The 144,179-nt window shown below is 42.9% G+C and overlaps 2 protein-coding genes and 1 long non-coding RNA gene across 3 annotated transcripts; 1 reads left to right on the top strand and 2 right to left on the bottom strand.

The window, feature by feature from the left end:
- Window positions 1–91,927: 91,927 nt before the first annotated feature.
- On the bottom strand, window positions 91,928–93,517 carry LOC147430941 (uncharacterized). The gene is made up of 4 exons (XM_086494485.1): window positions 93,323–93,517; window positions 92,795–93,241; window positions 92,404–92,712; window positions 91,928–92,322 (listed from the first exon to the last, which is right to left on the bottom strand). Exons 1-4 carry the CDS (start codon window positions 93,386–93,388, stop codon window positions 91,981–91,983), a joined length of 1,164 nt encoding a protein of 387 aa, XP_086350611.1. The 5' UTR covers window positions 93,389–93,517; the 3' UTR covers window positions 91,928–91,980.
- A 933-nt stretch (window positions 93,518–94,450) lies between these two features.
- On the bottom strand, window positions 94,451–138,155 carry LOC147430939 (uncharacterized). Its single transcript, XR_015185685.1, has 3 exons — window positions 137,962–138,155; window positions 94,741–94,879; window positions 94,451–94,588 (listed from the first exon to the last, which is right to left on the bottom strand). It is a non-coding gene; the product is annotated as an uncharacterized LOC147430939 (long non-coding RNA).
- On the top strand, window positions 111,229–112,033 carry LOC147430940 (uncharacterized). The gene is made up of 2 exons (XM_086494484.1): window positions 111,229–111,461; window positions 111,547–112,033. Exons 1-2 carry the CDS (start codon window positions 111,229–111,231, stop codon window positions 111,626–111,628), a joined length of 315 nt encoding a protein of 104 aa, XP_086350610.1. The 3' UTR covers window positions 111,629–112,033.
- Window positions 138,156–144,179: the final 6,024 nt, after the last annotated feature.

Raw genomic sequence — 144,179 nt, 5'->3', positions numbered from 1 at the left:
TGAGGTGCTTGATTAAGATGCTTGAGGTGCTTGACTGGCTCCATGCTTGAGGTGCTTGACTTGCTGCATGATTAAAGTACTTGAGGTGCCTTGAGAAGCTTGCCTGAGATGCTTGTGGGAACCCCCCCTAGTTCAAGTGCTTTGTCATGCTTGGTGAGTAAGGTGCTTGATCACCTAAAAGTCAAAAGCATTCCTACAAGAGGGGGGGCGAGCCCTTTTCCTAGGGCCTAGAGAGAGAACACCCACTCACACACACAAGGGAAGCCCATCTTGAAGAGGCAGCAAGGACACATGTCAGGCCCCTACCCATGTTACCTTCATGTGTTGCTTGAAGCCTATTGGCTAGGCTTCAAAGGGGTCCAATGATAAATTACATGAATTATCTAATTGTTTTAGCATTTATCAAGTCCTCTCTCTCAAAGGGGAAAGGGGGACACTTGTCCCAAGGCTACCCATGTTGCTTGTAATGGCTCCTGCTTGTGATTGGCTAGGCCTGGAGGGGTCCAATGAGCTTCATGCATGAGCTACAAGGGGGGGTCGACCCAAGCAAGCTAGGGGGGTGCCTAGGGGGTATACTCACCCACACACACTCACAAGCACTCTCATTGTGTGATATGCAAAGTGCAAGAGCTCCCTCTCCAAGCAAGTAGAGGTTGAGAGCCTACACCAACACTCTTGGCTATGGAGTGCAAATCCAACCAAGAGCCATGCTTCAATGCTTAAGCTTGCCATCTCCTTCTTCTTCATTACTATGCTATTATGTATGCTAGCAACAAGAGTATGATAAGTGAGGAACTAATTCTTTCTCCTACGAAATGTTTCTTCTTCCTCTTCCCTACCCTCATTCCCTGCTAGCTCTCTCCACCTTCGAAGGTGTTTGAGGTCTTGGGACGGAGGCTTGGTATAGTTAAAGCTTTCTTCAAGTTTATGTTATGTTTGTGGTGCATGAAGCCCTCCATCTTCATGGCATCACCTAGGTCACAAGGAACACAAAGACTGTATTGTAACAAGTCTCTCTTTATGGGAGAAATCATAATACAAATGCCTATTGGAGGGGGGACCGGCTCCACATAAATCCGGTCCTCAATTGTTGTCATGTTCTCTAAACTCTCTCTCTTGCAAAAATATTGTCTATGCCAAGTTAACTAATTGCTATGATTATGTTGCTATCTTCAATTATGTATACCCGCTATGCTCACAAAATCATTTCTTGAAAGTACTCTCATTAAATTCCGCTATTCTCAAATTGAATAGGCAAATTCCATTACATTGGTATCAGAGCATTTGGTTTCTCTTTTCTTGCTTAAGAAGAGAGGTCCTTAAGTAGCCTATAAATGGTTGATGTTGTTAATTATAATAGAGTAAGTGGAACTGGGATCTAATACCGGTTTTGTTAAGCCCACTATGTGGGGGATGGTGCACACCTCGGGAGCTTTGGACTTAATAATGGAGTCTTTTTAGACTTGCCTACGGCTTTACCATTATTGAGCCATAAGAAGTCCGAAAGGAGCCAGCCCTTGGCAACTCTGCTATGTTAGACCTACTCCTCTACTCTCTATAATTAACCACTTTGAGCCGTGGGTGTAGATACTTAAGAGCCGATTTTCAAAGGCTAAGAGGAGTGGCAACTAAGGTTTTGAATTGCCAAAGCATACACTAAGTACATACATAAAATTTTGTTAACATGGCTGACAATAATCAAGAGAGTAGAATGAACATTGATAGCTTTGATTTTGCACATGAAGGTGCTAATGATGATGCTCCCATGTTTGTGAATTATCTTGTGACTAGGTTGCAACAAGCTATGGGCAACCCTACCTTGCAAGCCGAAGTTACCCAACAACTTCGTGCCTATGGAATTTCCCTTCCTCTCCAAGAGGAGAGAGAGCTTAGGAGGCCTCTTGAAGAGACCCCCAAAAGAAGACTCTCTCCCATTCGAGAGGAGGAATCCAAAGAGAAAGAAAGCAATGAAAGTCTAAGTTCTTCTGAAGATGTGGCTCCACGAAGAAGGCAGTCTAGACGATCGCCTACTCCTCCCAAGAGGAAAAGAGCAACCCATAGTCCTTCTCCTCATCACTCTCAAAGGCAAGAGAGGAAACAAAGGAAGAAAAGGGCTAGGAAGAGGTCACCCTCTTCTCCTTCTTCTTCACCTTCCTTCTCTTCCGATGAAAGTTATGGCTATTCTCCTAGAGAATACAAGAGGGGAGGGCATCGCAAATCATTTCCTGCATGGCGAAGGTCACAAAAGCTAAAGAAGTTTAAGGAGGGAGGAAAGAGTATCTCTTTTCTCACCTACGATGGCACCTTTGGTGCTACCGACAAAGTGTTGGCCTTCATCCAGCAATTTGATGCGGCCTTTGGGGGCGAGGGCTTCACAGAGTCCTCCAAGATACGCCATGTAGCTATGCACTTCCAAAAATCAGCTCGTCAATGGTGGGCTAGCCTTCGTGGCAATGGAGAAGCCCCAAAGACATGGAAAACTCTACGAGTTTCCATCATGAAGCAATTTCTTCCAAGCGATACTAAAGATAAAGTTCTTACCGAATGGCGCGGCTTGAAGCTCCTCTCTCATGAGTCTATCAACAAGTATGTAGATAAGTTTTGGGATTTACATCTCAAAGCTACTGTCTTTCAAAAGATAGACTTTGCCGAGCAAAGACAACAATTCTGTGCGGGATTACCTGGGGAAGATCTTCGCCGCCGATGAGTATAGCCGTGACCTACAAGAATCTTTTCAAAAGATTAGGGAGGCTATAGCCATCTCTCAACAAAGGCAAAAAGCTGCTGCTGATAAGCACAGAAGAGCCTTAATGTTCAAAGAAAATGATTGGGTCTTACTCAAGTTTCCTAAGGCTCGATTAAGGCAAACGACGGGCAAAATCCCTACGGGCCATCAAAAGTATTATGCTAAACTAGCAAAAAGATACTATGGTCCTTTCCAAATCTTGAAGCCTATCAATGAGACGGCTTATCAACTCAAGTTGCCCAACCATTGGCTTATACACAATGCCTTTCATGTAAGCTTACTTAAGCCGTACAAAGGAGAGCCACCAATTGAACCAATTATTGAAGACCCTCCCGAAGTTGAAGACCAAGAAGAGGTGCTACAACCCGAAGCTATCCTTCGGCATGAAGACAAGGTACTACGACATGGTAAGATTATCCGACGGTATCTTATTAAGTTCAAAAATTATCCTTTTGAAGATGCTAAATGGATGCAAGGAGTACAACTTAAGGATAGTATGAACCTTGTCAATGCTTACAATGCTACATTAGAGTAAGCAAATGTACAAATTTCTTTTAAATAACTCATGTTTTTGTCTTATATGACTAGTCCTCTTTTTAACTGTGCACAAATTTAACTAGTATGCATGCTTAGAATCATGTTTGTGATGACGACGTCTCTCAAACACCAAGTAGAATTTGTCACTCTACTTTGGGAGAATGAAATGGACTAAAGAGCAGACATGCTTGCGGCAGCTATGTCTCCCAAGCACCAAATGGATTAGTCATCCATCTTGGAAAGATGTCGTAGGGTAAAAAGGGATCCTTTACCCGCTAAGTACGATTGACTAATGACTAAGACTTTATCTCTTCTACCTCATAGTCGAGGACGACTATGATTTCAAGAGAGAGGTAATGTCATAAAATCTAATATCTAACTAACCCAAATGATTTTCTCATATTAAATTGATCACTTAATGTGGGAGAATAAACGGGAACAAGTGTTAAGATATAGGTATGTGCTTTTAGATCTATCTCAACACGGGGCCAATGTAAAGAGGCCCAAAAGGGAGATGGTCTATCAAAGAGCAAGGCTAACCAATGGAGCATAAGACCTTAGGGTTAGCTTCATTGAAGACCTCCAATAAATGTGTGTAAAAGTCCTTTTGACCTTAAGTAAGCTAGGGCTGAGCTTGAGGTGGGAACCCGGCCCAAGCTCGAGGTGCTTGTCCTGCTTGAGGTGCTTGTCATGCTTGAGGTGTTTTTCATGCTTGAGGTGATTGATTAAGATGCTTGAGGTGCTTGACTGGCTCCATGCTTGAGGTACTTGACTTGCTGCATGATTAAAGTACTTGAGGTGCCTTGAGAAGCTTGCCTGAGATGCTTGTGGGAACCCCCCCTAGTTCAAGTGCTTTGTCATGCTTGGTGAGTAAGGTGCTTGATCACCTAAAAGTCAAAAGCATTCCTACAAGAGGGGGGGCGAGCCCTTTTCCTAGGGCCTAGAGAGAGAACACCCACTCACACACACACAAGGGAAGCCCATCTTGAAGAGGCAGCAAGGACACATGTCAGGCCCCTACCCATGTTACCTTCATGTGTTGCTTGAAGCCTATTGGCTAGGCTTCAAAGGGGTCCAATGATAAATTACATGAATTATCTAATTGTTTTAGCATTTATCAAGTCCTTTCTCTCAAAGGGGAAAGGGGGACACTTGTCCCAAGGCTACCCATGTTGCTTGTAATGGCTCCTGCTTGTGATTGGCTAGGCCTGGAGGGGTCCAATGAGCTTCATGCATGAGCTACAAGGGGGGGTCGACCCAAGCAAGCTAGGGGGGTGCCTAGGGGGTATACTCACCCACACACACTCACAAGCACTCTCATTGTGTGATATGCAAAGTGCAAGAGCTCCCTCTCCAAGCAAGTAGAGGTTGAGAGCCTACACCAACACTCTTGGCTATGGAGTGCAAATCCAACCAAGAGCCATGCTTCAATGCTTAAGCTTGCCATCTCCTTCTTCTTCATTACTATGCTATTATGTATGCTAGCAACAAGAGTATGATAAGTGAGGAACTAATTCTTTCTCCTACGAAATGTTTCTTCTTCCTCTTCCCTACCCTCATTCCCTGCTAGCTCTCTCCACCTTCGAAGGTGTTTGAGGTCTTGGGACGGAGGCTTGGTATAGTTAAAGCTTTCTTCAAGTTTATGTTATGTTTGTGGTGCATGAAGCCCTCCATCTTCATGGCATCACCTAGGTCACAAGGAACACAAAGACTGTATTGTAACAAGTCTCTCTTTATGGGAGAAATCATAATACAAATGCCTATTGGAGGGGGGACCGGCTCCACATAAATCCGGTCCTCAATTGTTGTCATGTTCTCTAAACTCTCTCTCTTGCAAAAGTATTGTCTATGCCAAGTTAACTAATTGCTATGATTATGTTGCTATCTTCAATTATGTATACCCGCTATGCTCACAAAATCATTTCTTGAAAGTACTCTCATTAAATTCCGCTATTCTCAAATTGAATAGGCAAATTCCATTACACCTATGCTTAGTTTTCGATTGAAAAGTGTAAATTTCTAGTTATGATGATATTAGGCCGCGGGTCAGCGACGCCAAAAGCTACAAAATACTGTGAATGGCTTACGTCAATGCGTAGAGCTTTTGCCTGCGGTTGCAACGCAACAAACGCAATCGCAATGTGACAACCGGAGAGGGAGTAGGAAGCGCGAGAAGGAGAGAAGTGAGAGCCGATAGCTCACGCTGTGTATTTCTTATCCAAAAACTTAATAAAAAACTTACAAAAATTGGCTTTTATACCTTAGCCAAGGTTTTTGAGTGGTCAAAACTAATAATCTGGAGTTCTACCAAAGCTGGAATTGACTGGCTGATACAATCTGGAAGCTTGTAGCCCCGGCTCATTAATTACAAAGTTTACCAAGAAAATAGGAATTACAATATTTTCAATTTATCAAAATAATAATTGTTTTACAAGGAGAACTCCAAAAAATGGTGTCCGCGTTAGCTTGCTGCTAACATTCCCCCCCTCCTCGCCTGTGTCGTCCCTTGGCACAACTTTTTGGGCTAAAGGAGTCTTCGGATTGACGACAGGCGAGGCGGTCTTTTAGTGCTTCCAATGCTTTTTGGTATCTGATTTTGCGTTCTTTGTCAAGCACTCGCAAAAATTGCATGGTGACTTGGTTTTTCAGTTCCACTGTTGAGTAACCTACAAATCTGGATGTGAGGTTGCTTATCACCAGCGCAAATATCTTCGTTCGCCAGGTGAAGAATCCAATGTAGAATGCTTCTTCAAAAGCTAGCATATTATGCGATGGTAGGAACATGCATCAAGCATAGAATCCATAAAGGATTTCTTCTGAAGGTTTCCCACTCAGATCATAACATAAGCCTTTGTTTCCTTCCAAGAATGAGAGCCATGGGGCTCCTGTTTGCTCAGGCTCATTGAAAACCTGTATGCATGTGAGTAGAATCTTGCAGATCTTATATAGCATTGCACAAGAGAGATCTGGCAGACTCTTGAAGAATGTCATGGCGCTCGTTAGGGTTTTCACCATGTATTCTTCCGTTGCTTGGCCTCTCTCTGGAGCTGGCAGCCTGGGGAAATTGAGCCAAGTTGGCCTCTTCTTCTGCAATGCTTCATGCACTTGCCATGTCCTTACTCTAGGTATAGGATAGAATGTTGGATCTTTCTGTAAGGCTGCAGGTGCTCTTGTGAACATAATCAGGTATCTCGGATTCTTGTTCAGCCAACTTAGCCTCCACTTTGGGTGGTCTTTATCTACGCCATCTTCTTCCATATCCTTGTACAACTTTTCTTTTACCTGTAAAAGTTCTACTTTGATGAGAGGGTATGGCAGGCATAGCTGGTGCCATTGAGCGTTGATTTGGTTGGGAGTGAGTTGAGTGACGTTGACAGAGTGTAAAACTCTCAACTCCCAATCCATAGCGGCCTTCCACTGCTCATCCACCTCTAAGGTGATCTTTTCCTTCAGTGCGTCTTCTTCAGATTTTGACAGCTGGACCATTGGCATTGTATCTTCGTCAGTAATGTGGAACTAAAAGTCTTCATCACCACTCGGCTCTGCTGTAGACTGCATCTGAAATTCAGCAAACGAGATCGAGGGAATGTCAATTTGGGGTGGCTCTGAAGTGCCTACCTCTTCGTGTGTGTCGGGCTTTCCATCTCTGAGGAGTTGATTCATACGCTTCAGTTCTGCAATCTCCTTTAGGAGCTCCTCCTCTCTTTGGACCCGCATCAGTGCCAGGTCTCTGCGCTGTCACTGTTCAAGCTTCAATTCTAGTTCTAAATCTCTGTTTTTCTTTTCAAGTGCCTTGTACACTTCATATGTTCCCTTGATCGAGGCCACTGATGGATTTTCTCTTATTTTCCGCAAGAAAATGGCCTGATCATTGATTCTCTGTTCAAAATATTGCAGAGAAGCATTGGCTACATCTAACTGTACTTGAATTTTTTGAGCTGACAGAGAGGTGGTAAGAAGTTCATTCGTCACTTCTGTCAGTTGCTCGTCTTTCACCTTGCAGGCATCAGATAACTTAAGTGAGGAGGTCACCTAACTCCTCCATTTCCTTTTGTTGTTTGTCCCTGGCTATCTGATGTTGTTCCGCTTCTGCCTTTAGCTCCTGCACTTGCCTTTGGAGATCACTGATAGTAATCATCCTGTCGTCGAGCTCTTCTTGAAGAGCATCAATGATCATTTCTAGTTCCTTGGCCTTTGTGCTGTGGTTTAAGGCTGTTGAGCGGAGTTTCTCCATCTTGTCTTGCATCTACCTTGCATACTCGTTTACTTGTAAAACTACTTCGTCATTGGACTGTAACTCCTTCTATCTTGCTAGTTGGGATGTGCCTACAGCCTCCTGTGTTGCTTCTTGCTTGTTGTAAGTGATAGTGGCACTGTAGATGTGGATGGTTGTTCTTCTCCATGGCCATCCTGAGGCTTTGATGCCTCGGTAGTTTTTGGCTGAGTGGAAATAGCTGGTGTGGTCTCAACCCTTACCGTCTCTTCAGTTGTTGGCCGCTCTATCTTCTCAGACTTGGGCTCTTTCTCATGTGTAGTGATATGCTCTTTTTTTGTATCTACCTCTTTATCAGTTTCTTCCGCCGGCTTTTGAGTTTCTTTGGCTGCCTGCTCCAGTTCTGGCTCGGCTCCCTTTTCCTCATGTCCTTTAGTGTGGTCAGCTTTTTGTGTGGCTTCTGTTTGGTGGATGAATTCAGAATCTTTTTCTTTTTCGGTCTCGGCTTCTTCATTGGTATTTTGGCCTGGTGGTGATGGTGGTGGACTAGGCATGGGATAGTCCTGTTGTTCCGGCGGCGGTGAGGTGGGTCGGGGAGATGCTTGTCTTTGCTCTTGGGTAGCCGCTTCCTCAGCTTTCTTTGCCGCTTCTTCTGTATCTTTTAGCTTTAGGGCTTTGGCCTCTTCGTACACTCTTTCTAAATAATCTTTTGGATCCTCGGTCTCTTTTCTTGTATGATGCTTCGTTCGAGGTCCTTTCAGGCTTGTGGGTACCCACTTTTCTGGGTCCTTTCCTTGTGCTTGCCTACTGCGCTGGTAAGCCTGTTTTTCTCTTTCAAATCGTGCTTGTTTTTGAGCCGGCTCCTCTTGGTGGGAAGCCACAACTTTCCTCTTTATCTCTTCCCTTCTAGCTCTCTTTTCTTCGTTGTCAAAGCTTTCGCTGTTGTGCCGCTCCGATGAGCTGTCATCTGATTCATCACCTGATTTAAAAGATCCTTTACCTGATCTTGTAGCTCCTGGAGAGGGTTGTGCTATCACGATCCATGTATTATGATCAGGGGCAGGTGGTAGGTTATCATCCATGCCAATGGCATGATAGGCGATTCTTGTCAACACTTCTAGTGCACCCAAGTATGTGATTTTACACTCTTTCTTGGTGGCCTTCAATGTTGTCAAGACATACTGCGCGTGGTCCACAAGCTGCCTTGTTGTTGACTTCAGAATTTGAGTAAAGGTGGTGGACACGGCGTGATTTGGTGTTGTGTACCTTGGTGGCCTTTTTGCCAAGAAATGGAAGTGTTGATGGTATAAATGGGCTGGTTCTTCCACCTGTTTGTGGATGAGATCGGAGAATGTAGCCGCGATTGTTTCCTTTGTAAATGTACCTGCGGTCTTCCCGTCTCTTGCCCGCATGGTCATTCCTTCAGTGGGCAGTATGAGTGCCTCTGCCACTATTTCTTTTGTAATTACTACCTCCACCTTGTTTCCTTGGATGTCTGATATTTGGGCGGTTCCGTCTTCTTTGATTGTGGACAGAAGCTCATAAGCTTTCTGAAGTCCACTCTGCAAGGCTCTTGTTCGTAGAAATGTCGGAGTCCCAACCTGTGGTTAACTTCTTTGGTTTCTAGATTTACAGCTACATCATAGACCTCTTTAGGCAAGAGCTGCAACTCCACCTGATGCCCTTCTTCACTCTTGAACCTGCCAGTGAAGACCGTGGTGTGGTGTTCTTCCAGCTGTTCTTTAGAAAGATAGGATGCTTTTTCCGCCTCGACTGACTCGGGGTCCAGTTGATACGCATGCAATTCTTGTAGTTTCTCTTTTTGGTTTAGCTTCTTCTTCGCCTTCTCCGCGACTTGCATTGCTTCTGTTCAGTGAATAGAGTGCAAAGTTAGCAGATTTGTCGGATTTTTCTCTGGAATGTCCTTTTAAATTGAAATGCTGATAATCTGGTCCAAATTTCTTCAAATCAATTTTTGAACAAGCAAAGATGCATAAAATCATGTAAGGAACAAAACTGTATGGTCAAAACAAAAATTTGCAACCAAAGTAAATAATCGCGATTATTTACAGTTGATGGCCTCATAGGCTTGAAGTATATGCCAAATACATGAGCTCTGAGTGAAATATGGGCTCATTTGGATGCACATGTTGAAAATGGTACCAAATTTTGGCTTTAGGTCTCTGAAACAGTAGATATAAAGGCAATTTGAGATTTTGAAATCCAAATTGACTCAAAATTGGCTAGTGGGATTATCACAACATGTACTTTGGATGTATGATGACAAAATATCCAAATTCCCCAATTTTGATCAAAAAGTAAATAATCGCGATTATTAACTTTTCTTCCAAAATTGACATTTTTTGGCACAAATTGGTTCTAGGCATGGTATAGACCTTGGGTATGAGATATGAGGTGATTTGGATCAAAAAAAGTTGTTCATAACCCAGATTTTGTTTTGCAAAGATTTCGTTGCGTTTTTTGGCAATTTCACAAGTAATGGGTGGTCATTTTGACTCATACTTGATTGTTGGCATGTAATAGGTGTGTACACATGATAGGTGAGGTGAATTGACAATTTCCAAGCAAAAATCATGCAAAAGTAAATAATCGCGATTATTTACAACAGTGACAAAAATTTTACAAATCTCACAAATTTTGACCTAAACATGTTTCGTACACCTAATACAAGTTCTAAATTGAATTTGGTCAAGTTTCATCATGCCGGCATCACTTTGTGCTCTGTGGACTCTGAAATCACCGTTTTTTGTGATTACTCTGTCTGTTGGGTTGGTCGGTCAACTTTGAGGCTTTGGACATGTCCGCAACATAATCGTAAAGCTACCTGTCCAATTCTAGCTCATTTGGAGTCAGTTTGGCCTCGTATGTTTAATTTGACGCTTTGTAATCTTCGAACCGTTTTCTACTTTTCGAGGGCTTTGCTTGATGGATTTCACCAAACCAATCATATACATTGTATATGGACCTCATTAGGAAGCCATTTGTGGAGTCATGTCGGAATTCTGGCATTTGCCAAAAACCCTAACTTCCCTACTAGGGACCCCCTTGACCCCAGCTGAATTTTCATCTGATGGTATAGAAAGGTTCTATTATGTTAGGGCATGCTATGGTTCAAATCCCGTCCGATTTGGTCAAGTTTGCAGGCCGCTATGGTCAATTTTAGGTCGTAGGTCTTCATGCACTGCTTGGTTTCTAGGGTTTTTTCTAAGGCTTTACACTAGCTACCGGCCATACAAAATGGATCATTATAGAGTAAAGAACTTACCCCTCATGTCTCCTGTGAGACGGCGTTGAAAAAGGTCAATTGTGGGCTCCGGAAATGTCGTGCGAAAGAGGCCGAAAACTCTCTCTACACAGGCTCCAAGTGGAAATGAGGTGGTTTTAGCCTACCCTAGATATCTATACCTGGACTTCCCAAACCAAATTTCCTCAGATTCCCCCGCTAATTCTACTAGGCCGTGAAATCTATGTTAGACTCAAAAATTTCCCTGATCGGATTCCTATAGCTCATTCTGCAAGAATTTTGCAAAAGTAGGCATGGTCTAATTTAGGCTTCCCGCTTCCATCTTCTGATTTTATTGAAATTTTTTGTGCTTGTCTACCTTGTCCTTCTGATCACCATCGTGTCTTCAATTTTTCCATCTGAGCTTTCTTGCTATTTATTTTTAATTTTGACATGTTTATTTGAAAAAATCAAAGAAAGTAGCAAAATTCTCTAGAAGAGTAAAGTAAAATTCCAATAATTAAGAAATTCTCTTGAAAAACACAGCTTTATTGTTTTTTTTAATTTCTCCATTTTTAAGCCTCTTTATCAACAAAAATGATGAAAAATACCCAAAAAGGACTATTTTTAATGATTTTTTGATAGTATATACACTATTTACACTCATCGGGAAGATATTGTCAATGGATTTTCCCTTGTCGATGAATTATAAGGGCATTATTAGGTAATTTTGTAAAAAATCACACGTTACATGGAACTTTTTCCTCCCTCTTCAGACATTGCCCTTAATTACTTTGTACTTAGTGCCCTTCCACCCCTCCTAGATGGCGTACTCTGGGACGATTGCGTGCATGGTGTGTTAGAGTCTGTTGAGACTTAACTCGCCACTGTTTGATTGGTTTAGTGGTGTGTGGAGAAGATAAGTGCTTCTTTTTCTTCCAAACCCTTTTCATGTTCGGTTCCTTGCTCATAGATGCTCGATTCTGTGCTGGAATCCTCGGAACCGTCTTATGTTTCTTTGGTGAAGTTTTAGGCACCCATATCTGATTTGGTTTATCCTTAAGTTGTGCTTTTGGTACCCAAATTTGCCCGACTACTTGTATGCTACTTGTAGCAATTGTTTGTTGAGGAGATGGAGAAGATTTGATTTGTGGATTGGTCTTCTGATTGCATATTTTCCATTCCTCCTTGCTTGGCGCAATTGGAACAATGAGTTGCCCTCCTTTAGGTGATAGCTTTAGCTGATTTGTATCCCAATCTAGTATTGCTTTGTATGTATGCATCCAAGGAATGCCAAGAATTATCGTCTCATTCATGTGTTCATCTGGCAAGCATACAAACTGATGCGGACATGAACATCCATGTACTACCACATTACTCCGAATGTTGGAGTTGGATTCTTGTTGCATCCTTTGATTGTCGTGATTCTTGTGGTCAATGCTTGACTTGTTGCCTTCTTGTATGTGGAATAAGTGACTGCATTCACTCTAGCTCCTGTATCTACCAAAGCATTGGTGCTATGATTGTTGAGGCTGTACTTTGATGCGCATATCCATTCCATCTAACCAGTCGTCATCTGTTGAAACTGCATCTTTTGGTAATTCCCATTGTCGATCATCCATTTCCAAAGTGTTGACGGGAATTGGTTGATTCTTGAGAGCAGCTTTACGCTTGAGTACCCAAAGTCTAGGTTCCTCTTGGGCTTCATCAATAACCTGTTGTCGCTTCATCTTCCTTTGTTTGGCTGCATGCATTCTCTCTAGCAATTTATTGGTTAGTGGCAAATTTTATTTCTTTAAACGACATCCACTAATCCAATTAGCCATTGGTTTACCATCTAGGGTGGACAATTTTACTGCTCCACTTGGAGATACATCTTCAGTGATGAGTGGTCCATTTTCCTTTTTCTTAAACTTGGGAATGTGTTGCTTAAGGGAATAGACTAGAACTAAGTCCCCTTTCTTGAAAATTTTTGTGATTAAGTGGGAATCAAAAAACTGTTTTTGTTTCCGCTTTTGTGCATAGATATGAGCTACAGCAGTTAGCCTTTCCACGTCTAGCTTTTCCAAATCTTCAAGTCTTTCTGACAATTCATATCCAGTCCAGTCAAGATTTTGTGCTATCCTTAATGTCGGCAATAGAAATTCTATTGGCAGTATGACATCAAGACCATAAACAAGGTTAAAGGGTGTAGCATTTAGAGCTGTTTTGAATGAAACTCAATAAGCCCATAGAGCAGCATGGAGATTCATTTCCCAGTCTGTCCTCCCTGAACTAACCACTTTGGTCAGTAACGAGCTAAGAATTTTATTTGTATGCTCAGCTTGTCCGTTTGCTTGTGGGTGATAGGGAGCTGATTTGTTATGGATGACCATAAACTCATTAAGCAAGTACTGTATTACCTCATTGAGGAAATGAGTTCCCCGATCACTGACAATCTCTATTGGCAGTCCATATCTCATGAATACATACTCATATAAGAATGCAGGAGTGGTTCTGGCATCATTCTTTTGAGTCGCTTTAGCCTCGGCCCACTTGGTCAAATAGTCTGTAGCTACAATGATATATTGAGCTTGGGTTCTATAAGCAGGTGGCTGTATCGGTCCAACAAAATCTATACCCCATTTTGCAAAGGCTCTAGCCCCCATCATTGGTCTTAAGTGCATGTTGTCTACTCGTGTTGGCATTTTTGCTCCTTGACAAGCATCACACCTCCGAACATATTCTTTGGCATCGGCAAAAAGTGTTGGCCACCGTATGCCTGCCATCAAGACTGCTCTTGCGGTGGTCTCACTAGAAAAGTGACCTCCAGCTAATCCAACATGTGCTTGTCCTATAATCGGAATATACTCGTTTTTATTTGCACAAAGACGCAAATGTTGATCTTTACCTCTCCGATACAATTGGTTCCCAATAAGAGCATAGTCTCTTGCTTCAATTTCAATTGCTCTTTTACGGCGTTTACTCATATCCTCAGGAAATGTTCGGCTCGATAAGTAAGTAACTAGATAATTACTCCACTTAGGAACATGTGACATTTGAAACAATGTTACATGAGGAATGGGTGGTTGTTTTTGACATTGAGGGTAATCTTTTACAAAAGATCTAACATCTCTCCTCATAGTCGGCCAAAATACTCCAAGTCTCAAGATTCGTTGCATAGTTTGGTCTTTCGCAAAGTGAAGTCCTACTATGGTAACATGTGCTTGACTTAGGTATTGATTCTTTTCTTCAGGATTAATGCATAAAAGCAATATCCCGTCTCGATTTCTTTTATATAGCCTTCTAGCTAGTAATTGATACATAGCCGATTGCTCGATTAAATCAATTGTGATAGGAATTGGTGAATCCACTAGAGCTATTGTTATCAATGACACAATTTTTTCCGACCATCTAGGTATCTCCACGGAGAACAAATAGGGGTAGATCATCATCTACCCCTTTAGGTGATCATCATCTACCCCTTTAGGTGATTCCCCTGAAACAATCCTTGACAAATGATCTGCTCGTTGGTGTGTAGTGCCTTTTTTTACAACCATAGTGAAATCAAATTCGAGAAGAATGATGAACCATCTCACTATTCTCCATGTTCTGCATAGCTTGTTGACCAAATATAACAAGGCTTGGTGGTCCACCAAGAACACAAACTTGTTGGCTAGTAGGTAATGTCTATACTTCTTAACGACATAGATCATTCCTAGTCCTTCCCTTTCAGTGGTGGTGTAATTATTTTCTGCCATGTTCAATTGTCGGCTAGCATAAGAAATAGGAAAGTCAATCTTCGCATCTCCTGGTTGGGCTAGTATACAACCAATAACAAAGTTTGAAGCATCTACATGTACGTGGAATACCTTGTCCCAATCGGGTGCTTTCAATATTGGAGCTGAGGTGAGAGCTTGCTTAAGCTTCATGAAGGATTTTTCACATGCCTCGGTCCATTCAAAGTGCATAATCAAGCTATACATGGGTTTTGCAATTATAGCGTACATGTAGATGAAGCGTCGATAATATCCACAATGTCCCATGAAAGCTTGTACCCCCTTGACTGTTGTTGGTCTAGTCAATTCAGGAATGACATGAATCTTTTCACTACAAGAGGCTATTCATATTAGCGACGCTCACACAGCGACGCTCAAAAAAAATAATTCCAGGTGTCGCTATGAGCGTCGCAAATTTACAAGTAAATTTGCGACGCTCATAGCGACGCCGGCTGGGCTAAAAAAAATAACAGAGAGCGCCCAAAAACTCAGATCTCAGATCTGAGTTTTTCGGCGCCCTCAAGCAAGGAGCAGGTAACGCTCTCCCTCTCTCTCTCTCTCTCTTTTTCTTCTCCACACACACATAGTGTTTTTGAGAGAGAGAGAGAGAGAGAGAGAGAGAGAGAGAGAGAGAGAGAGAGAGAGAGAGAGAGAGAGAGAGAGAGAGAGAGTACAAACATAAACAAAAACACACACACACATACATAAACAAAGAATGCACACACACATTGAGAGAGGAAAAGAGAGAGAGAGCATGCATAAACAAAAAACGCACACATTGAGAGAGGAAAAGAGAGAGAACATGCATAAACAAAAAACGCACACATTGAGAGAGGAAAAGAGAGAGAAAACATGCATAAACAAAAAAACACACACATTGAGAGAGAAAGAGAGAGAAACTAATTTAACGTCGTAGGAAACTAATTAAAATTAAAAGACCTAAAGATCTAGCCGACGAGGAGTTGAACTCAAGACCTATTATTCAAGAGGGAAATGGCATAACCAATCTATCATACTTGGCATGGGTGATAGAAAGGTTATACCATTTATCTCTTTTTATTGGCACACACATCCACACACGCGCACACACAAGAAGAAGAGAGTTATAACGTCGTAGGAAACTATCCTAAAAGACGTTAAAGATTAGGTTAGATGTAGACTTACGTTAAATTAGATTTAGGTTTATTTAAGTTAAATTAGATCAGATTTAGGTTTATTTTTAGTTAGATTTACGTTTATTTACACTAGATTTAGATTTACGTTATATTAGATTAGATTTAGGTCTCCATAGACTGCGATGCCTGCATGAAGCAGGTGAAGAAAGCCCTCAATGGAATATAGGGTATTGCTGCCTTCACTCATGGTGGGCTCCGTCGATCCAAAAGTACTGGTGAAATGTCTTCAGAAGATAGGGAAGAAGGTGGATCTTCAGGGCGGCAAGAGTCACTACATCTCCGACAATGACCATCTAGACAACCTCTAGTCATTCAACAGCAACTTCAAAGTTAGTAACAAGAGCAAGAACGGTCCAAAGGGCCAATTGCTGTCGTCAGATGTGGATGGAGATGAGGCAGCGTCACCGCCAGAAGTTAACTCTCACATCTTTAGTGATGAGAATGCCAACTCTTGCCGAGTTATGTGAAAAATTATGTGTTAAATCAGTTTTAAGGTTCTTATAATCCCTGTTAGTTTAGTTCTTTGTTTTTAATATAACATATTTTACGTTAGATTTAGATTTATGTTATATTAGATTAGACTTAGGTTTATTTAGGTTTACCCACACACACACACACACACACACACACACACACACACACAAGAAGAAGAGAGTTTTAACGTCGTAGGAAACTATCCCAAAAGACGTTAAAGATTAGGTTAGATGTAGACTTACGTTAAATTAGATTTAGGTTTATTTTTAGTTAGATTTACGTTTATTTAGATTTACGCTTATTTACGTTAGATCGAGTCCACGCAAGAATTACTTACGGTTTAGGGTTTAGAGTTAGACAAACAATGAAAAGATCTACTATGAAAAGATGTTAAGATGCTGTGAAGTGCTACAGCTAGAGAAGAGGCAAAGGGGTTTTTTCCACTACATGCAGTATCATGTAGACATGGGTCTGTAGATTTCTTGTACCCACAAATATAGGTATTGACCAATAAAGACGAGATTATAACCCGGTGGTTCTGATCTCCATGCACCTCTAGACCGAGGTGTGCGGGGATTGGACATGACTAGAGAATGTGTGTGTGTGTGTGAGAGAGAGAGAGAGAGAGAGAGAGAGAGAGAGAGAGAGAGAGAGAGAGAGAGAGAGAGAGAGAGAGAGAGAGATAAGACGAAGAATGCCAATAGAATATTAAATTTGTTGTCCAGGTTATAAGATTTTTATCCTCATTATGAGTACTGACGAGGATGTGGGACCGTCCAACCGAAACACCTATCTCTCAACGAGGGTCTTATGTCCTTGTAATCAATGCAAGCATGCTGTGCGACGGACAAGACGTGTTTCTTTGCAGCACGTTCGCGAATTTGGCGAGTTCGATCCATCTATTATAGATCGAGTTGTTGCCAATTATAACTTGTCGGACTCTGACGCTGGCCAACAAGCAGCAATCTTGCAACCCAATAGACGTGTTCGCAGGCGCTTTGGTCAAGCAGCATATGTGAGGCCACAAGATGTAGCCTCTGACAGCTCGGGGGATGATCATGCAGAGCACATTCCCAACGAGGCAATGTTTGAGCCCGATATTGATGAAATGATCGAGACGATCATGGATTCAGAAAGGCTTATCTATGATGATATGAAAAGTGAAGCCGATACGCGACTGTATAATGGAGCACGTATGTCTAGATTGAAAGCACTCCTGGTTCTTCTCAACATGCAGGCAAAGTTTGGATGGAGTGACACTAGCATCACAACGCTTTTCAGGTGATCTATTACAATTAGTTTACTTTAATAAAACTCTAAATGTATAATGATCTGATAGATTTTTACACGACTGTATCGTATTTTTATGTTGTGTAGATTGCTTAAAGAGCACATACTACCAGCTGACAATGTGATGCCAGATTCCCGAGATGAAGCAAGAAAGATTTTGCGAAACTTGGGGATGGATTACAATTCTATCCACGCTTGTCCTAATGACTGCATTCTTTTCAGAGGGGAATACATAGACATGGAGAAGTGTCCGAAATGTGATTCCGAAAGATATCGAGTAGATCTCCACGGGACAAAAATTCCACAAAAGGTTTTGTTATATTTTCCTCTGCTTCCTCGCATCAAGCATTTCTTCGAATGTAAGTCCATGGCCGCCCTATCATCATGGCATGAGGAGAATAAATCTTCGGATGGTGTGTTACAAATTCCTGCAGATTGCGCAGCCTGGAAACATATAGATGGAACATGGTCGGATTTTGCCAGGGAAGCTCGAAATTTGCGCTTAGGCCTGGCTATGGATGGCGTAAATCCATTTGGTCAAAGATCAACATCTTACAGTGTATGGCCCGTTGTCATCGTCAACTACAACATTCCCCCGTGGTTGACTACGAAGAAGGGGCACCTATGGCTAAGCTTGATTGTGCCAGGGCGATATAAAGTGGAGAATATGGATTTGTATCTTCATCCACTATTGGAATATCTACAACAAATGTGGATTGGCATAGAGGTGGTGGATATGAGCCGACACACAGGACGACGGAATGCTTTGATCAAAGGCATTCTAATGTGGACCATGCATGACTATCCCGGGCTAACAGAATGCTCAGGTGATCTATTGACACTCCTCACTCAGACACTGTAAATCTTGTTTTTTCCCATAGTTGATCTATTATCATGTGTATACATGCAGGGCTTCAAACAAGCGGATACAGAGCATGTGTCACATGTGGACCTAGACTGAATGCACGTAGGGCGCCCTCACTGAAGAAGCAAATCTACGAAGGTCATCAAGCGTATCTTCCAGAGAATCATGTGTTACGCGACGGCTTTTTGGGAAGAGAGCCACCAAGGATGTCTGCACAAGCATGGTTAGAGCAGCAGGAGATGTGCGATGACGGATTGCCTCCAGGGATGAAGAGACTATCTCTATGGTACGAGTTACCATACTAGCCCCGACTCATGATCAATCACTGGCTCGATCCAATGCACATATTCAAGAATGTGGGTAATCTACTATGGGACCATCTGACCGGCAAGAAAGATACTTTGGGAGCCAGAGTTGACCTTAGAAATGTGGATCGTATGGAGAAATATTGGCCGCAAACAGCGTCTGATGGATCGATAAAACTCCCTAAAGCACCATGGATTTTCACAGGAGCCCAAGAACGCAAAGTAAAAGAGACCATTCGATCTTTGCGGACCCCCACTGGCGTAATGCACTCGCTCCGAACGTGTTTTACTAAAGAAGGAAAGCTTACCGGTTTGAAGTCACACGATTGGCATAAAATGTGTCAGGTACGTTCATAGTGGACTTTAATATCATTGCATAAAATGTGGACTTTAATATCATTGCTGCACATACTTTACAGTTTATTTTACCGGTTGCCATTGAGGGATGTTTGTCTCTCGACATCCGTAACACAATCTACAAACTTGCAAACCTGGTGCAATGGATCTCACAAAAGGAGATCAACGTAGACTCCATACCATTCGCCAAACTAAATGCTGCGGAGCTTGTGTGCATGTTTGAGAAACATTTTCCTACTACCATGCTAACCATTCAGGTGCATCTTCTTGTTCACATAGTTGATGAGGTGGAAATAGCTGGCACAGTTCATTCCAGATGGATGTTCTTCTTAGAACGTTTCATGAAAACGCTTAAGGGATATGTGCGTCAAAAGGCACGTCCGGAGGGTAGCATGGCAGAAGGTTGGTTGGTATCAGAGTCCCTAGAGTACATTGGAGAGTGGCTAGACGGATTTGATAAAGCCCGGGACACGCTATGTCGAACCATAGATGATGAGTGCATATCTGGGATTGTCATGTGCAATCTCGGTGTTGAGAAGAAGATGACTGAAGATGTAGAGGCTAAAATCAACCGATTTTGCATGCTTCACAATCCAGTGATGCAAAAGTGGATTTCATAATCTGAGGATGCAAAGCAAGAGCGACAAAGGGCACGAATCGAGTGGAGACGGGGAAGACGACCACCGATGCACTATCCGACGGGTCTGGATAGCCTACCAACATTCATGGGCTTAAGATGGTTGCACAACCAATTGAAAAGCGCACAACAATGCGGTGACGAAGTGACTGAGGAAGAGTGGGAGTACTCTCGGGGTTGCGCGACCAAGGTAAGTTTGCAATGTACGACTAGCTAGTGACTTTATTTCTAAACGTTTGAACGGCCACTCATAATCTTTGTTCGTTGTAGTATAAGTCATACACAGCAGCATGGTGTAAAGGTCGACATTTTAGGGTGGAACGGATCGACAAAAAGCGTTTTACTCAAGATTGTGGAATCATGGCAAAATTTGAACAGTCTAGTCGACGACGTTCCTCTGATGCAGAGATTGTGGAATCATGGCAAAATTTGAACAGTCTAGTCGACGACGTTCCTCTGATGCAGATCTTGTGGTGGCAGAACTCACTTACTTCGGCACTCTACAAGAGATTTTGAGGATCGATTACAGAGGATTTTTTGTCGACTTGTCCGACGTGCAATGGTTCAAGATAATCATGGAGGGTCGCAACGCTACTGTGCGTAGAGGAGAGTCTGGTTTTCTTGAGGTGGATTCTACTAAGAAATGGACTGACCTAAGAGACACTTTCGTACTACCCGAGCATTGTGAACAAGTAAGTATGTAAATAGTTAACATCCCCCTTTTACAAGTTATGTGCTTGAAAGCTCTCATGTAAGTTATGTGGCTCTGGCAGGTAATATTTCATCCTACAAAGTCTACATCAAACTGGTGGTACGTCATAGAGGTAGCCCCTCGTAGTGCAAGGACGTATGAAGGCTACCATGTGCCAATCACAACGGCATCAATGGAGGAGATCAAAGAAGATGCTCAATCAGAAGCCGCTGCGGTGGTGCCAGACGAGCATCAAGATGCTACTACTCTATATGGGGTGCATGCAGAGGAGCTACAAAATGAAACAGAGGATATGTGTTTAAACGGAAAGCTCTATATAGATATAGGAAGTTATGATGAGTTATGCGAGGATGAGAGAGAGATCTCTTAAAGCCACAAATATTGTATTTGAACAATTTTTCTCCGTGTTGTAAAAGCTCTGGCTCTCTAAGTACCTTCCATGGTATATAACGCTCTTTTCTACTCGCGCTCACATCTTTTGATTGAAAATTCTGAGTTTTCGACTTGCCTCTTCTATCACTCAATTCATTGCGTCATTGTATTTATATGCGTCATTACGTCATTGTATTTAATGGTCTTTGCGTCATTGTCTACTCTATTCATTCAATATTAAGTTTAAATATTCGTGTGTTTAATGCAGGTATGGATGATGAGGAGTTTCTTTCTTCTTTGTCACCGCAGCAAAGACAGTGGTACGTGGAGCGTCATCGCTCTGGCGCATCATCGCGCGTTCCTACTCCATCCGCATCTCCCTCTCTTTCCGAGCATTCGGCGCGCTCCGAAGCTTCGGTGTCGACGAGACGATCTTCACACTCGTCTAGACACCGGCGCTCTAGTGGTGGCGGTGGCGGTTGTTGTGGGGATTCCGCCGCCGATGCCTCCACACCGCCTCGTGTTCGACAAGGCTCTTTACCCTCCCCTTCTTTGCTCGCCCCCACACCAGCCAGAGCATCGCCATCTATGCCAGGTTTTGCGCGGCTAACTGTTCCTAGCAGCTACACACCTCTACCTACTCTGCCAGGAGCCACCCCACTCGACACTCCTCGCTTCGGGGCCCAGACGCCGGTGGAGACACCTGACGTCCGTACCCCCATCGACACGCCGCTAGAGACCCCTGCCGGGACACCCAGGTTCACGCGTCACCAGCCAGAGGGCTTGCCTTACTCCGTCGACTTCAGCGGCGGCATCATCATGGATGATGACGGCAAGAAGGTGATCTCGCGCATGCGTGGTCTTTGCTCTCAGCTGTTTAGACACTACATACTAAACAAATGGAGTGAAGTACCAAGTGATTTAAAAGCCAGAGTCATTAGCATACTTCATGATGAGTTTCCCGTTCCAACACAGGATCAACGCTTCAATGAAGACATGATGAAGATTCGAATGCGCGAATACTGCAAACACCAGCGTTCCGAAGTGCAAAAAGCAATCAAGCATGGGTGGAACAAGCCAGATTGGCTGGCCAAAGAAGATTGGAAGAATGCGAAGAAAGCAGCGCGCGAGAATCCCGACAATTGGAAGCAACAAAAGGATGCAGCAAGAGCGCGAGTAGAGGCAGGGAGCTCGCACCACTTGGGGAGCGGTGGATGGGCATCATTTGAGGCCGATTTTGTAAGTGTTTTTGCATTGCTCTTTATGTTCGATAGTTTAGGGTTTATGAGTTTTTTAATTCTAAGGGAAATTACCAAAATACCCCTCTAATTTGAGGAAATTCCCAAAATACCCCTCAAATTTCAAAAATTCCCAAAATGCCCCCGATATTTTGTCATAAATTCCCAAAATGCCCTTCAAATTTTCCAAAATTCCCAAAATACCCCTGGTTGTGAGACTAAATTTCTCGAAAATAAAATTTTTCTGTAGGTCTTCACAAGAAGAGTGATTGTCTATCGTACAAGATGCTAAAACTACAATTTGAGTTGGTTACGTAGGCTTTGGAGATGAATTGCTTCATTATTTTTAGACATAATTGCCTTTTTTGCGATGGTAACTGGGGACAAATTACATGCTGAGCACTCAAAAACGGATCTCAATTGTCAAAAATGAATGAATATTAGAAAATCTTGAACATTCCAACCAAAATAAATACAAGGGTATTTTGGGAATTTCCTCAAATTAGAGGGGTATTTTGGTAATTTTCCCTTAATTCTAACATAATGAAATCTTTGTATGTTTTGATAGTGGTCGATGACAAGACGTGATCCCACACCGTACGAGCGCGAGTACGCAGGCAAGAAGGGCTTAAACGCCCTGATGGACATTCTCAGTTCTCGCAGCGGCATGGTTAGTATTAGGGTTTACTCTTTTCTATTTTTTGTATTGTTTTATAAATGTCGTTATATGTTTATACTTACTGAAAGCTGTCTTATTGTCTTTTTTTGCAGAATCCGACAGATACGCCGCTTGGAGGCGATGAGATGTCTGATTAGACGACGTCAGTTTAGTCGTAGCTAGATAGCATTAGTTTAGGGTTTCTCATAGCTTATGTATCATGAGACGGATTTTATACGTCTTTTTGAACCATGTATATTATTACATTTGTCACCGCAGTTCATTTTGCCAATCAATTCTTTATGCCTATGATGTTGTACAATTGTCATTATTACATTTGCCAATCAATTCATTTTGCCTATGATGTGTACAATTGTCAATTTTACGCTTGTCAATTTTGCAAACAATGCGTCTTGTGGGTGACTATTTTGGGTCTATTATCTACCCTTGCACTTTTTTTAAAAAGTGAATCAAGTACAATATGGTTGATGGGTGGCAGGGCATTCAATGCTCTGTCACCAAAAAAAAATTCTCTCGGGCGTCGCTATAACCGTCGCTATTTATGGCTCTGGAGCGTCGCTATAAGCGTCGCTATAGACTTCTGTGTAAACGTCGCTATAACCGTCGCTATGACCGTCGCTATGAGCGTCTCTATATAGCGACGCTTATAGCGATGCTATTAGCGACGCTTTTAGCGATGCCGGGGGTTATAAAAACCCAGTGTATTTCCGTCGCTAACAGCGTCACAAGAGCACACAACCTCTTGTAGTGTTTCCATATCGATAGCTATGCCATTTTTAGACACTTTTCCCTTGTCTTCCCATGAATGTGCACTTTTCAGGATTTAAACAAATCCTATAAAGTCTACATTTCTCGAATACCTTTTTGAGGTGTTCCAAATGATCAGCCCGGATTGACGAATGTATACTTCCAAGAACTTCCGAAGATACTCTTTGAAATCATGGCTCATCAATCTCTGCAATGTGGCTCGAGCATTAGTTAACCCAGACGGCATGACCCGATAGGCAAATATACCCCATTCTATTGCAAAAGCAGTTTTATGCTGATCTTTTGGGTCAACCAAAAGTTGACTGTATTCCGAAAAACCATCTAAGAAGCTGTAGGCTTATTTTACTGCCACTCATTCTAAAACATGCTCAATTATCGGAAGAGGAAAGTTGTCTCTAATGGTAGCTGCATTCACTTTTTTGAGATTAACACACACTCGTAGTTTCCCATTCTTCTTAGGTACTACCACAATTGGAGACACCCAATCTGTGTGTTCAATTTCGTAAATGAATTCGGCTTCCTTCACTTTTTCAATCTTTTCTTTGATCTTTCTGACAAATGTTTCATTATAAGTGTATGGTCTCTGTCTACTTGGTTTCGCATCGTCTCTCATGGGTTTAGTATGTTGACAGATTTCTAGATCGACACCCTTGAGATCCTTGTAAGACCAAGCGAAGATATCCCCGTATTCCTTTAACAAGCTCAACAAAAGATTTTTTTCTTCTTCTGTTAGGTCATTTGCGATGTAAGCACGTCTAGACCCTTCTCCCGGTTCAGCCAAGTCTACCTTTTAGTGTTTCCAGGTCCTTTGTAAGACTCGCCTTGTTTCTGTAGTTCCCTACCTGGTTGTTCGATTATGAATTTCCGATCTTGGAGAGTATACTTTTTGTAATGGGATGGAACATGCATTACATCCTTACCATCCTCTTCCGTGGTTTCCATTTCGGTTGTGTATATCTCCTTTAGAGCTTTTTTCAACTCTTGATATTTCTTTTTCCGCTCGACTTTGGTCATGAGTGATTTTTTATTTTGATGTTCTTCGTGAGTATCCTTCCTTGCTTTTCTCGATGTCTGAGACATTTCTGAGTATGTGTTTGAAGGATATCTGCCCGTTATTTTGTCCTTGGTCGACACAATCATTAGCATTTATCTGCATCAGGAATTGTGTTTTACTGGAGACTGATGGCATAGGTCGTGCTTTCATGATATTGGTGTCTCTCTTTCTTCTATACCATTTTTGTCTTCTTGATTTCTGGTTTGGAAAGTAAAAAAACTTTTCCTCCCCTCCCTTTAAGAGTAACTGAGCTCTCGTAGGCTCTTTTTTTGACCCCGAATCTTCTGAGGTAGCTGAGTGTTCATCTAACTCATCAGCTGCATCCTAATAGAGGTCAGAAAAGACTTGTTGAGCTTGTATCAAGTCCTTTGTTTTGTTTTCAATGTTAAGGACTGATATCATTTGGATGGGAATTATGTCGTAGCCATCCTCGTTGCATAATTGAGTAGGCATAGACGTATTCACACATACATCCATTGTCGCTAAAATTTTAATCCACTCGAATGGTTCAAATAAATGCTCTAAAAAGGATTCAGGCATGTAGGCTTCGTCTGTACAGTCCCTTTCTAGGATATATTCCTCTCGTCTTAAGCTTCCATTTTTTGAAGCTCCGCACATCCAAATAGGAGTGTCTTTGTTTAACCAAGATGGGAGTTTAGTTTCAGCCAAAGAGACTGAATCAAACTCTTGGATGGGTGTTTTCAAGACATCTCTATAGGTGTGATCTTTTAGATTGACTCTTGTTATAGATCCCACCAGCTTCAAGTACAGATAGTCGTTTCCCCAATCTTGGATAAGTTGTACCTGTCGCATGAAAGGTCTTCCAATATGATTTCATAATTGAGTTTTTTCCCAAAGTCTACTATGGCAAAAGTGTGTTGATATTGAATTCCACAGGAGTTGACTATCACCTTTTCTAGTAGCCCTAGTGGTCTCTCAATGTGTCCGTCATCCAACTGCAATTTCATTCGCATTTGTCTCATGACTCGCTGTCCCCAGGATTCCCATACTGCTTTAGTGGCTATGAATATGCCAGCCCCACTATCCAGTATTGCCATGGTTTCAATGTCATTATATTTCACTGGGAGGGTAGTGTTTCCTTCTTCCCCTTCATAATATTGTTCATAAAAACTGATCGAATCTCTTTGTTTTCCATTTCAGTTTTCAATTTTCCCAAATTCTTAGAGACTAACCCTGTTATCCCCACCTTCTCTAGGGTTTTCTGTAAATCGTTCCATAAGTATGGCCTGCGTTTCAACAGTTCTCCCAAAGTAAGAGTGCAATGGATAGGTGTAGACATGATTGAATGAATGTTGTCTACTTCTAAGGTCTGTTTGGATCTTTTTACTTGAGTGGTCTTGCAAATGATAGATTCATCTTCATTATCTCCCAAGTAAGAAGGTAATGTTTTTAATGTGAATGGTTTAGATATTCTTGAAGCCTCTGATCTGCAATCCCCGTACAAGGATTGTAAATCCATGTTTATATCAAATGGTAGGTTATCCAACCAGACTTCCTCTATAGGAGCTGACTTTAAAGTTAGGCTCCCATCATTGATCTCTCTTACCTTTTCCCATAAGTGTCTTGGCTAGTCTTCCTCTACGAATGGAATTCCGTCTAAGGCATCTTCGTTGTCCGGCACTATGAGCTCTGGTTCATTTGTTTCAAGGTGGGGTTCTGCCACCACATCGGATTTTGCTTTCATTTCTTCCACCGCAAGCTCTTCTGGTTTTGCAATATTTTCAAGCTTGGGTTTTTGTTTATCCAAAATTTCTTGCGCCTTTCTTACCAAGTTTTAATAAGCCTTCAGTGTTGCTGCTTCCATGTCTGGAGATGGATATTTTTTCCATTTGTTTTCCATGTTTTGGCTTGCTTTAAGTCCTGCTTGGTAAGCTTCCAAGGCAGCATTAATAGGCTCAAAAATTTTATCAACCAGAATGGATCCTCCAGATTTCACGATTGTTTTCTTGAATTCACTGCCAGTTTCTTTCAACTTGTCCTCGGCTAGCATTTTTGCTTTTTTTTTCGTTTTCAACCCGTTGTTTTTGTTTTCTCATCTCATATCTTTTGCTTCTGCTCCTTTTATTCTTTGAGAAGAAACTTCGTGTTCTCCAAATCATCAGAGGAATTGTGTTTCTTTTTCTTTGCCTGGGCTCTAGTGATTACCTTGATTGGAACAATCGGTTCGCTCTCTGATGAGCTACTAGGCATCACTTGGACTACGTTTACTACAGTTTTTCCCTTGTTCAAAGGATTCTTATGACAATCTTCCGGAAAGTATCCTCTCTTTTTGCAACATTGTATGCAATAGGCTTCAATTGGTTTGAGGTTTTTGTCAAGCTTTGGACATTCGTTCTTCCAATGGTCATCAACACCACAGTTATGACAATTTCCTGTTGTGGGCTTCATCATGGGTCTTCCCATGGGAGGTCTGACACCTTGATTAGCTACATAATACATTGGTGTGAGCTCTGGTAGAGCATAAGTCATGGTTTCCTCCATTGGTGGTGGATGTGGACTATATCAATCTCCCTCTACTATTACTGTAGATGGACTAGGCTCTGCATAGGGTGTAACAGGCAGTAATGCTTGTTCATCTATGACTCCTTCTGAGTGCATGTACTTTATAGGAACCACATTATGTCCTAGATACGGAGGTTGTTGTCCCAACACAGGTTGAGGTGTTTCCATAGCCATTGGTGGTCTTTAAGTCTAGGCCATATTAGGATGATATTTGTACATGGATTGTCCCTGGGGCCTCATGGGCACGTAGTGAACATTCCCATCATACTTTGGTCTGAAGTAGCACTCGTGGGTCTCATGGTTGGCCCATTTACCCTCGATTGCACACCATTTTTGTGGCCTAATTGGTTGTCCCTGTGGAGGTATCCCTTGTCCTGGTTCTCTCATATGTGTTTTTTGCATATTGTTTATCATGTCATTCATCCTTTTTACCATATCTTCTATGGCTGAGAGTGGTGCCGCAGCAGCTGTTCCCACTTGTGCTGATTTTGTGGATGCTGTCTTCTTGCTTTGGTTATCCTTAGGGACATCCTGTTCATTGAAGATCTCGCAATTGTCTCCTAGGTCAATAGCATCAGACACACACACTTCTAGGGTTGTATGCTTTTTACTATAGAGTATAACATGAAGTTCTTTGTTTAGCAGTCCCTCCAGAAACAATGATACCAGTCGTTCTTCTGTAGGTATCTCCATCTCTGGGCATCTGGCAATGTATTGTTTCATTCGAGTTGCACAATCCCTAATAGACTCACCATGTTTCTGTTTAAAGCTGTAGATTTGAGCTACCGTATTATGTTTAATCCCTGTTTTAGAACAAGCAGCTACAAATTCTTGAGCTAATGTGATTGACCTTGGTGGAATGTTTTGGAACCATGTCAGAGCTTTTCCTTCTAATGTCATTCCAAACCCCTCTAATTGAGTATGGAAATCGAATATACGCTCTGGTCTTAGCACTTGCTTAAAGCTTGCTAAATGGTCATATGGATCCCTTGATCCACTGTATTTTTTGACCTATTTTTGAAAATCAGCTGGTCTGACACGTTTATTTGGTTCAACTCCAGGTCTTCTGGAAGTTGGTCCTGCTCCGAGTCCTTCGAACCAGTCTGTTGGAAATAGTGACTCATGTAGCCCTGGACTGGCCTTAGTGTCGCCCGATTTTCTACGTGATGAGGTGGTTTCTGGCTTCTTCACATTACTCTCAGATGATCTCTCACGATGTTCGTCTCTTGGAGTGGTTTCTGGTCCTTGACCCAATATCCAATCCCGTATGGAATACCCCTGGTATTTGGTTTACCTCCTCAGGAGTCATCATAACAAAATTGTTGTTATAACAATCCCTAAACAAGTAAGTTGGTAGATCTGCAGATCCCTTATCTCTGATCTTGAAGATATAGATGATCTTCATGGCCGTTAATTGTCCTGGTCTAGCATGAGAAGTCCACAAAAGATCTTTTATGTTTCTATCTTCCCAACAATAGACTCCGATCCTAGGATTATCCGTACTAAGTCGTTTCAAAGGCTTCAAATCTACTTGATCATATCCCTCGAATTCCAAGGTTGGTGGTCCTTCTTTTGTTGACATATCTGGGATTATAGTGTTTACTTCTAATCCCCATTTGTATACCACATCAGGATTTTTCACTTGTACATATTGAGTTCCATTTCGATCCATGTACATTTTTCCTTGTTTGTTTGCCCTAACCTCTTCTTTGAACTCAATGCCATGGTCATCAATGCGAATAGCATACTCCTCGTTAGGGTCCAAGTAAACCTGGGCTCCATGACAGTTAGTTTTGTGAAAAGAGAGTATATGCTTATAGCGCATTGTCGTTCCGGTTTTTGAGTGAGTTGAGTAAGAAGACATTTCGGATGTTGAATCTGAAAAAGTATCCGAGACTTCTTCAGAAATTGTGTGCAAGGAGTTGCCTTGATTCACGCTTTCTTCGGTGGATACTCTACTGGTGGTTTCTCCGAATAGGCCTTGATTTCCTAGTACATGACCAGATCTAAGGTTCATATAGACTTATGAAGCTCTGGATAGAGTACTCACCTTGGATTGACTTGTCGTCAATTTCCACTCGATTCAATTGCAACTTCCTGTCAAGCCACTGATTTCTCACCTGCAACCTTATTCCTGTATAAAATTAATCAAATTAGCTATTTTTCTATAAAGACAGTAGAGCTCTTGAGAACTCTCATAATTGGTCTTTGTGTATCACTTCAAATCTTGCTATGGAAGTCAAAATTTGACTTTTAGATTCAGCTTTAGCAAAATCAAAGGTCTAATGTGTACCCTGTAAACTGAGTGTATATGTACCAATTTTGATCCGATTGAACCCAAAATTGTCATGTGGCCTTATTTTATGTTGGTCTAACACTGTATAAGCTTATTTACTTTTGTCAAGTTCTGGCACTTTTTGGATTGGTGTGGCAAGTATACAACTTGTTTAAACCCTTGGACAAGTTTGGACAAAATTTGATCAAGTGTACCCACTGTTCCGTGTCCGCAGACTCTGATTTCAAGAATCTGGCTTAAGTCTAAATTTTGTGGTCCAAAGTTCACCAAAATTGATTTGTGGGGTCTACTTGATGTGCTTGACCTTGTGGTATACTCAAATTTGCAAAATCACTAAGTTTTGAAGCAGATGTAAATAATCGCGATTATTTACTTCAGCTATATTTTTGTAAATTTTTACCCCAACTTTGAGACAGATCTTTTAAGCACCTTAAGCTAAGGTCATAGCCAAGTTTCATCAAGTTTGGACAATTTTTTGGTCAAATGGTCATCAATTATCTGTCCGTAGATTAACTTTGCAATTTTAGTCACAATTTTCAATCCAGTGATTCAAATCTTACCAAATTTGGTTTGTGGCCTTATTAAAACATGGTAAAGCTAGTGGTATGCCAACTTGGTCAAAAAAGTTCAAAAACAGGGCAGATGTAAATAATCGCGATTAGTTACGTTTGATAAAATTTTGCAAGGTTTTGGTCAACTGAGCATGTACATATGTTTATCACATCAATATAAGCCTATGGATCAATTTTCAACAAGTTTGGAAAAATTTCTACCCAATTTTCAAGTAAGATTCAAAAAATCAGTACAAACTTTAGTTTTTTCTCAGTTTTTTGCCAGTTTAGTGAGCCAAATCTTTTGCGCCTTTACAAAAGTTGTTTGTACACATGCAATGAGTCAATGGTATGCGCCTTGGCCAATTTAGAGCAAAAAGTTAATAATCGCGATTATTAACTTGAGGTTTGAAATGAGCACTTTTTTGCAATTTTCTCAAAGACAGTCTTTTTATAATGTTTTTTAAGCCTATAAATCAAGTCAAAACTTAATTTGGCCTAAAATGACAAGAAAAAGTAATAATTTGAGTTTTGGTCAACTTCTTGAAATTTTTACCTCGAAGTGTCTTTGAGCTTACCCACTAGTTTAGACAACTCTTAGGCTTACTTTTCAGTCGGATTGACTGAATTCGAGTCTTTTCAAGCTATTTCTAGCAGTAGACCCAAAATTCTGCAACTTTACATAACAACTCACACTTGATTCTTTCAGAGAGAGCAATGTTTTGAAATCCACCTCGGATTCTACTTACCCTACTCCCAGGGTCTCATGCAACGGGGTTGTGGAAAGTGTTCACAAACACTCGTTTTCTTGTGTTTTTAATGTTTTGCAGAATCTGATCTTAAGACTTGTCTCGTCTACCAATCATTCTCCAAATCCTAATCTAAATCTACAATCCTACCGCCTAAAGGCACACGGCAAGTACAACTTACCTCCAAGCTACCTCTACACAACAAAAGACGACAATCTTAAGCTATGCGGTTTCTAAAAAGAAAGTTTTACTTTAGGTGAACTTAGAGGAAGTTAAAGGACAATTACACAAGACGCTTGTGTTTTTCCATAGTTTAGGTCTCTTAGATCCTCGACAGCCCCGCCAAATGTGGGACGCATGTCTAACCTCACCATCCTATCTTATTGCAGTATTAGCGAGAACCACGATTAATTTGTCAAACCATGGGATTGACTCGACTAGTGCATAGAGGCTACAAGAGGTTATCAATCTCTTGGAAAACAACTAACAACTCGCATCTAACTCAAGCTACACTCAAGTGACTGAAATCACCAAAACCTAATCGCTCGTCGGCAAACAATTCACATCCGTTACAGCATCAAATGACATCCAAACGTAACGAAACTTCTAGGACAAGTTTATAAGACCTAAGCACACATGCCTATGGTTTCAAACCCCACTTTAGGTCAAGTTCCAAAATCGCAATTATTAATAGCAGTGGATTTTTTACCTAATCGTTTTCGACCCAGAATGCATCTAAATGTTTAGCAATGATGCCCCAATACCCCGCCTATGCTTAGTTTTAGATTTAAAAGTATAAATTCTGAGTTATGATGAAATTAGGCCGTCGGTTGGCGACGCTGAGGAAAGCTTTTCCATGCATGGGAACCCCCCCATATATTTTTTCCCTTTTATCAAAATATTTCCCATTATATAAGTTACTTTTGATTTTTTCTTCCTTTTTCACAAACGTTTTAGTCTTTATTAAATAAATAATACTTATGCTAATCAATCACGATGTAGCATAATAAGTAAGCTTTCTTTGTTGATCTCTCTTTTGACCTTAAAAATATTAAATATATATATTCTAATATTTTCTAATATATTTTTCATGTATGTATATTATTCCACTCTACCAAATATTTTATTCACTAGTTTTCATTTTCAAACCTCAACCCCACTTTCAAATTTCAATAATACCTCCATCTAGATGATTGCCAATCTTTTCAACACTCTAGGTCATGTTTTCATACACATGAAGGAGCTTACACTTGAAGGCAAGAGAGAAGTCCACTCAAAGGGGACCACCAAAAGACTTTTGCAGCCTCAAATAATACATTATTTGGCTGAATTTTTTAAGTAAAGAAGAACCCCGAATCTGAAGGAGCGTTCAACATGAAAGATGTAGCTCGTGATCTCAACTTTTAGCTCAATTTTTCTTCAGAATTTTTCAAGTTATGAACACGGAGATATGATTTTTATAGTGGACCCCATTTTTCTCGTGTAACGGTGACACAGGCCATCCCCACTTTTCTTCCTTCTAGAATGGCTATGGTTCTACAAGTCTTCAAGCATGATTACAAGAGACAAGGCTCTTTTAATGAGATCTTGGCTAGGCTAGAGTAATTCTATCACCATTTTTGGAGGATCCATCCTCATCAACAAATATCCACCTTCGACAACCTCTCTTATAATTTTCTTACCTTTCTCTTCTCTCCCTAATAAGCTTATGTCTATCCAAAGCTAGACTATTGTAAATATTTCCTATCCTCTACATCCTACCCACATTCTCTCTTCTTTTCTCTCTATTGACTCTGGTATTTTAAATAATGAGGAGACAAGATGGGAGCCACAGTGAGCCACAGTCACATGCACCCCATTTTCCTAGTCACCAAAGTGGGACACTCACCTCAAATAGAAATATTGCTAAATCCTTCCCTCCTTCCCTATATAAGGAGGCCATGAGAGCTCACTTGGGGGAGAGAACACACACACACACCTATCCATACACACTCTTGTGCTACATGCTTGTAGCATGAACCCTAATCACATAATCACAACACCATCATCATCACCATCACCATGCACAAAAGATGAGCACCACACCTCCACACCACTTGTAATTAAGGGTTGAAGGCACAATTTCAAGAAGAAGAAGGGTGGACGCACTCATGATATTCCTCGCCATCAACTCCCATCTCTCCATTATGCCTCCTACGATCTTGTTCCCTTCTCATTTTCCTACCATACGCTACCTATTGTATTCATCTTTTGCAAGCAATAAACACACTCCATCTTGGTGCCATACTTTGTGTCGCTTTGGATACATCTCATTGTGAGTATGGTATATGCTTGTTCCTTGCCATTTTTTTTCTGCTTATGTAAAGGTGTGCGGATTCGCCACCATACACACACACTCTCTCTCCCTCTCATATTCCTATCATCTTGCTACTTCCATATTGAGGTGTGCGGATTCGCCACCTTTTGTATGAGAAGTGAGCATACTTGCATATATCCCTAACCTCGTTATCTTCCTTACTACATGCACGAGTAGCGAGCCCATTCTCACTCACTCACCCCTCCTCTCACCTTATTCTCTGATCACCCCATTCCACATTTGGGCGTGGATCTTGAAATTGTTTTGCATGGCATGTTTCATTGTGTATATGTATGCGTCGGTACAAGGCAATGTACCGTTTGAAGTTTTAATCTATGTCCTAGTATAATAGGGTATACACGCCTCCTTGTAAAGAAGAAAAAATTTTGCAAGTTAAGAAGTGCGTCTTTCTAGCTCTCTCTCAGTAATCATGGCAAGTGTAGCATTTCCAACCTTTACTGGTGAGGTGGGCGAGGATGCTGCAGACTTTCTAGACAACTTGGAAATAGCATGTGTCATCTCTGCGAGAGATGATGATGCTTCGCGCTTGCGCATCTTCCCACTTCTAATGAAGGTGGAGGCAAGATCATGGCACAATGCCTTGGCACAAGAAACCAAGGAACGGTGGGACTTATTAAGGGCAGCCTTTGTCAAGCGTTTTGGAGAGGGCACAACATCAGAGAAGCTGTGGCAATTGTTGACAGAGTTGAAGCAGGGCAGTATGCTGGAATACGCATCATATGAGTCAAAGTTTGTAGATTTATGGGGGCGATGGGTTGCATCGCTAAGAGAGGATGAGGGGGCACCTGATTTCCTAAAGAAGGATCGGTTTGTGGCTGGGGCTATGGCCAACTCTTAAAGAGAAGGTGAAGGGAAGGTTTCCTGCTATGTATGAGCTAGCAGTTGAAGTGGCCCGCCTTAAAGACAAGAAGTTGCGCCTACAAGCCAGGAATATTGATGGAGAGGAAGCCGTTAGGACCCCACCACCTCTAGCACCACCTACAATAGTCTCCCAGAGGATTCAACCACGAGAACCAATTGAAGATCAGCAAGACCTGCTCAACCGAATCACCAATCAACTTGAGAATCTCTCAGTCCATTTGATACAACAAGGGCATGCACACAATCGAAACCAAGAGCAAGGGAGAGGACAACGAAGGCAAAACCAAGAATACCACTGCTACAATTGTGGGGAGGATGGTCATGGCATTCCACCCTTACCCCCACCACCAGATGGCAATCAAACAGTAAGCGTCATCAGTCTTGAAGGTAACGGAAAGGAGAAAGTGGAGGAGGATAAGACCAAGGTTAAAGGAGTAGATGCCATTGGGGTAAAACGCGCTAGGCATGGTGAATCTTCCCAAAAGGAAGAAAAGATGAAGACTAAAGGGGAATCTAGCAAAAAGCCGTCCAAGTCACGACGAAAAATTGACATTGTAGATTTCTCTTTGGGTGAATGTTCTAAACCATATGATTTGGTTCAAGATGTTTCTGTGCAGGGCCCAAAAATCACCTGGCCCCAGTTACTCCACCTAGCACCTAGGGTGAGGAGACAATGGACAAAGATGGTTAACACAAGGCGACCAAAGCCAAAGATAGCTGGGGCTATCTCCGGGAGGAATCTAGACGACATACTACCAGTGATGGATGCTTACATCAAAGGGCAACACATCTCCAATATCTACATCGATGGTGGCGCACAAATATGCGTCATGAGTGAAAAACTGATGCACCGTTTGGGTTTAGAGGTGAGTCGGCCGGCACCATGCCGAGCCAAAATGGCAAATATTTAAAAGTTCAATGTGTTGGTGTCATAAATGCAGTTAGGATAAAGGCATTCAACACCGAGGTAGATGTGGACATCTTTGTCATGCCACACAAAGGGGAGGGCTATCCTATCATTCTAGGAAGGCCTTGGCTTATGGCTATGAGAGCTAAGCAGGACTGGGACACCGGCATAATCCAGATGAAGGATACAAAAGGAAGGCCAATACTTTACGACATGAAGATAGGTCAACAACGCGACATGGATCTAGAAACCTCCGAGGATGAGTTTTCTAGTGGTGACTCTTCAACCACTTCAGAGGAGGAGTCAACAATGAGTGAAGAAAGTGACAGTAGCATTGAGGTGATGGGGATCATTCTCAAGGACCCTAAGAAGATGGAGCAACCTGATGCCTCATCATCAAGCCAAGGGGAGACACCAGGTATACAACCTCTGGTAGAAGCAAGTAAGCTACATCAAATGTTCTCTAGTGAGTTGTGTGGGAAGGAGCGTGAAGATTATATTTTGATGCTAAGTAATTTTACCACATTGTTCATTGATGAATATGATAAAATCACTGGCATCACAGTAGTTCAACATCACATTAAGCTCAAGGAGGGAAGTAAACCTGTAGTGCAGAAGCTCAGGCGGCTAGGAGTAATTCAACAAGACGCCCTACTCAAAGAGGTGAGGAAATTGCTAGAAGCCGGTTTTAACTATCCTGTTGAAGACTCAGAGTGGGTTTCTCCAGTGGTAGTCACACCAAAGAAGAATGGTAAGTGGAGGGTTTGTGTTGATTACAAGCCTTCTAATGCAGCCACAAAGAGGGACCATTTTCCTCTTCCTTTTCAAGACGAAATACTCAATGAGGTAGCAGGACATGAGCGCTACACGGTATGTGATGGCTACTCAGGCTACTTCCAAATTAGCATCGCTGAAGAAGATCAAAAGAAGACAACCTTCATCACACCATGGGGATGTTTTGCTTACAGAGTTATGCCTTTTGGTCTCACTAATGCTCCAGCCACTTTTCAGCGATATGTGACATTTGTTTTTCAGCCATTCTTTGGAAAATCAATCCGTGTTTTTATTGATGAATTTTGCATCTATAGCTCTCGCTCTCTTCATTTGAAGAAAGTTTATGAACGTCTAGCTAGGCTACAAGCTTTGGGTGGCCAACTCAATGTGGAGAAATGCCACATTGGTGAAAGCAAGGTTACTCTTCTTGGCCATGTGATCTCGGCCAACGGCATTGAAGCTGACCCAAGCAAGGTTCAAGCCTTGGTGGCTTTGACCTCTCCCACCACAACAAAGCAATTGGTCTCTTTTCTTCAAAAGGTGAGGTATTTGAGTAGGTTCATTCACTTGCTCTCCCAAGTGGTTCTCCCTTTACAACAAGTTACCCATCAAGAGATCTTCACTTGGAGTGAAGAAAATGAACAACAATTCAATGAGGTAAAACAAATTCTAGCTTCACTTCCCACCATAGCACCTCCAAAGTGGGACGAGCCATTTTATGTAAACCCTAGTGTTGGCAATGACACACTTGGGGCTGTATTGATGCAAAAGGATCCTCAAACTTCTTTCATGCGTCCTATCTACTTCTCTAGTCGAATGATGACCCCATCAGAAAAGGGATACACGGCAGTGGAGCACATGGTGCTTGCATTAATGTTTGCTACCACCAAATTTTGCTCTTATTTATTGTCTAGACCATTCATAATCTTAACAATGGAAGAAGTATTTCCTTATGTAATGCAGCACATGGATGTTTCTTCTAGGATTTCCAAATGGCTCACAAGGCTACAAGAGTTTGACTACACAATGCAAGTGGAGAACTCCACAAGGGCCAGTCTAGGAGGTATTATCACTCATCGCCACTATGAAAAGAAGCTAAATATAAAGCCAAATGATCAAGATATTACACCTGTGCTGGAAGTCCCTAAGGTAGAGGAGGCTCACTCTCTTTTCTTTGATGGAGCCTACAAGAGGAAAGTGGACAAAGCTGCAGCAGGCATTGTCATCTTCAACGAGCAAGGGGACGAGGTTTTCTCCATTGGGAATCTCTTGGATTGTCACTCTAACAATGAGGCAGAATATGCAGCTTTAACTCTTGGGTTAGAGTGGTGTGTGACACAGGGCATTCAACGGTTAAATGTATTTGGTGATGCCATGCTTTTAATAAAACAAATACAAGGAACTTGGGCTTGTAAAAATCATATCTTGCTAGGCCATTTGCGCAAAGTCAAGGAACTTTTAGGGAAATTTCAAGTTGTACAATTACATCATGTCCCTCGAGTAGAAAATCAAGAAGCAGATGCTCTAGCTAGAGAGAAGTTGCAAGATGTTTCAGTGCTGGGTGCTATCAAGTTGAAGCTGCCTCTCTTCCAAGGTAGCGATGCTATGCCTGACATCATAAGTTTCTTGGACACAGGAGAGTGTCCTAAGGATCTTACTAAGGGCCAAAAACAGTGGCTTGTGCGCAAGGCAACAAAATACCGCCTTATCAATGACGACCTCTACTGCAAGGGTAAGGATCAAATTCTTAGGCGTGTACCTCTCTCTAGAGAGATCATTGAAATCATTTCAAGTTGCCATGATGGTGTTTGCGGAGGACACTTTGCACTTGACATCACTAGTAGAAAGATTCTACAAGCCGGGTTTGTATGGCCTAGTCTACATAGGGATGTGCATCATTGGTGTAAAACATGCAAGGAATGTCAAAAGGCAGGGGATAGGAGGCTCACATATGAGCCACAAACTCCTATAATCTCATATGGACCATTTGAGAAATGGGGAATTGATGCTATTGGGCCTTTGCCAAGGAGCCAATCAGGTAAATTTTATATCATCATGGGTGTGGACTACATGACCAGGTGGGCTGAAGCAGTTGCCACCACCCGGATTACAGCTAAGGAAGTGGCTAAGTTCGTATTTGAAAACATTTGTTGCCGTTTTGGCACTCCTCTTGAAATAATTTCTGACAGGGGACCAGGTTTTAGAGGAGACCTTGTAGGAGAGCTAATGGAGAATTAAGTTAGGTATCTCACGACGACATTCAACTCCCTACTACCCACAATGCAATGGTTTGGTGGAAAAGGTAAATGGTATGATCTGCAAGATCATCACTAAGCATGTAAACAATCACAAAAGTGATTGGGACAAGCATCTTATGGCTGCACTTTGGGCTTATCGCACTTCATTTCGCACATCCCTTGGGTTCACACCATTCGCTACTCGTGCATGTAGTAAGGAAGATAACAAGGTCAGGGATATATGCAAGTATGCTCACTTCTCATACAAAAGGTGGCGAATCCGCACACCTCAATATGGAAGTAGCAAGATGATAGGAATATGAGAGGGAGAGAGAGTGTGTGTGTATGGTGGCGAATCCGCACACCTTTACATAAGCAGAAAAAAAATGGCAAGGAACAAGCATATACCATACTCACAATGAGATGTATCCAAAGCGACACAAAGTATGGCACCAAGATGGAGTGTGTTTATTGCTTGCAAAAGATGAATACAATAGGTAGCGTATGGCAAGAAAATGAGAAGGGAACAAGATCGTAGGAGGCATAATGGAGAGATGGGAGTTGATGGCGAGGAATATCATGAGTGCGTCCACCCTTCTTCTTCTTGAAATTGTGCCTTCAACCCTTAATTACAAGTGGTGTGGAGGTGTGGTGCTCATCTTTTGTGCATGGTGATGGTGATGATGATGGTGTTGTGATTATGTGATTAGGGTTCATGCTACAAGCATGTAGCACAAGAGTGTGTATGGATAGGTGTGTGTGTGTGTGTGTGTGTGTTCTCTCCCCCAAGTGAGCTCTCATGGCCTCCTTATATAGGGAAGGAGGGAAGGATTTAGCGATATTTCTATTTGAGGTGAGTGTCCCACTTTGGTGACTAGGAAAATGGGGTGCATGTGACTGTGGCTCCCATCTTGTCTCCTCATTATTTAAAATACCAGAGTCAATAGAGAGAGAAGAAGAGAGAATGTGGGTAGGATGTAGAGGATAGGAAATATTTACAATAGTCTAGCTTTGGATAGACATAAGCTTATTAGGGAGAGAAGAGAAAGGTAAGAAAATTATAAGAGAGGTTGTCGAAGGTGGATATTTGTTGATGAGGATGGATCCTCCAAAAATGGTGATAGAATTACTCTAGACTAGCCAAGACCTCATTAAAAGAGCCTTGTCTCTTGTAATCATGCTTGAAGACTTGTAGAACCATAGCCATTCTAGAAGGAAGAAAAGTGGGGATGGCCTGTGTCACCGTTACACGAGAAAACTGGGGTCCACTACAAAAATCATATCTCCGTGTTCATAACTCCAAAAATTCTGAAAAAAATTTGAGCTAAAAGTTGAGATCACGAGCTACATCTTTCATGTTGAACGCTCCTTCAGATTCGGGGTTCTTCTTTACTTAAAAAATTCAGCCAAATAATGTATTATTTGTGGCTGCAAAAGTCTTTTGGTGGTCCCCTTTGAGTGGACTTCTCTCTTGCCTTCAAGTGTAAGCTCCTTCATGTGTATGAAAACATGACCTAGAGTGTTGAAAAGATTGGCAATCATTTAGATGGAGGTATTATTGAAATTTGAAAGTGGGGTTGAGGTTTGAAAATGAAAACTAGTGAATAAAATATTTGGTAGAGTGGAATAATATACATACATGAAAAATATATTAGAAAATACTAGAATATATATATTTAATATTTTTAAGGTCAAAAGAGAGATCAACAAAGAAAGCTTACTTATTATGCTACATCGTGATTGATTAGCATAAGTATTATTTATTTAATAAAGGCTAAAACGTTTGTGAAAAAGGAAGAAAAAATCAAAAGTAACTTATATAATGGGAAATATTTTGATAAAAGGGAAAAAATATATAGGGAGGTTCCCATGCATGGAAAAGCTTTCCTCATTAGCCCTCCCCCTAAGGCTAGAGGTATTCATGCCTCTAGCGTTGTACCTGATTCTTCTTCAATTGAGGTGGAGGAGTCTCCCTCCTCGGGGATTTCCATCATAGGTGTTTGATCAAATCTCAAAAAGTACTGCTTCAACCTCCATCCATTGACACGTGTTTTGTGGAGCCTACCATCTGCATCCGTCAATCGGTAACTGCCATTGGCGTAGCGCTTTCTAATGACAAATGGCCCTTCCCATCTGGGTGAAAACTTTTTATCCTTCCTAGTGTCAAACCTGTTATCATACCGTAGGACCAACATACCTTTCTTGAGACCTTTTGCCCTAAGTCCCTTGTTGAAGGTAAGTCGACGTTGCTCTACCTGTGCTGCATAATAGTTGATAGCATCTTCTCTGTCTAGTTGAAGCCTCTCTAGATCAAGAATGTGGTTGTGGAGATGAGCATTAGGACGTTCCACCTGCCCAGCTAGTACCCTGAGACTAGCCAAATGTACTTCAATGCGTAAAATGGCTTCCTTACCAAACACCAAGTGATCACCCCATTCCACATTTGGGCGTGGATCTTGAAATTGTTTTGCATGGCATGTTTCATTGTGTATATGTATGCGTCCTAGCCGCATATCTTGCTAGGTGGTGCCCCTATTGTGTATTCCCCATGATGAGGCCATTGTGCATAGTCTTGGTGTAGAGGCCACCGGGTCTATTTTTTTCACTTCCGCCTCTCAACGCCAAAAGCTACAAAATACTGTGAATGGCTTACGTCAATGCGTACAGCTCTTACTTGCGGTTGCAATGCAACAAACGCAATCGCAATGTGACAACTAGAGAGGGAGTAGGAAGCACGAGAAGGAGAGAATTGAGCACCGTTAGCTCATGCTGTGTATTTCTTATCCAAAAACTTAATAAAAAACTTACAAAAATTGGCTTTTATACCTTAGCCCAGGTTTTTGAGTGGTCAAAACTAATAATCTGGAGTTCTACCAAAGCTGGGAATTGACTGGCTAATACAATCTGGAAGCTTGTAGCACCGGCTCATTAATTACAAAGTTTACCAAGAAAATAGGAGTTACAATATTCTTTTATCAAAATAATAATTGTTTTACAAGGAGAACTCCGAAAAATGATGTCCGCGTTGTCAGGAGTTTTTTGGAGCAAGGGATTGCGCATATGTACATACACATGCATGGTGCATCAAATAAAGAATTGCCCATTTTCCAGAGCCAGGTGGTTACGTGGGGCCCACATGTATACAGGTAGGACAGCATGTACATAGTCCATCGATTTTCATTGTTACCAGTACCAGTGTGTTTTTTCTACAATAATGAGGAGTTGGTAGCGCGTAAAACTTCTTGAGGAAGCTATCCATGGGCCGACGACATGAGGTAAGCAAGTGCATCAGATGGCATCTAGTGGCGTCAGGAGGTCGAACGGGGTCAATACTTGCACACGGAGAAGAATGGACACGACGTAGGTGTTTTCTTGTGATACTTATGCAGAAAGGTCATCATGAGGACCACTTTTTGGGGCCACTCTACGTGGTGGCCGGATGCATTATTGAAACGAAATGAGTGCCAGGTGTGCGGATGATGCTAAAGGTGACAACTATGCACTGCGAGGTCAGTTTTTGGCCTGTTCGGGGTCCGTTTGAGGTCATCTAAAAGGCCAAGGGTGCCCAAGTAATAAAGCTAAGTGTGGGAACTGAAAAAACTGAGAGAAGACCAGAAAAAATGTGGAGAAGAGAGGAAGAACAACCGCAGGTGTGTTTTTGCTCATTTTGGAGTCTGTTTTGGCCCTAAACTGCTCATCCGAGGTCGGATTTGAGCACTTTGACATTGTAGACTGGGGTTTTAGGCCGTTCTGGACGCGATGGCGCTGTCCATTTTGCCAAATTCCTCACTTTTTTCCTGCTATTTTTGATGTGTAAGTTTCTCTTATGAGCGAAGCTTCTGCTCCAGTTTGTGATTGTATCTGGCATATTTTACCCGTATTGTGTGAGTTGCTTGCCCCATTGGTGTTGGCCCAAGCTCTATTGTATCTAAACATCAGAAATTCTCCTCTTTTGAGCTGAGTTTTTGTGTGTGTGTGTGTGTATCTCTCTGTGTGGAGTGGGTAAACGAATAGTCTCTCTCCTCTCGCTCCATCGGTGTGTTCCCTGTCTCGGCCAGGTGTGTTGTGTAAGCGGAGTGGTGCCCCATAGTGTGTTTGTGTGTGTGTATCATTCCAAGAGTGTGTGTCGGGTTGTTATAGAGGCGTTGTGTGTGTTTTCATCCCGCTCACAGCGTTAGCTTGCTGCTAACAAGGTGTGGGATGAATTCATGTCTTGCTTGGTTGATGATGAGATGTTTGAGCAGGTGCACTCAGAAGAGGAAGCAATGGTTTGCGAGCTGGAAGAGGATGTGCCAAACCAAGGGGTTGTGCAATCCTCTATTGTGTTGAGATGTAGAGAGAAAGAGAGAGAGAGAGAGAGACGAGACAAGAGACACACCATATACGCTCCCAAAGACTGATTCATATTGAGGACAAGATACAAATATATAGGTGAGACTAAGCTGAGTAGAGTGAGCCATATATAGCTCCAACACCCCCACTCAAACAAAGGTCTCTAGATTTGGATGAAAAAACCCTTGGGGAGTTCAAGGGAAAAACCCAAGCCCCTATACAATGTGAAAATATGAACCAGCGATGATGATGTGAAAGTGAATTGTGCATCTATGTACAAATATTCAAGTGACTTAGAGATCACAATGTGCAAATGTGGAGTGTGCATAGTGTATGGTACCTAAAAGATTACAATGTCATATGTACAAAGCTATTACAATAGCAAAGAAGCTAATCTAGAAAGAGTGAGGTCGAAGCAACTCCAAGCTCCGAGCGCAACAGGATGAAACGTGATTCGTTGAGGCCTTTGGTCAAAATGTTTGAAATCATCTGGTCACTTGGACAGTGTTCAATCATAATGGTTCCTTTGCATACTTCATACCTGACATAATGATAATGGACAGCAATGTGCTTTGACTTATTATGTTGAACATAGTAGACTAATAGCACTTTGGTTGTCACACCGCAAGGGTGTGCTAGAAAGAGGAGAGTGACCAATATCAACTAGCATTTGTCGAAGCAAAATCAACTCACGAGCTGCAAGTGATGCCGCAACATATTCTGACTCGGTCGTAGAAACTGCAACACAACGTTGTTTCTTGCTGGTCCAAGAAACAAGACAACCATTTATAAAGAAGCAATTTCAACTAGTAGATCGCATAGATAAATGTGAGCTTGCCCAGTCTGCATCTGTGTAACCCAAAAGAGAAAGAGATTTCATAGAATCCGATGTGAGTTATCGTCGATAGACTAAACCAAAATCTGTAGTGCCTTTCAAGTATTTCAACACACGCTTTGCAGCAGACCAATGCTTAAGAGAAGGACATGCAAGATGTTGTCCAAGATAATTAGCAACAAACAGAATATCAGGAGGAGTGTTCATGCCAACAAACTGAAGACATCCAATCAAGTTAGCATAAGGTTGATTTGTGACAAGTTGACCTCCATTGTCAGAAGTGTTCTTCGTAGAGCTCGCAAGACAAGTGTTGGCTGAATGTGCAGATTCCATACCAAATTTTTGAATAGTATCTGCAATAAAATTTGACTGTCGAAGGAATAAAATACCTTTTGTACGGTTCCGTTGGATTTGAATGCCAAGACACGAGTAAATCTCTCCAAGATCCACCATATCAAATGCAGAAGACAATAACTTTTTCACTTGCTTAAGAAATCCCAAAGCATTGGAAACAAAGATGGTATCATCCACATAAAGAGCAAGAATCACAAAACTGCTACCTTGGTGTTTTATGTATAAGTTGGGGTATGACGAGCAAGAGATGAATCCTTTAGAGGTGAGAAAAAGATCAAATTTTGTATACCAAGCTCGCGAAGCTTATTTGAGACCATATAGTGCCTTATGGAGTTGAGCAACAAGGTCTTCTTTACCTGGAATAACAAACCCTTCTGGTTGTTCCATATAAATTTCCTCTTCCAAGTCACCATTAAGAAAAGCAGTTCGCACATCCATTTGATGAGCTTCTAAATCAAATTGAACAGCAAATGCTAATAAAACTTGAACACTTATAATGCGAACAACTGGTGAAAAAGTCTCTTGATAATCAACACCAGCTACTTGGGAGTAACCTTTTGCAACTAAGCGCGCCTTCAACTTGTCAAAAGATCCATCTGCTTTTTCTTTTGTCTTATACACCCACTTATATTTAATAGCTGTACGACCAGGGGGTAATTCAGTTAGTATCCATGTACCTTTAGAGATAAGAGAATCGTACTCTGCTTCCATAGCCTCTTGCCATTGATCCTTTTGTGGTGAAGAGATAGCTTCATCATAAGTAATGGGATCTTCGGAAGTAGAAAAAGCATTATCAGCAATATCGTCATCATAAACATGACATGAGCCATGTTCAAAATCAATAGGCAGATCAACAAAAATTGTTTGGAAATAAGACGTAGCTAAATAGATAATTGAGTAGATTACTTAATGGAGAGAGACAGATTTATATACACGAGATTATAGAGTAGAGAGAGAGAGAGAGTACACACGATATACGTGGTTCACCCAGTGTGGGCTACGTCCACGGGAAAGCAGCCACTCAATGGCTTTAGTACTTCAAAACAAGAAGTAGTTTACAAAGGGATTATACCCTTAATGGAGCTCCCGCCTTGCTTCACTCTCACCACCTCACACTCACCTTGTTGCATCAACTTCACACTATGAAATGTGTGTAGAAATGGCCTCCTTTTATAGGCCAAAAGGGCTGCCCTCTCTTATGAGAGACAGCCATGTGTAGCCGCCCTTGTGCGAATAAGTCCAAATCGGACCCTCCAATCCGCCCATGTGTGGCCGCCCTTGAGAAGACAAGTCCGCTTTTGAATTCGGCCACCGGCCATTGAATTCGGCGACCGGCCACCGGCCATTGACTTTCGACCACCGCCCACCGGCCATTGACTTCCGACCACCGGCCATCGGCCATTGACTACCGGCCACCGGCCAACCGACCGGTTGTTTTCCGACCACTTTCCGGCCGCCGTCCGGCCATAGTATTCCGGCGAAAAGGAATATTCCGGCGAATAAAAAGTCTCGGGGGCCTCCGCCCCCGAGGCCTTTAAAGTTGCCCCTGATTCTTGTCCGTGAAAATTTTGGTTTCCGGTGAGTGATTTTCCTTCACGCACGATGGCTTCTCCTCATAATGGGGGCCTTACAAATGTGCGCTTTTACCACAGAAAATTACAAGGGTAAATCAGGCTCCATACTTAACAATCTCCCACTTGGAGACTGATCTCCAAACCAAACCTGTGACTGCTTTCCATTCTGGCTTCTTATCCTTGAATGCCGATTGAAGATGAGCAGAAGCTCAACTTCTCCTTGTTGACCACCTTTGTAAACATGTCTGCAGGATTTTCACTTGTATGCACCTTTCCTAGCTTTAGTTGTCCCTCTTCCAAAAGAGTGCGTATGAAGTGATATCTCACCTCAATGTGCTTTGTCCTTGAATGAAAGGCTGAGTTCTTCGCAAGATGGATAGCGCTTTGGCTATCACTGTACAAGACACAATTGTCTTGTTTGAATCCAAGCTCTTCTAAGAATCTGTGAAGCCACAGAATTTCTTTGCTTGCCTCCGTCATTGCTACATACTCTGCTTCTGTGGTAGAAAGTGAAACCACTTTCTGCAGCTTTGAAGCCCAGCTTACTGCTGTGCCTCCAACTGTGAACACATAGCCAGTAGTGCTCCTTCGAGTATCTTTGTCACCTGCCATATCTGCATCAACATACCCTTCTAGAAAAATATCATTTCCTCCAAAATACAAAGCATTTGTTGTTGTCCCTTTTAGATACCTAAGTATCCACTTCACAGCTTGCCAATGCTCTTTACCTGGGTTGTCCATGAACCTACTCACAACTCCCACTGCATGTGCAATGTCTGGCCTTGTCCATACCATAGCATACATTAGAGAACCTACCGCTGCAGCATATGGAACTTTAGACATATAGGCTATCTCCTCTTGTGTCTTTGGACACATATCCTTCGTTAGTTTAAAATGACCAGCCAAAGGTGTAGAAACTGGTTTTGCATTTTGCATTGCAAACCTTTCTAGTACCTTCTTGATGTAATCTTCTTGAGATAGCTTTATTGTCTTCTTCGTCCTGTCCCTTGATATTTTCATACCAAGTATCCTCTTTGCAGCACCTAAATCTTTCATTGAAAAAGATTTAGACAACTCCTCTTTTAGGTCTTTGATGTCCTGCATGTTAGCACTTGCAATCAACATGTCATCAACATACAACATTAGGATGATGAATTTACCATCTCCCAAATTCTTCGTGTAGACGCAGTGATCCGAGTTGCATCTTGTGAATCCATGATCCAACATCCATCGATCAAACTTCAAGTACCATTGTCTTGATGCTTGCTTTAAACCATACAAGCTCTTCTTTAATCTGCAAACCATTTTCTCCTTACCTTTTACTTCATACCCCTTTGGTTGAAGCATGTAGATTTCCTCCTCTAAGTCACCGTGAGGGAATGCCGTATTTACATCCATTTGCTCGAGATTTAAATCATGAGCAGCCACAAGGCTTAAGACAAGCCTAATTGAGTTCATTTTTACAACAGGAGAAAATATTTCATTGAAGTCAATACCTTTCTTTTGAGAAAACCCTTTTACCACAAGCCTAGACTTGTACCTTTTCTTCCCACCTTCTTCTTCCTTCAACTTGTACACCCATTTGTTTTGAAGTGCCCGCTTACCTTTAGGTAACTCAACCAACTCCCATGTTTGGTTGCGATGTAGTGAGTCCATCTCCACTTGCATGCTCTTCGTCCATTCTTCTTTGGATTCATGTTGCATAGCTTCTTCATATGATTCCGGCTCTCCAGAATCTGAGATCAAGAGATGGTTGAAGGAAGGAACAAACCTTTCTGGAGGTCTACTTGCTCTTGTAGATCTTCGGGGAATAGGTTGAGTCTCCTCATTTGGTTGACGTTGTTGCACATTGTCACCGTTTGCAGTCCTTGAGTCTTCACCGTCCTCAAGCTCCATGTACTCATCACCTTTTTCTTTTGTTTGTTTTCTTTCCAAGTAATCTTTGTACATATTTTGTTCGTTAAAAATTACATCCCTACTCCTTAAGATTTTACCATCTTCAGGATTCCATAGGCGATACCCAAAGTCACCTTCTCCATAGCCAATGAAGAAACACTTTTTGGACTTTGCATCTAGCTTTGATCTTAGGCTTCTATCTATGTGCATGAAAGCCTCACACCCAAACACTTTGAGAAATGCATAATTCACCGGTTTACCTGTCCATGCCTCTTCTGGAACTCCCCCATCCAATGCTGTTGAGGGTGACCGGTTGATTAAGTACACAGACGTACTTACAGCTTCCGCCCAAAACTCAAGCGGTAGGCCTGCATGTAGCCGCATGCTTCGTGCTCGCTCCATGATTGTCCTGTTCATCCTTTCCGAAATCCCATTTTGTTGAGGTGTCCTTGGGGTTGTCCTTTGCCTCCGAATGCCATTGCTAGCACAAAAGCTTTCAAAAGCTTGGCTGCAATATTCGCCTCCATTGTCGGATCTGAGGCATTTAACCTTGGTACCTATTTCATTCTCCACAAAGGCTTTCCACCTTTGAAATATGGAAAATACATCGGATTTATTCTTCATGACATAAACCCATGTTTTTCTAGTCGCATCGTCTATGAATGTTACATAGTACAATGAGCCACCAAGTGATGGTGTACTTGCAGGACCCCAAACATCAGAATGAACCAACTCAAGTTTTTTATTTTTTCTTTCATTTCCTGATTTTTGAAATTTTACCCTCTTTTGTTTACCATAAACACAATCTTCACAAGACTCTAAGTCCACTTCTTTCAAACCTGGTAGAAGCTTCTTTGTTTGAAGGATTTGCATTCCTTTGGCACTCATATGCCCAAGTCGGTAGTGCCACACCGCACTGTCAACTTCTGTAGTCGCTGCACAAGCTGAAGGTTGCGTGCTAACAGTACACAAGTAAAGTGTACCGACTTTTTCACCCTTGGCAACCACCAAAGATCCCTTTGAGATCTTCCACCGTTTGTTTCCGAATGCAATGTTGTGACCTTCATCGTCCAATTGTCCTGTAGAGATCAAATTTTTGCGAAGAGAAGGAACATGCCTAACATCTTTAAGCTTCCATTCATTTCCGTTAGCAGTTTTGACAGAAACTGTACCTTTGCCGACAATCTCACAAGCTTCATCATCTCCCAAGTATACATACCCAAAATTACCTTTGGTGTAGTCTTGGAAATGTTGCTTGTGTGGTGTCGCATGGAATGAAGCCCCGGAATCTACTATCCAGGAATTAGACACATTGTCTAATGAGAGAATTAGAGCATCTTGCTCTACTTTACCTGCCACATTGGCCTCCGATGTTGGCTTGTTCTCTTGAGACTCTGTCTCCTTCTTCTTCTTGGACCAGCAATCCTTCTTGACGTGGCCCTTCTTGCCGCAGTTCCAACATTCAAGAACTGACTTTGTGCGTGACTTGCTCCGCCTTGAGCGATCACGACCCTTTTGGTTTTTGAACCTCTCCTTAAGCCTTCCTCTTGTTTCCATTGATAGTGCAGCACTTGATGATTCTCCTGTGCTTCTCCTTCGCATTTCCTCGCTTAGGAGAACACCCACAACATCATCAAACTTAAGAGTATTTGTGCCAGAGATAGAATTACTTACAGCCATCACAAGGCTGTCCCAACTATCTGGTAGAGATGATAGTATAAGGAGAGCTCGCACTTCGTCATCGAAATTGATTTTCACTGATCGAAGTTGACTTATGTTTGTGTTAAAGTCATTTAGGTGTTCTGCAACTGAACCATTCTCTGCCATCTTTAGATTGAACAAGCGCTTCATAAGAAATACCTTATTGGATGCCGATGGTTTCTCGTAGAAGTCGTCAAGTGACTTCATCAAGTCCTCCGTGGTCTTCATCTCCGAAACATTGAAGGCCACCGTCGACGCCAAGCTTAACCGGATTGTTCCCAGTGCCTTTCGATCAAGGACAATCCATGCTTCATCTGCCATTGTTGCGGGCTTCTTCGCAAGACCGCCTAGTGGCAAATAGAGGTCCTTCTGGTAGAGATAGTCTTCAATCTGCATCTTCCAATGTTGGTAGTTTTTGCCGTTGAACTTCTCAATCTTGAGCTTCCCTTCCTCCGCCATAACTCCCACTCAATTCAAGGAATCCTTTCCTTGAGATAATTTAGCTACGAGCAAACCTTGCTCTGATACCAGTTGTTTGGAAATAAGACGTAGCTAAATAGATAATTGAGTAGATTACTTAATGGAGAGAGACAGATTTATATACACGAGATTATAGAGTAGAGAGAGAGAGAGAGTACACACGATATACGTGGTTCACCCAGTGTGGGCTACGTCCACGGGAAAGCAGCCACTCAATGGCTTTAGTACTTCAAAACAAGAAGTAGTTTACAAAGGGATTATACCCTTAATGGAGCTCCCGCCTTGCTTCACTCTCACCACCTCACACTCACCTTGTTGCATCAACTTCACACTATGAAATGTGTGTAGAAATGGCCTCCTTTTATAGGCCAAAAGGGCTGCCCTCTCTTATGAGAGACAGCCATGTGTAGCCGCCCTTGTGCGAATAAGTCCAAATCGGACCCTCCAATCCGCCCATGTGTGGCCGCCCTTGAGAAGACAAGTCCGCTTTTGAATTCGGCCACCGGCCATTGAATTCGGCGACCGGCCACCGGCCATTGACTTTCGACCACCGGCCACCGGCCATTGACTTCCGACCACCGGCCATCGGCCATTGACTACCGGCCACCGGCCAACCGACCGGTTGTTTTCCGACCACTTTCCGGCCGCCGTCCGGCCATAGTATTCCGGCGAAAAGGAATATTCCGGCGAATAAAAAGTCTCGGGGGCCTCCGCCCCCGAGGCCTTTAAAGTTGCCCCTGATTCTTGTCCGTGAAAATTTTGGTTTCCGGTGAGTGATTTTCCTTCACGCACGATGGCTTCTCCTCATAATGGGGGCCTTACAAATGTGCGCTTTTACCACAGAAAATTACAAGGGTAAATCAGGCTCCATACTTAACAAAAATATCAATATCATCATTGGCAACTGTTGACCGTTGGGTCAACAACACAACATAACTCAAGTTTCGTACCAAAGTCTTATCTTTTGCGAGTTATGAAATGCTGCGGATTATAGATATAAACGTCATTTGTAATGAGTAGTTATTCTAGTTTCAAAAGCCGAGGTGCAATGGCACTTCCAGATTGTAAATACAAAGCCATTTGACCCCTTCAACCCCAATTTTGGTTAAACCTAAGGTAGCCTTAGTATATAAGGTACCTAGGTCATTTTGTAAAAAGGACTTTTTATCATAATCAAAGTTTTAGCGCTCCCGTCTACTGTGTGTGAGAGAGAAAGAGAGTGAGCGTGAGCTTCATCCTCTCGCTACGCCCGGCTCGCTCAACACATTGGAGATCCGACTGCACCATTGTTGTAGGCTCGAGGAGAGCTACGCGACAACGCCAAGCATTCCACGCGAGAAGAAGCGCAAACGCCGACGCATCTACGAGCTATTTGTGGCCGTAAGTGTATCAAACGATGTCTGTTTTCTGCGTGCTAGTAGTCTATAGAATCGTGCATGGCGACGTAAGCTACGCATAGGTACTCATAAATTTCAGTTTCAGTCACTTTCAAAATTCAGCTCTGTCATCCTACGCGTTTTCCGCAGATGGGTTTAGAGTGAGGGTCTTGAGTGTAGAAGCTTAGGGACAGGTGTATCCTAGTGAGGGGATGGTGTTCCTTAAGTTTCGTAGGAATCTGGCATGATTAGGTGAGTTACCTTCCGTATGTGTGTATGTGGCTAGGTGGTGTAGTTGAGGGCAGTGAGGTTCTTGATTGTGGTTTAGTTGGCCTTCCTGAGTATTGTATGTGTAGGATGGTCTCAACCTGACAAGCTTAAGAGATTTCCTCCGTGTGCCTATCGTGTCATCTGTGTCCTCGATTGACATTATGTTGATCTAGGTAGTGTTTGCATGCACTTCATGGGTGTGTGAGTAGCTTCCCGTCCAACATTGGCGCCGCTGCCGGGGACACAAGGACCTAAGTAGGTTTCCTACTAACACTAGTGTGATGGTTGCTTGATTTAGTTTCAGCTAAAGAAAGCGTTTTTCTTAAGTGGATCCGGAAGAGGATATTCCGCGATCAAGTGGATAGCCAGGAAGCGTGTGTCTTGCCGAGGGTCTGCGACTAGATAGGTTTAGTTAGGATCGGTGGATTAGAGTAGTTGTTGGTGGTCAAGTGATTTGTGAGGTGATAAAAGCGTTTACTAGTCCGTTTGTGGCAGTGAAGCGTTTTTCTACTCATATATGCAAAACCCCATATGATTTGTAGGAGTAGCTTTAGGTAAGTGATCCGATTCTGATCTAGAGCTATTCAACGCTGAATTATTTGCTAAAGTGCTTGATTGCATTTGAAATCACGGAAAAGTGTGCTTTTGAGGGTAAAAATGCATTAAACAAGCTTTTGTGGACATTTTTGTATGACTGACTGATGTTGTGCATATAAAACAGCATATGCAAGGGTTCTGTGAAGAAAACCTGCAATTCTGTAAACATAGACATCCTATGCGTAGGATGTCTCAAGGGGGTTTTGGAGACCAAATTTGAAAATTTTGACTGCACCACTGGGTTCAGAGGGTAGGTTTTACCCTAGTAACATATTGACTTGGGTGTTTTTCCCTAATTTTGTTGACCAAAAGCCAAAAGGCGGAGTCAGAAAACGTAAAATTTCAGAAAAGGCTTTAATTGAGTGATTTTTGCATGTTTTTGCAATTGTAAAGAATACTTGCACTTTCTGAGAGCATAAGGAAGCATCAGGGACACTTCAGTCTCAAAAAATCAGCAGTAGACATCCTACGCGTAGGATGTCTACAGGGTGATCTGGGCATTGATGTTTTGAGTTCATGTGAGAGTTTTCAGCTCATTTGGGTGAGAAAATTGGGTTTAAAGCGGACTTTAGCACTTTTGACTGAAAAAGGCAAGAATAGCTAAAAATTGAGACTTTTGAAATCCAAACCAAAATCTAAGCATACCACTGGGTTACTAACATCAAGGGGAAGCTGTGGGACAAGTCTGGGGTCAAACAGGCCAAAAAGACATCCTACGCATAGGATGTCTTCTGTGTGATTTTGAACTCTAAACAAAATTCTGAGCATACCACAGTAATCAGCACCTTAAGGAGAGTCTGTGGTTCAAATTTGGGGCAATTCTGAGCAGTTAGACATCCTACGCGTAGGATGTCTAAAGCATAATTCTGAAACCAAAATCCTACTGTGACCATACCATGCTGTTGTATAGCCTTAGGAAAGCCTCCTAGTCAATTTTGGTCCAACTTGGAGTTGATTTGACTTAGGAATTCATCAGAACAGACATCAGGCTTTTGAAACAGATTCTTGATCATTTGACCAGCCTATAGGTGTCAGAATCAAAAAGTAAAAATAGATGTGAGTTTAGCACATCAAGGGGAAGCTACAGTGCAAGTTTGAGTTGAAACAAAGCAAAAAGACATCCTACGCGTAGGATGTCTCTAGCTTGATTTAGGACTCCAAATCAACATATGAGCACACCACTATGATCAGCACACCAAGGAGAAGCTGGGGTGAAAATTTCAAGTCATTCTGAGCAAAAAGACATCCTACGCGTAGGATGTCTCAAGGCCACTTTTGAAATCCAAACCAAAATCTGAGCATACCATTGTGTTGCTGGACTCAAGGGGAGTCTCTGGACCAAATTTTGTTAAATTCTGAGCAAAAAGACATCCTACGCGTAGGATGTCTCTAGGCCAACTTTAGGGTCCAACTGTAATTTTGATCAGTCTAAACTGCAATTCACTGTTTTGGCTATAACTTTCACAAACGGTATCGGATCGGAAAAGTTTTTATATCAAAACGTAGCCTGAGAGCGGCTCTACAGATCTTAGAGCAAAACATGAACCAAATGTATGCCTATGGAAACCATTTAGGTCAATTTTGAAAAAAACATGGTTTAAGGCCTCAAAATTCATCCGCAAGTTAGGGGTGTCTAGAAGCGACAATTTGTGAGAATTGTAACGAAACGGTTGCGGTTTTGGACATAGTTTTGACTTTTCCCTAACCAAAGAACTTGAACACAGTGGACTAAGTCTACTTGAACCAAGCAAAAGCTCTTGAGCCCAGAAATCCTGTCTACCCTAGATTCAAACGCAACTTACACAAGCTTGGAGATCCCGACGATAGAGGAATATCCTCCCACAATGGATCTTCCAAACTTGCAATTGATAAAGACCCATCTTGTTGAGAGAGTCTGGATGATTGGTCATGAGAGTGAAGGACTATATAGATACATTGACGACAATGAGGTCAATCTTTATAGGTGCTCAGATCCATACCTAGAAGAGATAACGGATTACAAGCTCTTATATGTCTACATATATGGAGTCGACTATCAATGGAGATCTATAGTTGTCGACAAGTATGGACGAGAATACAGAGTTGTAGAAAGCACAAATCCACAGACTGTACTAGAAAGAGGTGGATATTTGTTCAATGAAGGACCACAAATGCCTCCACCAAACACGAGAATTCCTATAGGAATTCCAAGAAGAGAGCCACTAGGATTCCCTTCAAGAGCGATAACGAGAGAAGGATTGGGAGAGTCTCTGGTTAGACTTGTAGACAATCGACGAGTTACACCATCCCAAGTCTAGAAATGGGTAAACAGAAAATACTCCGGAGATGAAGATCCGAGAGATCACGTAGCGGCTTTTAGAAGAGTGATTAGAGCAGAGGAAGTTTCAAATTTTGCGACACAGTTTGCGGGATTTGGATTCACTCTAGAAGATGATGCAGCTACATGGTTCGATTCGGTGGAAAAATGGGATTTTGAGACCCTAGATGAGCTGTTTGAGGAGTTTATTAAAGAATTCTCGCCAAAAGGCATTGCTCACAACACGGTCTCGCAAATCCATAGATTCAAACAGAAAGAGGATGAATCAGTACGCAAAGCATCATTACGGCTCAAGAGATATGTTAAGCTCTGTCCGAGAGCGGAATTACCTACGCAAGCACGACTGATGATGATCTTTATCCAGGGAATGAGACATGCGGGCCTTCAGAAGGATCTGCATATGATAAGGAGGATGACGCTAAACGAGTTGATCAAAGAAGCTCTTTATCTAGTGGATAACTGTGAGGCATACAAAGAAAAGGACTTAGAGAGTCAAGGAGATGACACATCCTCTCAGCACAGTGTTTCACAGATAAGTGAGTCCATTGCCAAGCCAACGGCACCTATTGATCAAGAAAAGCTTATCGACGACTTGGTCAAGAGGTTGATTCCTCTTGTAAGGTCTGATTCCTGAGAGCCGAAGTGGTGTGAAATTGAGAGAAAATGGACGAACCATACGGGGGAAGAGTGCTATTATAGCAAGGAAAATGCTAGGGAGAGGTATGTACAACCTGTTCCAGAAGCACCTACTCATTAGGAGATTTCGGAGGTCTTTTGGAGGGCCTTTTGGTAGAGAGAGGAAAATAAGCTCCTCCAATGAGAGAAGAGCCTACGTTACGTAGAAAAATAGATTGATATTAACAAAAATATAAAAGGCGTCCCTCTCCTCATTTAATAATCTAGTGGTCCTTGAAGACGAGCACTCTCTTTTATTTAATGCGAGCACCTTTTTCAGAAGGTAGATGCGGTGCATTTGATACGGGCTACATCATCACTAGAACTCAAAAAGTCACAAAACTATCAAGTGGTGGAAGATTTTGAAACTTTTGATACTGTCAATGCGTCCGGAACGCACATATCTCCTAGAAATGAATGTCCAATTGCCTCGCTCAGACATCCAAAGAGGCCAAAAATGTCAAAAACCCCTAAAAGAACATTTTACTAACGGCGCGTGAGGGGGCATTCCAAAATTTTGGAATGCCTCCTCGCGCGCCGTTAGTAAAAAGGCCCTTTTTCCCTCTTTTTAGGGAGCTTTTTGACAGGAAAATGTCCAAAAACCGCTAAAAAGGGTCTTTTTGGAAAGATAAGTGTCCAAAAATCACTAGAAGGAGCTTTGTACTAACGGCGCGCGAGGGGGCATTCCAAAATTTTGGAATGCCTCCTCACGCGCCGTTAGTAAAAAGGCCTTTTTTTTCCTCTTTTTAGGGAGCTTTTTGAGAGGAAAATGTCCAAAAACCTCTAAAAAGGGGCTTTTTGGAAAGATAAGTGTCCAAAAATCACTAAAAAGAGCTTTGTACTAACGGCGCGCGAGGGGGCATTCCAAAATTTTGGAATGCCTCCTCGCGCGCCGTTAGTAAAAAGGCCTTTTTTTCCTTTTTTTAGGGAGCTTTTTGAGAGGAAAATGTCCAAAAACCTCTAAAAAGGGGCTTTTTGGAAAGATAAGTGTCCAAAAATCACTAAAAAGAGCTTTGTACTAACGGCGCGCAGAGGGGCATTCTAAAATTTTAGAATGCCTCCTCGCGCGCCTTAAGTAAAAAGCACATTTTTGGGGGTTTTTTGACATTTTTTGCCTCTCCGGATGTCGGAATGAGACAAGTAGACATTCGTTTTGTGGGTATTTTGGCGTTCCGGATGCATTGGTGGTGTCAAAATCCTCAAAATCTATCACTATGTTATAGTTTGTGACTTTTCAACTTTCAGTGATGACGTAAGCTGCATTGAATGCACCGCACCTGTCTCCTGAAAAAGACGCTCGTATTAAATAAAAAAGTGACCGTTTTCAAGGACGATTGGGAATATAAATCTACTTTTTAGAGTGTCTGGTTGTCCTTTTGGACGTACTCACAAGGTGCAAGTGCATTTTAAAAAAAGTTTCTAGAGAGAGAAATACAATTTCTTACAAGGCCCTCCAAATGACCTCCGAAATTTTCTAATGCCACCTAGATACATTACGGGGAATGCGCCAAGACCAATAGGAGTTTTAAGGCCACAGCTTGTCTTAGGACAACAAACTCCGCTGCCAGGTGCTAGAATGCAGGTAGACATGAGATACATGCCAATGATGAAAGCATCAAATAAACCAACGCCAGTACCAGCTACAATGTGGTATAGCAACCAAAGTGAGGACTACCCTTCGGAGCAACAATATGTGAGAGAAACACATGGAGTGGTGAGGCCGGTACAACCTCCACCTCCTGGGTTTTAGTCGAAAGAAAGAAGGTATGAAATGGACGAAAGGACATTGCGATTCATTGCAAATAACGTCTTATCTAGGTCAAAGATTGCTTATAGCCAAGAGGAAATGCTAAAAGAATCTCCTCAACCACAGACAGATTGTCACAAAAGTCGTGACAACCACTTGGTCAAACAATGTCCTCATACGGAGATCACTGAAGTAAATGCCTATTGTCTTGAGTGTGGCATCACTCACTTGATCCCTGATTGCCCAAAAAAACCAAACCATATCAGGAAAATCACGACAAATGTATTAGGGCTTGTTCAGCTACCTAGTAGCTCAGAAAATGAAAATGTCGTACCAGTTCAAGTGGTTACGAGAGCACAAGCCCACAAGAAAGCTGATGAGAATCCAGAGACAGAACACGGAAAGTGACACGAGTCCAAAGACAGATGATGGACCAAAGACAGACGCAACTAGTCAAAAAACCAAGAGCAAACGAAATAGTTGGAAAGCTAGAAAGACTAGGATAAAAGCACACAGGGAACGAGAGCAAAAATCCCTAGCTGAGAAGCTTACCGAAGCTGAGGAGAAGATAAAACAACATGAGAAAAAGGAGGCACCTTCTCTTACACAGATGGTTAAACCTCTAGAAGAACCATCCATGGATGAGAAACCGAGAAGTGCTAGTTCAGGAGGATCGGTGTTGGCAGAGAAAGTTAATGAGACATTAGATGCCCTCTTGAAAGCCTGTGATGCGAGGCTCAAAAACAACCAAACCCAAGAACAGAGGTGGATGACATATCCCTATGCGGAATTAGAAAAGCAAAGATTGGAAATGTGCAGGAAAATGATTCAAACAGCCCAATCTTTACTAGAACCACCAGTTGCAAAACCTAAGGATGTGATCCGTGTCATGCCTACACAAGTAATCCCACCAAACCAGGAACTAAAAGAGCCAAATTCTAGTCATGAGCACAGACCAAACCTCAAAGACCCAGCATTAGAACCAAGGATAGTACTGAATACCACGGATAACTCTTCCAAGGGATTTCACCAAGCTATACCTACGGATTGTAAAGAGATAGATGGTCTTGACGAATTGTGGAAACAAGTCAGAGAGGCCAATTAAGCCAATGACCTAAGAAGGCGAGTAGACAAGACTGGTGATGAATGAGGAGTGTTTCTACCACCAATAGAGGAATTTGAGACTGGATCTCAAATGAATGTAGACGTGCAATCGTGTTGGGGCGACAAAGGATCTGTACAATCTATGGATAGTCAACCCCATTCGCTAAGTACACTACCGTCCTACATGGGAGAGTACGAGACCAAGTCAGATGTGGTTGCAGTCCATCAAAGAGACTGTCTCCCAACAAGGCAATCGATTCAAAGGGGCTAGTAGATATTCTATCTACCCCAGTCACCTATACAATAATGTTAGCCGAGTTGCTCAGAACAAGACCAAACATGTGGGCTAATGTGGGTGAATGTCTAGAGAAATTTGGTGTAAAAACCCCAATGACTCAAATCGAGGAAGGCATCAAAGAGCTTGAAATGCCTCAACTAAATACTAGGCCAGTTCCATAAAACAAGGTAGGCGAGTATTACGAGGGAGAAGATGGAAACACCACCCTTCCTGTGGAATTCAATGGTGTACAAACCATGGCAATCCTTGACAGTGGAGCTGGTGTGGCCATTGCAACCAAAGAGGTTTGGAAAAAATGGGGAAAACCTGCCTTGAGATCCACACGAATGACCCTGCAGCTTGCAGACGGACACAAGGAAAAGCCCCAAGGACTGCTAGAAAAAGTAATTGTTACTTCTTGTGGCATTGAATATGAACACACTTTTGCTGTTGTTGACTTTGGCAAGAAGAACAACTATGAAATCATTCTGGGAAGACCATTCATGCGACAATTGAAAATGGTCCAAGATTGGGGTTATGACCATATATACCTGAGACATATGGAAACCATAACAAAGATAAACTTGAGGGACCATAGCTATAGGGATGTGACGAGAACACTGGTAGATGAGTTTGATTCCGCCACAGTAGCAGGATCAGAACTTCCAGCTTGGTTGGGTAAGCCTAACGAACTGTGGATGTGTGGAGCTTCACAATGTGGTAGCTTGAAACGTGAGGAATGTATCCTAGAGCGGGTTATAGAGGATATGGACTATATCCCAAAACCATTTCCTGAAGAAGAGTTAGAGCCTTTTGGATGGGAACACATCTTGGCTACTCTGGACGTGTGCGCCGTGGAGGATGCTCCCACAACAAAGTTTTGTGATGAAAATGGCTATGATGTCGTTCCTTATTTTGCAGTGAGTGTAATCCAGGAAAACGAAGAGATCCAGACATCAACAAGCTCTCGAAATAAGGAGCAAACAAAGAAATGTGGAGAATCAAAAGAAGAAGAAGACGACGAGTTCTATGACTCTGTAGAACACTTCGAGCTTCAAGAAGATCAACGACCCAGGAATCAATGTCATCGCTACACGAATAAAGTGCATCAAAAGTGGATTCCAAAGTCCTCCGTGAAGACACAGCCACCACAAGCATCCTCATACATGGCTCCTAATAAGGAGGAAAAGACTCATCTGGAGGAAGACGACCAGAGCAATGAGCTAACAATGCTCTAATCAATGGGCTAGAAAAGTCCTCCAGGAAACTACCACCCACGAGCAAACAGACAGTAACTTTCCACTACCAGCCAAAAAATCAAGGGAAAGTACAAGAAGTCAACCTTGCTGAGGATAGTAGCGATAGTGATGAATCTTACGACATCCCCTATCATCAACTAAGACCATCACTATCACCAACCCCTTCAACAACAACCATGACAGGTCAAAAGAACAGGACAACAAGACAAAGCCAAAAAGCTCGACAAATCTGGATACCAAAAAGCCAGATCAGCCAAAAACAGATATGGATCAAGAAGACAAAGATCTCTAATGACAAATCACAAGATCCAACACCAAAACAAAAAAAAAAGGAAAGCGTGCACGAACGGGTAAGAATATCACAAAGTCGCAAGCTTTCACAACTCAGATTTGTGCTCCAAAGAAGTTGATTCAAGCACAAAAAAAATAGGAATTCATTTGGATTCCCAAACAACCACAGTATTTACTTTCAAAGCCTAAATCCCGTCCCCAACCAAGCGTACAAGGGCTAAAGCAAAGACCACTGTCGACTCACACAACAAAAAGGTGGATCCCAAAGAAGTCTCTTCAAACACAAACAAAGCATGGGCAAGTATGGGTTCCCAAACGAGAGCCAACAACAAAACAGCCAATAATCGCAAAGAAATGGGTCCCAAAGAAGAACAACAAAACTGCTGTCAGTGCATCGCCGCTTGAATTCTTACAATTCTTCCTACGATTACAGTACAGTTAGAAGAGAGCAAGTCGCTTCAATCAAGCAACGATATAGGAGCTTCAGAGACCATTACATTGCTTAGAATAGGAAGCCTCGCCAACAAATGCCAATAAGTAAATTGCTTATACCCACATCTTGCACAACATAAATCTTTTCCATGCATTGACTGTGTATGCATAATAGGGCTACATTACAAGGCCTGCATAGGCACAAATTTTAATTGCCTAAGCACAACACATACCCTTTGTGATATCCTATCGTAAAGGATGACTCCAAATAGGAAGGGGGGAGGCATTCTGAATGCGGACCTAACATTATGACTATTAGAGGGCAATGTTTTGTGAGATGCATCGAATTTTTGCGTTTTATTGTGATAAATTTTTGACGAAATTTAGAGTATATGTCCTCATAGTAGAGTTACAGAGGAGTATGGGGACAAAATCCATATATGAGCCCCTAGGGACATGTGTATAGTGTACATAGCATTTAGATTTCTATTTGAATGATTTTTCTTTTTTTGAGTTGTTTTAAGATTTTCTTTGTTTATTATTAAGAAAAAAAAAATCCATAATCCACATGAAGAAAAGACTGATGAGAGGCTTGAGCACTAGAAAGAGAAGAAGGTATAGGGAAACGATGAAACTGCACGAAGTATGTCTCAGCAGCCACTACAACAGCCAAAGAACTTGTCACAAAGCAGTGTCAACATGCAACCGACAAGTCATACAAGTCAGAGTCGAGTAGCTACGCCACAACATGAGTGAGGTGTTAGTCCCAAAGCTTCAAGTAATATTCTCTGCGGTCTAAGCGTCTTAGCTATTCTAGGTACTGCTCAAGCTGGAAGAGTTGAGCATATTTACGTTGTGTCGCTCATGCTGGTATAGGTGAGCAAAAGGGTCGAAGTCTAAGTACTTAAGTATGGTGAAGTGAAGGAGAAGGTCCAAAAGACACTCACGTACTGAGAACAGTGAGATACGAGTGGAGAAACTTCTACATCGAAAACCCTTCTTGGAAAGGTGGAAGCTATTGAGACATCTTTTGATGTCACATGTGCTACATTTATTCCTCGAAACACCCATCATCTCCTTCTTTCACATTGCATGCTTTTGTTGACAAATTTCTCATATGCATATAGAGTGTCCCATAATTGGCACTTGCATCAGGCACTCTTTCCGTGTTTCACCCAAGCACTCACCTTTCATGAACATGTACTTCACATTCAACTAATCGACTCCAATAAGAGCGTATACCAAAGGCATTTTTTTTCCCACCGGGTTTTTTCCCTTTGGTCATCCAGGTTTTAGACCCTAATCTAAAGACACCTATCACCATCCTCTTGTACATATTCCTTCTACATCAACAATAAGGAAATGCTACTCAAATCAATTGACAAATGAATTGGAGCACCAATTTCAGATCATAGCATACTTCTCCTCAATGGCGAGTCGAAGAATGGCCTACAATGACAAAGTTGCAGACAACACTAACAACATGATTGCACAGGAACAAAGAAGTCCCCAATGAAGAAGACCAGACATAAAAGTAATCAGAGGATCTCAAAATCTTGTCCTTGATAATGCGCATCGAATGCTCGGCAGGGTTTTGAACCTCAAATTAGAAAAATTAAGTCCTGGATTCGGCCTTACAGACAGACTTTGCATTGGAGTGCAACTTGGCCTAAAGAAGTTAAGGGTTTAGCCATACAATTTCTACAAAATCCTTACAAAGTTGTCATTGGCTCACAAGAACAGAAAGCCAATCACTCAATTCTACAGATTGTAGAAGTTGTTTCTGAAAATCACAAATACTCCGAATTCACAGATTTGCTGGAGCAAGTGATGGATGGAGCTTTCTCTATCCATGATGATAAGAGTCAAGTTCAACGACATTGGGTTCTTTTTGAATTTAGATCTGGCAGTAGACCTATAATGACAAAAACAGATGCTGCATCTCGGAGTGCAGATGTGAAAGACATAAAGTTCATCATCAATTATGATTTTCCTCAATCATGTGAAGACTATGTACATCGGATTAGACGAACAAGACAAGCTACTGCAAAGGATATAGTCTATACTTTCTTTCCAACAAAAAAATGACAGCAAAGACCACATCGCCATCGACAATCAGGTCATGTCGGGGACGACATGAACGCGGAAGGGGGGAATGTTGACCGTTGGGTCAACAACACAACATAACTCAAGTTTCGTACCAAAGTCTTATCTTTTGCGAGTTATGAAATGCTGCGGATTATGGATATAAACATCATTTGTAATGAGTAGTTATTCTAGTTTCAGAATCCGGGGTACAATGGCACTTCCAGATTGTAAATACAAAGCCATTTGACCCCTTCAACCCCAATTTTGGCTAAACCTAAGGTAGCCTTGGTATATAAGGTACCTAGGTCATTTTGTAAAAAGGACTTTTTATCATAATCAAAGTTTTAGCGCTGCCGTCTACTGTGTGTGAGAGAGAAAGAGAGTGAGCGTGAGATTCATCCTCTCGCTACGCCCGGCTCGCTCAACACATTGGAGATCCGACTGCACCATTGCTGTAGGCTCGAGGAGAGCTACGCGACAACACCAAGCATTCCACGCGAGAAGAAGCGCAAACGCCGACGCATCTACGAGCTATTTGTGGTCGTAAGTGTATCAAACGATGTCTGTTTTCTGCGTGCTAGTAGTCTATAGAATTGTGCGTGGCGACGTAAGCTACGCATAGGTACTCATAAATTTCAGTTTCGGTCACTTTCAAAATTCAGCTCTGTCATCCTACGCGTTTTCCGCAGATGGGTTTAGAGTGAGGGTTTTGAGTGTAGAAGCTTAGGGACAGGTGTATCCTAGTGAGGGGATGGTGTTCCTTAAGTTTCGTAGGAATCTGGCATGATTAGGTGAGTTACCTTCCGTATGTGTGTATGTGGCTAGGTGGTGTAGTTGAGGACAGTGAGGTTCTTGATTGTGGTTTAGTTGGCCTTCCTGAGTGTTGTATGTGTAGGATGGTCTCAGCCTGACAAGCTTAAGAGATTTCCTCCGTGTGCCTATCGTGTCATCTGTGTCCTCGATTGACATTATGTTGATCTAGGTAGTGTTTGCATGCACTTCATGGGTGTGTGAGTAGCTTCCCGTCCAACAGCAACATTCGGAATGGATGGTTGTGAAGAGGAAAGTTGCTCTATAGGAAGAGTTTCATCTTCTGAAAGGAATGGAAAAGCCTGAAGCAATGATTTAGTATCATCAGAATCATCCATGGATCATGAGCCTCCCATAATCTGTTCGTTAAAAGTAGCATCACGATTCACAATTACTTTCTTGGAGGAAGGGTCATAGAGTTTGTAGCCTTTGGAAGTGTCAGAATATCCAATAACAATAACTTTAAGAACAGGAGCATCAAGCTTTGTTCGTGTTTCTTTGGGAACATGAATATAAGCAATACATCCAAAGGTTCGAAAATGAGATACAGAAGGAATGTCACCTGTCCATGCTGTGATGGGTATCTTACCAGAGGGTGCAGTAGTAGGAAGATGATTCTGAATAAATACTGTTGTCAAAGTAGCTTCAGCCCAGAAAACACGATATAAGCCAGAATGAATCAGCATACATCTTACAGCATTGATAATAGTGTGATTCTTTCGTTCAGCAACACCGTTATGTTGAGGCGAATATGGAATAGTGTGTTCATGATGAATTCCACTGTCAGCACAGTAACTCACAAACTCTCGAGAAACATATTCGCCTCCATTGTCACTACGAAGCTTCTTAAGGCGACGACCAGTTTGAAGTTCCGCAGCCTTGTGGAATTGTTTGAAAACAGATAAGGGTTCAGATTTTTGTCTAAGTAGAAATACAGTCGTATACCTTGAGAAATCATCAATGAAAGTAATGAAGTAGCAATATTGTGATCTCGAAGAAGGTAGAGGTCCTCATATATCAGTATGAATAAGATCCAATATGTCATGAGAATGAGTTGTATTTGAAAGAGGAAAGGGTTTGCGATTGTGTTTCCCAAGAGCACAAAATTCACAAATTCCCATATGGGGATGGGCTTTAAGATCCATGCCATGAACAAGATCACGACGTTGAAGATCAAGGAGTTTTGAGAAATCAGCATGAACAAAACGGTGATGCCATACTTTGCAATCATGATCACCTGGAGCAGTGACAACATTTGCTACAACATCGTTGAGAGAGAGTTCAAACAAATTACCATTTCGAGGAGCAATGGCTATAGTCTGTCCATCTTTCTCAATTGGGCATTTGGTATGATCAAATCCAACAAACAGACCAAGATCAACAAGTCTAGCAACTGAAAGAAGATTACGTTGAAGATCTAGTACATGTAATACTCCTCGCAAAATTCGAGTGGAAGAAGATAAGGTACCAAGATATAAGTCTCCAATACCCTTTACTTGACAAGTAGTATCATCGGCAAGATAAAAAACACGTTGAACTGGCAATGGATGATAGTTATGGAGCCACTTAGACTGATATGTCATATTTCCTATAGCACCAGAATCGACAATAAAAAGTGATCCATCGCGTACATGAAGTATTCTGTCTGGAGCAACTAAACATAGGACGCAGCTTGTTTCTGGTACAATGTTGTTTCGATGTTCAGTAGCATATGCTCTATTCCGATCTGTGTCGAATCGACGCTTATAGCACATATGAGTGGGATGATCAGATCGTCCACAATATTCACAAGAAGAAAAAGAAGAGTCTCTAGATAAACGTGGTTGTTTTGTGGTAATATTGTGTTCTTCATCATATTGACGTGCCCAACAATCATCTTCAGTATGGCCATTTCTGTTGCAGTAAGAACATTGCTTATTAGGAAATTTGAGACGAGAGAAAATATTACCGCGACGGCCACCTCTGCGGTTTCCTTGTTGAAATGGACGCCTTCGAGCATAAAAAGCCCGTTCCATCTATTGTGACTCAGTCTCCTCTTGTGAAATCATAGCTGTATCATGACCAGCATTACGAAGTTCTTGACGTTGAGAGTATTCAATTAAAGACATGCAGGCTTGGTCGAAATCAAGACCATCTTTATTAGAGAGAATAGTAACAATGTTAACATAAGAAGAGTCCTTCACCGTATCAAGGAGAAGTGTAATCAGTTGCTTTTGTGGAATAGGTTCACCGAAAGCAGCAAGTTGATTAATAATAGATTTGAAAGATTCAATATGTCCCATCATGGCAGTACCAACTTCATATTGTAACTTGCTAAGTAACCCTCTCAAATAAAGTATTTCTGTGACAGATTTCTTATGAAAGTTTGCAATAAGGTACTTCCATACGTCGTGGGAAGTAGGAAGTTCATACATATCAAGCAAAAGTGAATCAGTAAGAGCAGAAAGAATATACCGACGAGCTGCTTTATCATATCATTGCCAATCCGTATAGGCAACATTCCAATCTTCAAATATAGGTCCTTCAGTGATAAGCACGTTATCATTATCCGTATCAACAGGCTGAGGCGAACAAACATGATTTCCAAGAACAACATCGGAGAGTTCATCGCCTTCAAGAATTAACAACATCTTTGCTTTCCAGTCTGGAAAACCTTGACCTTGGAAAGGAGGAACAGAACGCTGGCCAGAAGGAAAGCCGTTGACGAGAATATTCATAGCCATATCTTGTTGCGAGAAGACGTATAAGATAAGATCGTAGAATTTGCACACCATGTATGGTGAAGGCCGCAATTGAGAATGAGAGAGATATGAGGACTGCGTTCTGTCAACGATAAATGTAAGAAGGATGCTCAAGGAACATCCAAAGATGTGAGAGACGTCACCCAAAAAAGGCAGGGTAAAAGAGACGTTAATAATAAAAGAGTCCTCAAAATAGAGTGGCGTGAGACGCAAGATTGACGGCCACAATACGAATAGCAAAAAAGTAAATCTTTTCGAAAAAGTTAACGCCAAAATAAGAAAAACGATCGTGGACGCTTCACGAAGAAGTAGGACGAAGAAAGCTGCGTCAAGCTCAATTGCAGTAAAAATAGCATAACTTTCTGCTACGAACTCCGTTTGACGCAAACCTAGAACTCAAATCGAAGAGCTCGAGGAGACGAACAAGTTTTGGATAAAAAGCGCCATTGCGCTATGCCATCGCAATGGCGCTTTTTTCGTTTCTCCAAATTTTGAGCAGAACGGAAAGAAAAATTGAGATGAAGTTCAGGGTGTCATCAACAAGAAAATGTAATCAACGAGTAGATTGATTAGCAATAAACGCCACACAAAACACTGATCATATTCTTCTTAACACAAAACAACCACAGTTAACAAGAATCAATGCTCAAAAATAAAATTTGTAGCAATGTTTGAATCTTACATGCAAATTGCATACACATACTGTTTTGTCACCATGAATTGAATCGGCGCGTGATCGTTACTGCTCTGATACCATGTTGAGATGTAGAGAGAAAGAGAGAGAGACGAGACAAGAGACACACCATATATGCTCCCAAAGACTGATTCATATTGAGGACAAGATACAAATATATAGGTGAGACTAAGTTGAGTAGAGTGAGCCATATATAGCTCCAACATATTGGACCTGAAGAACAGGTGGTGATACAGATTGAGCCAGTTGTAGAGGAGGACTCTGATGAAGAAGATATGGTGTCTATAGGCAAGCTTGGAGATGAGAACTTTGTTTCTCCCTTGGAGGCTTTAAATGTATATGATGGTGAGGAGAATAGTTCTGTGGAATCAGATGATTGGGGATTTGATGAGCCCAATGTTCCAATTGATCCCTCCCAAGAAGTTTATGTCAACAAAGCTCTTGACAGGATCAAAGCTATGAGAGGCTTGTTAAATGTTCCAGAGTCAAAGGAACAAGAGATAAAGCAACTAATGTTAAAATATACTTCTGATCTATGCACCGCTGAGGTCGAGGAAATGAGTCAAAGAGATGTCTCTCTTGTACAAGGTGTATGCTTGGAGAATGATAGTGCTTTTGAGCAGACTTATGATGGCCTTGCAGCTATAGGCTTTGAAGTTAGGGGAAAGGGTGAGTATTCTATGATAATAAGCCTTTGTTTCCAACCTTCTCTCGATGATTGTATATCTGGAAAGTAGCTACCGACCATCTGGGATTTGGGTGGATGCAGATTTGTACTTTTGGCTTGGGGTTTGGTGCCTTATGACCTAGAAGGAGATCTCTACAAGCTTTGGGAGACCAGCAGGTTCCCATTTGATCCAGGAGGGTCTCCATGATGGGATGTCGGATGGTTTTGTACATAACCTTGTATAGGTGCTTGTCTTTGAGCAGATTAAGTTTACACTTTGTTTTTTCTATCAGTTTTTGGCTCACATATGGTGTTTGGTTGAGCATGAATGCTCAACTAAGGGGTTGGGCAAAGATGATAGGTTCTTGATCCTTCTCAACTGATGCGCTCCCAAAGCGAGCAATTCTCACTACAAGAGGTTGTGTGCTCTTGTGACGTTGTTAGCGACGGAAATACACTGGGTTTTTATAACCCCCGACGTTGCTAAAATCGTCGCTAATAGCGTCGCTACGAGAGCGTCGCTATATGCGTCGCTATAGGCGTCGCTTATATGCGTCGCTATAAGCGTCGCTATATAGAGACGCTCATAGCGACGCTCATACCGACGTTTACACAGAAGTCTATAGCGATGCTCATAGCGACGCTATAGAGCCATAAATAGCGATGGTTATAACGACGCCCGAGAGAAATTTTTTTTGGTGACAGGGCATTGAATGCCCTGCTACCCATCAAGCATATTGTACTTGATTCACTTTTTTAAAAAAGTGCAAGCGTAGATAATAGACCCAAAATAGTCACCCACAAGACGCATTGTTTGCAAAATTGACAAGCGTAAAATTGACAATTGTACACATCATAGGCAAAATGAATTGATTGGCAAATGTAATAATGACAATTGTACAACATCATAGACATAAAGAATTGATTGGCAAAATGAACTGCGGTGACAAATGTAATAATATACATGGTTCAAAAAGACGTATAAAATCCGTCTCATGATACATAAGCTATGAGAAACCCTAAACTAATGCTATCTAGCTACGGCTAAACTGACGTCGTCTAGTCAGACGTCTCATCGCGTCCAAGCGGCGTATCTGTCGGATTCTGCAAAAAAAGACAATAAGACAGCTTTCAGTAAGTATAAACATATAACGACATTTATAAAACAATACAAAAAATAGAAAAGAGTAAACCCTAATACTAACCATGCCACGGCGAGAACTGAGAATGTCCATCAGGGCGTTTAAGCCCTTCCTACCTGCGTACTCGCGCTCGTACGGTGTGGGATCACGTCCTGTCATCGACCACTGTCAAAACATACAAAGATTTCATTATGTTAGAATTAAAAAACTCATAAACCCTAAACTATCAAACATAAAGAGCAATGCGAAAAAACTTACAAAATCGGCCTCAAATGATGCCCATCCACCGCTCCCCAAATGGTGCGAGCTCCCTGCCTCTACTCGCGCTCTGGCTGCATCCTTTTGTTGCTTCCACTTATCGGGATTCTCGTGCGCTGCTTTCTTCGTATTCTTCCAATCTTCTTTGGCCAGCCAATCTGGCATGTTCCACCCATGCTTGATTGCTTTTTGCACTTCGGAACGCTTGTGTTTGCAGTATTCGCGCATTTGAATCTTCATCAGGTCTTCATTGAAGCGTTGATCCCGTGTTGGAACGGGAAACTCATCATGAAGTATACTGATGACTCTGTTATTTAAATCACTTGGTACTTCACTCCATTTGTTTAGTATGTAGTGTCTAAACAGCTGAGAGCAAAGACCACGCATGCGCGAGATCACCTTCTTGCCGTCATCATCCATGATGATGCCGCCGCTGAAGTCGACGGAGTAAGGCAAGCCCTCTGGCCGGTGACGCGTGAACCTGGGTGTCCCGGCAGGGGTCTCTAGCGGCGTGTCGATAGGGGTACGGACGTCAGGTGTCTCCACCGGCGTCTGGGCCCCGAAGCGAGGAGTGTCGAGTGGGGTGGCTCCTCGCAGAGTAGGTAGAGGTGTGTAGCTGCTAGGAACAGTCAGCCGCGCAAAACCTGGCGTAGATGGCGATGCTGTGGCTGGTGTGGGGACGGGCAAAGAAGGGTAGGGTAAAGAGCCTCGTCGAACACGAGACGGTGTGGAGGCATCGGCGGCAGAATCCCCACAACAACCGCCACCGCCACCACTAGAGCACCGGTGTCTAGACGAGTGTGAAGATCGTCTCATCGACGCCGAAGCTTCGGAGCACGCCGAATGCTCCGAAAGAGAGGGAGATGCGGATGGAGTAGGAACGCACGATGATGCGCCAGAGCGATGATGCTCCACGTACCACTGTCTCTGCTGCGGTGACAAAGAAGAAAGAAACTCCTCATCATCCATACCTGCATTAAACACACGAATATTTAAACTTAATATTGAATGAATAGAGTAGACAATGACACAAAGACCATTAAATACAATGACGTAATGACGCATATAAATACAATGACGCAATGAATTGAGTGATAGAAGAGGCAAGTCGAAAACTCAGAATTTTCAATCAAAAGATGTGAGCGCAAGTAGAAAAGAGCGTTATACACCATGGAAGGTACTTAGAGAGCCAGAGCTTTTACAACACGGAGCAAAATTGTTCAAATACAATATTTGTGGCTTTAAGAGATCTCTCTCTCATCCTCACATAACTCATCATAACTTCCTATATCTATATAGAGCTCTCCGTTTAAACACATATCCTCTGTTTCATTTTGTAGCTCCTCTACATGCACCCCATATAGAGTAGTAGCATCTTGATGCTCGTCTGGCACCACCGCAGCGGCTTCTGATTGAGCATATTCTCTGATCTCCTCCATTGATGCCGTTGTGATTGGCACATGGTAGCCTTCATACGTCCTTGCACTATCAGGGGCTACCTCTATGACGTACCACCAGTTTAATGTAGACTTTGTAGGATGAAATATTACCTGCCAGAGCCACATAACTTACATGAGAGCTTTCAAGCACATAACTTGTAAAAGGGGAATGTTAACTATTTACATACTTACTTGTTCACAATGCTCGGGTAGTACGAAAGTGTCTCTTAGGTCAGTCCATTTCTTAGTAGAATCCACCTCAAGAAAACCAGACTCTCCTCTACGCACAGTAGCGTTGCGACCCTCCATGATTATCTTGAACCATTGCACGTCGAACAAATCGACAAAAAATCCTCTGTAATCGATCCTCAAAATCTCTTGTAGCGTGCCGAAGTAAGTGAGTTCCGCCACCACAGGATCTGCATCAGAGGAACGTCGTCGACTAGACTGTTCAAATTTTGCCATGATTCCACAATCTTGAGTAAAACGCTTTTTGTCGATCCGTTCCACCCTAAAATGTCGACCTTTACACCATGCTGCTGTGTATGACTTATACTACAACGAACAAAGATTATGAGTGGCCGTTCAAACGTTTAGAAATAAAGTCACTAGCTAGTCGTACATTGCAAACTTACCTTGGTCGCGCAACCCCGAGAGTACTCCCACTCTTCCTCAGTCACTTCGTCACCGCATTGTTGTGCGCTTTTCAATTGGTTGTGCAACCATCTTAAGCCCATGAATGTTGGTAGGCTCTCCAGACCCGTCGGATAGTGCATCGGTGGTCGTCTTCCCCGTCTCCACTCGATTCGTGCCCTTTGTCGCTCTTGCTTTGCATCCTCAGATTATGAAATCCACTTTTGCATCACTGGATTGTGAAGCATGCAAAATCAGTTGATTTTAGCCTCTACATCTTCAGTCATCTTCTTCTCAACACCGAGATTGCACATGACAATCCCAGATATGCACTCATCATCTATGGTTCGACATAGCGTGTCCCGGGCTTTATCAAATCCGTCTAGCCACTCTCCAATGTACTCTAGGGACTCTGATACCAACCAACCTTCTGCCATGCTACCCTCCGGACGTGCCTTTTGACGCACATATCCCTTAAGCGTTTTCATGAAACGTTCTAAGAAGAACATCCATCTGGAATGAACTGTGCCAGCTATTTCCACCTCATCAACTATGTGAACAAGAAGATGCACCTGAATGGTTAGCATGGTAGTAGGAAAATGTTTCTCAAACATGCACACAAGCTCCGCAGCATTTAGTTTGGCGAATGGTATGGAGTCTACGTTGATCTCCTTTTGTGAGATCCATTGCACCAGCTTTGCAAGTTTGTAGATTGTGTTACGGATGTCGAGAGACAAACATCCCTCAATGGCAACCGGTAAAATAAACTGTAAAGTATGTGCAGCAATGATATTAAAGTCCCCATTTTATGCAATGATATTAAAGTCCACTATGAACGTACCTGACACATTTTATGCCAATCGTGTGACTTCAAACCGGTAAGCTTTCCTTCTTTAGTAAAACACGTTCGGAGCGAGTGCATTACGCCAGTGGGGGTCCGCAAAGATCGAATGGTCTCTTTTACTTTGCGTTCTTGGGCTCCTGTGAAAATCCATGGTGCTTTAGGGAGTTTTATCGATCCATCAGACGCTGTTTGCGGCCAATATTGCTCCATACGATCCACATTTCTAAGGTCAACTCTGGCTCCCAAAGTATCTTTCTTGCCGGTTAGATGGTCCCATAGTAGATTACCCACATTCTTGAATATGTGCATTGGATCGAGCAAGTGATTGATCATGAGTCGGGGCCAGTATGGTAACTCGTCCCATAGAGATAGTCTCTTCATCCCTAGAGGCAATCCGTCATCGCACATCTCCTTCTGCTCTAACCATGCTTGTGCAGACATCCTTGGTGGCTCTCTTCCCAAAAAGCCATCGCGTAACACATGATTCTCTGGAAGATACGCTTGATGACCTTCGTAGATTTGCTTCTTCAGTGAGGGCGCCCTACGTGCATTCAGTCTAGGTCCACATGTGACACATGCTCTGTATCCGCTTGTTTGAAGCCCTGCATGTATACACATGATAATAGATCAACTATGGGAAAAAACAGTATTTACAGTGTCTGAGTGAGGAGTGTCAATAGATCACCTGAGCATTCTGTTAGCCCGGGATAGTCATGCATGGTCCACATTAGAATGCCTCTGATCAAAGCATTCCGTCGTCTTGTGTGTCGGCTCATATCCACCACCTCTATGCCAATCCACAATTGTTGTAGCTCTTCCAATAGTGGATGAAGATACACATCCATATTCTCCACTTTATATCGCCCTGGCACAATCAAGCTTAGCCATACGTGCCCCTTCTTCGTAGTCAACCACGGGGGAATGTTGTAGTTGACGATGACAACGGGCCATACACTGTAAGATGTTGATCTTTGACCAAATGGATTTACGCCATCCATAGCCAGGCCTAAGCGCAAATTTCGAGCTTCCCTGGCAAAATCCGACCATGTTCCATCTATATGTTTCCAGGCTGCGCAATCTGCAGGAATTCGTAGCACACCATCCGAAGATTTATTCTCCTCATGCCATGATGCTAGGGCGGCCATGGACTTACATTCGAAGAAATGCTTGATGCGAGGAAGCAGAGGAAAATGTCGCAAAACCTTTTGTGGAATTTTTGTCCCGTGGAGATCTACTCGATATCTTTCGGAATCACATTTCGGACACTTCTCCATGTCTATGTATTCCCCTCTGAAAAGAATGCAGTCATTAGGACAAGCGTGGATAGAATTGTTATCCATCCCCAAATTTCGCAAAATCTTTCTTGCTTCATCTCGGGAATCTGGCATCACATTGTCAGCTGGTAGTATGTGCTCTTTAAGCAATCTACACAACATAAAAATACGATACAGTCGTGTAAAAATCTATCAGATCATTATACATTTAGAGTTTTATTAAAGTAAAATAATTATAATAGATCACCTGAAAAGCGTTGTGACGCTAGTGTCACTCCATCCAAACTTTGCCTGCATGTTGAGAAGAACCAGGAGTGCTTTCAATCTAGACATACGTGCTCCATTATACAATGGCGTATCGGCTTCACTTTTCATATCATCATAGATAAGCCTTTCTGAATCCATGATCGTCTCGATCATTTCATCAATCTCGGGATCAAACATTGCCGCGTTGGGAATGTGCTCTGCATGATCATCCCCCGAGCTGTCAGAGGCTACATCTTGTGGCCTCACATATGCTGCTTGACCAAAGCGCCTGCGAACACGTCTATTGGGTTGCAAGATTGCTGCTTGTTGGCCAGCGTCAAAGTCCGACGAGTTATAATTGGCAACAACTCGATCTATAATAGATGGATCGAACTCGCCAAATTCGCGAACTTGCTGCAAAGAAACACGTCTTGTCCGTCGCACAGCATGCTTGCATTGATTACAAGGACATAAGACCCTCGTTGAGAGATAGGTGTTTCGGTTGGACGGTCCCACATCCTCGTCACTACTCATAATGAGGATAAAAATCTTATAACCTGGACAACAAATTTAATATTCTATTGGCATTCTTCGTCTTATCTCTCTCTCTCTCTCTCTCTCTCTCTCTCTCTCTCTCTCTCTCTCTCTCTCTCTCTCTCTCTCTCACATTCTCTAGTCATGTCCAATCCCCGCACACCTCGGTCTAGAGGTGCACGGAGATCAGAACCACCGGGTTATAATCTCGTCTTTATTGGTCAATACCTATATTTGTGGGTACAAGAAATCTACAGACCCAAGTCTACATGATACTGCATGTAGTGGACAAAACCCCTTTGCCTCTTCTCTAGCTGTAGCACTTCACAGCATCTTAACATCTTTTCACTGTTCGTCTAACTCTAAACCCTAAACCGTAAGTAATTCTTGCGTGGACTCGATCTAACGTAAATAAGCGTAAATCTAAATAAACGTAAATCTAACTAAAAATAAACCTAAATCTAATTTAACGTAAGTCTACATCTAACCTAATCTTTAACGTCTTTTGGGATAGTTTCCTACGACGTTAAAACTCTCTTCTTCTTGTGTGTGTGTGTGTGTGTGTGTGTGTGTGTGTGTGTGTGTGTGTGTGTGTGTGTGTGTGTGTGTGTGTGGGTAAACCTAAATAAACCTAAGTCTAATCTAATATAACATAAATCTAAATCTAACGTAAATTATGTTATATTAAAAACAAAGAACTAAACTAACAGGGATTATAAGAACCTTAAAACTGATTTAACACATAATTTTTCACATAACTCGGCAAGAGTTGGCATTTTCATCACTAAAGATGTGAGAGTTAACTTCCGGCGGTGACGCTGCCTCATCTCCATCCACATCTGACGACAGCAATTGGCCCTTTAGACCGTTCTTGCTCTTGTTACTAACTTTGAAGTTGCTGTTGAATGACTAGAGGTTGTCTAGATGGTCATTGTCGGGGATGTAGTGACTCTTGCCGCCCTGAAGATCCACCTTCTTCCCTATCTTCTGAAGACATTTCACCAGTACTTTTGGATCGACGGAGCCCACCATGAGTGAAGGCAGCAATACCCTATATTCCATTGAGGGCTTTCTTCACCCGCTTCATGCAGGCATCGCAGTCTATGGAGACCTAAATCTAATTTAATATAACGTAAATTTAAATCTAGCGTAAATAAATGTAAATCTAACTAAAAATAAACCTAAATCTAATCTAATTTAACTTAAATAAACCTAAATCTAATTTAACGTAAGTCTACATCTAACCTAATCTTTAACGTCTTTTAGGATAGTTTCCTACGACGTTATAACTCTCTTCTTCTTGTGTGTGTGTGCGCGTGTGTGGATGTGTGTGCCAATAAAAAGAGATAAATGGTATAACCTTTCTATCACCCATGCCAAGTATGATAGATTGGTTATGCCATTTCCCTCTTGAATAATAGGTCTTGAGTTCAACTCCTCGTCGGCTAGATCTTTAGGTCTTTTAATTTTAATTAGTTTCCTACGACGTTAAACTAGTTTCTCTCTCTTTCTCTCTCAATGTGTGTGCGTTTTTTTGTTTATGCATGTTTTCTCTCTCTTTTCCTCTCTCAATGTGTGCGTTTTTTGTTTATGCATGTTCTCTCTCTCTTTTCCTCTCTGAATGTGTGCGTTTTTTGTTTATGCATGCTCTCTCTCTCTTTTCCTCTCTCAATGTGTGTGTGCATTCTTTGTTTATGTATGTGTGTGTTCATTTTTGTTTATGTTTGTACTCTCTCTCTCTCTCTCTCTCTCTCTCTCTCTCTCTCTCTCTAAAACACTATGTGTGTGTGTGTGTGTGTGTGTGTGTGTGTGTGAGAGAGAGAGAGAGAGAGGGAGAGAGAAAGAGGGGAAGGGAACATGAGAGTGAGGAGAGGGAAGGAGCATACCTGGCTCTCCTTCCTCTCCTCGTGTGTGTGTGTGTGTGTGTGTGTGTGTGTGTGGAGAAGAGAGAGAGAGAGAGAGACAGAGAGAGAGCGTTACCTGCTCCTTGCTTGAGGGCGCCGAAAAACTCAGATCTGAGATCTGAGTTTTTGGGCGCTCTCTGTTATTTTTTTAGCCCAGCCGGCGTCGCTATGAGCGTCACAAATTTACAAGTAAATTTGCGACGCTCATAGCGACGTCGGGATTTTTTTTTTTGAGCGTCGCTGTGTGAACGTCGCTAATATGAATAACCTCTTGTAGTGTCTACTTTCAAGCACGAGGGATATGGTTATGCAAGTGCTAGAATGGATACAAGATACATATATGCGGAAATGTCAGAGAGCTTCCTACATGCAAAGGGAGGACTCCGATTCGCCTTGAGCATGAGAGGAGTGGCCAACCTATAATAGAGGAGGGTTGTTCATGAGGCCCTTGCTAGAGATCAGTCTGGGGAGTGTCTACTTTGGCATCACTATCCATTGTCCGCTCTTATTGCAAAGATGGCTGAGGGTGGGATGCCATTTTGCTTATGTTGAATGGGAACTACATTGATATGCTTGATGGACCTTGGCACGGTTTAGATTGAGTCCTTAAAGTACACTCAAGTTGACGTAAAGGAGTCCAACATTGATGGTGAGAACCCACTCTTGCTCGATCTTTTAAGTTAGAAAGAACGGAATACATTTTTGGAATCGTCTACAATGATGGCGGCATGGGCCTTCACGTGAAAGGCCGCCGTGGAGAAGCTGGGCGCAGAAGGTCGAGGGGTAGCATGGGCCGCCCAGTTGAAGGCTCGGAGGCCACCCACTTCAACAAAAGGAGGGCAGTCAGCTTGGCTGCATTAATCTGGAAGCCGCTTGCAATGATGGAGGGATGGCATGCACGTGGGCCGCCGCCACGGCTGAGAGGAGATCCAGAACGGGAATGAACGTGAGCAGCTAGTGGACGAGGGAGGCCTCTCGAAGCCAGGCTCGGCAATAACAAAGGAGAAGAGCAGAGCCGCGGGCTGCAGCTTGCACGTACCTGGGGAAGGGGTGGCCAACTCCGCGAGCTCTGAAAGAGAATGAGGCTCAAGAACCAGAGTCGGCAAGGGGGCGTCAGCCCATGAGGGGCACGCTACAGGAGCACAGGCCGAGGTTCAGACAAAGAAGGGGCTGGAGCTAGCAAACAAGAAGGGAGGTCGCTGCAGGAGCTGGGCGCCGCCAAGGGGGTCAGAGGCAATATAAGAGGAGCTCTATCAAGGGGTGGCCAACTCCGCGAGCTCTGAAAGAGAATGAGGCTCAAGAACCAGAGTCAGCAAGAGGGCGTCCCGAGGTTCAGACAAAGAAGGGGCTGGAGCTAGCAAACAAGAAGGGAGGACGCTGCAGGAGCTGGGCGCCGCCAAGGGGGTCGGAGGCAATATAAGAGGAGCTCTATCAGCCCATGAGGGGCACGCTACAGGAGCACAGGCCGAGGTTCAGACAAAGAAGGGGCTGGAGCTAGCAAACAAGAAGGGAGGACGCTGCAGGAGCTGGGCGCCGCCAAGGGGGTCGGAGGCAATATAAGAGGAGCTCTATCAAGGTCAAGACCTGCAAGGGATGATGATTAAGAGCGAGGCGCCAAGAGAGGTGGATGAGATCAGAGCTACAGAGGGACGCCAAGCCTGGTACCTGAATCGAAGAAGGGGGTGGCCGTGGACCATAGAGTTGCAGTCCAAGCTCTGAAGCGAGCTCACAAGGAGCAGCAGGAGGTGGCCATCCTGAGAAATTCTGGAGGGAGCACCATAGAGAGAGGCCGGATTCGAGTTACATACAGGAACGGGGAAAGCCATCTGACAAGCTCATGAGTAGGAGGCTCTCAAGGGCAATTGCAAAGAATAGAGGGGTCGACCAGTAATTGCATAAGAAGGGCCGACCAGAGAAGGTGACCGACTTGCAGGAGCGCCATCTGGTTGCGCATGGGCTGCATATTATAAGTGCAAGGGCAGCCAGTTAATTCAAAGGGGAGCCTAAGCATGAGCTATTGAAGACGAGGGGCCCGGGGCTGCCATGACAAGCAGAGTTCGAAGAGCTGGTGTGTAACAGGGGAGCGGTCAACAGGGCTGGGAGAAAGATAAAAAAACCAAGCTCACAAGGGGCGTGCAAGATAGCCGTGTTGCGAATGAGAGCTGGCCGGAAAGATCGAGACGGAGGCTTGTTATAGGAAAGAAGGCCGGGGCTAATCTGGTTGACGAGAAGCCGAGGGGACATCACTAACCAGTCGCGAGCTCATTGACAGCGAGGCTTGCCAATATATTGGCAAGCAGATGAGAAGGTGCGTCTTGCAGTTATAGGTGGCTCGCTACTGCTCGTCATCAAAAAAGCATCTACGGCATCAAGCATTTAGCCTAATTTTTTTTCGACTTGAGTTCAATGATTCCATGTAGATATGATCTTGTTTTGGTCTCAATATATTGCTCCTAGTTTTAGCTCAGATGTTTTTGTGTAAAGCAAGGTCAATAGAGATATATAGCCTGTGGTTGTGAAAGAGAGAGAGTGAGAGACGGTGCACTCACCATGACAATTCAAATTGAAGGGAAAGTTGAGGAAAGTCTTGCCTACGCTATGCTAGAGCAGGAGAGCAATGCTTTAGCATATGCTTGTATGAGAGTGAGGTAGAGGGGTGTTGTGTATGGGTGTGTTTGCCCGAGCCCCACCAACGTATGCGTTAGTTTGACGGCAATCTTATTGGCCAAGCTTACTTCATGATATTCAAGAGTACGTACTAAAATTCCAATAGTTCCAAGTTAATAAGGCAGAGTGCCTCGAGGTAGGTGCATCCTTTAGAGATTCCACAAGTTAAGTGAGTATCTTTATGGATTTTGTAGGACTACCTAATACAAATCGTGGCCATGATGCCATATGGGTAATTGTAGACCGTCTAACAAAGATGTGTCGATTCATTTCCACTAAGACTGCGGTTAAGACATCAAAATTAGCACGTCGTCCTCGTCAAGGTTGTGCACACAAATTTTAAACTAGTTCATCTACAGGCAGGTTCGCATCCAAGCAAAGGGAAGACAAATTTTCCGCAAAAAATTGGACTTGGTTGAGCATAAGATATTGGCAAGAGAGTTCCATTGAAGAGAGTATAGCCTTGACTATATGAATGAAGTGCGCGAGCCGGAGCGCGTGTGAGTGTGTGAAACAATGGAGAAGAGGAGAAGAGGAGACCTTGTGTTTGCAGGGGCTAAAACTCACTCTCTACATGTGAGCCTCCTTATTCTATTATGTACATAATGAATAAGTATAGTGGGCGGGCACCTAGCCTAACCGTCCACATGGGGCTTTACCCCAACAACCTCCCACGTAAAGGCCAATGTGGCCGTAAGAGAGAAGAAAACCGTACAAAACCTGTACAAGGCCATCACAACTATGACCTCAGCCAACGCCCACTGGCTCACTGAATTTGTGTACATCCAGCTCTAATTGTAGAGGAAGTATAGAGCGATCAACACCATACTCCTCACCAAAGCCGCACACATCCTGCAGGTATCTCACCATACACTGCAAAGTACCCTATGCTCAAGGCCACGTCAATCACTGCACGACTAACTGCTCCCACTGCAAATGCAATGTCGGGTCTCGAGATGAGTATCTCGTACATGAGACTCTCGAATGCTGATGCAATCCTAGCAATATCTGCCAATTTGACCATCTCAATCAAATCTGGCTCAGAACTCCACTCATGGAAATCACCCTGACACCCGAACTCCGATCTTTGGAATCCATCCTCGTGTCCATCGCATGTCACATGCGTACCAAGAGCATCTATCTGTCCTGAACCCTGTGTGGTAAGAGCAATGCCTAGCTCTAACTCACATACATCAGCCTCTGGCCTAAGCATATCCATGAATGACTGAATCACGGTTGAATCCTTAGCACTCAAGCCATCCATATCTATCATCGTATCCACAAATGACATGCCCTGCTGCACAACTGTCTGCACAACTAGCTCAACATGCTCACAAACTGGAGCATCATGCAACCTATCCGCAAAGGAGACATGCCTCATCTCTCTACATGGTTGCGTACTCACGAAAACTATGCCGTCTCACACATGACATACTCGCATCGCATGAATCGTGCCAACACTAGCACCTCTAGCTATGACTAGCTGTCCACGATGCAATCGGAAACTATGCTCATCCAGCACTACCTGGAATCCATTGTCTCGTAAGTGACTCATAAAGATCAAGCTCTGCGTCAAACCTGGCACATGGCGTACATCTCGCAACACGTATGATGCACCACTCGACAACGATAGTCTGACATCTCCTACACCAACTATGTCATGCACTGAACCATCAGCTAGACACACATGTCCAAGCATACCACTAGAATATGTGCTAAACCACTCACGACTCGGCGTGACGTGAAACCTAGCACTCACATCTAGTATCCAATGCAAAGGTAATGTGTCGTCAAAAACTGACATAAGAAAGTCAAGAGTAAACATGAAAGCAAAGTTGACATCTTCGTCATGCATAGCCACATACGCTACATTTGCTGCCACATCATTCAAAGTGATAGCATCCCTCTTGTGTTGTCTCCTACGTTGTCTCATCCGTCGAAAACAATGCCTATGTACATGCCCTGTATGACCACAATGCCAACACACAACATCTCTATGTCTGCAAGATCGTCCTTTGACTGTAGGCATCTCTCTAGACTCATTTGTGCCAAAAGCATTGCACAATCTTTGCCATAACTCTCTAGTTGTACATGCATCCAACCCAATGCGATAGACAGACTCACCAAGGTGTAACATGATCGTCGAACGTGCAAGCTCATCCAAGTCCTCCGACTCATCGTCAATCATTGACTCTGGCCTAGCATCCATGTCCTATAGTGGCAACACTTGGCCCAACTGAGTCAATGCATCATGCATAACTGCTTTCCAATGCTCAAAGTTTGAACCATCAAACTTTGTATGGAAAAGCACAAACCCTGACAATGATGTACATGCCAAATCCATGGCGATAACCTGTGACAAGACCAAGCACAAATCCATCAACTGACGATAGCCAAAGCCTGGCTAACTCATACACTAAGTACTGTCAAAATACAACATAAGTTGGCATAAGCTGTCTAAGAGAAGTATCAGCAAATATGGCGATCGATGTAACGAAACAAGTGAGTAAAACCGCTCAAATGATGCCAAAACACCCGCTCTAATCCAAGAGCACTATGTCGTAATCGATGAAACTATCATCAACAATCTCCCTCCTGAAGAGATTACCACATGTATGTCAGATGACATAATCCGATGAGCAAACACTCTCACAATGCGATGCCAAAACACTATGGCAAAGCAACTACTGAGTGCCAAATGCAATCAAAAGACGATTGCAAACCATGCGCGTAAACAAATGAACTCTCAAGAAAAATCAGGCAGAGTTTCGGCAGTATTTGGCTATCTAACCATAATAACCATACATGCCATAAACATGCTCAAAACCATGAGCAAATCATACGCAAAATCCGCACTCAAGTATACATGAGCTGCCCCAAAGTCTCAACTCGTTGAACTTGGAAAACAATCCTATAATCCAAAACCTAGCTAGGTATGCGGTGCCTCCAGAGCAGAAGCTCATGATGTTATGCATTGTATGAAAAAACACTAGAAAAGGCTCCCTTTTCCTACATCTTGTGCATGTGAGGTAATATTCCTATCGTTCAATTTTGGTAGGATTTGGGCTTATTTCTAAGCACGAATATAGGTTTCTAGCATGAATCTTACCATTTCATATGATTTTGATCTTTTCTGGGATTTTGCTTGGGTAGGCATAATCAATAGGTTAAGATGAAGCTGTGTATGAGGTTAGATTTGATATATGGACCTTCTTTTGTAGGTCACAAAAAAATCACAATTTTTTTTTGACATCGATGTATTTAGGCTAATGGCAACTTTGGTTGATGACTTACATGTCTGCCACATATTCTAGGTGATGTTTGAGCTCTCCCATGTGATATATCTCAAATTCAATGTATCAAAAGGCCATGAAAACTGGCGTCACAAGAAGTTTTGGAGAAATTCTCACAATAATTCCCACATTCTGACTTACCTCAACATCATGAGCTTCTGTGAGGGAGGCATAGCATACCTAGCTAGGTACGATTGGGGGCACGGGACCGCCGGCCCGACGGGGGGGCCGGGGGTCCCCTGCCCCCAATCGTACCTAGCTAGGTATGCGGTGCCTCCAGAGCAGAAGTTCATGATGTTATGCATTGTATGAAAAAACACTAGAAAAGGCTCCCTTTTCCTACAGCTTGTGCATGTGAGGTAATATTCCTATGGTTCAATTTTGGTAGGATTTGGGCTTATTTCTAAGCACGAATATAGGTTTCTAGCATGAATCTTACCATTTCATATGATTTTGATCTTTTCTGGGATTTTGCTTGGGTAGGCATAATCAATAGGTTAAGATGAAGCTGTGTATGAGGTTAGATTTGATATATGGACCTTCTTTTGTAGGTCACAAAAAAATCACAATTTTTTTTTTGACATCGATGTATTTAGCTAATGGCAACTTTGGTTGATGACTTGCATGTCTGCCACATATTCTAGGTGATGTTTGAGCTCTCCCATGTGATATATCTCAAATTTAGTGTATCAAAAGGCCATGAAAACTGGCGTCACAAGAAGTTTTGGAGAAATTCTCACAATAATTCCCACATTCTGACTTACCTCAACATCATGAGCTTCTGTGAGGGAGGCATCGGATACCTAGCTAGGTACGATTGGGGGCAGGGGACCGCCGGCCCGGTGGGGGCGCCGGGGGTCCCCTGCCCCCAATCAGGTATGTGGTGCCCACCGAGCCGGCGGTCCCCTGCTCCCAATCGTACCTAGCTAGGTATCCGGTGCCTCTCAAGCAGAATCTCATGATGTTATGCATTGTATGAAAAACACTGAAAAAGGCTTCGACGTTTTCTTACATGAGAAAATTTCCAAATCTTCTTGTGCGTGTGGGCTGCTGAAGCATAGTGGAAAACATTAATGAGATCAGAAAATCATATGGACAAGGTTTAGTATTGGCAAGGAGAAAACCAGGATTTTTTCCTACTTCTCAAAACACTATGGGAGAATGTTGTTGTTACCACATAGAATTACCGCATAAGAGGAGAGAGAGCTTCAAGAAAGAGAGAGATTGTATGTTGCAGCCCCGTCTACGCGTTTTTAGATTTTTCCGCGAGTATTACCGCACGTATTACCGTGTATATAGCCGCCCATATTACTGCAATAGAAAAAGAATCCAGGCGGCTCATTCCTCTCCCACTTTTCCCTTTCTATAATTAATCCTATTCTATTTTGTTACTTTTCAAAAATTGGTACCTCCTTTTTGCATGGAGTGTAAGAAATCTCATTCTCATTGGGATTTTTAGTACCTCTCTTCTCTTTGCTTGCCTCATCTATTGGTATGATTCTCCTACTCTACTCATTTGTACTCCATGAGATTCTATATCAAAAAATATTTTGTTTCCACCTCAAAATCTTATGTCACTATGCATTCATATGGAAATGGCAAGCGAACGATGATCAAAATTGTATTGTCTTGCGTTCATAAACAAATAGCCCTTTTGTACATCATAAGTAGAGAAAGAAGACAAAATCTAAAAGATATTTATTAATTTTCATCCTCCAAGAGATCTCTACAAGTGCTTACATCCATGTCCAACCCCATGGTAGCTAAATCAACAAATAAATCTATTGATTCATCCTCTACAGCCTCTCCTATTGAATCATCATCATCCTCTCCATCCTCGGCCTCCTCCTCACTATGGTTGGTTATTGGGAATGGTTGGTTCTCCTCGACCTCAACTGCATCATCGTCATTGGCGTCTTCTTGAGATGGTATGGTGGGATCTGCCAAAGTCTCTATGTTCGTATCTCCAAAGATAGATCTGCTCAGTGGTGTGACTGGAATAACATACCAAAGTTGTCTTCGATACATACAAGGCACATAAAACACCTGTAGGTCATAGAGTAAACAACAACATGAATGTAGTTTTATATGTATCATATAATGTTTTAGTGAGTTGCACATGGACTTTACCTGCTCACAACTACTAGGTTGCACCAAGTTGCCGGTCTTCCCGCGATGGAATTGCCCGGAGTCTACTATATAGAGCCCATTATCATGTCTCTTAACCTCACCCGCAAACCATCGGCAGTCAAAGAGATATTTGTGAAATGTTCTGAAATCCACTTTGATTATCCTCTCTATTGTTCCACATTCCCTCACCTCTTGTGTTGTCGTGTCAAAGTTGCCCATAACTCCACTATCGTGAGTGGTTCGACGCTCATCTATCTTGCGGGTTCGAAAATGACGTCCTTCGGACCACATAGAGTTGAATGTGATGGCGTGCAAAAACCAATCAAGATAGATGTGTGTGTGTGTGTGTGTGTGTGTGTGTGTGTGTGTGTGAGAGAGAGAGAGAGAGAGAGATGACATACATACACACGTCCACACCCACACACACACTCGCACACACACACACTAAACACATTGAGTATATTACCCTTGGTAGACATCCTCGCGCGTACTCCCATTCTTTAGGGCTTATTTGTTCTCCTTGTGCCTTGACCTTGGTCATGGCATTGTGTATCCACCCAACTGGAATTAGATCAGGGTATTTGGCAAGCTCTTTAGGAAAGGGACGTGCTCGTCTACCGCCATGTGACCTCTTCCATGCTTCCCTCTCCCTTTCTCTTGTTGTACGTACCTTTACATACATATCCACCCATTTGCCCATGATGGGAGCATTGAGTAGACAATGGTTGTTGACTATGGCTTGAAATTCCCTATCCAAAATCAAGAGAGAACCTTTCCCACTTGGAATGTTTGCGTGTTTTTTTGGATCCTCTTCCTCCGTCTTTAAATGAGGCAATGATGGGTCTATTGTGAAAAGATATTGAGAGACATACACAAAAGCCTCTTGTACAATCCAACCCTCTGCCATGCTTGCATGAACACAAGAAACCATTAGTGATTAAAGTAACCAATAAAAAGCGTTGTGAATACAATCCAATCCTAATAAGGTTTAAAGCTTAAGATCGATGAATACCCCTGGTTGTGATCGTAACCTTACAAAGTCTTTCAAGGTCTTTAAGAACCTCTCAAGAAAGAACATCCACCTGGAGTGAACCACACCACAAATGGCTATCTCCTCAACAAGATGGAGCGAACAATAGGTGAACTTGGCTAACAAGGATAGAACGTGGGAATGCATCCTCAATAGCACAAGTTGCTTCAATCGCTAGAAGTCGAGCTGTTGGAATGGTTGAAACTTTGATTTCTTTGGAACTCACAAACCTGTAACCAAAAAACCCTTCATAATCTTCATAGTAAAGTTAGTCTTCAAAGTAAAGTTTAGGAGGGAGGATCAAATGTGCTATACCTGACAACTTCTCCCACCTTGAATATTGCAGCCTTTACCTTCGTGTCCGCAAATCCACTAATGCTAATTGTAAGCACAAACTATTGCACAAACAAAAAGACTTATTAGTATCCAGAACCCTAAACCCCACACACACACACACACACACATTACCTGAAGAATCTTGTGCCAATCATGGGATTTGAGCCCATACAGTTGTGTGGATCCTCCTTTTTTAGTTTTAGTGAAGGCACCCTTGAGCGAACGCATATAACCTGTTGGAGTACGGATGGATGTAATGACTTGTTTCATCCGCTCTTGATCCACCCTTGATAGAATCCAAGGTGCCTTTTGAAGAACCATCTTCCCCCGAGGTCCCATGCGAGGTGTGGCCAAAGGAGGGAGCCTCCTTATGGCCCTCATGTCCTCTCTAGCCCCCAATGAATCTTTCTTGCCTACTATGTGATCTCATATAGCTTGCCCAACATTTTTGAACACATGCATTGGATCCAATAGGTGTTGGATTTTCAATGAAGCCCAATAGGGTAGTGATAAGAAAATAGAGTACCTAGACATACCCCTAGGTGGATCATTGGGAGTAGGCAATGTGTTGTGATGCTCGTTCCAATGTCTTGCCCAATTGGCCATGCTCCAATGGAGTGGCTCCATCCCATTGCACGGTGAAGCATAAGATCGATGTGTGGGCGGCAAGAAGCGATGGTTATTGGGGTAGATCACCTTACCAAGTAGAGCGGGTCTCTCTGTCACGAGTGAGGGTCCACAAGTTGGGCATGCACTATGTCCAGATGTCGATAGTCCTACAAAAACAAAAGACATAACCGCATATAAGTGACCAATGCAAAGACATTAAAGAGCGTCACAAAGTATAAGCTTACTAGAAATCTCTCCAAGCATGCATGGTCTACATGAGAATACACTTGATCATTGTGCGCCGATCACGAAGTGGTCTTGATACATCAAAAACATCTATGCCGTTCCATAGATCTTGAAGCTCTTCAATCAAAGGTACTAAATATACATCCATGTTCTTCACCTTGTGTTTTCCTGGGACTAGAAGAGAGAGAAAAATGTTCCCCTTCTTGGTTGACTGTCATGGTGGAATGTTGTAGTTCACAACAACCACTGGCCAAGTACTCCATGAGGTAGACCGATGCCCAAATGGGTTTACCCCATCACTAGCCAGACCAAGCCTCAAGTGACGAGGATCTTCTCTAAACTCCGACCATGTATGCTCAATGTGTTGCCATGACGGCAAGTCAACTGGCACTCTCATAACCCCATCGGTGGAGCGATTTGTCATATGCCATGTAAGAAGCTCGCTTGTTCCTTTGGTGCTGAACATGTGCTTGATGCGGGGAATGAGGGAGAAATGACGAAGAATCTTGCGAGGTATTGTGTTTCCTTGCATTCCCTCTTTGTACCTTGATTCTCCACACTCGGGGCAAGCATCAAGCCCTGCATGTTCATTGCGGAATAGCATGCAATCATTGACACATGCATGTATGCGATCATAGTCCATCGCAAACCCTGTCACCACCTGTTGTGCCTTCCTTCGATTTTCTGGAAGATGATTGCCTTTAGGCATCATCTTGCTTAATAGCCTATGACATAATTAAAGAACACTCGCATATAACCATGAAAAAAACTCACAATTAACACTTATTACACTTAAACGTACCTCAATAGTGCATCGACCCCTACATTGCTCCATCCAAACATTGCTTGAATATTCAAGATCTCAATAGACGCTCGTAATATGGAGTAGGAGCATCCCTCGTAAAGAGCGGTGTGCTGCCTCTAGCAATGAATCTTTGGTTTTTTGGGCGGCTTCTTCACATGCACACTCGGGCTCACACTCATTCGCCGCCTCACGTGCAAGAAGATCCTCAACCATATTGTGCAAATGATCTTCCTCCACCTCCATGTGGAACGAGGTGGTGGGGAGATCCCCATATGTGGTGGATGTAGGATGCGCATGCGCTCGTGTGGACCCACCCACATCGGACGGCGGGTGTGACTCCCCTCCCATGACTGCTTCCTGGCATAATCGCTCTTCCGTCCTCTTCCCGCCTCTGCCCCTGATCACACTCCAATGGAAAGCGACATCAATGGATGCCAAAACCCTCAGATCACTAGTTTCCATTCGAGCGCGTTTTCGCGGATCGTCCCATAGTCCATAATCATCCACGTGAGCCAAGCATATACGTTGAAGCCGTGCAATCGCACGCTTACATCGCGTACATGGACATGGTAGTCGCTCGCTCAACCATTGAGTTCGTTCCGCGCCAACCGGCGGACCCACGTCATCCCAATCGACCTGCACACACGACCATACACTAAATAAGAAAAAATTAAATAAAAAAAAGAAGAATCAAGAATGTTGGTACTGACATGACTGACACTCATTAAAGATAGAGGGGACTGTAAGGTAAAGAGGTGGGTACAAGAGGTCATGCAATCGGCGTAACCTTAATGTCTCATCAGAGATTCGCGGTGATACGCGCGAGAGCAGGAGCGGTAAAATACCCAGCAAAGTTTTTTATATAAAGGGGGCACCTCCGTGCCCCTGCGAAATTGAATACCAAAAATTCAAAAACGAGCTCCTCTTCTGCGCGGGCCTGTTTTCCTCTCCATCTCCAAGTTCTCTCTCCTTCTCCCTCTCCATCTCCAACCTCTATTACTCTCTTCATCTCCATCCCCACCATATCCAAGCGATCGAGGTCACAATTGGAAGTGCTCGAACTCTCTCTTTCTTCTCGTTCTTCTACACACACACACACACACACACACACACACACAAAAACACATACACACACAAATGCACACACACACACAATGCATACACATTGCGCACACACACACACACACTATTTTGTGCACAATCACACACTAATGCCCGCATTAGTGCATGCATGCGTTACAAGCACACACTAATGCTTGCATTAGTGTGTGCTTGTGCATGCATTAGTGTGTTTAGCATTAGGGTGTGCTTGTGGATGCGTTAGTGTGTAAACACACTAATGCATGCACAAGTACACCCTAATGCAAGCATTAGTGTGTGCAAGCGTTATACACACATTAGTGTGTGATTGTGCACAAATTAATGTGTTTTCACACACTATTTTGTGCGCAATCACACACTAATGCCCGCATTAGTGCGTGCATGCGTTACAAGCACACACTAATGTTTGCATTGGGGTGTGATTGTGCATGCATTAGTGTGTAAACACACTAATGCATGCACAAGCACACCCTAATGCAAGCATTAGTGTGTGCAAGCATTATACACACACACTAATGCTTGCAATAGTGTGTGATTGTGCACAAATTAATGTGTTTTCACACACTATTTTGTGCACAATCACATACTAATGCCCGCATTAGTGTGTGCATGCGTTACAAGCACACACTAATTTGTGCATTAGTTAGTTTCTACACACTAATTTGTGCCCAAGCACACACTAATGCAAGCATTAGTGTGTGCATGCATTATACACACACTAATGCTTGTATTAGTGTGTGATTGTGCGCAAATTAGTGTGTTTTTACACACTATTTTGTTCACAATCACACACTAATGCCCGCATTAGTGTGTGCATGCATTATACACACATACACTAATGCTTGCATTAGTGTGTGCTTGTGCACAAATTAGTGTGTTTTCACACACTATTTTGTGCACAATGCATGCATTATACACACACACACACACACTAATGCATGCATTAGTGTGTTTTCACACACTAATTTTTGCCCAAGCACACACTAATGCAAGCGTTAGTGTGTGCATACCTCTCTATCACACACTAATGCTTGCATTAGTGTGTGCTTGTACACAAATTAGTGTCTACACACTAATGCATGCACAAGCACACACTATTGTGAGCATTGGTGTGTGAAAAAATTGCACACACTAATGCAAGCATTAGTGTGTGCTTGTGTACTAATTAGTGTGTGAAAACACACCAATGCATGCACACACACACTAATGCAAGCATTAGTGTGTGCTTGTAGCGCAAGCACACACTAATGCCAACACTAATGCTTGCATTAGTGTGTGTGTGCATGCATTGGTGTGTTTTCACACACTAATTTGTGCATAAGCACACACTAATGCTTGCATTAGTGTGTGCATGCGTTACAAGCACACACTAACGCTTGCATTCGTGTGTGCTTGGGCATGCATTAGTGTGTTTTCACACTAATGCTTGCCCAAGCACACACTAATGCAAGCATTAGTGTGCATGTGTTACAAACATACCTCCATGTGGGTGTGCGATGATGTTGATTGAGACTCCAATGGTCACTGAGAAGCCCAACGGTAGATTAAGGTCCAACACACACACACTAGATTAATTTCTTTGCCACACACTAATGCACACACACAATAGATTAATTAGAAGCACACACACACACTTTAAATGGATGCAAAAAAAATACACACTCTAAATGGATGCAAAAAAAATAAACACACAAACCATTTCTTAAATAGGAGATAAAAGGAATCCTATGCAGGGAGGAATCCTATGCAATAAAGAATCTCACTTTGACTAGAATCCAATCTTAATTAGGGTCCCCTCTTTTTGTGAAATTGTAGGATATGGCATCCTCTTCCACGACCGGCTAGCAATCCATAGAGGACTTTCTCGCTGAGGGTCTCTCTTACGGGACACTTGTGATGCTTACTACTTGCAGTCTTCCTCCCGCCAGTCACAATCCACATTCGGCTTTCGATGGTTCCAAGATGCAGTACACGACCCCGACCTCGAGAGAGCATACCGCGCCCAGGCAGAGTGGCTATCCTCGTAGCAGAGTCTTCTAGGGCGGTACACACCAGCACAGTTGGCTGCCTATGGGCTCTCACCGCTTGCGACACCGGGCGCCGGCACTCCGATCGTGCAGAGTGTGCCTCCCAGTGGGCCTCCCTCCATCTTACCCTCGACTTTTCCATCACCTGCAGCTCCCTCCACCTTGCATTCGCAGCGATCCACGCCCCCACCGTCGAGTTATCCGTCGCCTACACCACCCAGCGGTTAGGGCTCGGGCGAGCGCTCTTCGGGTGTCCAACGCTCTTCCCGTAGTGGTGGCTCACGCTCTCGTCGAGGTAGTGGCTCGTGCTGCATTGGTGGTGGAGGGGGTAGTGCTACAGATTCACCTCCTCTTACACCCCGACCTCCTCGCTCACCCCTTGGAGCTCCACATGAGGATGAGGACCGCGATGCGCCCGCCCCGGCGCTCGTGGCTACTACTATTATATACATCGAGGGGGGGAGGTGGATCTAGGTTCCTCTTTGTATAGGACATTTCGAAGGCACCTTAACCAGCTGATCCACTCGACATACCAAGATTGCTTTAAATCTTTCAAAGATCAGGACCCAGCCGACTTGACGTACATTCACACGACATTGCTCATGCGGTTCCCTAATCCGGAAGTGGAAGAGTTCTCCAGGCAGTGGCTCGAGGAGTACGTCAAGAATTTCTTGAAAAATAAGAAGTCCAGTGTGCGGAGGGCGGCAAAGCGAACATTTGAATCTGAGGGTCACAACTATTGCCCTGGAAATGTTCACGACGAGGAGTGGGAGAAAGCCCAGGGCGAGCTGGAGGACGAGAGAGCGTCATGTGCTAGGGCGCACACTCGGCAGGTGGAGGCGAGGGCGCAGCAAACGCCCACGCATTACAGCTCGGGCAAAAAAGCAGCATGGAAAGATAAATTTGTGAGTGCGCGTATTTTCATTTGAATTGATTTAATTTGTGGTAATAAGGTTAGTTTGTGATATTTTTTAATTGCTGTATGAAAACAACAAAATCAATCGCGAAGAATTTGAAAATGCATGTCGTACACTACAGCCTGTAAGTGTGAACTTTTTAAAAAAAATGAGTGCATGCAGAATTATGTATCCATTTGTATTAATTAAAGGTTTTGTTGTTTTTTTCTTTTCCAGAGTCAGGAAGTCCCTTGAGAGGTCCCAGGATCCGAGTAGCTCAATCCTCTAAGTGTTTTTGGGTCTGTCTTCTTTTGGCCACAGTTGTATAGCTCCCATGTATTGCCTATTTGGGCAATTTTGTAATATCCAATATAATTAAACACTTGATTTTGGCCCAAAGTCTTCTTTTGGCCACAGTTGTATAGCCGCCATGCATCGCCTATTTGGGCAATTTTGTAATGAACAGTTTCTCCAATATAATTAAACATTTGATTTTGGCCCAAAGTTTTTGTGCAATGAAATTGTTGTTTTTTTTATTTATTAAATGTATAGGAAAAAAAAGGCAAATGACCATTTGGATGGGTCCTACCAAGGACCATCCAAATGGTTATCTGCTTTTTTTTAAAAATACTCGCGTGCACGGTAATGGTTGCGGTAATTCTTACGGTAACGCGCGTGGTAATAAGCGTGGAAATATAGCCGGTCTGATTACCGCGTACATTGCTGAAGGACCATTACCGCGAGCATTGCTCCAGCATTACCGTCCACGAGATTTTTTGAATTGAACTTTTCCTTTGTTTTTGTGCGTCTATCTGAGCGGTAATGTGCTCCAAATGTCATATTGATTTTTTCAAACATGCAAGCACACACACATGCTCGTATACTCCCTTAGGTCTAGTTTGACATGCTGGTTGCATACTTGGAAGCTCATATTACTACCCTTGACCATTTGGCTCTTGAAATTGCGGCTTTCTCCTTGTCGGATATTTTCACATAGCTTGTAACAATGATGATGCAGTGATGGCCTTCCAGCCACAGTGCCGGGAAGGCGGGGATCATGAGGAGACCACCTGGTCGTAGTGTCAGGGCATCCAGACCAGTGTGGGAGGCAATCCACACACTATAAGAGATCCGGGGAAGATGGAAAAGCCTCATTGTCTCATAGGTTGGGTGGAGATCTTGATGACTGACCCTCCGTCTATAGCATGCCCGTAGCGGAATTACTGTAGTGTAACATTGGTATCAAAGCCCTGTCGAGTTTTGGGTGACCAAGCGCGTGAAGCGGGCTTGAAAACTTTAGACTCCAATCATTAGTGATAATGATTGGAGAGGGGATAAGATTTTGAAAGAGAAATTACGGGAGTGAGCTTGGTAAGGAAGAAACACAGAGCTCTCTCTCTCTCTCTCTCATTCACACACACACTCATCTACATCAGCCTCAACCTCTCTCTCAAGCTCTCTCTTTCTCAATCCCTCTCTTAGCCATGGAAACATGAAAGCTTCTCAGCCATTGAAGAAAAAGCTTATGGTGCTCAAGAAGAATTGAAGAAGTATGGAAGCTTGAAGAGGAGTTCTCAACCGTGTGCATCTTTTGAAGGTTTCTCTCAGCCATTGAAGACTTCTCCCCGCCACTGAAGAAGAAGAGAAGAAGGGGAGGAGAAGGAGAAGGGGAGAAATAAGTGGGCAATGCAAACTTGAGGCAAGTAGAGCTTGAAGGTTGGAATAAAGGGCAGCCCGCCGACCATAGCAGAGCTGTCGGCCGCCCGACCACCACGCTCTATCATTGATCGCTGCCCAGCGCCCTCTCCCCCTCTGCGTTTTTTCGCTCTCTCTCTCTCTCTCTCTCTCTCTCTCTCTCTCTCTCTCTCTCTCTCTCTCTCTCTCTCTCTCTCTCTCTCTCTCACACACACACACACACACACACACACACACACACTATGAGAGATCGTGGTGTTTACCACGGGCCATTACCGCAAAACAAGAGAGAGGAATTCAAAATGAGGAGAGAGAATCTTTTTGATGCTCAAGCGGCACTTTACCGCAAGTATTACCGCGTGCATTTCCGCGAATATTGCCGCGCACATTACCGCTAAAGCTGGACCCCCTCCCCCCCCCTCTCTCGCGGGTTTCCATTTAAATCCAATACAACTCAAAATGTATTTACACACTACAACTCCTACACTCTCCAAAATGCTTGCTCACTTCACTTAATCTCTCTTTCACTCTAAAAATTCTATACATAAATCATTGAACTCACAACAAAACCATTACAAATACTATTCATAAGCACATAACGAAACATTTGCAAATTAATCATATACTACACCAAGTGAAAGAATGGAGAGTTTTATTAATTCTCATCTTGTATAAGATCTCTACAAGCACTAGGATCCATATTTAGACCCATAGTATTCAAATCAATAAACAAATTTAGAGATTCTTCCTCCTCTCCATCACCTCCTGTAGAATCATCATCGCTTTCTCCCTCTTCCTCCTCCTCAAGATGACTATTTGCAAGGCTTGGCTGAACTTCTTCAACTTCTACTACATCTTCCTCTGCATCTCGTGGTGATGGTATGATGGGATCAATTACTGGCTCAATGTCCGTCTCTGCAAAGATAGATCTACCCCGCGGCGTGACTGGAATGACAAACCAAAGTCTTCTTTGATATATACATGGCACATAAAAGACCTGTACGTCACACACAAAGAATAAGCTGATATACATAACTTAAATTTTTAATTTAAGTTAATTGCACATAGCCTAAATTACCTGCTCGCAACTACTAGGATACACCAAGTTGTCATTTTTTCCCCGATGGAATTGGGTGGAATCCACCATAATGAGCCCATTTTCATGTCTTTTGACCTCACCCGCAAACCATCGGCACTCAAAGAGGAATTTGTGAAAAGATTTGAAATCCACTTTGATTATTCTCTCTATAGTACCACAATATCTGACCTCATCTGTTGTTGTGTCAAAGTTTCCCATCAGACCACAATCATTAGTGGTCCGACGCTCATCTATCTTGCGGGTGCGAAAATGTCGGCCTTCCGACCAAATGGAGTTGAAAATGAGACGCTGCAATCACAATGCATAAGATGTTACATCGCATTTCATTAAGTGATTTGCATACATGCATACATAACATATACACACTCACTTTGCGCAAGCATCCTCGCGCATACTCCCATTCTTTAGGGCTTATTTGTTCTCCTTGTGCTTTGGCATTGGTCATGGCATTATGGATCCACTCTACTTGAATCAAATCAGGATATTTTGTAATCTCTTTAGGAAAAGGAGGTGCACGTCTACCTCCATGGGACCTCTTCCATGCATCTCTATCCCTTTCTCTAGCTGCGCGGGCTTCCAAGTACATATTGACCCATTTGGTCATGATAGTGGCATTGAGTAAAGAGTAGTTGTTGACTATGGCATGAAACTCTCTATCCATGACCAAGAGTGAGCCTTTTCCACTGGGAATGGTTGAGTGCTTCCTAGGATCCTCTTCCTCACTCCACAGACGAGGCAATGATGGATCCACTGTGATGAGATACTGTGAGACATACACAAATGCCTCTTGCACCACCCAACCTTCTGCCATGCTCGCCTGAAAACATTAAAACCACATATTTTTATTAGTAACTCCATAGCGTATAAATGCTATCTATATTGTATTGATTTTGCATACCTCCGGTTGTGACCTCAATCTAACAAAATCCTTTAAAGTCTTCAAGAATCTCTCCAAGAAGAACATCCATCTAGAGTAAACCACCCCACAAATGGAAATCTCCTCAACAAGGTGAAGCAATAGATGTATTTGGCTAACAAGGATTGTACGTGGGAATGCATCCTCAATAGCACACACTGCCTCTACGGCTAGCTGATGGGCTACTGGTATGGCTTCTACTTCTATCTCCTTGGAGCTCACAAATCTACAGGGCAAACGTTATATAGTAGATGAAAAAAATTTCCAAAGTTCATGCATGCAAAACATGATATAGTACTTGAAAAAAACCCATTACCTCACAATCTCACCCACTCCCAATCCCATTGACCAATACACACACTAATCACACACTAATTAGTGTGTGCATTGGCCAATGTGATTGGTCAATGCACACACTAATTAGTTTGGGATTAGTGTGTGCATTGGTCAATTGGATTGGCCAATACACACACTATTTAGTGTGTGATTAGTGTGTGCACAAGCCAATTGGATTGGCCAATACACACACTAATTAGTATCTGTTAACACACACTAATTTGTGTGTGATTAGTGTGTGCATTGGCCAATGTGATTGGTCAATGCACACACTAATTAGTTTGGGATTAGTGTGTGCATTGGCCAATGTGATTGGTCAATGCACACACTAATTAGTTTGGGATTAGTGTGTGCATTGGTCAATTGGATTGGCCAATACACACACTATTTAGTGTGTGATTAGTGTGTGCATTGGCCAATGATAATTGGTCAATGCACACACTAATTAGTATGTGTTAACACACACTAATTTGTGTGTGATGAGTGTGTGCATTGGCCAATGTGATTGGTCAATGCACACACTAGTTAGTTTGGGATTAGTGTGTGAATTGGTCAATTGGATTGGCCAATACACACACTATTTAGTGTGTGATTAGTGTGTGCACAAGCCAATTGGATTGGCCAATACACACACTATTTAGTGTGTGCATTGGTCAATTGGATTGGCCAATACACACTAAAACACACACTAATTATGTTAAATTAAACAACAATCAACACAAAAACATAAACATACCTCCATGATTAAGTCGTAGGTGACGTATTAGGCCCCAATGGCTGTCCATTTTGAGTGGGAGACCGCTATGGGCGAGAAAGAGGACGAAAGGGCAACGGGTGCGAGGATGTATACGCGTCAAGTTGAGGCCAGATCCCATCAGACTCCTACGCATTATGGTTCGGGAGGAAAAACGGCTTGAAAAGACAAATATGTAAGTAAAAATATTAGTTTTATTGTAAAAAATCTAATGTTTTTCATTTAATTAATTGGTTGCTATTTTTTGTCAGTATAACATTACCATGAGTCGCCCGACCAGAGATGTGCAGAGATATAGAGAGAACCATACCGAGTATCAAACTTGGTGTTGGTTGTTTGAAAATCAACCAACCAACACCAAATCAAATTGGTGTTGGTGTTGGTGTTGGTGTTGGTTGTTTGAAAATCAAATGATCTCTCGAGAGGAGTTCGAATATGCGTGCAGAAGTCTGCAACATGTAAGTTAATCTTATTTAAATAATCAAATTGTTGATTTCATATCAAATATTAAATAACAAAGTGTTAATTGTTTCTTTTTTATGGTTTTGCAGAATCAAAGAGTTCCACGCGAAATCCACCAACTCCCCCATGAGCATCCTCTATTTTGTATACGCAGGCCCCGTTTGCCCTATCCCACATGACCATACTCTATTTTGTCCACGCGGGCTTTTTTTGCCCTTTATGTAAATGCAATACCTATGATTTTTTGGCTCAATACCTCCCCCAATTGTAATTCCACTTATGTAAATGAAATTATCAATCTTTTTTTGGTTCAATGTATTGTCCAATTGTGATATTTTGTTGTAATTAATAATAATTTTGTAAAATAACTAAAATAAATAAAAAAATAGATGACCTTTTGGATGGTCCTGCAAAGGACAATCCAAATGGTCATCTGTTTTTTTATAATAAATCCTGCCGCGGTAATGCCCGCGATAACAAGCACGTGGTAATGTTTGCGGGTATGTTTGCAGCAAAAAACGTGGTAATAGGCGAGGAAATATAGCCGCAACCGTTACCGCGGATTTTACCGCCAGACCATTACCGCAAAGTTTTCCGCAGTGTTTTCCGCGTACAGGAATTTTTATATTTCAAGTTTGTTTGTTTTTTTGCGGTAATGTGAGCGATAATACCGCGCATATGTTGTAGTGACACAGGAGCTTCAAGCACACTATCTCTCTCTTTCCCACAAATTGCTTCCTCCATCGCCGGATTGAAGCCTCCCCCATCCCCCATTTTTTTGTTTTTTTTCTTGAAAACAAGGGCAGCGTTCATTAAATTTGCTCCAAAATTCACCCCTCAACCTTCCCACCTACCTTCTATTTTACTCAAGGGGCATTTCACGCAAGTTCTCTCGAAGCACTCGACGGTACCTCAACATTTGAAAAAAGGGGGGGGGGGGGGGGGGGTTCAGCGGCATTTCACAAAAATTGACGGTGGCTTTCACCCAGAGGGGTCACTGAAATTTTCAGAGTAGCACTAAATTCAAGCAGCATTGTTCGATCGATCGGCAGCTTGTTCCAACCATAGCGACTTTGTCCGCCGAAGTTGTGCCTGCCATTGACCGTAGCGTCTTTTGCCAACGTGTGCTTGTCGACATTAGAAAGGATGTGACTATTTCTTACATGCTTTTTACTTAGCGTTGTGCATTCCGTTATTTTTGCATTTTTTAACATTTGCAAGAAAATAAAAAAATGTATGCTCGTCATAGTTCGTCCCCCACATCGCCTTTTCCACCATTAGGGTTTTTCGGTCTTCTCTCTTCGGTCGCGGGCCTAGCCCCGATCGAGTTGTCTGACGCCAGATGATGACCCGCCCTGAGGCACATGACCGCCGTAGACCTTGTGCCAGACCCGGCGCGCCTGTAGTGGCCGCCAGAGCTGATGACCCTAGTCTCACCGATAAGTTGGATGATATGGAGATCGATGCCACCGAGCGGGCCGAGGAGGATCTCTTGGACTATGGCTCGGATGACTATGACCTCGTCGACCCTATCAACCTCTTGTCAAAGATCGATCTCTCTAGCAGGATGTTCCATTATTTCACTATCAAATTGACGACCTTAGCAAAGATACATGCTCATTTAGTCACGATGCTACAAGGCATCTCCACGCGGTTAGACGCACTGACAGCCGCTTTGGCTAGTGTCCCAACTCCTCGCAATAGATAGTCCCGGATGAGCGTAGCCTCGCCAGTGGTCACAGGGGTACAGGTCGATATACCTGTACAGGCTGCGGCGCGGATGAGCGTAGCCTCGCCAGTGGTCAAAGGGGTACAGGTCGATATACCTGCGAGACTGTTTGTAGAGACAATCTCATACTTGCTTTAAGGACCTAAAGCCGCCAAGCTTTGGGGGCAAGGATAGGGAGAGGAACAAGGATTCTTATAACCATGTTCCTAGCAAAGTGGTTAGACTTGCATGCACTACGATAGCAGCATAGCCATTGTGAGCGGGATGGAAACACACAGAACGCCTCTATAACGACCCGACACACACTCTTGGGAAGATACACACACACACACACACTAGGGGCACCACTCGGCTTACACAACACACCTGGCCGAGACAGGGAACACACCTATGGAGTGAGAGGAGAGAGACTATCCACTTGCCCACTCCACACAAAGACACACACACACACCCAAAAAACTCAGCTCAAAAGAGGAGAACTTATGATAATTAGATACAAATGAACTTGGGCCAACACCAATGGGGCAAACAACTCACACAATATGGGTAAAATATGCCAGATACAATCACAAATTGGAGAAGAAGCTTCATTCATAGGAGAAACTTACACAGCCAAAACAGCAGAAAAAGAGGGATGAATTTGGAAAAATGGACAGTGCCATCGCGTCCGGAACGGCCCAAAACTCCAGTCTACAATGTCAAAGTGCTCAAATTCGACATCGGATGAGCAGTTTACGACCAAAACAGGCTCCAAAAACCCCAAAAATACACATGCGGCTGTTCCTCCTCTCTTCTCCACGTTTTTTCTGGTCTTCTCTCTATTTTTTTAGTTCCCACACTTAGCTTTATTAGTTGGGCACCCTTGGTCTTTTAGATGACCTCAAACTGACCCCGAACAGGCCAGAAACTGACCTCGCAGTGCATAGTTGTCACCCTGCTGCATCTATACGCACACCTGGCACTCGACTTTTTTCAATAATGCATCCCACCACCACGTGAAGTGGCCCCAAAATATGGTCTTCATGATGACCTCTCTGCATAATTATCACAACAAAACATCCACGTCGTGTCCGTACTTATCCACGTGCAAGTCTTGACCCCGTTCGGCCTCCTGACGCCAATAGATGCCATCTGACGCACCTGCTTACCTCATGTCGTCGGCCCGCGGATAGCTTCCTCGAGAAGTTTTACGTGCTACCAACTCCTCATTATTGTAGAAAAAACACACTAGTACTGGTAACGATGAAAATCGATGCACTATGTACATGCTGTCCTACTTGTACACATGTGGGCCCCACGTAACCACCTGGCTCTGGAAAATGGGCAATTCTTTATTTGATGCACCATGCATGTGTATGTACATATGCGCAATCCCTTGCTCCAAAAAACTCCTGACATAATTTTCCCATCCCCTAGCCTGCTAGAGCATTCATGCTCAGCAGCAGCAGCACTAGTAGATTCTCATTCCACCTGGATCAAAAGGCCAAAGGCATATCGCCTGATTCACAAGAAGCATCATAACACCACACCTACATTTGTCAACAATCAACCAAAATGCACCATAGGCATATCCAACTAACACATCCGCCCTGTCTGAAGTTCCAAAAGCATAAATATTGCATGCCACATTCAACCCAACCGATAGAGACAACTCAAGTGACTCATCACCTGGCATCTTGGCTTCACCAGCCATAGCAACAACTTGCAAATCATGCACCAAAGTAACTAAAAGCATTGTGTGAAGGTAAAGTTGTTGATATCCAAAGCACAAAAGTATCCCCGCAGCACACATATCCCTAGCATAGGCATCCACATAGCTGAGGTTGGACTCATATATGCCAAACCCCTTCTCATCATCATAAGCATACTCATCATCACACATAACTTTATCCACATCATAATCATGGCTAGCACCACTATCCATAGCTTCTAGCATGGGTTCATCAGTCTCCAAGAATACAGATCCCTGCTCTAAACCACAATCATGCTCACAAATCGGTTCAATCACTGCACATACATCAAAATATGGCTTCAAAACAGGCTCCACATGCAACAAATCCACAAAATGGCTCTCAACCTTGCCCTCTTCCCTAATTTCCAAGGAACTAGTATCCAAAGATACGTGCTCATCATCAATAACCTCAACGTCACACTCACACCCAGAATCACAAGGTACACAAGTAGCCAATGCATCCTCTTCAAGACTTTTCAATCCTGTATCCAAAGCGTTACTCACCTCTTTAGGCTCTTCCATAAACCTGTCAACCTGCAAGACCTCTTTATGCTTCACAATAGTCCTTGGGAAGAAACGCGAAACATCATAGGCTAGGCTACTTTTCACCTGCTTAGGCTTAACTTCATCTTCCATGTCAAATCCATCTTGCACATGCATACCTATACTGATACCATGTTCCTCAAGACGCTTAAACTTCCATTCCTTGTTCTTTGCAATGCATACCGCATCTTCAAAATACTCGGGCATCTTCAACTCAACCTCGAACCGCAACCAAGGTGACAAACCATCAACAAAAGAACTTTTCTTCAATGAACAAGGGGGGGTCTCATCCTTAAGAGCAACACACCAACGAGTCCATAAATCTGTAAAACCTTGTACATAGGCATCAACACCTTGACAAGAACCTTGTGAAGGAGTACGAGCGGAAGTGTGACGCGAGAGAGAGTGCGAGAAGAAGAGCACGACGATATGGTGAACTCGCTCTACTGTAATGTGTAGAGCATAGTGAGTTCTTATTAGGTTTTAACAAAAGAATATGTGTACATACCTGGCGGCCCGCCCACTTACCTGGGCGACCACATTGGGCTTTATACCCCAACAACCTCCCACTTAAATTCCAATGTGGTATTGTAAGTGTGAGAGAGGCTACTATACAAGCTAATATACAAGAGATGTAGAGAAGTGATGTACTACCCTACACCTAACTGCTTGCGAAAATGCGCAAAGCTCTCTGAGGGAAATCCTTTTGTAAGTAGATCAGCAGGATTTTCTGTGGTGTGAACTTTGACAAGCTGAAGTTTCTTATCCTCGAGCATTTCCCTGATGAAATAATACTTCACATCCACATGCTTTGTCTTTGAGTGATAAACTGGATTGCGAGCCAATTGTATAGCACTTTGACTATCACAATATAACACAAGCATCTCTTCTTTGATTCCCAAATCTGTTACTAGTCGATTAAGCCAAATTGATTCTTTGCATGCCTCTGATGCTGCAACATATTCAGCCTCTGTAGTAGACTGAGTAACACAATCTTGTAATCTAGAACGCCATGATACTACTCCACCAGCCAATGTAAAGACATACCCTGACGTAGACCTTCGGTTGTCTAAGTCACCTGCATAATCTGAGTCTGTAAAACCCTTTACACTTAGCTCCTGACTCCCATAGCATATACGCATACTCTTGGTAGCTTTCAGGTATCTCAATATTCCTTTCACTGCCTCCCAATGTTTCTTGCCTGGGTTTGACATGTATCGACTTACTCCTCCCACTGCAAATGCAATGTCCGGGCGAGTGGCAATCATTGCATACATCAAACTACCCACTGTAGACGCATATGGAATCTTATCCATTTCAGCATGTTCTTCCTCAGACACAGGACAATCTTGTTTGCTAAGTTTCACATATGGTGGCAATGGAACACTCAATGCCTTTCCCTTCTCCATATTGAAACGTTGCAAAACCTTGTCAATATACTCTGTTTGAGATAACAAAATCAACTTCTTTGATCTATCTCTCTCAATGAGCATACCAAGTATATGACTTGCCTCACCCATGTCTTTCATGTCAAACGATTTTTCCATCTTTGACTTCATAGCTGAAATTTATTCCAAGTGCTTGCCAGCAATCAACATGTCATCCACATACAAAATAAGGATCAACCAACTACCATCCTTAGCCTTCTTTGTATATAGAGAGTGATCGAACTCACTACGTTTGTAGCCTTGAGAAAGCATAAACTTGTGGAATTTATGGTACCATGCCCTCGGTGATTGTTTTAAGCCATAAAGACTCTTTAACAACTGGCATACCCAATCTTCCTTGCCTTTCTCAAAAAACCCTTCTAGCTGCTGCATGTAAATTTCCACATCTAAATCATCATGCAAGAACGCTGTCTTGACATCCATTTGGTGCAACACCAAATCTAATATGGCAACCAATGCAAGAAAGCATCTCAATGTAGTCATCTTGACCACCGGCGAGAAGACTTTCTCAAAGTCAATGCCTTGTTCTTGCTTAAAGCCCTTGGCAACAAGCCTTGCTTTGTACTTTGGCTGACTATCATGAGCGGTGATCTTATACCTGTAAACCCATTTACAAGGTAGAGCCTTTTTGTCCCATGGTAATTTAACTAGCTTCCATGTTTGGTTTTTATGCAGAGCTGTCATCTCTGACTGCATGGCCAATTGCCAATTCCCGGAGTCCTTCATTTGCACTGCTTCCTTGTAACATGAAGGCTCATTGCAATCAGTCAACATGACATAGTTCATAGATGAAACAAACCTATTTGGAGATCGCGTGACACGTCCAGATCTACGCACAATAGGTGGCTCAGGCTCAGCCACAACCTGTGGTTCCAATCTATCCTGTCCTTGCTCCTCTTGAGCCCTGACATTTTGTCTTGCACGTGCAGGTCCATCTTCTTGGAAGACAACTCTTCTAATCTCCTCAACCCTCTCTGGTTTAGAATGATATTTGGATTCATTAAAGTGAACATCATTGCTGCGGACAACCTTTCTGGATTCGGGATCCCAAAGTCTGTACCCCATCTCACCAGAATTACCATAGCCAAGAAAGATGCACTTTCTACTCTTTGGCTCAAGTTTGTTCCTAAATTCCTTTGGAACCTGAGTATATGCCTCACAGCCAAAGACTCTGAGATGCTTGTATGAGGGCATTTTGCCTGACCATACCAACTCTAGCACTGAATCCTTTTGCAAAACCTTGCTAGGAGATATATTTACAAGATGAACAGCTGTTGATACAGCTTCAGCCCAAAACCCATTTGGCAGTTGTGCATTAGACAACATACTTCTGAAATTCTCTTGTATGGTCCTATTCATCCTCTCAGTAACACCATTTTGAGGAGGATTGTAAGGAGCAGTAAGTTCACGTTTTATACCTTTTGACTCACAAAAGTCCTGAAAGGCATTTGAAACATACTCTCCACCATTGTCAGTGCGTAAGCATTTAAGCTTCTTGCCACTCTGATTCTCCACAAGTGTCACAAACGTTTTGAAAACACTCAATGCTTCATCCTTGTGCTTGAGAAAGTAAACCCATACTTTCTTGGAGTAATCATCTATAAATGTCATAAAGTAAGAAGCTCCCCCTAGAGATAGGTTAGGCATAGGTCCACACAAATCACTATGAACAAGTGCCAACTGTGTATCTCTTCTATTGCTTCTATGATTATGTGGCTGCTGTGTTTGCTTACCATACAGACAATGTTCACAGAATTCAAAATCATTAAATGAAAAGCCAGGCAAATAACCAAAACGAGACAAGATTTCCATTCCCTTCTTGGACATATGTCCTAACCGGCTATGCCACAAAGAAACGTTCGGCTGCTCGGTTACATTGATTACATTTTTAGAGACATTTGATACATAAATCATGTAAAGTCCTCCAGACTTTACTCCATGTGCTACTGTCATAGAACCCTTGGATATCTTCCACATGTTCTAACCAAAAGTGGTGACGTAGCCAGCATCATCAAGTAAACCTGTGTTGATCAAGCTCTTTGTAAGTGCGGGAACATGTCTCACATTCTTCAACGTGAAAGAGGAGCCATTCTGAAACTTCAATTGAACATCTCGAACACCTAAGATCTCACATGTCTGCCCATTGCCTAACCGAACATGATCTTTAGTGGTCACATAAGAGGTAAACCACTCCTTGTTTGGAGACACATGAAGTGATGCCCCTAAGTCTATAATCCACTCACTCAGTGCATTTCCATCAGATGCTGTAAGAAGAGCTGAGTCCATTGTATTCTTCAAGAAGTAGATGTCTCCTGACACTAGAGTGCCATCCTCTGCAACAGTGTTTGTCACATTTATTTCTTGAATCTTCACTGAGGACTTGTTCTTCTCACCATGGTCTTCAGCTTTCTCTTTGCCTTTTTCTGCTTTCCATTCTCTGCAGTCTCTTTTCATGTGACCCTTCTTGCCACAATGGTAGCATTCTATGTCACTCTTGCCTTTAGCACTGCGGGACTTGCTATGAGACTGATTCCTCTTTCCACCTTTGTACTTTTCTTTGGTCCTTCCCCTGACAATTAAGGTTGTTCCTTTGCCTTTGTCCATTGTCTTTCTATTGGTTTCTTCAGTAAGCAGACTTCCTTCTACACCTGCTATGTTCAAACCATCTGGAGGTGCAGAATTACTCAAAGCTGTGCGAAAAGTGTCCCAACTTTCCGACAATGTGATCAACAGGAACATAGCTCTAACAGGTTCATCAAACTTGACACCTTGAGCTGACAACTGACTATAGATTGTGTTGAATTCATTCAGATGATTGGACATAGGTGTCCCTTCTTTCATCTTCAAGTCAACAAGCTTCTTAAGCCAGTATACCTGTGAAGCTGCACTCTGCTTCTCATAAAGATCACTCAGCTTTAACCATGCTTGATAAGCCGACATCTTGTTTGCTACATTGAAGTAAACGCTTTCTGCCAAAGTGAGCATAATGGTAGAAAGTGCCAATTCATCCATTTCGCTCCATTCATCTTCGTCCATATCTTCTGGTTTTATCCCCTTGAGCTTTATAGGTTTTATCTGCTTCTTTTGTACCAACACGTGCCAAATCTGTTGCTTCCACAATGGGAAATTTGTTCCATCTAGCTTCTTGATATTGTAAAGAGCAGTGTGATCCAGCCATAGCTACGCTTCACAGTGGTTAACTTTCCTGGGAAAAATTTGGCAGAGTTTCCCCTGTAAACTAACCTCTGAACCAATATCAACCTGTCAAATGAACCAAGAAAGCTTCAGATTTTGCATAAATTTCGACAGAGTTTCCTTTGTAAAATGGCTCTGGTGTACTCAAAAACAGACCAAAAAACAGCTCAAAAACACTGTCTCTCTGACACTGTAAGCTGTGGGTAAACCTGTCCTGCACTTGTACTGTCTCTGACTGTTCTGTCACTATCCTATAAGCATAGACTGGGACAATGTCTTAAAGAAAAGATGCAATCCCAACTGTCTAACTCACAGTCAATACATCCTAGCTACCTATCTAAGGGTGCTCGAGGGATCGCTCCAAGACCTGTATCACCGAAAGGATCTCAACATTCGAGAATCCCCCAGCTCAATAAAACCTCACTCGACCCTCAACAAAGGCTGTAGTAAATCTAACAATACATAGACTTCCCACAAAGTCATACATCCACAAATTTCCCACTGTATGTTGTAACCGATGCGGCGGTTGTTTGCTGCATGACTCACAGCCAGCAAACCCTCAACAAACATACATCATCTCTGACAATACATCCCATGTGGAAGTACCTGCAATGTCAGGATGAAATCTGGAATATCAAGCAGCAAACACAAGCTACTTGATGAGCTAGTGGATGTCGCCTACAGTCTGTGTGTAGATGCGCCCGTGTCGTATGTGACACGCCTCCAAGAACTGTGAGCCGTCCTTCGATGTGTAGACAGCCACAAATCAACACTCTGGGAGTGTCGATATCCTCAGCACCTGCAGTCGTAGGCCGAAAACCCCAAATTTGCAGAGTCGGATCTGCACCCGCCGAGACCACGTAGTCGAAAATGGCCTGCGCAGACCTTTGTCGAAGCCGAACGGTGGCCGAGATGACCTCAGAATGAAATTCTGACAACACCAAGGCCTTCGGGCCCTCCCACAAGATTTGGGGCCGTGTCTTCGCCTGTCGAATTTCACTCCAATCTGAGCTGGTGACTCTAGCCTCCTGCAGTGCTGCCCCGAGCCTCGATCTGAGCTCTGATACCAGTTGAAGGAGTACGAGCGGAAGTGCGACGCGAGAGAGAGTGCGAGAAGAAGAGCACGACGATATGGTGAACTCGCTCTACTGTAATGTGTAGAGCATAGTGAGTTCTTATTAGGTTTTAACAAAAGAATATGTGTACATACCTGGCGGCCCGCCCACTTACCTGGGCGACCACATTGGGCTTTATACCCCAACACCTTGCTTAAGAGAATTGAGCTCATTCCATACTGCATTTGCATCTTCCACAACCTGGAAATGCTCTAAAAAAGCTTCTATAAACTTGTCAAGACTCAAACCATAAGAAGAAGCCACTGCTTCTTTAGCTTCCAAATCCATGAGCCAAACACGGGCCTCATCTTTCAAAAGCAATCCCAATAGCCTCAAAATCTTCTCCTCATCACACATATTGTTGCTTATGCATGCCACCCCGACTTGCTCCAGAAAGTCTTCCGCATCTTCACCACTTGTTCCATGAAATTCCGGATAAGAGAAAGCCATGGCTACCCAAGTTTAATGCTTTGAGAACCCCTTCGAACACACGTGCAAGAACCCAAAACTTTTCACTACCCAATCCCCAGAAACTTCAATGGAGCTCAGCTTTAGATAAGGACAAACACATGCACATCAAATGAGTTTTCATAGTTGATCATCGGAATTACAACAGGCAAAGGACATTCCAGTATCTCCCTTAATCTTCTTGGCCCGAACATAAAGACTATACGCTGCTGGAAAAAAATCTTCCTGGACACATGAACATTAATCTGGATTCTTTGAGTTAAATGAAAAGGAGTGAAGTGAGGTCCATTTTGATCATCCATTAAAGCCAACCGTGAAGCTCCCAAGAAAGCACACCTGTCTTATCCTCTGACTTTGCCAAAATTTCAGCAGCATAATAGCATAAATGGCTCACAAGACCAAAAAACCAGCCATCATAACTTGGAAAAATTTTGGCAGAGTTTCCCCAGAAGTAGAGCAGTGAGAACTTAAAATATAGACTGTATATGTATGCATAAACTGTCAACAATAGAACCCGAGCATCAAATAGGAATCACTAATACATAGCCTATGGCGAGGTCACGAAAAGGGTGCTCCAGCCACCTGTATCACCGAAAGGATCTCCACATTTGAGAATCCCCCAGCTCAATAAAACCTCACGCTATTGACCCTCACACGAAGGCTCATGCAAATCGCGTATAGTCAAGTCTCAAAAATGACTATCTTCCAGACCAAGTCTCAGAAATGGCTGGGACTACCAAATAAAACCAAATACGGCTTCACAAAGGCGTACAATGGCAGTTTCCACAAGTAACGTACAATCCAACAGACAATGCGCTCAAACAGGCACCAAATAATGCATACCCACAACAACTGCAAGTGACACCACTGCTAGTATATCACTGTACTCCAGCTACATGTACCTGTTTGAATCACTTGTACCTATAGCTATCCCTATAACCTGTAATCTGTAATCTGTAGTCTGCAACCTGTAATCCCGAATCTCGAAGCTCGAAGCTCGAAGCAGAAGGTACTCGAAGAAGATCCTCCGTGGGGGTGCCAAAAGAATGTGAGCGGGATGGAAACACACAGAACCCCTCTATAATGACCCGACACACACTCTTGGGAAGATACACACACACACACACACACTAGGGGCACCACTCGGCTTACACAACACACCTGGCCGAGACAGGGAACACACCTCTGGAGTGAGAGGAGAGAGACTATCCACTTGCCCACTCCACACAGAGACACACACACACACACACACACACACCCAAAAAACTCAGCTCAAAAGAGGAGAACTTATGATAATTAGATACAAATGAACTTGGGCCAACACCAATGGGGCAAACAGCTCACACAATATGGGTAAAATATGCCAGATACAATCACAAATTGGAGAAGAAGCTTCATTCATAAGAGAAACTTACACAACCAAAACAACAGAAAAAGAGGGAGGAATTTGGCAAAATTGATAGAGCCATCGCGTTCGGAACGGCCCAAAACCCCAATCTACAATGTCAAAGTGCTCAAATCCGACATCGGATGAGCAGTTTACGGCCATAACAGGCTCCAAAAACCCCAAAAATACACATGCGGCTGTTCCTCCTCTCTTCTCCATGTTTTTTCTGGTCTTCTCTCTATTTTTTCAGTTCCCACACTTAGCTTTATTAGTTGGTCACCCTTGGTCTTTTAGATGACCTCAAACGGACCCCGAACAGGCCAAAAACTGACCTCGCAGTGCATAGTTGTCACCCTGCTGCATCTATACGCACACCTGGCACTCGACTTTTTTCAATAATGCATCCCACCACCACATGAAGTGGCCCCAAAATATGGTCTTCATGATTACCTCTCTGCATAATTATCACAACAAAACATCCACGTCATGTCCGTACTTATCCACGTGCAAGTCTTGACCCCGTTCGGCCTCCTGACGCCACTAGATGCCATCTGACGCACCTGCTTACCTCATGTCGTCGGCCCGCGGATAGCTTCCTCGAGATGTTTTACGCGCTACCAACTCCTCATTATTGTAGAAAAAACACACTAGTACTGGTAACGATGAAAATCGATGCACTATGTACATGCTGTCCTACTTGTACACATGTGGGCCCCACGTAACCACCTGGCTCTGGAAAATGGACAATTCTTTATTTGATGCACCATGCATGTGTATGTACATATGCGCAATCCCTTGCTCCAAAAAACTCCTGACATAATTTTCCCACCCCCTAGCCTGCTAGAGCATTCATGCTCAGCAGCAGCAACACTAGTAGATGCTCATTCCACCTGGATCAAAAGGCCAAAGGCATATCGCCTGATTCACAAGAAGCATCATAACACCACACCTACATTTGTCAACAATCAACCAAAATGTACCATAGGCATATCCAACTAACACATCCGCCCTGTCTGAAGTTCCAAAAGCATAAATATTGCATGCCACATTCAACCCAACCGATAGAGACAACTCAAGTGACTCATCACCTGGCATCTTGGCTTCACCAGCCATAGCAACAACTTGCAAATCATGCACCAAAGTAGCTAAAAGCATTGTGTGAAGGTAAAGTTGTTGATATCCAAAGCACAAAAGTATCCCCGCAGCACACATATCCCTAGCATAGGCATCCACATAGCTGAGGTTGGACTCATATATGCCAAACCCCTTCTCATCATCATAAGCATACTCATCATCACACATAACTTTATCCACATCATAATCATGGCTAGCACCACTATCCATAGCTTCTAGCATGGGTTCATCAGTCTCCAAGAATACAGATCCCTGCTATAAACCACAATCATGCTCGCAAATCGGTTCAATCACTGCACATACATCAAAATATGGCTTCAAAACAAGCTCCACATCCAACAAATCCACAAAATGGCTCTCAGCCTTGCCCTCTTCCCTAATTTCCAAGGAACTAGTATCCAAAGATACGTGCTCATCATCAATAACCTCAACCTCACACTCACACCCAGAATCACAAGGTACACAAGTAGCCAATGCATCCTCTTCAAGACTTTTCAATCCTGTATCCAAAGCGTTACTCACCTCTTTAGGCTCTTCCATAAACCTGTCAACCTGCAAGACCTCTTTACGCTTCACAATAGACCTTGGGAAGAAACGAGAAACATCATAGGCTAGGCTACTTTTCACCTGCTTAGGCTAAATTTCATCTTCCATGTCAAATCCATCTTGCACATGCATACCTATACAGCTTGCTCACATGGTAGCTGCCTCTATCATTGGTTCTTGTGAAGAATTAGACGAAGGTGAAAATGTTGTTGTCAGTGTTCCACATACTAGTAATCTTTCAGCATGGATTGTTCTCAAGAATTTCAAGATGATCCTTCACAAGGTGTTGATGGTCCTCTCAGCACAATGGAAGCATGTGAAGCCAAGCAAAACAATAGGTTTCTTGAAGACGATTGCATTGATAAAAATATTTATGATGTAACAAATGAAGTGGAAGAAATTATGGAGTCAATAGAGGGTATACAAGAGTCTATAGTTGCTGCTAACGATATGTTTACAGGTGCTGATATCACATGGCAAGATGATGATGCGAATAGTGATGCTTCCTTGTCAGGGTTGAGATAAGAGAATGCCATTATTGATGTCTTTTTATCTAATTGTGGTATGTGTGAGAAACATATTATGGATTATTTCTCTATTGCTAGTACCTATTCAGAGGAGGTGCGTGAAGAGTCTTCACAAAGTATCGATGGATCTTTGGCTATCATAGAAGTGTGTGAAGTGGATCAGGATGAAGAGATCTATGAAGATTGCTTGGATGATGTTCTTTGTGTGACTAACATTTTTGACATGACTGAGGTACAGCATATTGGACATGAAGTTTCTTCTTTTGATATTTCTCATGAGCTACATGAAGAAGCAACCCACAATTCTTTGACAGATGATGAGAGTATTCACTGCTCTACTGATCCAAAAGTGGATGCAAATTCACAAGTTACAGCTCTTTTTCAAGGTCAGGTTAGAGTTCCAAGTAATGATGACTCTGACACACTGATGCAAGATTTTCAGAGGTTCGTGATAACTATGAAGTTAGAGGGGGTGAATCACTATTGATTAAGCAAAGGATGCACATGCTTCTTCAGTTTCTTCGACGAGGTTTTGGCTATGGTTGGATCCATATACTCTTTCTACTTATGCTTATGTCAATGCTATTATGGTTACCGGTAAAAGGTATGTACTGTTCCTATATGCTTGCTGAGCAAAAGCTGTCAAATGTTTACGAGAGCTGGGTGTTGCATAATGATTCAAGGGAAGTTTTACTTTACTGTGAGGCTCATATATGCTATGTTCTTGCTATGGTATTCGACCCAAGAGATTTTAAGGTCCTTAAGAAGCAGGTTGAATATGGTTGGGTCTTCTGGATGCACAATGTTATCGGTTGCTGATTGATCCAGGAAGACCAAGCTTACCCCAAGGTTGTTTGATTTCAATTGAGATCAATAATGTATGCTCATGTGGATTTTATGCAGCTCTAGTGCTTGGACAATATCTTCTTAAGACATTTGATCCAGGAGAATAGGTTTATTATTTCTCAGACACTTTACTGATTGCCATCCTTTGGCGTATATTTCTTGTGGGGTTGTGCTCCATAAATCCATGGTTGATACATATGTTTACTGCAATGTACTTTAGAGAGCACTAAGTGCGGCCAGTAAAGCGGTGGCAAGGATACTTCAGTCGATACGTGATCGAAGACTCTTTGGTAGATATGTGGTGAGGATGCTAGAGGAAATAAGTGGCATTGCCTTGGATACATTGTCTGCCAAATATAGTGAGAAGCTCGAAGGCAAGGCCATGAGGCATGTGTGAACGGTTGCCTAAGAGCAGTTTTTTATAAATATATTATATATTAAGTGAAGGAAAAGGCTATTTTGGTCAAGGCGGGCAGCGTGACCAGAAGGAGGAGGAGTCGAAAAGCAAGGAGTTGACGCCGTCGGCCAGCTGGCGGAGGAGGCACGCAGGGAAAGAGTATAAAGAAGTGGGTCAATTGTAGAAAAAAGTCAGTCCGAGAGCCGGGGACGAGCCGCCAGAAGAAAAGTAGAAGTTCGTGGACTGCGGAGGGCCATGAGCCGGGAGCCTGGAAGGAGCAGACAAGGCAGCTAGGGGAGAAGTCGCCGACTGCAGAGAGGGCAATCAAACAGAAAGCACGCGAGGAGAAGAGGAGGAAGTTGATGAGATTTTGGAGGGAGTCGACTGTAGCGAGAAGAGTCTGTGGAGGGCGGCCGAAAGCAGAGTTGAATGCTGAGGGCAGAGAACGATTTACTGAGGGCCAGTGCAAGGAGCAACAGGAGTTGAGAGCGTCTGGCGGTGAAGCGTCAACTGCAGATTAAGGTTGACGAGACAGAGAGTGGCCGGGAGCACTGTCAAGTTCGATTTGTGAGTTGCGAAGTGGAGGCCGAGACGAGCATCTAAGGACATCAAGTGTGAGGGCGGTACTGGTTGAAGTTGACGAGCCTGGCTGCAGACAGCTGGCCGCAGACAGCAAACCAAAATGAGAATAAAGCTCTGCCAAGTTGATTGGGGCGACGAGAAGGGAAGTTAAAGCAACGAGGAAGACACGAGTAGAGACGGCTTTTTTGTTGTATTAAAACTCAAGGTTGTTTTTTTTTTTAAAGTGAACCAAGGGGTAGAGCATACCAAAGCGGTAACTGTGATAAAAATTTGAGGAGCAGCTTCATGAAGTTAGAGTGAGCAGGTTTACAGAGAAAGTGAACTATTGATAAGAAAGGCAAGTTCGTGTTCGTAGAAGAGGTCGAGAAGAGCAAGGGAAGTGTATTGAGTCCATAAAGCTTTGGCTTTGCACGTCCGCTCCGAATCTTGGCAAAGTTTAGAGCACTTCATGCCTATTACAGCGAAGTTTCTTTTGTATCGAGATTTTAACCTCATTCAGTTTAACAACTTAAGATTCTAAGGTGTCCCTTGTGTCAAATTATCTTGTGTTGTATCTTTTTTCTCACCACATTCCCACGGCAAGAAACCCAGTGTTGATCCCGGATCACTAACCGCACTTATTTTTCCTCGACATCTTTGGTGAACCCGACGCAAAGCGAGCCGGGGTGGGAAATTTTTGCAGAGAGGATGACGACAACGTCTCAAGTAGAAATGATGCAGCATATAATGCAGCTATTTGATGCTTTCTTGCAGCAGGAGCAACAACAGGTTACTTATGAGCAATTTGGTTTGGACCGAGAAGAGTTTTTACGAGGATTAGCCCAACGAGATGAAGTAGTGGAAGAAGCATTGGATAAAGTCTCTTATGAAAGAGGTATTTTTGATGGCTACGATAGTGATGGATATCTTGTATGCTACATGTCAGAGATGGAGCTTATGGGTATTCCAACTTAGCATATGATCAAGGAGTTTGACCGGTTAGTAGCTCCAGAATTGCGTCATCAGATACAAAAGCTTACTGATAAGTATGCAAATAACTGGGCTAAATTTAAAGAAGCAGTTGTACAAGTGGGTGACCGACACATAGCCTTGGAAATAGAGCAGATGAATCAACAAAAGCAGGTTACTTTTAGTAAAGGTGATGGAGATCAATTGCAAACAATCACCTATGAGGAATTCTAGGAGCAGATTCATGCAAGAAGTAAAGCTAAAGCAGATGCAGCTTTGCAAGTACCAGATTTCATCACAGAAAATCATTCTTCAAGCAATCTAATACAGATAAACAATGAATTTCAGACTAAAGTCATTGATGAAAATTTTTCAGAGCTTGCTCACATGGTAGCTGCCTCTATCATTGGTTCTTGTGAAGAATTAGACGAAGGTGAAAATGTTGTTGTCAGTGTTCCACATACTAGTAATCTTTGCAGCATGGATTGTTCTCAAGAATTTCACGATGATCCTTCACAAGGTGTTGATGGTCCTCTCAGCACAATGGAAGCATGTGAAGCCAAGCAAAACAACAGGTTTCTTGAAGACGATTGCATTGATAAAAATATTTATGATGTAACAAATGAAGTGGAAGAAATTATGGAGTCAATAGAGGGTATACATGAGTCTATAGTTGCTGCTAACGATATGTTTACAGGTGCTGATATCACATGGCAAGATGATGATGCGAATAGTGACGCTTCCTTGTCAGGGTTGAGAGAAGAGAATGCCATTATTGATGTCTTTTTATCTAATTGTGGTATGTGTGAGAAACATATTATGGATTATTTCTCTATTGCTAGTACCTATTCAGAGGAGGTGCGTGAAGAGTCTTCACAAAGTATCGATGGATCTTTGGCTATCATAGAAGTGTGTGAAGTGGATCAGGATGAAGAGATCTATGAAGATTGCTTGGATGATGTTCTTTGTGTGCCTAACATTTTTGACATGACTGAAGTACAACATACTGGACATGAAGTTTCTTCTTTTGATATTTCTCATGAGCTACATGAAGAAGCAACCCACAATTCTTTGACAGATGATGAGAGTATTCACTGCTCTACTGATCCAAAAGTGGATGAAAATTCACAAGTTACAGCTCTTTTTCAAGGTCAGGTTGGAGTTCCAAGTAATGATGACTCTGACACACTGATGCAAGATTTTCAGAGGTTCGTGATAACTATGAAGTTAGAGGGGGTGAATCACTATTGATTAAGCAAAGGATGCACATGCTTCTTCAGTTTCTTCGACGAGGTTTTGGCTATGGTTGGATCCATATACTCTTTCTACTTATGCTTATGTCAATGCTATTATGGTTACCGGTAAAAGGTATGCACTGTTCCTATATGCTTGCTGAGCAAAAGCTGTCAAATGTTTACGAGAGCTGGGTGTTGCATAATGATTCAAGGGAAGTTTTACTTTACTGTGAGGCTCATAGATGCTATGTTCTTGCTATGGTATTCGACCCAAGAGATTTTAAGGTCCTTAAGAAGCAGGTTGAATATGGTTGGGTTCTTTTGGATGCACAATGTTATCGGTTGCTGATTGATCCAGGAAGACCAAGCTTACCCCAAGGTTGTTTGATGTCGATTGAGATCAATAATGTATGCTCATGTGGATTTTATGCAGCTCTAGTGCTGGGACAATATCTTCTTAAGACATTTGATCAAGGAGAATAGGTTTATGAGAATGGCTTATGGCAGTTGATATATAGACCATATGACCCTGGTGGTGTTTGTTATGCTTACATGTTATGGCAAGAGATTTACAGACTTTGCAGTGGATCATGCTTATGCTTTATTGGATGGAACTACTTGATTGATGGAAAATTTTTGAGTTTTCCCTTCGATCCTGGAGGATATTATACAGGTTGGCACAGACCAGAGGCTGTGCAGGTTCAGAGGGGGTGGATGTCGTGACGCTCCGCGTCCACAAGGTGAAGCTTTGACAAAACACAAGATTTTAGGCATTATTATTGCTCAGACACTTTACTGATTGCCATCCTTTGGCGTATATTTCTTGTGGGGTTGTGCTCCATAAATCCATGGTTGATACATATATTTACTGCAATGTACTTTAGAGAGCACTAAGTGCGGCCAGTAAAGCGGTGGCAAGGATACTTCAGTCGATACGTGATCGAAGACTCTTTGGTAGATATGCGGTGAGGATGCTAGAGGAAATAAGTGGCATTGCCTTGAATACATTGTCTGCCAAATATAGTGAGAAGCTCGAAGGCAAGGCCATGAGGCATGTGTGAACGGTTGCCTAAGAGCAGTTTTTGTTTATAAATATATTATATATTAAGTGAAGGAAAAGGCTATTCTGGTCAAGGCGGGCAGCGTGACCAGAAGGAGGAGGAGTCGAAAAGCAAGGAGTTGACGCCGTCGGCCAGCTGGCGGAGGAGGCGCGCAGGGAAAGAGTATAAAGAAGTGGGTCAATTGTAGAAAAAAGTCAGTCCGAGAGCCGGGGACGAGCCGCCAGAAGAAAAGCAGAAGTTCGTGGACTGCGGAGGGCCGTGAGCCGGGAGCCTGGAAGGAGCAGACAAGGCAGCCAGGGGAGAAGTCGCCGACTGCAGAGAGGGCAATCAAACAGAAAGCACGCGAGGAGAAGAGGAGGAAGTTGATGAGATTTTGGAGGGAGTCGACTGTTCGAGAAGAGTCTGTGGAGGGCGGCCGAAAGCAGAGTTGAATTGCTGAAGGCAGAGAACGATTTACTGAGGGCCAGCGCAAGGAGCAACAGGAGTTGAGAGCGTCTGGTGGTGAAGCGTCAACTGTAGATTAAGGTTGACGAGACAGAGAGCGTCCGGGAGCACTGTCAAGTTCGATTTGTGAGTTGCGAAGTGGAGGCCGAGACGAGCATCTAAGGACATCTAGTGTGAGGGCGGTACTGGTTGACGTTGCCGAGCCTGGCTGCAGACAGCAAACCAAAACGAGAATAAAAATTTGCCAAGTTGATTGGGGCGACGAGAAGGGAGGATAAATTAGCAACGAGGAAGACCCGAGTAGAGACGGCTTTTTTGTTGTATTAAAACTCAAGGTTGTTTTTTTTTAAAAGTGAACCAAGGGGTTGAGCATACCAAAGCGGTAACTGTGATAAATTTGAGGAGCAGCTTCATGAAGTTAGAGTGGGCACGTTTACAGAGAAAGTGCAGTATTGATAAGAAAGGCAAGTTCGTGTTCGTAGAAGAGGTTGAGAAGAGCAAGGGAAGTGTATTGAGGCCATAAAATTATGCCCCTCTAGTGGGCTCTTCATTTGACCAATGTACAGTTGTCTGGGTTCATGCGCGATTGTCGAGGCAAGAGCCTCTTGCACAGGTACTGGATTAGCTAGCGGCTAATCCCCCGCAGGTACAGGTGAATTCGGAGAAATTTCACGCCAAAAATCTCGTCCGATTCAAAGGGCAAGTAGCCCTACAGGTGCGGGAGCTCGAGGACTTGCTACGGATGCGACTGGCACGTGAAACAGAGCCCGAAACAGTGAATTACAGCCTGCTATGTATTTTTGCAGGTTTAGGGTTTTGGCCCTAAACGGACCCTAATACCCCCAGGAGGTTCGGGGACGGAAGGGGACTGCTGTACAGGCGATCTAGTGCATTTTCAGGGCTGAAAACAGAGAATTCAGCGTGCTGCAGATTCTCGCCAGGTTTTGCAAAGTGCCCGTATGCGTCGGGAAAGTCAGTCAATGCGTGGGAATACTGACTGTGAAGGGTCCTAGTACAGTTATGCTGCCGAAATCAGGCCGGAACAGTTGAAATTCAGCCAAGTTTGTGCGGGGCAGCTTGTAGGGATCCACAACATTTATTCCCTCTTTTAAAGAATAAAGAAATACCGAAAGGGGCGCCTAAGTTAGGGGCCAATCTGGTGTCGGTCTTCTCATACAGGTGCATTCTAGCATCTGTATCCCATTCCCCTCTCTTGTGTCACTATAGCGCAGGTAAAATAGACGACTAATAATGGGTGAAAGCTAAATCAAGGTTTGAAGTAAAGTCTACAGCCCTTTTTGGATTGAACAGGCCGGTTTCATGGTTCCATCGACGGGATTAAATCACTTTTTCCCATAGAAGTGAGCCTTGGTCAGTTTTGGGCTTGAAGACACAGGGGATCATAGACCAGACACAGGGAATTGCAATTATGGCTGACAGACCAGATGATGTGACTGAAGAGGTTTCCTCTTCACAAGGTCAACAGACACATGAAGTGGGTGAGTCCTCAAGACCACCACAGACGGTTGATGATATATTCAGGACCCAGTTGGCTACTGCTGTGGCTATGTTCACACAAGTAATGCAGAACCCGAGGTTTTTAGCCTTTCTGCAACCTCCTGTTCCGTCTCAGCAAGTTGGGTCACTGGATCATATTCAAAAGCCTGTTAAGGCTCGAGCACAGGTGATTCATACCGCACAGTCAATGGAAACACCTGTACACTTGACGGAGAACATGCAGTCTCCACAACCTGTGCCTAAGATGCAAGAACAGGTGGCTGAGATGCGAGTATTTCAAGCTGTACCAGTTCAGCCCGCCACCTTTCAGCAGCCTATAGCTGGTTCTAATGGGCAGGGAAGCAACTTACAGGCTATGCAACAGGTCTTCCCACCACCTTCAGTACACCCTGGCTATTTTGGAGGTGGATCGGTATTCCAAAGCATGGCTGGTCATGCACCTGGAAATCAATTTTACACGCCAGGAATAGTGTTTGGGAGTGCTCAAACGATGATGCCTAACCCCATGTACAGTGTCACGGGTATACTACCAGGATTTCAGAGCACTCAGGGCCAATTTGGGATGCCACAGGCAAATTTTGGTATGGCTGAAATTACAAATCAGCAGCCAAATATGGCATTTCCAGGTCAAGTTAATAGCGGCCAAGGAACACAGATGAACCCTAATAGTGTTCCCATGTTTCAGTCACTTCCATATGACAATTTAACGCCGCTGGAGAGGCCAACTCCGTACAAAGAAGGTGGCAAAGGTGTGTCATTCACGACCTTTACAGGGTTTGATGACAGGAAGAAGGCTCTCTCATTCCTCCAGCAGTTTGACAAGGCCTATGCAGGGGGAAACTTTACAGAGGCTTCAAAGGTCCGCAAGGCAGCCACTTTCTTGACAGGGAATGCGGGACAATGGTGGACAACTTTATTGCTTCAAGGGCAAGCTCCGTCCACATGGATTTACTTCAAGCAGATTTTTGCAGCAACATGGTTATCTGATGACTTTGAAGCAGATTGTCATGACAGAATGGCACCAGCTAAATGCTGCCACTTGCAGAAATCTGGATGATTACAATCGGAAGTTTTGGAAAGCTCTACTTCCAGTAACTTCCTATAGGTTTGTGCCATTGACAGAACAGATTGAAAAATACTGTTGTGGCCTACCTAAAGGATTGAGAAAATACTGCACAAAGACAAAAGTCACTACTTTGACGCAGCTCATCCAGGTAGCAAACATTGGCAATGGTTTGCTCAAGGGAGAAGATTGTGAATTTAACACTGGCGTCAAGGCAGGATCATGCAAGAAAAATTCAGCCAAGAAGCACGTTCCCAATGAGACTCCTAAAGGGACTCAGGAGTCAGCCAACGCAGGGAAAGACAAAGCTACGGCTGAATCAGAAAAAGGACCAGCAAAGAAATGGAAAAGATGTTTTCCTCGCAAGTCAGAAGAGCAAAAGAAGGTCTTGAGGACAGAGAACAAATGCTTTATATGTGAGCAGCTTGGCCACATTGCTTACAACTGTCCTACAAAGAAAAGGCCAGCTGATTCTGAAGACAAGGAGGACAGGAAAGGAAAGAAGCCCTTGGCTGGTCTAGTGCCAGATATGGTGGGCGATAAGCCAAATTCAGATGCAAGTGAGCTTTGCAGAGCATGGGGAAAGGTCAGGGATCAAACAGTGCTTATCTTCTTTGATCCAGGTACCAAAGCCAAATTTATTTCCCCAGAATTGGCTTCAAAGTTGGGAATCAAACCTGAAGAGATGGGGTATACAGCAGAGGCAGGTTTGGCATGTCCTGGCCATACAGAGGCTGTGACACCCATCATCGGAAAGTTGCATCTACATATCCAGTCCTATGTAGATGCTGAAGAATTTTACATCATGCCACTGGACGGATGTGATGTGTTGCTCGGTATTCCTTGGTTGTTTCGTGTACAGGGAATCATGGATGCCTACAACAAAAAGATCACTGTACAGAGCAGGGGAAAGACTCATATTCTGGATGTAAAGCTTAAAGGGGAGTCTATTCCTACTGTATCAGCTTCTGCTATTACTTCTGTAATGAAAAAGCATCTTTCTACGTACTTGGTTTTTGCACGTGAAGTGTCAGATTGTGATGAATCAAATTTATCTGTGCTAGATAAAGAAAGGTCAATGTTTTTTACAACAGTATAGTGACTGTTTTTCCGATTCATTACCGTCTCAATTACCGCTAGAGAGACCCGAGGACCATGCGATAGATTTGGTGCCAGGTAGTAGCCCACCAAATAAGCCTCCGTACAGGGTTAGTGCGGCTCAGCAGAAAGAGATAATGGGCCAAGTACAGGAGTTGTTAGAAAAGGGGCTGATTCAGCCCAATTCATCTCCATTCTGTTCTCCAGTGTTGTTGGTGCAGAAAAAGGATGGCTCATGGCGTATGTGCATCGACTACCGTGCACTGAACAAGAATACCATGAAGAATAGGTTCCCTATACCTAGAATTGATGATATTATGGACAAATTAGAAGGAGCAGCTATGTTTAGCAGGATAGATCTAAAGAGTGGGTACCATCAGATCCGCATTAGATCAGAGGATGTGCACAAGACTGCTTTTAGAACGACGTTTGGCCTTTACGAATTTTTAGTGATGCCCTTTGGTCTCACAATGCTCCTGCTACGTTCAATAGGATGATGGACAGAATTTTCCATCCACACCAACAGTTTGTTGGTACATTCTCTGATGACATGATAGTCTACTCAAAGAATGAAGAGGAGCATAGGCATCACTTGGCCATTGTGTTCAAAGAGCTACGCAGTCATAGGTTGCTCATCAATGCAAAGAAAAGTGAGTTTTTTCTGGAAGAGATTCACTTTCTGGGACACATTGTCTCAAAGGATGGTGTCAGAATGGATCCTGCAAAAGTTGAAGCGATCAAGTCATGGCCAAATTTGAAGACGGTGCATGATGTCCGAAGCTTTTTGGGACTATTCTCCTATTACAGAAGGTTTATCCGAAATTTCGCTGAGATTGCTTAACCTTTACATGCTCTTCAAAAGAAGGCAGTCACCTTTAGATGGACACAAAAAGAGATTTCAGCTTTTAATCTCTTAAAGGAAAAGATGACTTCACATCCAGTCATTGTGTTGCCAGATCTTAGGAAGTCATTTGTGGTCCAGTGTGATGCCTGCGGTAGTAGCATTGGTGCAGTGCTAATGCAAGATGGAAGGGTAGTAGCCTATGAGAGCAGAATTTTGCAAGGGCCAGAGATGACCATGCAGGTCTATGAGAAAGAGTTACTGGCTGTGATTCATGCGCTCTTAAGTTGGAAACACTACCTGCTAGGTGCAGATTTCGTTGTCCAAACGGATCATCAGACCTTGCGATACTTCTTGACACAAACAAAGTTATCTGAGAAGCATATGCGATGGGCAAATATCTTGTCTATGTTCCATTTTCAGATTGTGCATGTGGAAGGCAAGAAGAACGTTGTGGCTGATGCCTTGTCAAGGAAGCCACAAATTTCAGCTGTGTCGATTCCTTATCATCATGAACTTGATGATATGAGAGAACATTATGCAAATGATGAAGATTTTGCAAGGGTCTTCGAGAAACTAATGGATGAACAACGTCATGAACACTATCTTCTTAAAGACGGGTTCATGATGATGCATGGCAGATTGTGTGTCACAAAGCCATTGCGACGCAAAGTTATGGAAGAGAGTCATGTCCCACCGTATGCAGGGCATCGTGGTATCGATGCTACAGTTAAAGCGGTTGAGACATTCTTCCATTGGACTACATTGAGAAGGGATGTGGATGCCTTTGTGCGAAAATGCCTAATATGCCAAAAGGTCAAGTTTGACAGGCAAAAGGCACCAGGGTTATTGCAACCACTACCTATTCCAAATAAACCATGGGAAAGTATTGCTATGGATTTTATCTTTGATCTTCCGAGAACGCAGACAGGAAACGATGGTATTTGGACCATTATTTGCAGATTCAGCAAACAAGCTCATTTTATTCCTGTCAGGAAGAAGATAAAGCCAGATCAGATGGCACGCTTGTTTATGAGCAATATTTTATGGTATCATGGCATGCCACAGTCGATTGTTAGCGACTGTGATCCACGCATGACAAGTTTGTTCTGGAGAGGCTTGTTTGAGAATATGGGCACCACGCTCAAATTCTCTTCGTCATTTCATCCTCAAACAGATGGGCAGTCAGAAGAGGCAAATTCTACTGTCCTAGATCTGCTGAAGTGCTATGTGTCAGAGCATAAAGGAAAGTGGGAGCAGTATTTGCCATTGGTGGAGTATGCATACAACAATACAGTGCATTCATCAACTGGCAAGGCACCCTTTGAGATAGTTGAAGGTGGCAAGAAAGTTCCTCCCATACTGCATACAAAGGACAAGATATTTGAAGCAGATAAGTATGTTCAAGACATGGATGAAATGTACAAGAAGGTCAAAGTGGCCTTAGAAAGGACTCAGGCAAAGCAAAAGAAAGCAGCTGATCGTCACCGTCGTGAAGTGGTATATTCACTTGGTGATTGGGTGCTTTTACGCTTTGAAAAGGCAAGGTTAAAGAAGATGAAGGGCAAGGAAAGACTGTTTCCAAAGCGCAACATGCGTTACTATGGGCCTTTTCAAGTTTGCGACATAATCAGTGATGTTGCATATAGGCTGAAATTGCCTGACAGTTGGAAGATTCACAATGCGTTTCATGTGAGTCTTCTCAGACCCTATGTGGGTGATGTGCCAGAAGATATGCCAGCTGAAGATCAGCCGGAAGTCGAGGAACTTGACGAGATCTTGGTCCCTGAACAGATTTTGGCACACAAAGAAAGGAAAGTGAAAGGCAAGGTTGCTAGGGGTTACTTGGTAAAGTTCAGAAACTATCCACCAATGGATGCTAAGTGGATGGAAGAAGGTGAACTTGTAGAGTCACCAACTGTGTTATCACTTTACCTGGAAGCCTTCGATTTGCAACCTACCTTGACCCCTTGAGTTTCAAAGCTAAATGGATTGTCAGTGTGACAATGGCTTCTGAAACAAATGATGTACATGGTATTTAAAGTGAGCTCAAATCAAATACCTGTTACATGAATGTTAGAGCTGTACAGATTGTCAGTTTGGCAATTGCTCTTATAGAATGTCCAAAAGTTTGGTTAGTGCTATAGAAGTGAGTATTTCTTGTCAGTCTGTCAAGGATACAGTGATTGCTTCTATTCAAGAGTACATGTGTAACTGCATTCTTAAACTGTCGGTTTGGGTATGCTCGAAAGTGTTACGGGATCCAACGTGTACTATAAGACAGTGGCAAAATGTGCACCTACCATTTTGTCATTGGAAAGTTAGTGACTCAAAGCAATGGCAGAGTGCGAAGCTACCACTATGTCATTGGGACAGGGTTCACACGCAGGCAATACATGAGTCGACGAGGTGTTGAATACACCAGGGTTGTCATATATGTGTCGACAGGTGTTGAATACATCAGTGTTCACAGTGAGCATGTATGACATAGATGCAAACAAGGACGTTTGAGATTTCAAGAGGGGGGTATGTCACCAGCGTGTGACTACTATCTATCCTTTTTGTTGATTTCTTTCTTATTATCTATTTACTTTCACTTTTTGGAAACACCCCTCGGGAAATCTAACTGTCCTGCATTGCATAGCTAGTGTGGAACTGTCCAGAGGGAGTCCAGGCCTGAGGGCAAGAGAGCACTAAGGTTGGACAAGGACTATGGTTAGCCAAGTGGGGTCATTGACTAGCCAAAGTGGAATCCTTTGCTACAGAGGCTACATTTCAGTTTTGGATGTGGCCGCAGTGTACAAAGAGGGTCGGATGACCTAGAAAGATACAATGGCAGCATCTCCTAAAATTTAGGGAACTGCTATTTTGGGACCTGAAAATGTGTTGGCGTCATTACCTCCGGAATGACAAGGGGAACATTTTCTTACTCTGCCGTGAAGTCAACTGGGCAACCGATTGGGAGATTTTTAGGCGGCAACCCCGAAACGGGAAAATGCTTGTAAATGTGCCAAGTGGCACATTCTGGTGCAGTTTCTAATGCAAGAGAGAGTTGGCGTTGAATTTTAAGCTGGGAGAGGCTCATTTGCAGTTTTTGTCACAGGTTAAGAGCTATGGAGTGCTTGCTTTCCCTCTTATGCACAGTTCGGTGCCAGGAGTGATGCCCTGCACGCTACGCACTGCCCTCTCTCTCCCCTTTGGCAGTATGTTATGCCTCTCTAGTGGGATCTTCATTTGACCAATGTACAATTGTGTGGGTTCATGCACGATTGCCGAGGCAAGAGCCTCTTGCACAGGTACTGGATTAGCTAGCGGCTAATCCCCCGCAGGTACAGGTGAATTCGGAGAGGTTTCACGCCAAAAATCTCGTCCGATTCAAAGGGCAAGTAGCTCAACAGGTGCGGGAGCTCGAGGACTTGCTACGGATGCGACTGGCACGCGAAACAGAGCCCGAAACAGTGAATTATAGCCTGCTGTGTATTTTTGCAGGTTTAGGGTTTTGGCCCTAAACGGACCCTAATACCCCCATGAGGTTCGGGGACGCAAGGGGACCGTTGTACAGGCAATCTGGCGCATTTTCAGGGCTGAAAACAGAGAATTCAGCGTGCTGCAGATTCTCGCCAGGTTTTGCAAAGTGCCCGTATACGTCGGGAAAGTCAGTCAATGCGTGGGAATATTGATTGTGAAGGGTCCTAGTACAGTTATGCTGCCGAAATCAGGCCGAAACAGTTGAAATTCAGCCAAGTTTGTGCGGGGCAGCTTGTAGGGATCCACAGCATTTATTCCCTCTTTTAAAGCATAAAGAAATACCGAAAGGGGCGCCTAAGTTAGGGGCCAATCTGGTGTCGGTCTTCTCATACAGGTGCATTCTAGCATCTGTATCCCATTCCCCTCTCTTGTGTCACTATAGCGCAGGTAAAATAGATGACTAATAATGGGTGAAAGCTAAATCAAGGTTTGAAGTAAAGTCTACCGCCCTTTTTGGATTGAACAGGCCGGTTTCACACATCCACAACACGCATCACGACGCAAAGATTAGCACCATCACCCATGCACCCTACATTTCAGTAATGCATTCACTATTCATGAGGGGAAAATCTTGAGACAAAACTCTCTCTCTCTATGGCGAGGATGGTGTCGTCCGGATTATCAAAACCCCATCAGGCGGATCGCCTCGAGGCGGATCTCCTTGAGGCGGATCTCCTTGGGAACCCCGAAGTATCCCAATCATGATGACTAGTCCAACCATGTTGCAGCATCCTAAGGCGAAGGGGAGGCCCCTCTTAGCCCTCATAATCTCTACCCCATGCATGTGCAAGTCGCCCCACCATGTATCGTTTATCATACTATTTCTCTATAAAATCTAATCATTAGGTTACCATCTGATAAGCGGATGTCTCTAACAAACGCATACTCCACATGACTGAGTTCTTCCAGTTTCACTTGCATTCTCTCTCCTCACACATCCTCTCCACATACGACATTCATGATTTGCAGCCCGAGCACTCTCTCAGTTATTCGTTCCAATGTCATGTTCCTGAGTCAGTTGCCTCGGTGCCATGGCTCTGATTTTAGCGTCCTAGCGGCTATCAAACGCTAGGTGGTGCCCCCCCCCCCCCCCCCCCCCCCCCCCAACCCACACACACACACACACACACACACACACTCACACCACCCAGGGTGACCCAAGGGAGTTTCGTGCAGAGAGGGATGGTGTAGAGGCCACCCCCCCTCCTGGTGCGCGATTTCCCTGAGTCATTTCTTTGGTGCCCCCACTGAGGAATTCATGGCTAACTTCAGTTTACAAGACTGAAATGCTAAGCCTTTATGATGGATGCATGGCTCTTGGAGTTTGCAAACTGGACCACTGAGGAGGAAGAGCTCAAGGCGAGCGTGGCACACGTCATCGAAACGCTTCTTCGAGGGTGTAGTGTTATCAACGTTGAAGAAGTGGCAAGGCCCTCATACACTACATAAATAGTGTACATCTCTCACCGTCCACGCCGCCGTAAGTAGAAGACACAATTGCAAGAACCCACCTGCAACCAAGTTCACTCCAACGAATGAGTGCAACCCCTATTAGTCTAAGAGGTACAGTCTTCACTCTTGAGGTTCGTGAAGGCACCCTAGCATCGGTAGAATTGCACATAGCACCTGCTTTCAACACAACACCACCACAACTGTAAGACACAAGAAGAAGACACAACTGCAAGAACCCACCTGCAACCAAGTTCACTCCAACGAATGAGTGCAACCCCTATTAGTCTAAGAGGTACAGTCTTCACTCTTGAGGTTCGTGAAGGCACCCTAGCATCGGTAGAATTTCACATAGCACCTGATTTCAACACAACACCACCACAACCACCACCACAAATTGCTGCAGCACCAGTCAGAAACCTTCGAGGCTTGCAAAGGCTTCATCGCACGAGGGGTCCCTATCTTACACTTGCACCTAGAGGAGTGGATTCACCACCACCGCATCGACGCCCACAACGGATACGTCATCACAGATGAAGAGCCTGCTCTTCCTGTGTCCCGATTGTCCCACATGAGCAGAGACCTAGCCCAAGCGGCGTGGATTCTTCATCGTCTTCCTAGTTCCTAGTGAGTTGGTGGGTTTGGTGGTCAACAAAGTCTTTGACACCGGATTTGCCTGGCGGAAAGGAAGCACCCTTCACATACAAGGGAGGCTTCTGTACAACCACAACTACGCCAACGACATTTCAGTCTGTTACATTGCAGTTCGACTTGGTTTGGTAAGAGAGGTGAAGCTTACAACCTACTTGATCACTCCTTGCTACAATTACATCACAGGGGAGTGAAGCTGTAGGAAAATTTCAAAGATAAGTGAGACCATTTAGAGTGTTTCGAGAGATAGCCAGGGGGGTGGTATTGAACATAGAACAATCTGACTTTTTCTTCTTGTGGTTGCAAAAGGCAGGGTTAGATCATGAGGAACTCCTAGCCTTAAAGTATAACCTCCCTGTACCTTTTAGGAATGTTCCCTTCCAAGTCAAATTTTAAATCATCATCTCAAACACCTAGTAAGCTCCCTAGATAAGCCAAGATTTAACCACTGCAGCTTGGATTTTATGTCGCCTCCCAATTGAGTTAGTAGGGGTCGTCCTCGACAAAGTCTTAAGCATTGGCTTAACCTTGAGGGAGGAGCAAACGCTCTTTGTGCAAGGGGTACTATTACTTCGGCAGCCTTGCAACGATGACCTCTCAGCCTCTCTTATTGGGATTCATTTAGGAGTGCTAAACTCAGTGAAACTTACAACATATCTCATAAAACCTGTGTATGCAGAATATGGTACTCTCGTTCGCAAGAAAGTTCGACTGCTAAAGGAGTGGCAATTCTGTCTCTTTCAAGAAGTGTCAAGAGGGACTCTGCTGGAGTTGGAGGCCAACGATGAGTGGCTTTTGTGGAAGCACCGCTTCCGCCTTGATTTCCAAGAGGCCTACACTGAAAACTACCATTTCATCCGCCCAAGGAGAGCGTCTACAAGAAGAGGAGAAGCATGAACCCGGAGAATTGGCCATACATGGGTCAATTTTATGCCTCACAACGCATACAGTCCATCCGGGTTGTCCTGGACCGGGAAGCCCACAATCAACAAATCATCACCGCCATGTTTGGAGAAGAGCGCTTTGCAGAGATCAACCGCTCAAATCAACCATTTTTTTTACCTTTCATCAACTATCATCTTTCTTTTAATGCCGTTCTCTATGTCCTTATCTAGCAAATCCATGTAAAAAAAACTCTTCTGCAAAACTTTGCAAGTGTTATTTTCTGCTTTGTTTTTTCCGGGCAAGTACAAATACCATCGCGGGTATCTCTTTTCCTACATTCATTGGGAAGAAGGGAGAAGACTCGATCACGAAGTTTTTAGATAGTTTCGAGGTCGCTTGTGTGATCTCTAATCGAGATGACGATGCATCCAAAGTCCGAATTTTCCCTCTGCTAATGAAAGTAGAGGCAAAATCTTGGTTCAATGCCCTGCCACAAGCCACCAAGCAGGATTGGGAACTGCTAAGGACGGCTTTTCGACAATGTTTTGGGGGAGGAGTAACCCCAGAGGAGCTTTGGGAGAAGCTGAAGGAGTTAAAGCAAGGAGATCTGCAAGAATATGCTACCTATGAGTCCAAGTTTTTGGACCTATGGGAGCGCTGGGTTGAGTCATTGGCAGAGGGTGATGGAGCACTTGATTTTCTCAAGAAGGACCGGTTCATTGCCGGCTTATGGTCACCGCTAAGAGAGAAGGTAAAGGGGCGTTTTCCTGCAACTTATGAGTTGGCAGTTGAGGTGGCCCGCCTTAAAGATAAGAAGTTGCGGATGCAAGCGAAGGCAGCCGAGTCAGAGGAGTACACCACAACCCACACCACCCCAGTGAAAACCACATCCGCTCAAGCAACACAACCACTAGAGGTAGTAGAAGATCAACAAGACTTGCTGAGTTGTATCACCAACCAGCTAGAAAATTTGTCTCTCCACCTGGTGCAACAAGGAAGAATTCCAAACCCCAACCCGAACCACGGAAGACAGCAAAGACAACAAGGTCAGGAGCTCTACTGCTACAACTGTAACCAAGCTGGTCATGGTATGTATTACTGTCCCTACCCAAGGAGGAAGAATTTCAATAGAGGTCCTAGGCAGAATCAACTCTCCCCACCAAGGGTGAGAGCACCACCGAGACAACCACCACCAAATCCTCCGATTCAGATTTTGCAACCACCTGTGCAACAACCACCACCACCACCACCACCTCAATGAGTCATCCTTCCACCATTACCTCCTCCAGTAGCAAGTAATCAGAATGTGAGTGTGATAGTCCTTGAGGAGAAAGCCAAGGCGAAAGAGGTAGTCCAATAGGCCACGGTGATGGCCAAGGGTAAGATGAAGGAAGAAGCAGAAGCAATGGGAGTAAAGCGTGTGAGGCATCGAGGGGAGAAGGTAAACACACAAGGAGAAACTTCAAAGAGGTCGTCGAAGTCGCGACGTAAAATTGACATTGTGGATTTTTCACTTAGTGAAAATTCTGACTCCTATGATTTGGTTCAAGATGTGTCTGCGGGCCCGCATATCACTTGGCCTCAATTACTTCACCTCGCACCCAAAGTGCGGAGGCAGTGGACGAAGATGGCAAGTATAAGAAGGACACAATCCAAGATGGCTGGGGCCATCTCAGGGAGAAACTTAGATGACATGCTACCAGTGATGGACGCCCACGTCAAGGGGCAATGAATATCCAACATCTACATCGACGGTGGAGCCCAAATTTGTGTGATGAGTGAGCAAATGATGCAGCGTTTAGGTTTGCAGGTGAGTAGGTCGGCACCATGCCGAGCCAAGATGGCAAACAATGTTAAGGTTAAGTGTGTGGTAATTGTGAATGTTGTTAGGGTAAAGGCTTTTGATACCGAAGTAGATGTGGATATCTTTGTTATGCCACACAAGGGGGAGGGCTATCCGATCATCCTGGGTAGGCCATGGCTCATGGCAATGCGAGCAAAGACTGGGGCACATGCATGCTCCAGAGGAAGAATGCAAGAGGGAAGGAAATACTCTACGACATGAAGACTGGTGAGCAGCGGGACAACAACCTCGAAACCACGGAGGACGAGTTCTCAAGCAACTCTGCATCAACCTCGGGTTAAGACTCTACCACCACTGAGGAGTCAGATAGTGACATTGATATCATGGGAGTCACTTTTAAAGACCCCAAAATGAAGGAACCTCCAGACATACATCCCTCAACAGAGAAAGGTGACATCCCCAGTGTTCCACCATCTGTAGAAGAGAGTAAGTTGCTCAAAATGATTTCTTCAAAGCTAGGTGAAGAAGAGAGGAAGGGCTATGTGACTATGTTAAGAAGTTTCACGTCTTTGTTCATTGATGAGTATGATAAAATCATTGGCATTTCGGTGGTGCAACATCACATCAAGTTGAAAGAAGGAAGCAAACCTATGGTGCAAAAGCTGCAGCGACTGGGTGTGATCCAGCAAGATGCTTTACTCAAGGAAGTAAGGAAGCTTTTAAATGCAGGATTCATCTATCCAGTGGAAGACTCAGAGTGGGTCTCTCCAGTGGTAGTAACACCAAAGAAAAACAGAAAATGGCGAGTCTGTGTCCATTACAAACCTCTCAATGCGGCCACAAAGAGGGACCACTTCCCTCTTCCATTTCAAGACGAAATCCTAAATGAAGTGGCTGGTCATGAACTATACACGGTGTGTGATGGCTACTCGGGATACTTTCAAATATGAATTGCACCAGAATGCCACAAGATGACGACTTTCATCATGCCTTGGGGTTGTTTTGCCTATAGGGTAATGCCATTTGGTCTCACCAATGCCCCGACAACTTTTCAAAGATTTGTAACCTATGTCTTCCAGCCATATTTTGGTAGCTCTATAAGGGTGTTCATTGATGACTTTTGCATCTATAGTTCTCACGCACTGCACCTAGAAAAGGTCCATGAGGGGTTGTCTAGGCTACAATCTTTGGGGAGCCAACTGAATGTAGACAAATGTCATACTGCTGAGACTCAGTTAACTCTACTTGGTCATGTGATTTCAGCCAGGGGCATTGAAGCAGACCCAAGCAAAGTCCAAGCCTTGGTGTCTCTTCCTTCACCAGCCTCGGACAAAAAACTCATCTCATTTCTACAAAAAGTGAGATATATGAGTAGGTTCATCCATCTACTCTCCCAAGTAGTTCTTCCTCTACAACAATTAGCACACAAGGATGTTTTCATTTGGAGTGAAGAAAGTGAGCACCAGTATGGTGAAGTGAAGGAAATTTTGGCAACCCTACCTACTATTGCACCACCTCAATGGGGAGCGACATTTTATGTCAATCCTAGTGTAGGTAATGATACACTTGGGGCTATTTTGATGCAGAAAGATAGCACCACCTCCTTTATGCAACCTATCTATTTTGCTAGTAGAATGATGACCGGTCCTGAGAAAGGTTATACTAATGCAGAACACATGGTTCTAGCGCTCATGTTCACAATTACCAAGTTTAGGTCCTACTTGTTACCAAGAAAGTTTGTGATTCTAACCATGGAAGAAGTTTTTCCCTATGTCTTGCAGCACATGGATGTGTCCCCTAGAATTGGGAAGTGGTTTGTACGCCTACATGAATTTGACTACACTGTGCAGTTTGAAAGCTCTACTCGAGCTAGTCTCACAGGCATTCTCACTCATCGCCACTTTGAGAAGAAGGTAAAGACAAAAGCAAATGCTGAAGACCCATCCACTCCACCGCCAGCCCAATTGGAGGATGCACACTCCCTCTACTTTGATGGGTCTTATAAAATGATCATTGATAAGGCTGCAGCCGGCATCGTCATTCTCAATGAAGTAGGAGAGAAGATCTTTTCAGTAGGTAAACAACTTGACAACGCGCACTCCAACAACGAAGCAGAGTATCTCACTCTTATTCTGGGGTTAGAATGGTGTAAAACATATAAAATCCAACGACTAAATGTTTTTGGTGATGCTTCGCTATTGGTTAAGCAAGTTCAAGACACTTGGGCTTGTAAGAATCAATGCTTATCAGCACATCTCCGACGAGTCAAAACTCTTCTTGGCTCCTTCCAATCGGCCCAACTTCATCATGTGCCTAGGACTAGAAATCAGGAAGCTGATGCACTAGCAACTGAACAACTAATGGAAGTGTCTGTTAATGCCATTCAATTACCTTTGTTTCAAGGATGTGATGCCATGCATGATATTGTGCAGTTTTTAGAAACAGGGGAGTGTCCTGATGATTTCAACGCAAGTCAACGTCGTTGGCTTACTTGCAAAGCCACAAGATATCGACTTATCAATGAGGCTCTTTATTGTAAAGGGAAGGACCAGATCCTTCGTCGGGTTCCTTTGTCTCAAGAAATCATAGAAATCATTTCAAGTTGCCATGATGGTGTTTGTGGAGGACACTAAGATGCTTCACCCAACAACTGATCCTTCCAAATGTTGTAGTGCTTATCCAAAAAATCTTGAGGATGGAAAACTTATGGTTAAGCACTTGTCCCTCCAATTGAAATCGATCCTACCCATGATGTACTCAAGGTGTTTCTCTCTCTAAATTAAGCACTATTTTAAGTAGATTATGATGCCCACTCAAATGCGAGCCAAAATGATGATGATGCTTTTATTGAAGAATTTCTTGTTGTACTTGTGGAACCCCGTAGTCCGCATCTAATTGCTGATGAAGCCATACCTATTCTTGCTTGCAAAGAGGAAGATGCCATTGTTTTAGTGGTTCTGCCTGCCTTGCAGACCATCTACAATACTCAACCTATTCATTGTTGGGGTGGTAAAGCCCAATGTGCCGTGCCTGAGTGTTGGGCGGCCGGAGACTAACCGAGAACTAACACTGACCAGTCATTCTATACAAAAGAATAAGGACTCATAACCCTAACACTATTGTGTTTGGAGTCCACCCAAATCTGTGTCTTCTCTCTTCTCCATTGCTGCACACACACACACACGCTCTCGCACGCGCACTTCAACTGGTATCAGAGCTCAAGGATGGGAGCACCATTGGAGCTCAGCGGGGAAGTAGGCAGAGAAGCAGCAAAAATTGCAGCACGTTTTTGCAGATCTATTTTGGTCTACCAAAACGTTTTCATTCAAGCCGATTCTCTCTATTAATGACCGATTTTTCGTCCTCTTCAACTTTGCAGAAGAAAATTTTCTCAAAATCCTCACCAATTTTGTGATACCTTACTCAGACTGTTTGCACGTTTAGGGTACACTAGTACAAATTTTTACAGATTTGTTTTGACCTATAAAAACAACACATTTCAGGTCCATTTCTAAAAGCCCCAACCGTTTTCGCGTGATCTACAACTTTGTAGAAGAAAGTTTCTGCAAATTCTGAGCGGTTTGGAAGATATGGGCTGACAGGCTGCAAGGTATTCAAAAAGTTGAAGATTATGTATGCATATTGTGGTGATTTGCTACATTCAGAGAGCTCGGATTGAGCTTTTGTCATTCTCTTGTTTTGCGCATTGATGTTTTTCTCTCAGTGAAGAGAGTATTTTTCAACACATTTATGCGCACACGTTGAGAACAGTTTGTGGATGTATGAATTCTTGTGGACTCTCAGGATCGAGAGTGGTTTCATCACAGGTTATGTGCATTGACTTCTGCGATTGAGCAGATTTCAGAAAGTGTGGTACACGGATTTGTAGAGAGATCTACAAGCATTTATAGCATGATTGTGAGCTGAATTTCAGCTAATTTGGATGCTCTTTGATACACAATTGGTACATGCTTGATGCTCGTTTATATTGCCATGTGGATGCACATGATGTGCGCTTTTTGGCGGATGGTATTCTTCGCCTTGCAATGGCATATGTGGACTGATTTTCAGTTGTTTTGAGCATCAATTTGTGTCATATTTTGGTTTGTTTGTGTAACATTTAATGGCTTAATAACTTGTGTGTAGCGGAAATTAGCATGAACATAGTGGGCATTTCATTAGAATAGATTCCTAATGAGAATTACAAGAGTGCTTTGGGTAGAGAGAGCAACAAAAAGCATAACACCTAGTTAGATAGCATCAACAATACTTTCAAAAGAGAGAGAGAAATTAAGCTATTGACAACAATTGAGGACCGGATTTGCATGGAGCCGATCCCCCCTCCAAAAGGCTTTGTATTATGGTTTCTCCCATCAAGAGAGACATTGTACAATACAATTCTTTGTGTTCCTTCAAGACTAGCTAGTGCAATGAAGATGAAAGCTTCATGCACTAAGCAAAACACTTAACAAACACAACTTTAATTATCCCCGTTCTCAGACCCAAGACCTCACACACCTTAGAAGATGGTGAGAGCTAGCAGGGTATGAGAGTAGATTGAGAGGAAGAAGGAGTATCTTACGAGAAATATGTACATCTCCTCACATAATCACTCATATTAGCATAGCTTTAGCTTAGTAATTAGCTTGGTAGAGGAGATGAGCATGCATTGAAGCTTGGCTCTTGGTTGGATTTGCATCCACATGCCAAGAGTGTGTTGATGTAGGCTTCTATCTCACAAGCTTGGAGTAGGTGATGAGCTCTCCATTAAAGCTTGGGAAGAGATAGTCTTCTTTGCTTCACACATAGACTGTGTGTGAGTGTGTGTGTGATAATGCCTTGCAAAAATCAGCCCCCTCTCTCTCTCTTGGGCGAGCCCTCTTGCTATTTGCTCTTGTTCCAGCCTCATTGGCCCTCCCCAAGTCAAGCCAATGACTATTAAGCAGCATAAGTGATAGCCTTTTGACATGTGTCCCCCTTTCCCCTTTTGTGAGAGCTTTAGGTAATTTAATAATTAAACTAAACTCTCATTGGACCCCTTTGCCTCTTGGCCAATAGGAATCAGGAAAGCCATTGGGCTCCTGAATGCTCATTGGACCCCTTGGGAGACTGCCCAATAGTCTTCTAGGAGACTTAATTCTCATTGGTTCTTTTATTAAGTGTTTTTAAATTAATTAAACTAGATTTACTCTATCCTAATTATCATTGGTCCACCTCCAAGGCCATTCAATAGGAATTGGGCACACCTTGTGGGCATCTGGGCTACGGAGCTGACATGTGTCTCTAATTCCCTTTGTGTAAAGGGAGCCTGTGTGTGTGTGTGTGTGTGTGTGTGTGTGTGACTTTCTCTCTCATCCCCTAGAAGAAGGGCTCGCCCCCTCCCATGTAGGGATTGCAAAGACTTTTTGGGTACACACAAAGCATCCAATTTCCCCTAGGGTTGACCTTTGGACACAACCTTTGAATTTTGGAACCTTAGCATTTTGGAAGTCTTAATGGGCTGAACATTAGGGTCTTTTTAGCCCATTGTTGCACATGGCTCTTTTGCAGATGCCCCCCCCTTTGGATCCCTATTTTCCCTCCTTTGGATCCCTACTGTGGCCGGTCTGCTAGCTTAACCAATATTCTAGCTTTTTCTCCGCTGACACTTCTCCACATTAAATGATCAGTTTAATATGAGAAAATCATTTAGGAGAATTAGATATTGATTATTATGACATTACCTCTCTCTTGAAATCATAGTCGTCCTCGACTATGGTGTAGAGAAGATAAAGCATATTCATGAGTCCTTTTCTTAGCGGGTAGAGAATCCCTATGTTACCTTACGACATCATTCCACAATGGATGACTAGTCCATTTGGCGCTTGAGAGCCTGAGGCTGCCGCAAGCATGTCTGCACATTAGTCCTATCAGTCTTCCATAGTAGAGTGACAAGCTCTACTTGGTGTTTGGGAGACGTCGTCTCCACAAACTTGATCTAAGCATGCATACTACTTCATTTTTGTGCACAATAAAGAAAAAGAGAGTCTTATAAGACAAAAACTTTGTTCATTTTTAACATTTTGTACATTTGCTTACTCTTGGGAAGCATTGTAAGCATTGACAAGGTTTAGGTTATCCTTTAACTGTATGCCTTGCATCCATCTAGCATCTTCAAAAGGATAATTCTTAAACTTAATAAGATATCGTCGGATAGTATTACCACCTCTTAATACCTTGTCTTCATGTCGGAGAATGGACTCGAGCTGCAACACCTCCTCTTGGTCCTCGATCTTCGGTGGGTCTTCAATAGTTGGTTCTTGAGGTGGATCTCCTTTGTAAGGCTTTAATAGGCTCACATGGAAAGCATTGTGTATGAGACAATGATTGGGCAACTTGAGTTGATAGGCCATCTCATTGATTGGCCTAAGAATCTGGAAGGGACCATAGTACCTTTTTGCTAGTTTAGCATAGTACTTTTGGTGGCCCGTAGGATTCTTGCCCGTCGTGTGCCTTAATCGAGCCTTGGGAAATTTTAACAAGACCCAATCATTTTCTTTAAAGGCTTGGGCTCTTCTGTGCTTGTCAGCAGCAGCCTTTTGCCTTTGCTGTGAGATAGAGATAGCACCCTTAATCTTTTGAAAAGATTCTTGTAGGTCTTGGCTATACTCATCTGCAGCGAAGATCTTCCCATGTACCTTAAGTAGCAAGGGACTTTTTGATCTTCTCTCAATTACCTCGAAAGTTGCTTTTCCCGTGGAAGTATGTACAATGTTATTGTAATCATACTCCACTAAGGGTAAGTACGTCTCCCATTGGGATCTTTGATCTACTTCCGTTACATAGGCTTTTAGTAGATCACGAATGGTTAGGTTAGCTATTTCACTTTGGCCATCCGTTTGTGGATGATAGGCCAAAGAGAAGTTTAGCCTTGTCCCTAAATTCTCAAAGAGACACTTCCAGAAATTACTGGTCATTCTAGGATCTCTATCCGACACTATGGACATTGGCAAGCCATGGTACTTAAAAATTTTTGAAATGAAGAGGGTTGCCATTTGATGGGCTTTGAAAGTCTTTTTGACAGGTATAAAATGAGCTTGTTTACTGAACCTGTCTACTATCGTCCATATTCCCGTATTCCCATGGATAGACTTAGGCAATCCAAAGATAAAATCCATGGATATGCTCTCCCATGGTGAATTAGGGATTGGCAAGGGTTGAAGCAATCCAAGTTGCTTCCCTCTATCAAATTTTGTCTTTTGGCATACCACACATTTAGAAACATACTCTTGTATGTTCACTTTCATGGTAGGCCAATAGAAATATGTTTCAATTCCCTTTAAAGTAGACTGAATCCCTCTCTGCCCCGCATAAGGTGGAGCATGAGATTCATACATTACTTTCTCACGTAGTGAGTTAGTAACGCATAGTCTATTGCCATAGAGAAGATAACCATCTTGTAAGGTAAATGGTTCTTCTTTCTTCTCTAATGCAAGGGCTGAAATCACATCTCTAAAATCAGGATCAATAGCGTACTCATCTATCATTGAAGATAGATCATTGTGAGTGGCTATGGAAACCGCATTCACTCTCGGTCATCTTGAGAGTGCATCAGCTACTTGATTATGCTTGCCAACAATGTGAGCAATATGAAAATGAAATTGCGAAAGGAAATTTGCCCACCTCATTTGTTTGTCGGAGAGCTTGGTCTGCGTCATGAAGTACTTAAGACTTTGGTGATCCGTTCGCAGAATGAAAGGAGTCCCCAATAAATAGTGCTTCCATGAGTCTAAGGCATGTAGAACTGCAAGGAGTTCCTTTTCATATATGTCAAGAGCTTGCTCAACAGGGTCGAGCCTTCGACTCTCATAGCCTATGGCGTGCCCTTCTTGGAGCAAAACAGCTCGAAGGCAATCACCACAAGCATCACATTGGACCTCAAATGGTTTTGAGAGATCCGGTAGTGTAAGCACAGGTTGAGAGATAAGCTTTTCTTTAAGCTTTTCGAAAGCATTGTTCTCCTTGGTAGACCATGTGTACCTAACGTTTTTCTTTGTTAGGTCATGTAATGGTCCCGCAATTTGTGAGAACTTTTCTATGAAGCGTCTATAGTATGCACACATACCTATAAAGCTTCTTAGTTCATGAAGATTCCTTGGTTTAGGCCATCCTTTTATTACCTCTCACTTTGATGGATCCATTTGGATGCCATCTTGAGAGATAATGTGACCTAAATACTGAATCTCTTGCAAGAAAAATTCACTTTTCTTTCGATTAACATAAAGTTTATTCTCTCTTAGAACTTGAAATATTACCTGGAGATGTTTCTTGTGTTCGTCTAATGAATTAGAGTAGATGATAATATCATCAAAGAACACTCCTGTGAAGGTTCGATGAGGCCTGAACAGCTTCTCCATCAAGCAGTTGAATGTGGCTGGTGCATTGGTCAAGCCAAAAGGCATGACAATGTATTCGTAAAGACCAAATGTGGTGCAAAATGCGGTCTTTACAATGTCTTGATCAACTATCCTTATTTGATGATAGCCACTTTTTAGGTCAATCCAACTGAAGTAGGTCGATCCTTGTAGCTTATCAAATAGGTCTTTTACCCGTGGAACGGGAAACTTATTCTTGATAGTGATCCTAATCTTAACTTATTGATTATGCCTACCCAAGCAAAATCCCAGAAAAGATCAAAATCATATGAAATGGTAAGATTCATGCTAGAAACCTATATTCCTGCTTAGAAATAAGCCCAAATCCTACCAAAATTGAACCATAGGAATATTACCTCACATGCACAAGATGTAGGAAAAGGGAGCCTTTTCTAGTGTTTTTTCATACAATGCATAACATCATGAGCTTCTGCGCTGGAGGCACCGCATACCTAGCTAGGTACGATTGGGGGCAGCGGACCCCCGGCCCCCCCATCGGGCCGGCGGTCCCGTGCCCCCAATCGTACCTAGCTAGGTAAAAAGCCTCCCGAGCAGAAGCTCATGATGTTGAGGTAAGTCATAATGTGGGAATTATTGTGAGAATCTGTCCAAAACTTCTTGTGATGGTCATCAAGCCCATAAAGTCAAAATTCAGAAAAAATCCCAAAATCATAGACCTAGGAAAGAATCGTGATTTTTTCCCTGCTTTGCAAATTTTGAATTTTTTTCAGATTTTGCAAGGTCCCGCATGTTTATATGCTTAATCTAACGCGAAAAAAGAAATATCAAGCAAAATAGGAGCAAGGAATTGTGCAAACTACCTGTCACGCTGCAAAAACGCAAAAAACGCAGTATACATGTTTTGATTGATTTCCGGAGTTATGAGGACCGACAGCGAAGGCACACCAAAGAATTGGAGCAAGAAAAAGAAGTTGGATCAAATGCCTCCCTATACTATCTTAAGAGACTCCCTAAAGGAACCAATAATATATTTGGAGAAAGAGAGACTCGAGCTAGAAGGAAACGCCTTCTATGAAGCTATCTATAGAGACGAGGCTAACAATACAGTGGTCATCCCCATGATCCTTGATGAAGCCTACAACCTTGCAAGATGATAAGAGGTGAATGATGCATTGGAAAAGACAGATCTCCATAACTAGTTCCAGCTTTAGCCATGGGGTCGACATTCAAAGGGCTCAATATGAGCTGTAGACCAGCATCAAGGAGGATGGAGCGACGGAAGTACGGCCAAATATGGGTCAGTCAAGTTAGGGTCCTGAGGACAAGTCAACCAAAGCTTAGCATTATTAAGGAGATAGCTTTTGCATAAACACAATCACATACCAAGGGCAAGGAAGACCAATGCAAATGCAACAAGATGTTTTTCACCAATGCACACAATGCAAACGTACTATCAGAGTCTGGAAAATGCGGCTACTGTTATGTACCAGTTGGCAATGTGAGGCCATACGAGAAAACTGCAAGAGATATAACAATTGCAATCAGAGTTAATAAAAGCCTATGGCACCCAACACGCTCTACAGAATGACATAGAAGATTTGATTGTAGAGGGGTTGACGAGCTGAGGCAGCAGATAAAGCCACAAAGAGAAGCACCAAACCAAACAAGAGTATCATTAAAAGTGGCCTTGTTGTACAAAGAACTGTCAAAGACCTGGATGAGGTGATCGAACAATTCACACAAAAAAATTGCGACCATTGCAGGAAAAGTAGTAGTGAAAGAAGTCGTAGTTAGAAAGTTCCAAAGAAGAGGTCGCTGCACAAAAAAGGCTGATAGAGCGCATAAAGGAAAATCCAAACATAGCAAAACTCTAGTCTGAAGGTGCCTCTACCTCAACAGATGCGGAAGATTAAAGGATTAAGCAGTTAGAAAAGACTTTGAGAGTGAAGGAAAGGATGTGGAGAGTTGAGGCCCTCCATCCTCCTGCCGTTGATCCCATCCAGAAAAAAATCTACATGTAAAGCTTGCAAATACTAATGTTTCTAAGCTAAACATCTTCTCCACAAAGGATACCCCACGATGATTGGGCAACCATGTATCTAGAGGTAGCGGCTTTGCAAAAACAACACAAGGTTGTTAATTTTCTATTTTACGTATCCAGACATCATGAGATTTTTCATGAGACAAGGCCCTCCATCCTCCGCCCGTTGATCCCATCCAGAAAAGCCCGTGTGAGATAGTGAGGAGGTAAAGCTAGGTACCTTGTAGCTAGCATATATTGTGAGTTGAGTGAAAAGGCACTGCAACTTTCATTTTAAAAACATCTCGGACTTAGCTACCTATAAGTTCAAATACCTGAAACCCTAACTCTAACATAAATTACGCCAATCGCAATCTATGCCAGAGCAGAAAATCAAAGTACTGATTTTTTATGTTTTTGGATATCTATGCGTAGCTCTACTCGACGCGGTTCTATAGACTACTAGATCACGAAAAACGGAGCTCGTTTGAGTGACTTACAGCCCTTTTTAGCTCGCTGGTGAAGGTACTCACGTGATGAAGTTGCGTTGCAATGTAGCTACCGATGTGTAGCTCTCGCCGAGGCTATCGCCGTGATGCAGTCGGTGTGTTGGTGTGTTGATGCGATGTGCAGGCAAGGAGATACAAGCTTGAGAACGCTCACTCACTCACAGACACACAGTACACAGACACCGTCATCTTCTGATAAAAGCTCTTGAATTAATAATGACTCTAGGTTACGAAGGTTTTTAAGTGGCTTATATACTAGCCCACTTAATACTACAAAACTGAGTTTAAGAGACTGGGAAAATACTATGATACATACAATTTGGAATCACATTAAGTGTCCCGGCTTTTGAATGATAAAATACATATGTTATAAGCGACCAAGTCGCGGAAAAACTACAAGGGCAAAGTGATTGTAAATGATATAAAAAATTTGTCGTTGACGTCGCCAACACTCCCCCCCTCCTATTTCATGTCGTCCATGACATGCTTTCTATCTGCCTTGCTTGTAGTAATCTTCATTGTAGGTCAAAAATGTTGTGTAACAGAAAGACTCTCGTTCCATGCTCGGGCCGTATATTGCGGAGCTGTGCAAAAAGAACCCTGTATAGTATGCCTCCTAAAAAGTTTGCATATGATAACGAGGCAAGAACATCAATCTCATGAAGTAGTTGTGGATTTGCATTTCTGTTGGTCAGTCGCCCATGAGTCTTTTGGCTTGAAAGTTGTGATGCAGGCATATAACATACTGCAAATCTTTCTTAGCATCTGGCATGTGAGATCAGGAGAGTTGCTATAAAGGTTCATGGCGCCTCGAAGGGTTTTCACCGTGTACTTTATATCCATTCTCTCTCCCATGGCTGGTCTACTGGTAGAGTGGGATAGTTCAGCCATGTCGGTCTAGTCTTTAACAGTTCTTCATGTTCTACCCAGGTCCTGACTCTTGGTACTGGGCACATTGTAAGGTCGTCTCTGATAGCCCTTGGTGCATTCACTAAGTGTATCACATTCTTGGGGTATTTCAGCGGCCATCGATGCCTCCATATAGGTTGGTTTCCCATGATTGTTTTGTTGGCTTCCATGTAGCTTCCAGAATGGTGTAAGGATTTAAATCCTCCAACATGTTCTGTTGTGTGGGCCATCTTTTAACTCCTGAACACATCACAAGTGATGTTTTTTGTGTTAATAGGGCAAAATGGCTAACACTACTTGTAGAAATTCAAAATTTTATTTTTCTCTTGATAAACATGTTATTTAGGATCCTCAGGTTAGCACTATAACCCGTAGTTTTTGAGTTGACTCCCAATTCCAATACACTGACATGAATCGCGATCCATGACTAGACTCATGAGTTTTGACTTTTTTTTTTCTAAAAACTGACTTGATAACCTGGTACACCATGATGAGATAAAGCTCTGAGTAAAGTCTTGACCCATTGGGATGTTTGGATAAGGATTTGGACAAGATCTAGTGATTTTCACGCTCACAAAGAGGATAAGAATGGCTTTCTTAGGTGGGATGATGTCCAAATTGATTGGAAATGAATGTATGAGCTCAAAAGCATGTACGTAATAGGCTCATGTTGAGAGATGTGGAAAATCACCTTTTTCTCAAAGTGTCAGACATGGATCGGGATCCATGTCTGTACATGCACATTTGGCAATATTTTTGGAATCCCTCTTAGTGGTAGGTATGTGAAGTGTATACAAGACCTAATATGCAAAGAAATGATAAAAACATCATATTTAGGCTTGATTTTGGCTTGAATAGCGTATTAGGTCAAAGGATTCCGTCTTTTGGCTATAGATTGGGATTTTGACGTGCAAATCACACAAGGCTTGATATATGGGCTCATGGGCTTGATATCCATCCAGTAATCACATAATCTGAGTCTTGGTCTCTTCTTGATGTGTTGAGACATAGATCGCGATCTATGTCTGAGACATTGATTTTTGACCCTTTTTGCATGTTTGGCTCCATAGGCAGCTTCTTCATGGTGTTTTAACCTCATATATGAAGTTAAAACCCACTTTGGTAGTTTAATCATTGGCTTTTATTTTATTTTTCTTTGTCTCAAACTTGGCGAATGGCCTTGTATAAGCCTCATAAACACCCTGAGAGCTCAAAATTCTCACTTCATGTCCATTTTCTTGTACTGAGACATGGATCGTGATCCATGTCTGGGTATTCACCAAGAAATGAATTTTTGCAAACCCTGCATACTCTAGGTCTTTTGAAGTCCCTTGATACCATTTGTTAGGTTGCATTCAACTTTGAATTTCTGAATCTCCTATTAGGACCTTGTTTGGATCTAGGGTTCCTGAAAAGACTAATCATACCCTTAGGCCAACTTCTAGTGGTCGGCCCTCCAGCTTGATAGGCATGCTCTATATACTGATTAGAACCTCTCCATGATGTCAAAAGTATGCCTTTTCCACATTTGGTGAGTTTGGGACATGAATCGCGATCTATGTCCTAACTTGAAATTTTCTTGGAAAGTCAATAAGCCCTTGTTCCCCCCTTGGTTAGTAGATCCTAAATACAATATTTACAAGAAGAAAAAACATTCCTTGAATCTCTACTCCATGTTTGGTGCTTTCTAGTCGCATGAGTCGTTTTTTGACTCCGCACTCGCATTGATTGATTTCTTTTCCTGCCGAAATTTTAGACTAGCTCCAAGGACCCTTGGGGATCATGATCGTCAAGTCATTTCATTGTTTTGAGCTTCGGTCGGGCCGTTTGACTATTTGACATCATTTGTAGTCAGATATCGTTGTTGAGGCACTTCAGCTCGTCTTTTGCTTACCCCACTTGGTATCCATCTAGACACTAGTGTGACAAGCTTGCCTGTCAAATTTCATCTCATTCGGACTTGTTGTGTGGCCGTAGCATCATTGTGATGCTTTGTCATGGCTAAGCCTGAATCAGTCTTTTGTACCCCAACTGTAACTTGGGTAGCTCTTTGCACCTTGATCAACTGTGGTAAAAAAAATTTCAATTGCGGTCACATTTGACTCCATTTTCTTTCTTTTTTGGTATTTTTTTCTTGATAAATTAACAGAAAACAACAAAAAAAAGCAACTAAAGCCAAATAAAATCCAAAGAATCAAAATAAGTCTAATTTAGTAAGAAAATCCCGTATATACACTCGTCTCGCTATTTTTTGGTCCGGAAGTCCCGTCTTACCAATTTTAGGAGCTTGAAAAGTGCGTATTTACACTGTACACACACCTAGGGGCTCATGATTGGCATTGTCCCCAGTCATGTTGCTTACTCCACTGTATAAGGGCATAAACAAAATGCTAAATTGAAAACTCATTGGAAATCAAATGTGAATTAGCATAAAACAATGAAAACAATGCCCTTTTTCACCCGTTTTTGACTTCTTTTTCGACTTGTATTGGGTCCGCAATACCTCCCTCCCTCCTATTTGAAGTCTAAGTTAATCGCCACGGTGATGTGGTGTGCATGGGCTAAAAAGTCGTGTCTATGCAAGGCTGTGCATGTAATGTAGCCCTATAATGCGCACAGCCAATGCATGGAGAAAATTAATGCTGTGCAAGAATGGGGTCTAAGCGTCGTGCTTAGTGGCATTCAACGTCGAGGTTTCCTATTTACCTGGAGTGTCGAGAGAGCTTACGCCATGTAGAAGCTTCTGCAAGTCACGGGCCCTCTCCTTGATTGTTTTGATACCACTGGTTACGTTGGTATCGAAGGTTTTACCTTCTGTCTCCACTCGTACTTTTGCTGCAAGGCCTGCGGTTTGAATGTCTTTGTTTTTGGCTGCCAATGGTAAATTGTTTTTGAGGGGCATTGGATATTCTAGACGTAAGAGACATTGTTTGGTGCTTTGGTATCCATATGCTTTTGTTGCTCCTTTGGCAATCCATTATTTGCTTGGGCACCCAACATTTTTCAATCCTCTATGGTCGCTTTGAAGGGTTAGTCACATCCTGATTTGCTGATATCTTTGTTTTGTCTTTGGAATCCATACTTCTCCTGTGGATATGGCTTTAAATCGTGCAATGGGTTTCCATACCTGTTCAACCGGTTTGTTTCTTTTAGGCTTCTTGGTAGTATCAGTTGAAGTCTCACCCATGTTCTTATTTTCTGCTGGTGGTGACTTGCATCGCCACACTTGCCTGGTTCCCTGCATGTTCTCTATGTGTCTTCTTGCTTTCGGCTGCGGATCCGTTATCTTTTCTTTACCATTGGGTGAGCTTTGAACTCTTGTCGTGTAACTTGTGAATTTGATTTGCTTAGGACCTTCTCCGTTTGCTTCTGCCAGTTAATCATAGCGTTATACCTATGTTGCCACGTTTGTCCTAGGATGATATCCTGTGGGCGCAATTTTTGGACGAGCAGTTTCTCACGAGCGCTTTTTGGAATCGGGTGAGCAGATTCTTGATTCCAAAAAAGATTTCTCTCTCTCTCTCTCTCTCTCTCTCTCTCTCTCTCTCTCTCTCTCTCTCTCTCTCTCTCTCTCTCTCTCTCGGTGGTAAAATATATAACGCAAACATACTCTACATAACTCATGAATACTACATAGGATTACAAAGTATTTGTGCCAGATATTACACTATTATTCTACATAACTCATGAATACTACATAGGATTACAAAGTATTTGTGCCACATATTACACTATTATTCTATGGCTCTCTCTCTCTCTCTCTCTAACTCCGCTCTTTCTCTATATATAACCTAATCTACTTTTTGCATTCCTCTCTTTCTCTCCCTACCTCTTTTTCTCGCTACTTCTTGTGTTTCTCTCTCTAGATTCTCTCTCTCTCTCTCTCTCTCTCTCTCTCTCTCTCTCTCTCTCTCTCTCTCTCTCTCTCTCCCCAACTCCCACACTCTCTCTTCTCTTCCTTCCCTCTCCCTCTCCCTCCGTGACTCCCACACACACTCTCTCTCTAATTCTTATTCTCTTGCTCTCTCCCTTTCTTTTTCTCTCTCTCCTCTTCTCTCTCTCTCTCTCTCTTCTTATTCTCTCCTCCCATCTCTCTAACTCTTTCTCTTTGCTCTCTCTCTCTCTCTCTCTCTCTCTCTCTCTCTCTCTCTCTCTCTCTCTCTCTCTCTCTGTCTCTCTCTCTCTCTCTCTCTCTCTATACTATCTCTCTAGGTCTTTGTGTCTCTAACTCTCTCTTTGTCTTCTTCTGCTATCTCTAAATCTCTCTTTTCTCCCTCTTTCTCTCTCTCTCTCTAATTTCTCTCTCCAACTCTTTCTCTCTCTCTCTCTCTAACTCTTTGGCTCTCTTCTTCTTCTCTCTCTAACTTTATCTCTCTCCTCTCTCTCTCTCTCTAACTTTGTCTTTCTTCCCTCTTTCCCTCTCTCTCTTCTTTTTTCTTCTTCTCTCTAACTCTCTCTTCTCATCTCTCTCTCTCTCTTCTCATCTCATCTCTCTAGTTCTCTCTCTCTCTCTCTCTCTCTCTCTCTCTCTCTCTCTCTCTCTCTCTCTCTCTCTCTCTTCCTCCTTCTCTATCTAACTCTCTCTCTACTTTCTTTCCTTCTCTCTCTAATTCTTATTCTCTATCTCTCTCTCTAATTATCTCTCTATTCTCTTCTCTCCATGACTCTCTCTCTCTCTCTTCCCTTCCTCTCCTCTTCTCTCTCATCTCTCTCTCTAACTCTTTGTCTCTCTCTCTCTCTCTCTCTCTCTCTCTCTCTCTCTCTCTCTCTCTCTCTCTCTATATATATATATATATATATATATATGTATATATATGTATATATATGTATATATATGTATATATATATATATATATATATATATATATATATATATATATATATATATATATATATATATATATGTATGTATGTATGTATGTATATATATATATATATATGTGTATGTATGTATGTATATATATATGTGTATGTATATATATACATACACATATATATATATACATATATATACATACATACATACATATATATATATATGTATATATATATATATATATATATATATATATATATATATATATATATATATGTGTGCTCATATATACATATATTCATTTATGAGCACACACACTACAAGAGGCTCTTCATATTAGCGACGCTCAAAAAAAAAAAATCCCGGCGTCGCTATGAGCGTCGCTATAAGCGTCGCTATGAGCGTCGCAAATTTACAAAGAAATTTGCGACGTTCATAGCGACGCTTATAGCGACGCTCATAGCGACGCCAGCTGGGGTAAAAA

The sequence above is a fragment of the Adiantum capillus-veneris genome, chromosome 21 (assembly GCF_014529385.1).
Source record: "Adiantum capillus-veneris isolate H3 chromosome 21, ASM1452938v2, whole genome shotgun sequence".
Lineage (NCBI taxonomy): Eukaryota > Viridiplantae > Streptophyta > Polypodiopsida > Polypodiales > Pteridaceae > Adiantum > Adiantum capillus-veneris.
This window is presented reverse-complemented; position numbering and strand designations above follow the sequence as displayed.

Coding starts and splice junctions, on each gene's coding strand:
- LOC147430941 (XM_086494485.1), bottom strand. CDS start 93,388: ATGTTCTTCTTGGAGAGATTCTTGAAGACTTTAAAGGATTTTGTTAGA. Junction 93,242..93,322: donor GATTGAGGTCACAACCGGAG/GTATGCAAAATC, acceptor TAATGTTTTCAG/GCGAGCATGGCAGAAGGTTG. Junction 92,323..92,403: donor ATCCTAGTAGTTGCGAGCAG/GTAATTTAGGCT, acceptor TGTGACGTACAG/GTCTTTTATGTGCCATGTAT.
- LOC147430940 (XM_086494484.1), top strand. CDS start 111,229: ATGACGACAACGTCTCAAGTAGAAATGATGCAGCATATAATGCAGCTA. Junction 111,462..111,546: donor GGATATCTTGTATGCTACAT/GTCAGAGATGGA, acceptor TTGCGTCATCAG/ATACAAAAGCTTACTGATAA.